We start from the raw sequence: 121,261 nt of genomic DNA on the forward strand, positions 1-121,261 counted from the left end.
ATTAATTGTCCATGTCATTATTATTTTAAATAATTTTAATTATAACTATATTACTAATGAGTTTTGTAAAAAAAAATCCAAGATGAATAATATTTCAATAATTATGAATACTTAACTTTCTTTATTTTGGATTATACAAATTAATTCTTAAGGTTATCATCGTGTGAACAGATTCATCCTTTTCATAGTTGTTAACTTGCTAACAAACTTAGTCCTTCATGAAGCATTCTCTACGAAAAATTTTAGACGAAAATACAAGTGTAATTTTTCTCCACTTGGTAAGTTCAATTTCAAATGTCAACCCAAATACCCTAGTGTTTTCACATTGGATTATTAAATTTTTCTAATAGACGAAGCCAACCACAGTTGCTAAAGCGAGGGTAGCAATTAGTAGCAATTGCAATATACATGATTTTTTTTTCTCAAATGTCAATATAGGATAAGGTTCTCAGAGAAAAAGAAACTGGTGATAAAGAAATAAAAGCAAAATACAAGGCACAAGACTTCAATATTCTGCTTTCACAGTTCACTCATTATATATATTAAGAAACATCCAATTCAGAGGAAGGAGTAACTTGTCCTTATGTCAACGTACAGGTTACCCATGCGACTTTGAAGAATGAAAATATAAAGACGTTAGGGACATAGCCCAGAAAAATAATTTGGCACTTCAACTTAGAACCATGTGTAATATGAATCATCATACTGAGAAGAAAACAAAAGAAAGGAAAAGAACATGACAACCAACAGAAGTGACATAGCTAAAGTACTAATAAATAATAAGCTCATGTCAGAAATCTGCAAAGACGGCAAAAAGATCACCATTGATGTAATCATTGTCGACCAAACTAACCAAGAAGTGACTGCCCCCAACCTGTGACACAAATAGAAAGAATTCTCAAAACTCTAGCATCTCTAGCAGAAAACAAAAATACAGCATTGCCATCAAATACACAGTATTTCCTTTTATAAGGCAGTGTGCAAGATTTTACAGGACCATAGATTTAGAAACCAACCTCTTCAACCAATTTCCTGGATGCCTCATCCTCAGGGTACAAGCTTGCCCATCCTCTTGACCAAATTTCAAATGCCTCATCCTTCCATACATTGAAGCTGACAGGATCTACAATGGTTGGTTGAATTATCTCCTTAGCTGGGAAGACACCCCATGTCACAGCATTAACGTCAGTTTGACCCACATTAGATTTCCAGCTCCCATCTTTATTCACAGCCATATAAGTTAAAGATGTTCGATCCTTGCATTTATCAACAAGTGCATCCAGCTTTTCCTTAGAGCAGAAGAACTCTACATATGCCTTCTGATAAACATACCCACCAGGTCCACCCCAGCCTAGGCCAAATTTCAAACAAAAATAAATGATTTAGTGTATCTCATATCCACCAACCAATATGGACAAGATATCAATACCCTCAGTCATAAAATGCACTGGACATTCTCATCAGGAAAATCTTAATGTTCTGTATCCCTCTTTTGAGTATTTTTCAATCTTCATTTTTTGTTTTACGAGAAAGTATAGTTAATATAAAGTGGTACAGCCACGCATCTCACTCAATACTGATCCAACAATTTCTTTTAAAAAAAAGCCTTCCCGTCATCTGGCCACCAGAAGTTCAGTAAGTTAAGAATAATATCTTTCCTAATCAGCTTAAAAGTAGCATATGCAATCATCAATTTGAATTGATCTGTAAAACACCAGATCAATGATATGTACAGGTTCAAAAGGATATGTATCACATTTGGCATAATGTAATTTTTACCAACAAAAAACAAGGAAAAAGAAATTGGAAATAAAACAGAACTAAAATAGCCCACTTGTGGTTGTATGCCAAATTGGGGCACCTTATTAACATGTTATCCATTAGCACAACATCAGATTCAGCAGACCAACATGCAGAAACCAACAAGAAACATGGAAAAGGAAATTGGTAGGAAATTAAAACGGAACTACAGAGACAAATAACGAAATTAAAAAGGCTGGATTCAATGCTTTGGATTCAGATTTGATTCTATAGAATTCCTTATTTAATCCAGTCACATGCTTCAATATTCAGGTAATTAAAGACAAAGCCCAAATCAGACAGCCAGTGCTAAGGTTAACATACCTACTTTTCATTGGTGAAAATATTTCAAACCAAAGATACCCTACTGGAAGACCATGTCAAAGTGTAATCAATCTAACTGTAAGTAACCTCTTTAACAAGAGTTGTAAGTAAATGATAGAAATAGTAAAAATTATAAAAATCTAGATTTTGGGAAGGGAATGAATATTCACCCTTATTAAGATATGTATTAGAAATGGATCAAACCAAACTCAACCCTAAAAGTTAGCTCAAAGGAAGAGGATTGTGAAAGCCTTATAGGGAATATTTTGGCCATATTCTTAGCTAGACATCTTAACAGAGTAACAGACACACCTCAATCCCAGAACTGGACATCTGCAGGTAACCTAACATAGTTAAAAAGCAGATGATTACCAGAGTCTTGTTGTAATGGGAATTCTGATCATATTCCTAACCAATGTGGGATATCTTAACAATATGCGTAAGTCAGGATCAGGACAGAAGGGAGAAAGCCTCCTATATCATGGCATACACTTGACCGCCGTTGTTCAAGACAACAAATAACTGTGGCTGTATGTGGTTCCACCCCGCTATGAGCCTATGACTACTAAGCCCCTGCTTCTACCTCATTCCAAAATAGAAACCTTTAGAAATATTCAACCATCTAACTTGTATCAGAAAGTTAGTCATCAATCTATAGCTAGTACAAACTAGAATGCTCTAAACCTACATCCAGAAAATATCATGCATAGATAAAAATTAACTTCTTTTACACCCACCTACAGTAGGAGAATCTGACTTTTCCCCATTGACAGCTGGCTGGCTATTGATGGTGAGGAAGCCCTTTGTGTTAATCTTCTCCAGCTGCTCATTTATGATCTTTGTCTCAGGCTGAAGACCATCAAGTTCTGACCAAGGATTGCTTCTCAACTTTCCAAGGCAATACAGTCTAAACCTCTGATATGTAACAAAAGGCATAAATTTAGATGATGTTGGAGTGTTAGTAAGAGTACTCTAGCAATGTTGCAAGTTCAGTAACACCACCTCATATATATCTTCAACGCTTTTCAAGGGAACTGCCCATTCTTCAACAAGCTTCTTGTCCCGTGCACGTGGCCGCATGAACTGCAAGGAAGAAACTATCAATTATAGGACCAGAAAATTACAAGACTTACCAATTTCTAAAAGCTTCAATTTAGTGTTTCATTCTTCTGTCTTGTTTACCAATTACACAAATTAAAATCACTAAATAACCATGTGCACCTGATAATCAGATAATGCACCATATGATGGATTACAGGAATCACCCCAACGCCCATGTGGGTATTGATCCCATCCTATGGTCCTTGATATGTAGCTTTTTGGTCGATTTGCCCTATGATAGTTGCATAAAGAAAGTAAGAAATCTTTCAGACAGAAACTCCCTTCTTATATTTTGGAACAAGACATAGCAATTGCAAAGGTAACATACCAAAAGATTGGACGGACATCTTCTTTAACACGGAAAACATTTGCAGGGCGTCTCCAAGGTAAGGACCTAGAAACTTTGGACTCTTCAATTAGGCCAAGGTTCTGCCAGCAATAACATTAATATCAGCTTTCAATTAAGTGAAGTCTTTCAAAAATAACATTAAAAATATGCACATCACATGCAATAGGAGACCACCATTAGTATTGCCAATGCAGATTTCTCCATATTTAGTGTATAAAGATGCAATGTCTTAATTCCATGAGCTAAAATCTTTTTGCACATTTCAGTTCCCAGGTGAATTCCATAAGCCTTGACAGCTTCTTCATTGTCCTTGATAGGCTCTAAAGCAGCCATAATGTCAGCTGGTATCTAGATTGTTATTGAAAATAAAGCATTGCATTAGAGCCAATGACACTGGACAAATATAACAAATTGGTAAAAACTAAAAAGTAAACGCATATGACATATCTCAGAAATATGATATGTTCACTCATCCATGCATCATTCTTCTCCCTGATAGACTAAGTTTATTCTCCAGATAGATTTTTACCACCTAACATTCAGTTCCATTAAATGTCATAGCAAGTATATTGCTTTTATTATTGACCTCACAAGCATAAAACTAATTAGGTTTTTAGTAATGTGATTCTCTTCTTAATCTCCACTAAATTAACCTTCCCCATAACTTCATATATGACTCATTAACTTTATTCCCCTATAATTTACACAATTTTGTATGTCTCCCTTGCTCTTATAAATAGGGATTAGAGAATAGCTCCTCCACTCTTCCAGCATTTTCCTAAACCTCATAATTGATAGTTTAGGCAAGACCAGAATGCATAACAGACATCAATGCATGTTGGGTTAATACTCTAGTAGTTAACTATCTATCTAATTCCAAGTAACTTTTATCCTAACAATGTAATTTCTATACACTTCTTGAAGTCTAATTTTTATTATTCTCATGTTCCAAAGGTCACAACTGATTTTTTCTTACAGTATACATGTATAAAGAGATATCTATATTTAACATTCAAGTGACCTTTAATGCTTCCTTTGAGAACCACCCTCCCCCAAGGTCCTTGAGATCATTAAACATTCAGAATATTTAATACTAGATCTACACAATTTTTTCTTACCTTTGTTTTGCAAAATCCAGTCATGCGGATAAAGCCCTTGTAATTATTAATGGGCATAATTCCAGGTACAATAGGACACGTTATTCCAATTTGGCGACAGTCGTTCACAAATTTGAGGAATATATCCGTATCATAAAATAATTGGGTGACAATCAGATCTGCTCCAGCATCAACCTATGAAAAGAACAGAAACTCAGAAAAGGAGGCCTGAAAAACAGGCAGAAAGATGAACAACAAATTCCTTCTCCACTGCCCACCCCTCACTGTTTACTTTTCGTTTACATTTAGAAGAAGGATAGCCATGTTTATCAAAAAAATGCAGCAATTCTCATTAATACTTTTTCCTTCTTGTTTAAGCAAGCAAGTCACAGATTAAAAGAATTCCCTCAAATTATGTTCTAGAACTGATAAAAAAAACACATAAAATGGGTGGATTCTAATTGGATGACAAGACCTTGCTCTTCAAGTAAGCAAGATCATTTCGATAACCCTCCGGTGTAGCCAACCCATCACTTTCTATAACATCTGGATGTGCCTCTGAAGAGAAAGAAAATGGACTGTAAGAGAAAATGATGGTGGAAAAAGGAGCAGAAAAGCACTCTGCAGAAAGTGATAACGAAGTTAAAAATAATGATAACAAAAGCAAGAAACCTGGATAACCAGCGATTGTAATGCCAAAGTAGTCACCATATTTAGCTCTGATATGTTGCACCTACAAAAACATAAGCATCCATATAATCAAGACTCAAGACCAGACAAGTGGCCCAACTAACAGGATCAAGATCAACAGTTAGCATCCATAAGCTTAAAGTTTTATCATCACTAAGAATGCAGCACAATGTTCCATAACTAAGTGGAAAATGTTATCTACATGTTTGAAAGTTTGTTTGGTTCAAAAAAATGAAACAAAATGGAATTAAGAGTGCATGTGTGATCGAATGAGTAATTGAACCAAAATAAATTCACCAAATTCCTCTCTGTCGATCTCCACAAAATAAATGGAGTCCAGAAATTATAGACTAGCTCAGAGGTGAATGGGTAAAATAAAGCATGAGTGAGGGTGATATGGTACTATACAGATCCCAGCTGAACTAGGCAAAAATAGAATGAATTGAAGATATAAATATGAGAAAAAATGGAAGAGAAAGGAAGCAGTACCAAGTCGCGTGCGCAGGCAAAGCCGCCTTCGACCTGGACGAATTTGTCCTGACCATGAGGCGGATCACCACGAAGTGCAAGCACATTTTGGAGGCCATTGGATTTGATGGTGTGGAGAGCATGGTCAATCTTTTCGACAGGCATGTTGGTGCAGGTGAGGTGCATCATGGTCTCCACACAGACAATGTTCTGCATCTTGTTGGCAATTTCCAATGTAAGATCAGCCGTTGTCCCTCCAGCGCCCCAAGTGATGTCGCAAAAAGAGGGGTTGTGAGCCACCATGCGGTCCATCCTCTCAAACAGATTGTCCACACCATCCTCAGTCTTGGGGGGGAAGAACTCAAATGAGAACACCACCCTGTTTGGATCAGCAGAAGCTGCGCGAATTTTCTCAATGATCTTCATTTTTTTTTTAAATCTAGATGACTAGATCCAACACTCAATCCTAAACCAAACGGAGATGTGAAAAGAGTTATAAGTTCTGGATCAGAATTGTGAACGGAAGGGGAAAGAAATGAGAGAATAGTCGTACCTTGTGAGGTCAGGTAGAGAGCGCGGAATGTGAGGAGTGGTAATGTGATTATTTATTTATAGAAAGTGAGTAAGGATGGTAGGTGGCAACTGGCTACTGGTGCTCCCTTCTTCACATAGAATGGAATTTGTGGAGCAGTGGGTAATATGGTTATCTACGCAGGTAGATCTGTGAGTAAGTGAGGATGGTTGGTGGCAACTGGCTACCGGTGCTTTCAATTTTTTCTTCGCAGAATGAAATTTATAGGTGAGGAGAGTGACACCACTACTTTTTTTTTTTTTTTCACATCAATTCACAAAAAGTTGGAGATATTCTTTTTCATCGTTTTAATTTAATTAAAAATTAAAAGGGTTCTGCTAGGCACAAGAAAAAAATATATATTAAAACTAAGAGTTGGCTGTTTTACGTATATGTGAATCTGGAGTGATAAATTCTTCGTTACCAAGATCTGAGTATCCTAATCCATAAAATTAACGCCTTATCGAAAGTGATTGTAAGTTTTGAATTTTTGGAAAAAAAATAAAATTAAAATTAATTTTTAGTTTAATAAAATCAGTTTTAATTTTTTAGATTCTAATTTTAAATTTATATTATACAAACTTAAGTTTTTAAAAAATCAATTAATATTGACTTTCTGAGTAACCAAACCTCTTTTTTCAGCTCCCATTCATTGTTCTGCCTTTTAGTTTAATATAGATTGATATATGATATTACTCTTTATATAATATTTTTGGCTTTATACCATCATCCAATTCTCTACACTTCAATATTCCTTATTTTTGGCGAAGTCGTATTGACTATTGAAGATGGCCATTGACGACCTCTGCGGCGATTCTGAAGCTGAAACTCCGCTGCTATCGGAGACGCTATACGGCGTCGTCAACTTCAAGGGCCTCCCCGTCCTACGATCTACCTCTGGTGGTTGGAAAGCTGCTGCCTTCATTATAAGTAATATATATTCAGTGTTTTTTTTTTTTTTTGGTTGGCGTTTTATTTTCTTATTGTGTTTTAATTTATTTCTATTTCTATATCTATATGACTATATCTAGCTGTGGAAGTGGCTGAGAGATTTGCTTACTATGGAATCAACTCGAACCTGATAAATTATTTGACGGGGCCACTTGGTCAATCCACGGTAACGGCAGCAGAGAACGTCAACCTCTGGTCTGGAACAGCGTCATTACTTCCTCTTCTCGGCGCTTTTCTTGCTGATTCTTTTCTTGGTCGTTACCGCACCATCGTTTTAGCTTCCCTTATTTATGTTCTGGTATTCTAAACTCCCCAATCTCATTTATTAGCTTGATGTTTCAATTGAAACTGTCTAATGATGCTAACTAATAAGCTAGTTAATAAATGTACAATGAAAAACAAAGAACAAAAATTAGTAGAGTTAATGTTTGTTAGTAAACGAGATTCGAACCCACTGCGGGGCCTCTCTCTCCTTCTTCCTTCAACCACACCAAGTCAACCTTATAACTTCTTAATTAGCAACTTGTTAGTTACAGTGGCTTGCCAAACACATTCAAAATAAAATAAGCAAGTTGTTTGATTTGAACTTTTATTGTTCCCTCATCTTGGGTGGCTAACATTAGATTGGGATGAATTGCAGGGACTGAGCCTGCTGACGTTTTCGACTATACTTCCTGTGACAACCTCGGACGGCGAAGTTGCTCGTCCCCAATTAATATTCTTCTTCTTTTCTCTATATCTCGTTGCACTTGCACAAGGTGGACATAAGCCTTGTGTTCAGGCTTTTGGAGCTGATCAGTTTGATGTGAACGATCCTGAGGAATGCAAGGCCAGAAGCTCCTTTTTCAATTGGTGGTATTTTGCCTTCAGTGCTGGTCTTTTTGTGACTCTTTTCATCTTGAACTATGTCCAGGATAATGTCGGTTGGGTTCTTGGATTTGGAATCCCTTGCATTGCAATGCTAACTGCATTGGTTATTTTCTTAATTGGAACTTGGACTTACCGGTTTAGCATTCGGAGGGAGGAACGAGGCCCTTTTTTGAGGATTGGTAGGGTGTTTATTGTTGCAGTGAACAATTGGCGAATTACCCCTTCAGCTGTCACTTCTGAAGAGGAAGCTTGTGGCACTCTGCCTTGCCATGGTTCTGATCAATTTAGGTAAACAATCAACACCATATTGATTGTCTTTATAGAAGCTGATAATAAGAAACACTAAAATATCCTTCAACTTGTGAAGTGGAAATTAGCTTAGCATTGTTCAAGCAAGGAACAAATATTTTAACTAGATTTCATTCTCATACTCAGTCATTAGGGCAACTTTGAATTGAAGTGATTGTCCATTTATATTTTCAGTGTTGTCATCAATTTTACTAACAACTTTTGCCATAACCAAATAACAATATTAGTGCTGTAATGCTTACTAGGAATTAAGGTTTGCACTTATACAAAAAGTATGTTTATCTTTACCATATAAATTTATTCTCTAAATTACACCCGCATTTTAGTGGATCGGATCCCAGTTATTTATGCTTTCTGTTTACAAATGAATCATTTCCTCAATATATGTCATTATTGATAATCTGGGAATTATTGTCATCGTTATTTTTTGGGACAATACTACTTTCTCCTTATGGAGCAATTTTTTTGCCATAATTACTACGTATGAGAATGTCAAATTGTGGATTACTAGATTTATATAGTGAGGCACAACTGATTTTATTATGCAATAACTTTGGCTTGCACATGACTCTCAAATATGGCAGTTTCCTGAACAAAGCATTAATTGCATCAAACGGTTCAAAGGAAGAGGGGGAAGTTTGTAGTGCTGCTGAAGTTGAAGAAGCAAAGGCAGTCCTCAGGCTTGTTCCAATATGGGCTACATGTTTAATTTTTGCTATTGTGTTTGCTCAGTCTTCTACTTTCTTTACAAAACAAGGTGTTACGATGGACAGGGAAATTTTGCCTGGGTTTTATGTACCCCCTGCTTCTCTTCAATCCATTATCAGCCTCTCCATTGTTCTTTTTATTCCTATCTATGACCGCATTATTGTTCCCGTAGCTAGAGCTTTTACTGGCAAACCCTCTGGCATCACAATGCTGCAGAGAATTGGAACTGGAATGCTTCTTTCTGCAATTTCTATGGTAATTGCAGCTTTTGTGGAGATGAAAAGACTCAAAGTGGCTCGTGACTGTGGGCTAATTGACATGCCTAATGTGACAATTCCAATGAGCATCTGGTGGTTAGTTCCTCAATATGCCTTGTTTGGAATTGCTGATGTCTTTGCAATGGTGGGTCTGCAAGAGTTTTTCTATGATCAAGTCCCACAGGAATTAAGAAGTGTGGGTCTTTCTCTCTATCTAAGTATTTTTGGGGTCGGGAGCTTTCTGAGTGGCTTTCTCATCTCTGCTATTGAAAATGTCACGGGTAAAGATAATCGTCATAGCTGGTTTTCTAGTAATCTCAATCGTGCGCATCTTGATTATTTCTATGCCCTTCTAGCTGCTCTCAGTGCAGTGGAGTTATCTGTCTTCTGGTTCTTTTCCAAATCTTATGTTTACAAGACAAGAAGCACATAGAAGAAGCTGGAATTCTGTAGTAAAAAAATGCATGCAAGGGATGTCCTAATATTAAACGAGTTTCCTATATTATTAGTGAATTCTAAGACGAGATGCAAAGGATCCAAATTACCTTGCAAACTCAAATGGAATCATATATAAATAATTGATTCATTCGATCTATTTTGTAATATTGCCGATGTAATTTTTTTAGCTTTGTTAACTTTTGACAATTTTATTCTAACAATAATAATTGCTACAGTATTCTCAATACTTAGGTAATTATTTTTTTTAGCAGTCCATTCACTTCAAGTCTTCAAAAGGATACTAAGATGAGGAGAAAAAGAGAAACAAAATAAGAGTGCCAAAAAAATTTGAAGAGAAAATATTAAAATGTGTGGCATTTGGACTATTTCATTTTAATAGGTATATCTTGCATTTGTCACACTAGATTGTTCTTCCCCTATGTAATCCTGTCGCTAATCATTTTGAAGTTGTTGGAGATGATTTATGGCATCGGTGGTGCACCCTCCACTTCCATCGTCTCAAAAACCCTCCCTCGACCATGGTGAACCAAAAACTAATGATGTTAACTGTTTGGGGCTTCTCCTACACCCTCTCCCTTTCATCTTCAAACTCACCATTTCCCAGAGCGTCTTGTTTTGCTACGACGTAGTAAAGTCTATTTCCAACTCTGCACGTATCATCATGAACTCCCATGTATCCTACTGGATCCATTGTGGCTGAGACGACCACCTCTCCTCCCTCGAGAATGTCGGAGACATCTCGTCGGGCATCACTAACGAGTTATTTCTAAAATGCGCTGAGAGGGTGGATCACACAGAGGAGACAAGTGGGACAAATTAGATAGTTTGACTATTTTTTTGATGAATTTTGTGGCCTTTTGGATTTGGCTGTTGTATTTTGAAGTTTAATGGTTTTCGTATTTATTTATTTTAGATTTGGACATGTTTATTGCAAAGATTGAAGGTCGAAAATTGATTGTGTGAGAGAGCAGTGACTACCAAAGGTGTTGTTGCGGCGAGATCGTTGGTGGAGGCACAATAGAGAAGGGGGATGTATGGTATGGTCATTGCCGGAGGTGGTGGACGCATCTTCGGTGATAAAGGCGTCACCGAAAAAGGTGGAGGCATAGCAAGCGATGCAAAGAGGGGAAGAAGAAGAACATGAATGGTGTAGAGAGTGTACGTTAACATTATGCGCATTACATTAATCCAAAGGTGATAAACAATGGTGCATAATGAACCATTTATGATGGTGGTCCACTTTAGATTTTGACGGTCATTACTTGCATGGATCACCTTATAAGTGCTCCATTATAGACCATTATTACTCGTTTTTAGATTAATCAAGACGCATAGTTTTAATATACATCCTCCCTCACTTAAAATTGTTATTGCAAACTTGGAGCATGTGTTGCACCTGAGGGTGATACCCAAGGGCACACAGACAATTATGATATCCTGCAACTGACATTGAAGGTTTAACAACAAGGTGTGACATCTAGTTGCATCTCTCAGGAGCTGAGACAGAGAAAGAGGACCATTAGTCGTGGAGGCAGATGATTTTATATATATATATATATATATATATATATATATATATATATATATATATATATATATATATATATATATGATTTTAATTTTACGTACTTGGTATTTTTTTTTTGTCGTATGTAGGGACTTATTATTATTCCATGTTGTATGCATGAAATATTTGACATTTATCTTGAGCCTGTTCTTAAGTGAATAAAATAACACAAGAAATAAGGTATAATTGTTCATGTGTCAGACAAGCTTTGCCTTGTGCGCCAGAAAAAGAAACGGTCCAGATTGCATTGAATAAATAAGCAGTTTAGATTGCACCAATTTAAATGAGGGTACTATTCATGCATCACTTCATCATTACAAATTTTGTCTTGTGTGTTAGAAAAAGAAACAGTCCATATTTGCACCAACTAATCAACACTGCAGCTCACACCAATCCTTATACGAGCACTGTTCACATGTTAGAATACAATTCTGTTGTGATTATTATACAAAGGAATCGCATTTTCGTGAAAAGGGTATTTTTAGAACAGGAAAAGTTCCAAAAAGTTGTTGGGTGAGAATAGCAGAAAGGGAGTTGAGAATAGTGGCTCCCTGAAGGATACCAAGATAAGAAAACAAAAGGCAACCCACCCGAGTCTGAAAGCATATATACACTTTCAGAACAAGCAGGGGCTGGGGGAAGGGGGAAGAAGAAAACCCAGAATCAAATCAAAAGGTAAAAAAGTAGAAGTATACGCAGAAGAGGTGGTTCAAGTTCAATGGCTGAGAAGAAGGAAATGATTCCCAAACAATATGACATCGATGCCAAATGGGACGCCTGCATTGATCTCACCGTCCGTCGCTTCGTCTACTCCGCATCTGCCGGTGCATTTGGCGGTCTCCTATTTTTTAGTCAGTACTTTCTTTCTCTAGTATTTTTTGTTACTCTTTGTTTTAGTTTTGGCTTTTTCGTCTTAAATAAATGTAAAAAAGAGTATGTGGTGCTTCTGTGCTGAAGAAAATCCTACATCCTTTTCTTGTTTCCTACATATGAATTCGCAACAGATATTTTTATTAGATACTCGGTCTTGCCTATTATGTTAATCCTAGATGAGAATGAGTCTCCCAAATTCCTCGCTATTGTATTTGATTCCATTCTCACATTATTCAGTAATCAATTTCTCATTATTTTGAAAACCAGAAAACAGAATAAAGAGATGTTTTCTCATCATCTTCTTCTGTTTTCTTCATGTTCTCCGTCCAAATGCTCAAGGAACAAACTTTTAGGGAACATAATATGCTCAGGCTCGACTTGTAAACTCATAATAGTTTGCCTAATACAAAAATAAATATTTAAAACGCCTATCATAATGTCCTAGGGCAATGACCTCTGGCTTGACCAGAGGAGATTCTGACGAGATCATTGATGTTTTGGTGTGTTCTGTTTTGGTTTTTAGCCGAGTCTAATTTTTGTGTGAACATCAGTAAATTCTGGGTTGGGCAATAAATAGTTTGCTCTTATTTTTCTTCTTTATGCTGGCTGCCCTTGGACCAAGTTGCTCCTCTTTTAGGTGATAGCTTTTGGTTATGATGGATTGTGTGTGTTATTTCACTTATTTGTCTTAGGCCTTGGCTTGTGGGACAGTATTGGAATATATTTATTATATCTTTAGATTATCTTCGAATATCTTTTGAGTATGTTGCAAAATCAGTTAGTCACCTAATTGAGCTAGCAACTTTAGAGTTGTTTACTGATTTTTTTGGCTTTGTTTGGTTTGAGAAATGTTTTCTGTTTTTACTTTGTATAGGAAAAAGTGAAAATGGAAAATAAAAATAGAAAACAAAAAAAGGTGTTTTTACTATTTCCTATACAAACTTTTGAAAACAGGAAACATTTTTTTTTCAAACCAAATGACTCCTTATATTTCTTGATTTTGTTTCCTTATTTTATTTTATTTGATTACTTGGTCTCTTCCTTAGTTGACCTGGGATTGTGCTAGTGCTACTAGTATTTATCTAATTATTAGTATAAATAGGAGTATTACGTAAGGGTAATGTATACATTACATCCTATCAAGAAAATATTCACTAGTATTATTGTTTGACATCTTTCTCTTGTTTCCTTCTTCCCTAACCCTAAACCTATACTTCTTTTGTTAGAATTATACTTCACTTGATTAGTTGCAAACTTTGAGGTGCAAACCACTCAGTATCAATGTTTTGTTTACATAGTCTATCATACTCTATCAACTAGCATATTAATGGAGCTTCTACAAAATAGCATTTTTTTGGCTTAAATGTTTTCAAGGTCCCTACAAATATAGTGATATTTTTGGTCCTTTCAATGTTCTTTTTCATGGTTTTTGATTGTTGTAATGTCCGTTGCCACTTGTTTTGGTTCCTGCCATGAACTTGCCATAGCAACATGTTTCATGTGCCTGCAAATATAGCAATTTTGTATCTACGTTCTTGCAAAATATAACAATTTTTGGTCTCTGTCCCAAAAAATATTGTGGTTTTTGTTTTTCGTCCATGCCATTACATCCCTGCAAAATATAGTGGTTTCTGTTTTTATTCTGCTGTGATGACAAGGACTTAAAAAAAGTTATGATGAACATTGCAAGGATCAAAAACCAATTTTTTTTACAGGGGCTAAAAAACAAAAGATACTATATTTGCATGAATGAATAACATATTTAAGCCTTTTTCTCTTAATTTTAGTATGATGATAATATTGCTTGATAACTTTAATGCTTTACCATGGTTTTGCACATGCAGATTTGGATGAAAACTGTTTAACTAAATTTTCTGCAATCCTGTGCATTTTTTTTCCTTTTAGTATATCTTTTTGCGTGCATTGAGAAAATAAATTTTGAAACTCTTATTTGTCTTGCTAAATTGAACTTATGCTGTTGCATAGTACTGCCTGTCTGCCTCTAAGCCAGTTATGGTTGCACTGAAGGCCAATGTCAGTTTGAAAAAAAGAATATATGGTTAGTGTGCAGCCACTTGAATTACCCCGTGAAGGCATTTAAGCCGAGGATTACTGTTCAATTTTCTAAGTATGTGTTCAATGATTATCACCTATTTTTGCAAAGTTCACTGAGCATACATTTATGAGTCTATGAGATATAAGCCAATTTGTTGGGTGAGTGTCATGATTAGCCTTGTCATTAATAGTCTAATCTTCATTTGAAAATTTGGTATTTATAATCAATTTAAGCTACTGATTCTGTTTATATTATAAAATGCAAGGCTTAGTTATTTATATATGTTGGTGGTTTAGATTGGTGTTTATTATATCTTTTATTATACAATAAAATCATCCTGTAAGTATTATATGCCTTTACGCCCTCCCTACCCCTGAATATAATGGGCTACTTTTGCATTGCATTGAATGACAACTAGGGAGTCCTGTTACTCGATGGGCATCTATTGCTTTTGGCGCTGGAGTTGGAATTGGATCTGCATATGCAGAATGTTCTCGTCTGTTTGATGGACCTCCAACAAATTTACCCCTACCTAAGGTCTCTGAAACTGCTACTCAGGTAGGATTTATCTTTTATTTTCTTGTTTATATACTCCCTCCATCCCTAATTATAAGACATTTTTAACTAATTCACACATATTAAGAAAGTTGGTTAATTTAGTAATTAACATTAATTTTTTTAATTGTAATATATATATATATATATATATATATATATATATATATATTCAAAACTATCCTTAAATAATTAATGTATGGAGAGAAAATAATAGTAGTGGAGTTTTAATTTTAAAACTGAACTCGTTAATTCTCCAATCCTCATAAGAGAGAGAAAGAGACAAACATTTATTATTGTTGGACTAAAATAATTAAGGGTATTTTGGTCAAAAAATAATTGATGCAAGGGACAATTAGAAAAGAGTCTTATAAAAAGGGACAAGGAAATTTCAAAACAAAGTCTTATATTCAGGAACAGAGGGAGTATAACGCTAGGATCCAATTGCAAGGTATGGGACTTTAGTCCCACATTGGAAGTATGGGATTGTGGCATTTTTAAGGCTTTGGGCTCTCCAATGGTTAGCATATGCCTATGGTGTGGTTCTCCTAAGGTTCTTATCATATAATCATTTGGCATGATTGTCTAAAGCATATGTCATATGTCAAAAGCTATTAGTTGGCAGAGTTAGTGTCAAGATTTAACATACTGGAAATGGAACAAAGCTATAAATCATGGACAATGGCAGTGATATAGTGCCATTTCATCGAGTCATACTGCAGCAGGTGATAGCTATAGGTTCTCATTTGCATCATAGTAGTCAATCTAAAATAAGGGCGTGGAGCAGCCCAAAAATGCTATATTGCATGACTATTATGATTTGCATCTTGGTTAAGGTCGCGACTATCACACTCAAAATTGTGGCCACTATAACAGAAAAATGTAGCTGTCGCAGGCACTGTTGTGAACAAGGGTTGAAAATCTACATTTACCCTTGACTTTTTGAGGGAGATATAAGATGGGCTGGATGATTAATGGAGAAGGGAAGGAGGGGAAGGTCGCGGGTTTGATCCCTCCTACTAACAAAACTAACATTCTAACAACTAACATTTGCAAATAAAAAAATAAAAAAAAAAACTTGACTTATGAGTTCTCATTTTTTGTTGTTGATAGTCTCACGATTTCTAGTGAGTCTTTTGCTTTAGAAACATCATTGGATTTGAAACTGTTCCCCAATCATTCAGGAAAAATGCTACTTCTGTTTTGAACTCTGTTATCTGACCCAATGACCCACCCCTCTACTAGTCGGCATCTGTTTCTGGCCCACCCGTGTACCCAGCCATTGACCCATTGCTTATAGGTCTGTGTTCTTCCTTTGGTCTTCGCTCACCCATCAGATCTTAGTGTTTGTTTACACGTAACTGCTCACAAATGTTTGTTCTTTTTATCTATGGCAAATGCTAACCAGTGCACTGGTTAAGGGGAAGTAAAAGGGTGGTTTTTATTGGTTAGCTGCTATGTGTTGCTATCAGGATTGATAACTATGAATATGAAATTGATAATGGTAAAAATGAGAGAATAAATTTACGATGGGAGAAAGTTTGTAGGCAAGGTTGTTGTGATCAAAGAAACAGGTTGTTTGTGTGTTTTACATGTGGAAGTGAAGTAGTCTAAATTGGCTCATTAGCCTTTAGAACTTGGATATTTGAAATTTATGACACACTCGTATAATAACATTGTCATCCCTTTCGAGGGTCAACATTGAGCTACTATCTTTATACCTTGATATTGGATGTGAGACTGAGTATATGTATATCCAAGAACTAGTGCCTTGATGCAGTGATGCTCACTTTTGCAAATGATATGTCCTAGTTGAAGGGTTGAGAGGAAATACTCGAGCACTTAGAGATATGGAGACAGGTTCTGGAAGCACATGACTCTCGTTTAAGTAGAAATCAGACAGTGTGTGTGAAATGTAAGTTTAGTAAGAGGCGAACCAATTGAAGACATGCATCAGCATTACCACTCATGCAATTGAAGTATCTTGGATCCATCATACAAGATGACCTAAATAAAAGGGAATGTAAATGGCATATTAAATAAAATGGAATATAAATCACATGATTCAAGCAGGTTGAATAAAATGGAAAATTTCCTTGAGTGTCATTTGTAACAAAAAAGGTATCACTCAAGTTTAAGAGCACATTTTACTCTACAGCTATAAACTTATGATATTGTACGAAACTAAGTTTTTTTAAGATAATAAACTCAACATGATAAAGAAAAGAATGTTGTGTGGGATAAGTGGGCATACTAGACAAGATAGGAGTAGGAATGAATACATTGGAGAGAATGTTGTGGTAGCACCTATTGTACAAATAATGGTAGAATCTCACCTTAAGTGTTTTCAGCATGTATGAAGACCAGTAGAAACCAAAGTAGTAGATATAATGCCGGATGTGAAGGGAGATTAAGAAAAACTATAAGCCACATTATTAAGGATTGAGGTCAATCGTTTGTGTATGAACATAATTTATAATAAAACACTGTGGCATCATTTGATCTATATAGCCAACGCTACCTAATGGGTAAAAGCATGGTTGTTTTTTAATTTTTGTATGGCATGGCAGCTGAAAATGTCTATTATTTGATTAAATATTGATTGAAAAACTAAATTGCTACAAGTTAGGATGATTTAGGAAGTTTAAGTATTTAACTGCTATCTTTCTTTGAGAAGATATTCTTATATACTTAGCATATTACTCTCAGCAGTTCTTATCATATATATTATAAATTTTAGTCCAATTGCATGTAATCGTGTTCAGTGCCATCTGTTTGTTTTTGGATTATTTGATTGGTAAGTATAGTATTTTCAAGGTATGTAGGAATTTCTCTGTATTGGAAGGGTGTACCTGGAACTTTCATTAAGTTGAAAGGGTGTCTTTGCGTTTAAATGGAAGAGGAATGGAATTATCTTTTGTGATGGTAATTAATAGGAACATAAATTGCGTTGGCATACGGCCAGTGAAATAAAATAGTTGAGTGTGTTCTTGCATGTAATCGGAGATTCCCCGGCCAAGAGGTTGGGCACCAGTTTGTTAGTTTTGCTGGCAAAATATGTATTTAAAGAATTGGATTGGAACATAATTAACGTATTTCTTGCTTTTGTTTCCAGAATGTGCCGGATTCTGAGTAGAAGCTACAACGGATCCTGGTTCCTGGTTCCTGGACAGTGGTGAATCAGAATTTTCTTTTGATTGTTGATGGTTCCATACAGCATTATTGCTCTTCAAAATGTTGCACTACCATAATTTCGTAAATGAACATGACGTATATTTTATTCCCAAGCTTTTACGCTTTTGATCTCCTGTGATCTTACGCAATGTTTATGTTGAGAAGGATTGGAAAAGCCAAGGAACCTTTCTTCAGTTGCGATTTTGTATTCGCTCTACTTTGAATCCGATTTAAGTATATTCTAAAATCGGATTGGTGAGTTAACTGACAATTTTCAGGCAATGATTCAATCAGTTTAATTGGTTAAATCAAATTATTCAACGAGATGTATTAATAATTAATGTAAGATATTAATAAATTTAATGACAGATTATAATTCACTGAGAACATTATTATCATTTGAGATAAATTTGTTGAATTTTATAATAATTAAATTAAAATCATATTTATATTTATGATGATTTCTAATTGGTTGAAAAGTAAATAAACATCATCATTTTTCAAGGTAAGTTGCCTTGACGATGTCAAGGAGTAGATAATACTTTGAAATGGGTATCTTTTGGTCAAGGCTACCTAATTATAAGCAATTGTCATGTCATGTATAGGTTAATAATATGCATTTAATTGGAAATTTTTAAAATTACAATGGCTTGGTTAATCGTTTATTAAATGATAATAACCAAATTAAAGTTTTAATCAAATTATAAAGATTTACAGATTAATTTAATTAGAAATATTTGTTAAATCATTTTTATAAAATAATTAAATTTCTAGTGACCTAAACTAAAAGTATCTTTAATGAAGCAACCTTAAATGGCATTCACTTGAAATCTAAATGTTACTGAACAAAAAAACACTAAACGCAAAAGTAACTACATGTAACAGTTGGCTGATTTTAATGGTATTCAAACTAATTAGCCTCATAAATTTCAGGTTTAAAATCTTATGCTGTGTTGGTCCAAGTAAGGAATGTAATTTCTCATAAGCCAGATCTCATAACAAGTATTGTAAATGAAAAAAATAGGTGTTAGAAAGATCTTTATCCTCTTAAATGGGTTCAATCACCTAAAATTTAAGATCAATGTAGCTTCCATATGTTTAGCTTGTCAAACCAAAATAGCCTATTTCTATGGACCCAAAAGACCATTTTGAGTCATATGCTCCTAATTTCAACTATAATGCATCATAAGTAAAGGCTCTAGAATTATGATAGTACATGGGAATTCCCTTGACCGAAACGACAATGTATTCAAAATGTTGACAGGTCACTATTGACGTGTTAAGACGGAAGTGATGTATATATACAACACAATACATATAAGTTTATACAACCAAATGATCATATAGCCAGCCTCTCATAATAACGTAGGCTTGTTCAGGAGATCAGGCCGGTGGGCAAATCCGTGACCTCTACCTGGGAATATCACTACTTTGGAGCCCCTACGAATTTTTTTCTGAACATTCTCAATTTCACTTACCTTGCAAAGTGGGTCATTGTCCCCTAAAATGAACAAGACAGGAGCTTTTATATCAGAAGCAGCAAGGGGATCCATCCTTGTACCACAAAAGGAGATTCCAGTGCCAAAACAAGCACCTTGGTCTTTGGCCAGCACCTTTAACACTTGGCCACCTCCAAAGCAGAAGCCAATAATGCCAAGTTTCTTGGAAATTCCTACAGCCATAAATTCATCAACCAGCCATTTTGTCCATCTGGTAATGTCTTCTGCTATCCTCTCTGGGTTTTGTCTAGCAATCCACTGTTCAAACACATCTGGCTGGTCCTTTGTCCACGGACATCCACGAAATAAGTCTGGAACTAGAATGCTGCATATTTGTTTAGAAGCAATTTCACTGACAAGGGTATTATAACGACAAAACAGCCATTATACAATTTGCATTGTGAATCTTAATACTTTGTTGATAAATAGGAATGGAGTTGGAACATACTTGTAACCATTGCAAGCTACCCGATATGCAATATCTCTAGTGAAAGAATCCTCAAACCCGAAAACATCTGAAAGAAGCAATTGGCCGGTTCCATTGCATTTTTGACTGCCTTGAACAGATAATCACGGATATCTTCATCACCCTCCACAAGAGAAAGCTCCACTCCACTGACTAATTCGCATGCTTCATCATCTATCCCACCTTCCACATTCAGTAAGCTGCATGATATTTTTGAGTCTGCGGCATCTTGAACTGGTTTTTGAAGATTGAAATTGCTCTTTTCTGAAAACATGCTGAAGAATTGCATTCAACAAGAGGCTATCAAGTATGTGATGCAATTCAGGAATTTTGAGTTACTATTCAAAAATAAAAAGGAACACAGTTGGATCTTAATGGCAGGATTTGGGGTCCAATGTAGGATCCAACCACTCAATGCATGCTTGAAGAGAAAGAAAAAAAAAGGCAGTGCCGTGTCTAATAGATTAATTCAAGCATCCAAGTAACATTATAATATTATATGTCATTTGTCAAAGCAATGAAAACAATGTAAACAAATGTGTGAAATAAGAGATAAAAGAGAATTTTCTGGAATGGCTTGAGTGAGAGACTCACCCAACAAATTTTTAATTTATAGGCATGAGGATTACAAGATAATAAATTACAGTGTGAAGGCTGACATGATTTTACAATCAAGAGAATTTTGGTACCAACCAAAGGCACTGTAAGAGAACAAATTTTGAAACAGTTTCATGGTTCACTTTAGAATGTTCATGCTGGATTTCTAAAAGTCTTTTTAAGAATATAGCCTTTTTATTTCATTTTCCTGGCTTGGGGAAGGATATCCATCAGTTTGAGTCTCTCAGTTACATATGGAAACTGGCTAAGCTCCAACCATTGGAAATAAAACTGTAAACAAATTATCATTTCAATAAGTAATAACAAAAAGAAGTAAGAGAGGAGAAACAGAGCTTAGGAGGAAATGGCACTGATGGCGGAGATCGAGGCTTTGAGATGGCACAAACACAAACTGATCCTACGCTTGCCCTTGCTGTTTCTTAATATCTGCTTCCACTTAACTCTAGCCTGGTAAAGGAATACACACAAATGCTTGGTTTCCAAGGTAGAGGTGGATATTTCATATTCGGTTCTATCCTTTACATTACCGTTTTCCAAATCAATTAATACTACATTATTATTTATGTATGCTAAGAGGGAAATGTAAAGTAGAGGTAAACAATGGGTCCAACTCAAATAGGGAATGGAAACTCGGTATGAGAAGCACTAGAAAGAAAAAATAGAACACGAGTCAAATCATAAATTAAAGAAATATGAATAAATATCTATTTTACAACATGAATAAATTAAATAATCTATGTGCGGCATCTCATCACAAACTGATTCTTTTTTACTGGATGGTGATATAAATTCAGTTATGAAGATGGTTTTTATTTGATTAATGGTCTAAAAAATTTTATATTAGTAATACATGTCTATTATATTCAAAAATATATATTTTGTCTTTCACCTTTTTTACATGCCAACATGTCATGGTTATCAATTTTGATGGTCATCTATTATGCTTTTTCTTATGGATGGTATTATGGTACAATCAAAAGGAAATGCAAGCTGTGAAATATGTCTCTCCAAGTATAAACTTCTATCATTCATCTTTTTTTCTTTTGGTTTTACATTATGGCATAACGTTCCTTTCTTATATTTTAATAAGTTATATCAAACTTGCATTGCCAATCAATATTTTGTTCTTCCATTGTAGTTTATAAATACAGATTGAAACTTTGAAAGAACAAGAACAATTCTACGAAAAAACGAAGCGTTAAACTAAGTTCTCTTCTGATAATTGCATTTTTAATTTCATTTAAATGATTATTTTGAAGACACTTATACTTATAATCCAATTCTTAGACTATTTAATTGCTATTTTGATAGTCCAGTTGTAAATAAATACAATTTTCTTAGGTTAGTTGTTTTTAATCAAGTTTATGCTAATTTAGGTTAAATTTGGATTTCGTGATCATAATGAAGTGATGATGGATGAAGGAGCATGAAGGAAAGGTCAATATTCTAGCATCTGGTTGTGGATAAGCAAATGATGCTTAACCCTGAAATTGTTGGCACTTAAGTGCCACAAGCAAAAGTTTAGTGGAGAGGAAAAGCATATGGCGCTTAAGCGCTACGTTCCCTGCGCTTAACCGTCAGTTTGCATGTGATGACTTAATTTGGCCCATGTTGTACCCTATTTAAGGGATTTTCGTGCTGGTGCTTTGCACTTTTTCGTTCTACATAATTCCCAAACCTTTTTGCTCTGTAATAACTATGATGGTGACCTATAAAGCTCTCTCGTGACTCCTCTCTTCAATTCTTCATTTCTCCATGGAATTTCTGCAACTTAATGGCTAGGAGTAGCTAAATCTAGAGTTGTTTGGGCTTAGATCTAGTGAGACCCACTCATGTATTGCTTGTAAACCCTAACTCTATCTTCATTTAATATATTGTTTTTCTACTTCCATGCTTTAGTTACTCTATGGCTTGATCACCAATGATATGTGTTAAGTTGATTTGTGGTTGGAAAACTATTTTAGCTCTTGAACTGAAGTGGAATTGTCATTGAATTCAGACCTAGGAATGAGTATACATCTAATGACCTCCTTATATGCTTATGATTAATGCAAATTCTTCTACTAACATCTCCTAAGGGATTAGGGGTTTAGTGGTGGAATTTGATCTCAATTGTCTAAGGAATTAGAAATTGATGAACTATTGTGCATGGAGATATATTGAACGAGTGCATGGGTTGGTGTTGACTTTATTATTGTTATGATACATGAGGAATGATGTCTCATGAAGTCCAACCATAACAATGTTTCCCTTGTCATTTGTAATCAACTTTACTGTATGCTACATGTTCGATAAAAAGCATAAACAATTTTCTTCTTTTGATTACATTAAATTTTTCTGTTATTGAATAAGGATAGAATAGTGTTAGTTTTAATCAAACTATCTTTAAAAACTTAATTCTTTATTCATTAATCTTAGTTGACAAATTGTGAATAAGTGTTTGATATCATGTGAATACTTTGGAAAAATGATACTTGAACTTTCCATTTTATACTACTTGTGTGATTTTGTTCACTTGTCAAATATTACTAACATCTTCTTTGAACGATTATCTTTGAGTGTTAAAGTTTGATCATTTGCTTAGCAAAAAAATTTGTATTCATGTTGTAATTGCTTATTTTTTTGTGAGTAAATTTCTATGAAAATTTTTAAACTTTGTTAGTTGAAAAGTCAAGAATGACTTAGTGAACAAAGAATGTTTAGATTTTTAACAATCTCGGAGAGAGAGGGGGTAGAGAATACTTATTATAACCAAAAGTGACAATGATAACATACTTGTTATAACAAATTATTGATTAGTTGTACCTTTCTAAAGTTGAAAAAGAACTAGACGCAATTCAAGATTAGGTGAATTGGTATAAAAACAAGTGTTCTTGCTTATGTTCTTGTGTGTTTTTCATTGTTTTCTTACATAAACATATTTGGACAGACAAGCTTTTGAAAATCTTGTTTTTGGAAAAACTTTCTTATGTATATACATCATTGGAAAACATCTTTACAAACTCATTATCTAAACTTATACTTCATCATTTTTTTTATAAAAAAAAATAAGTTCTCATTAACACATTATTCAAACTCCCTTTTAGTGTATTTCATTTATTTAAGTATGTCCATACAAACATCACCTATTTCATATAAGGTGAAGTCCCTTCTTATCTACATGGAACCACTGAATCAAACTCTTCCCACTATTGGATAATGTAGGTCTATCTTAACACAAACTATTATAAAGTTGTCTCTCGATACATCAACAATCCTAATGTCCCATCTTAACTAGTCTATGAATTATTGTCGTCAATGCTAATACTAAGCTTTCCTTCATACCTAAACTGGGATATTGCAACCAAACCAACTTAGTTTCTATTTTAAATTTCAGAGACACAAAGTTAGAAACTCAATTTTAAACAATAAGGTAGTGATCAATGATTATCCAAAGACCTCTCCTAATCACATTTTCTTGATCTTGTAAAAGCTCGAACTTCACCTTGTAAAAACTAGAACTGTCAAAATAGGTCAACCCGATACTAAAAACAAGTGACAAAGAATGTTTGAATTTGAAAAGAGTTGTATGAAAGTTATGTTATTTGTTACTTGTTCTATATTTATTTAACTTGTGATGATAACATTCAAAGAGTATTTGTGATAATATAATGTAATGTAATATTTTTTGTGATTATGATATTATGTTTAAATTATTTATATTTATTTATTTAATGGATGGATTTATGAGTAATTTATTTATTATTTTTTTAGAATAAAAAGTTTAATTTAGAACCCATCAGATTAAATTTGTTATTGGCAAGCAACAAGAGAGATTACTTATCTTTAAGCCGCCAGCGCAGTTTTAGATCACACAGTAAGTTTTGGCTAACGTGCGCGAGTGCTGTATAGTCTTTTCCAGGCTCCACACAATTTGGTTAAAATAAGCATATTCTCTCTCTTTCTTTCCAAAGCGTCGTTTTCATAATCGTAGTGTCTTTCTTCCTTCTCCCTTTGTGATCGCCTTCTGTTGTTGCTCCACTCACTATCTTCTTCTTCTAAAATTATTTTCCTTTTCTATCCTTCTATCTATCATTCTTTTACGCTAAAAATCTTCTCGCTTCTTAGCTTAGCTGTTCTGTTCCAGAAACGATAAAATCAATCAATCAAAGGAAGCAAAAAAGTCAGAATGGATCTGTGTGCTGTTCATGCGAAGAACCTTTTCCACACAAATTCGTTTTGCCACAGACCCATTTCCTCCCATTTGGGAAGGACCAGAGTGTTTGAGATCACTGTTTCGAGGAGAAAGCCTTACTCTAAAGTTGGGTATCGCCCATTTGTTGTCAGCGCCACGGGGAAGAAGAATCATGGCAACTCCTCTTCTTCTGGTCTGTAATTTCCTTTCATTTCAGATTTCCATTTAAATAATCAATAACTGCTTGTTTTGGCCTTGGAACTTTCTTTCACTCGTCTTATTTGTCTGTCTGCGATCACAATTACATTAAAGAAACGGTACATGACATGCATGTGATTTGCATTAGGTTTTCTTTGGGTGTTAGGGTTTCGAGGAGAAGGAAAGGTTTGCCAAATTTGCTTCTTTTTTTTTAATAAACTAATGCGTTAACTGTATGTTTATTTTTATATAACTCTTAATTTAAAAATAAAATATTTGGTCTCCTTTCCTTAATTTGATTTTCTCCAGCTCAACCCCAAGTAATTCCATGTAATCCCTCCTTTCTTACTAATAATAACTTTACCTTGGCTGCCCAAGTTCCCAGTTATTTATTTGGGGATCTTTGTCCGTTCCGCTTTTCATCCCTCCCTTTGACCTGGAAATTCATTGAATCTAGCTTATTACTGTGCTTCCCTTCTACAGATCATAATTGAATTCTAAACATAGCTTTATCATTAGGATTTAATAGTTCATTGTTCACTTTCCATTTTGTCAACTCTGTTTTTCTGAAATCTCTTTCAATCTTTAACAAATAAAAAAAATGATCAGTTTTAAAATTGCCAACTTGGGTGTTATATTATGCTTTTATAATATGTACTACAAGTGAATAGTTTTGCAATCGCGTCACTTAAATCTTGTGTTCTTTCTTACAAACTTGATACATATTTGTAATGTGAGAAAACATTTCATGATAACTACATTAAAATAATCAGTGATTTACATTTGTTTGTAGGTGGACATGTTTGGGTGATAAAATTACCTCTTTCATATGAGGCATTTCTGAAGTATGGACAGTATGGAGTTCTAAATGTGATAGTTTCTTAACTTAGTGCTATGTGTGCTACTGGATTTAATACGCTGGCTATGTAAATGATTTTTATACTATCATCCTATCATAGATTGTCATGTATGGTAAGATTGTTGACTTTTGTAATTACCACTTTAAAAGTCATACCCATGATGATTTCTAATTGGTTGACAGTATAAAAATCTTTACACATTCTTATGCTACTTTCTTTCTTAGGGACCTAGGATATATTTTGTTTCTCTAAATTTGCTTTCTCTTCTTTCTGTTTGGGAAGGGTAGAAGTGAGGCCAAATGTTTTTGTTATCAAATTGGTTGGTGTTATTTATTTTTCTTACAATATTTGTCACGAAAGGAAGTAATATTATTTATTGCTTCCCTCTCCTTGCTGCGATAATATTTTAACTTGGACCTTCATTCTACATTAGCAATTTCAGGTCAAAGTAATAATTTCTATTAAAATGAAGCTGTTTACTCACGTACAGATTGGGGGGGTTTCCTGTATAATCAACAGTTCCCTTGCTTGTTTAAATTATTTGATTTGATAGACATACTTTTCTGTTATCCACTAATCAGCCATACATCACCTATCTCACAGCATTGAACAATGCTTTCCTTAATTTTTTAGTTTACTCCTTTACATGATTAAATTTTAGATCACTCTACCTTATGCATCAGAACTGTAGAAATGGGTGTTTTTTTACAACTAATGCATGAAGATAGGGATACATAGTTTCTTTGATGTTTTCTGCCTTATGGCATCTAAAAGATCTAGTTGCCTATTCTTGATGGCCTCTATATTGTTGAGGAACCTGTTATTTTTTATGTATAAAATGCAAATTTAAGTTTGCACACATGCTTGAATAGCCAGAATTTGGAAACTTTTTTAGAATTAAGAACAGGTACATCATTCCACTATTTAAGGTTGTGTTATCTGTTATTTATATGATTTAGACGACATATGTTGATTGTCATTGTTCACTCTCTCTTCATGTGGATTTTTATTTTTCTGACATGATATAAATTACACCTAAAGAGCCATTGTCTAGCTTTTCTATGAGATAGGCTTAGTAATTCTGTCTGGTGAAAACTAGTGGGTCTTTTATTGTACTGTTCTTGATGCTTCTTGAGTATAGAGTTTTTGGAGACAACTTGGTAGAAATATATCATAGACAAAAAGGATGAGATTTTGGATTGATAACTCAGATAAGTATTGACATTATAATGAAAATCATATTATTCCTTTTCATTTTATTGTTTTCTCTTGATAATAATATAATTTTACATGAGTTCCTTTTTTATATGGGTATATTGATCATTACAGGCAATGAAGAACGGTCCATTCCCGAAGGAGATGGTACTAGAGGGAACAATTCTTCTGATGGCAACAAATCAGAAAACAACTCTGAGAAATGCCACCATACTAATCTGGATTGGCGCGAGTTCAGGGCAAAGCTATATAGAGATGAGCTGGTGATGCTTTCATTCCTAAATGGGATCTATATCTGTCATCTTCTCTTAATTGCTCTGTAGCTCTTGCATGTCATTTTAAGTAGAAGGGGTCAACTTCATGAATCTTGAAATAAGTTTTAAAACATCTATTAGAGTAATTCCTGTGCTTTGTTACAGTCATATAAGCATGCTTGATAGTTGGAGAATCGTCTCCTCTTGATGGATTTGTCATCAATCTAGGACACTTGATTGAGTCAGACAACTTGCCTACACCTGTTCTGTTAACCTGTTTAATGATTTATATTGGTGACCAGGTTTTAAGCCCTACAGGGTTGATTAATTTCCTTTTATTAGTATTGCACTTTCTGTATTCTGTGACTTTTTGATACTTGTAATACTTCTAATTATTGATGTGGAGGCATTCATTTATGATTGTGCATATCTAAGCAATACAGTAATTTACTGAAACATTATATTTTCATTAACCGAGTTTTCTTCACTTCATTTACAGAAAGAAATATCAGATGCTGACATGCACAATCAAGGTGGAACATTGCCCAATTCCAAACCTCTTGGAACACAGTGGGCTCATCCTATTCCAGTACCTGAGGCTGGTTGCGTACTTGTGGCTACCGAAAAGCTTGATGGCATTCGCACCTTTGAAAGAACTGTTATTCTCCTTCTCAGATCTGGAACTAGACATCATCAAGGAGGGCCTTTTGGAATTGTCATCAACCGTCCTCTTCACAAAAAGATCAAACACTTGAAACCTACAAATCATGATCTATTAACTACCTTCTCTGATTGTTCTCTGCATTTCGGCGGACCTCTTGAGGCAAGCATGGTTTTGTTGAAAACAGAGGAGAAGATGAAGCTTCCAGGATTTGAAGAGGTAATCCCTGGGCTATGTTTTGGATCTCGAAACAGTTTGGATGATGCTGCAGGGCTTGTGAAGAAGGGGATTCTCAAGCCTCATGACTTCAGATTCTTTGTTGGTTATGCCGGATGGCAACTGGATCAGTTGAGAGATGAGATTGAGTCAGATTATTGGTATGTAGCTGCATGTAGCTCAAGTTTGCTTTGTGGGGCTTTATCAGATCCGTCAGAAAGTTTGTGGGAGGAGATTTTGCAGCTAATGGGTGGCCATTACTCCAAATTGAGCCGGAAGCCAAAGCAAGACATGTAGGTACTAATGTATGGTTTCAGATTTAGAGACAAATGAAGAACGTGTAATCAAGGTGCTGCAAAGTCAAATTTACCGATGTTCACTTTAATGCCAAATAAGTAGATAATTTATCCTCCTGTCCTACTCTATTGTTATAAGAGGAACTGTACCTTGCTTCGTTCTTGTAATTATGCTTGTTAGAATAGTTTGATGTAAGTATGAGAATAAGTTCTGTTGGCTGCATTTTACGATTAAACTTTCGAATTTTATCTAAAGGACAAAGAGCTCCAGCACCATTGAATTGGTAATGATGTCTAACCACAACTTAAACTAATCAATTTTATGAGTTTTTTTAAAATAAAATTTAAATTTATGATAATATTAATTAAAAATAATTAATTTGAATATTTTTATTAATCTTAATAAATTAAGTATTTGTTTTTTATATATAAGATCATTGATAATATATAGTAATGTTGGATCGGAGTCTTATATGACATAAGTAACATTGAATTCATTTTATCAATTTTTTGCATATTTTATGTGATATATATTTTTTAATATATTTTTTTCTTTTGGCTTCTTTAACTCGTTAGAGGGCGAGCCCTGGTGCAGCGGTAAAGTTGTGCCTTGGTGACTTGTTGGTCATGAGTTCGAATCTGGAAATAGCCTTTTTTCATTCATAACAACAATTTGCAGACTCGTGAATTAGGGTTGCCCTAAAAAAATCAGAAAAAAAAAAACATTGTGTTGTTGATTATGTTTGGTTACCTGATAAATAAATTAAAAAAATCATTGCACGTGTTGCGAGGAAGAAAATGCGAAAAGAAAAATTTGAGAAGATCGAGTGGAGTGCCTAGACCAAGGCAACCAAAGTAGGTGGCTAGAGACAATAATTCGATAAAAGGCATTTGTGTGGTGTCTGTCTTGCATATATGACTTTCTTGGTAGTACTTCCTATTGGGATTCGTGACTCTTAATAAGATAAAAATAATAAGAGTAAGAATGGGCCATTTAAAGGCATTTTTTAATTATTTTTTTTCTTTCTTTGCTTCCTTTTCGTATTTTCATAATATTTCAAAATACTTTCTTTAAAAGTTAATTTCTGAAACATACTGCCTCTAGACCTAAATATAAAAAAATATTTTTGAATTTAAATATAAATAAATTTTAACAACTTTAACCTTATTCAATGATATTATCCAAAAAATATCATTTAATTAATTGTAATTATAATTTTAATGATTCTCTTTTATTTTTAATATTAAATATTAATGAAAGACACTTTAGAGAAAAAAATATTTTTAAATGTCATTAAAAGAATTAAATGACATTAACCAACTTTCTTAATTCCTGTAAGTTAGTTAAATTTGCTTATATTTAGATTTAGAGATAGAATTAATAAAATTTAGGTCCAAATCTTCTTAAAAAAATAAATGCATTTGAAAGACTAAAATTTGGAAAGTAATAAAATTAATTTAATTTTATAATTTTTAACATTTTATTACATTGCATGACTTAGTTTCCATAATATAATAAAAATTTAACAATTTCATAAACCAAACTCTAGAATTGGATTAATTTAAATTTATACCCTTGGATGAATAGTTATACAACTAAAGTTAATTGACAAATAAGATTGGAAACTCAATGCTACTAAAAAAGAAGACTCGAATACTAATATAATATCAAATACAAGTATGGTACTAAAATATAGGTCGAATACTTAAAAAAATACAAGTCAATTACAAGTCTTCCTCAATGTCAATTAGTGAGATGTTCAATGTTTCTTATGTGATGTTTTAAGTGTCAATCTCTTTCATGGCCATGCTAAGATCAAACCTTGATCAAAATAGTTCAAAAATACTCTTAAAATCGTGTTTAAGGATAGAATATAACATATTTAAGAAACATAACAATGTGATTGTCATAAAATACATCATAAGAGTCAATACGCGAAAAAGATGATGTTGATGAAATTTTGATGAAGTTGACACACTTGAATTGAAACATAGGGAGACTTTGGAAGACCTTAAAGCTTGTATTGTTTTTTTATGAGGTCTTTACATGGTGTGAATCTCCTTAAAACTCATGTTGATCCCATGGATTGGTGTATCCTTGCAAAGTTAGGTAATTGTGAGGCACCACTAGGATTGTCATTCTAGTTAAGAGTGTTAGTGTTGATGTCCAAAGTGGATTTACCAACTAACATGTACTCCTAGGCCATTTTCACAAAGAGATATTTGAATGGTACCACATACACATGATAATAGAAGAAGGAAAGACATTGAATTGCATTTGTGCACCATTGTTAGTGTGTTCGGTTTATATGGTTTTGTGATATGTGTGTCATGTGTGTATTGTCTTGTACTTGTGTGAAGTTCATGTATGATTCTATCCCATATTTAATATGTTGTTTATACGTGAAAAATTTTGTTGTGACTTGTAATGTGATTTGTTATGATATCAAGGTTAAGGGTATGATGAAGGTTACACTTATAATGGTGTCATATGAGTCATTGTTGGGACTAGTATAGGTGTAAGGATGTATGTTGTTAACTAAGGAATATGAGTTAACAAGATGCAGTTGTGATAGGAAGGTATTAAAATGAGAATGAGATCATGAGATTATAATGGGATTAAAATAGCATAATCATTGTGTTGAGACTAAGTTCCTCTAAAATCTAATGTTTTAATGATGACAAGCCACTATGAAGTAAAATCGCAAGTTATTGGATTTAGCTATTAATGGTTATTTTAAGTGTTCTCCATTAAGACAAGACATATTTAGAAGTATAGTACATGTGTGAAGCATAGACCTACAGTGAAAGCTTTTCATGACATAAATTGTACAATCAAAACTATGACTACTAGAAGGAGAGTTGTTCATAACCTGGAAAGACAATTATGTTTTCTAAGTCAAAATGCAAATTTTGGAAGTTGTGTATAATCATAGGCATGATGTTGGGGGTAGCTTAAGTCAAGGGTTTGTTATTAGAAGCTACACATAACTTAAAGATCATCAGAAGTTGAATTGCAAAGTAGTTAGTCAAAGAACCAACAATCAAGTAGAAGGGAGATTGTTGCACATTGTATTGCAGTAACAATGCATCTCCAAAAGACTTTCCATGATTCAAAATTTGAAACCATGTGGAAACCACTAAAACCAATAGCTAGCACTCAACGAATCTTTCTCAACCAATCATTCAACAAATATATTCAAGAGTGCAAGTTGGCTGACAGTGAAGAAGAGTAGAGATGAAAAAGACAAATCATTGAGTTATAATAGGAAAAGGTTGAATGTGTACAAAAAACCTACTTCTAGGAACTTGGATAACTCATGCAACATTTGAAAGTTGAATTCAACCTCCCACGATAATAACAAGTAGCTTTAAGATCATTTTGTAAATTTATTGAATTTGATGAAGCAACTTGTAAGGAAGGAGTGCCAAAAAAAATAGTGTAAGGTTAGGTGAGCTCATCCCTTAGGATCTTCCTTAGCCACAGACTCTAGGTGGAGCTAGTTAAGCCAAATTTGAAAGAGTGTAAACAACTTCATCAATTGAGCCTTAGTAAAAGGCATCCTATAAGGTATAGAGTTCACCCCTAGGATTATAGGGATAAAACTCAGAAGAGTACTCAAGAGACTGTTGCTTTTGAAGTTTAGTGTGAACACATCAAATATTGTGTGAGTCCCGTAGCGGTTGCAACTAAGAGTGTGAAGCTTGGAAAGGCTTTTGAAAGAATGCTTGTGTAGAGCCTACAGAGGCTTAGAGAATACTAGGGTGAAGCCTAAAGAGGCTTTTCAAAAGAATATTTAAGGAAGCTTGAAGAGGCTTTGTGAAAGAATACTTAGAGTAAGGCCTAAAAAGGCTTTTCGAAAGTAATACCCGAGTGGAGTCTATAGACGTTTAGAGAAAACTAGTTGTAGGAGCTTGTGGAGGCATCAAGAAGGAAAGAATACCACAGTTCAGTGTTTGGTTTTAGTGGAGAAAGCATACAGGTGTAGGTATTGGACATATCCTAGATCGAGGGGGGGGGGTTTGATTTTTTTCCCTACAACTTCTTGTTTATTTTTGTTGTTGTGAGCTTAAAATTTGTTTTAGAATATGTTATATTTGATATTTGGTCAAGAGTTTTTTATAAAACTGTTTTAATATTTTGAAGGAACACCAACTTTAAGCAAAAAAGTAAAAAATATAAACTATTATCTAACAGTATCTGTGATGTTGAAAGAATGATCTTGAGAAGTAGAATACAAGGCTACTTGGAGTTTTTACTTTAAAAAAATGTTTTATCAAGGTACTTAAGAAGAAAAGGTATTGCTCTTGTAAGCTTACTGATTTCCATGCTAAAAGAAAAGTTAGAAGTAAAGTGTGCTTGTGCAAAAAATAATCTGATCAATTTTAGTGTTACTATTCAATCACATTCTAATGACCAACTAATTAACTTCATATTGTGGAATAAGAAAGAATTTTATGGGGTATTAATGATATTGGTACAAAAAATTTATTACAAGCCCAATAAAGACAAGCCATGAGAAAGAAGTAAAAGGGGTATTTAGATAGAAATATCTAACCCACCCTTAGAGTTCCCAAAACATTCATTGGGACATTATGTCTTACTGATAAATTTTTTCACACTTTATTTTGTGAGCAATTATCTTACATTTTCTTTAGAGTTTTCATACATAATTGTTGTTTTTTGTTGATTAATTGTATAAAATGGTTTTAAAAACTAAAAAAGATAATTTTTTATGATTCTTGTGTAAATTTTGATGTTACAAAAGTAGATTTTGATTATTAAAGAATAAAAAGTTGTAGAGAAGATCTCGCCACAGCGAGATAAGCTTTCACCGCAATGAAGCAAGACTTTTGATCAATTGGAATTCATAGATATTTTTCACAATGAATTTTCATTTCGCCACAACAAATCTACAAAGCTTAACACTTTGGAATTAAGAGAAACTCACCATAATGAGTTATCTATTCACCCCAACAAATAAAGGTCCAAAAGCATGAAGATCAAGTACAAAGTTCTTAGTTCATAAGTGTAGTTTCGCTGCAGCAAAAATCCTCTGAGGCGCAAAAATTTAATGTAATCTCAACTCCATTTAAAGATCTTGTAACATCATTCCTGTAGACTTTTAGTACATTAGACAATTTCATAAATAAAATCTCAAACTCTCTTCTTTCTTTTTTCTCTATTATCCCTCTCTCCCATTTTCCTCCATCGTTACTCATTTGAGGTTCTATTTGAATCCTTCATGATCCAAATGAGTTAAAATATGTAGTTATTGAGAGATTGAAGTAAAATTCAAGTATGTAATCAATGTTTTTCTAATCAATTCTCATAATTAATGTGATCATATTGCTTAGATGCATGTTAGGAATGGTGAATCTAGCTTTTAGGGATTTGGATTAGATAGAAACAAGTTCAAATCCTATATTCGAATTGAAATTGTACTAGACTTTGATGTTAGGAATTGAAATTGCCTTAACTTACCTAATCGACGGTGAAAAGGTACATGGATAGATAAAGGCTTAAGGGTTTGTATGATGCGTGGTGCGCATCCACAAATAAAAGGCATAGTCAATACCTTTATTAAGAGATGACACAAAAAAGAACTCATTTTTCCACCTTCCAATTGGAAAGATGACCATCACCCTCGATGATGTGTCATGTCTTTTACATTTACCTATCAGAGGTTGTATCCTTGATCACGTAGAAATGAGCTACACCAAGAAGGTTATCAAAGATCTATTAAGGTTAAATCTTGATATTATGACAGACCATAAAACAGATGTTGCAACGTCAGTAGGCAGCATGGTGTTGTTGAGTTGGCTAGAGGGGCTATATCACACCTATGTTGCTAGTGCATTGTATGTTTGGGCTACAAGGGTGTATTTGTTGCATTTGCTCGACAATACCATATTTGCAGATAAGAGCTCGACGCATGTACATATATACTAAATGCAGTACGTCAATGATCTAGATCATGGCAACAAGTACGCTTAAGGAGTAGTTGCACTTGCATTTCTTTATGATTAGTTATCGTATGTGACAAGTATGCTAGCTAGCAGATGGTAGGTTATATGACACTTCTCATGGTAAGTATTTTTATGTGTACTTAATTGTTTCTTTGTTAATATTATATGACGATAAAATTATTTTTATGTTTTACAGGCATATATGTTTGAGCATCTTCCAACCATTCCAGCCGATGAAAAGGTGTTGGAGTATGACCACAAGCAGCCGCTTGCAGCTAGGTGGTTGTTGTTAAGGGGGTACCGAAAATGTTATTGTGACTAAGGAGGCATTGGATTGGTTGCAAATGATTGATGTTGTTTGGTCCCGATATGTATCACACAGAGACCTTAAACCTTTCGAGGACCAGGCATACTACTTTGGGTACATTAAAGTTGAGATAAACATGCGATCATATCTATAAAAAAGGATTTTTAGGTAGTTTGGGTACGTACAAAGGATTCCCTTGGAGTGTCCTGCATATGAGAAGTATATTGAGGCATGGGACGAGCAGGAGCAACGTGTGATGCCGCTGGGCGAGGTTGTTCCACATGGGCTCCATTGACCTATATTGCATTTTACTTGCCTTGGTATTATGAGCATTCATATTCATACCAAATTCTGCCATAAGAGGGAGAGGCACTACGTAGTATTGTACGTATCCTGCCACAACCACAACCATAGTCTCATCCACAACCTAGTGGTGGTCAAATACCAGATTATGTACAAGGTGTTGTTTACTTGTATTAGATAATGCAAACAATATTGTCATTAAATACCAGATTATGCACAAGGTGTTGCTTACTAACTGTGTTGTTAAATACTTATGTACAATTGATTTTAGATGATGTTAGTGTCCATAAAGAGATTGTTGGACATGCGAGCTGTACCAGAAGGCACAAATAGCCATTAGGTCGTACAACAATTTCTATTGATGGCACATGAGGGTGTTACAACTAGATGTAGCTTAGTCAAGGAGCGACCACTGAGGAAGAAACCCAACAGAGGTGACCATAGAAGTAGTTGAGCATTATTTAAGACATTTGTCATTCTTCTTCTTCTTCTTCTTCTTCTTCTTCTTATTATTATTATTATTATTATATTGTTGTTGTTGTTGTTGTTTGTACAAATTTTTTTTTATGTTCTATGAACTTATATTTTGTTTATGTTTTCCATGTTTTTATGTTCAAACAACACACACCTAGTAATATAATAAAGAATGAAATTTCAATTAAACTTAGAAAACAAACAACATCGACAACAACAACAAACATAAAATTCATCAATTAAAAACATGATTACATATAGTTATCATCTTCATTAAAGCTTGTTGTTGTCATTGATCCACGTATTAGAGCATTGATCTCTTCGACAAATCTTGATTTTCTTTATTTACGCAGCAGAACAAGAATTTCTTCTCGAGATCGACCAACCATTGCATATAACTCAATCTATCCTTTGGAATTAAACTCTGGAAAGATGAAAAACATATTCTCCTTTTCATTGTGATATTTGAACTCCATATAGTCATACTCAATGTAACCGTCACCTACATATATATGTTTACGGTAAAAAAAACCACAAATAAGTTTCTTTCACCTTTGATGACATCTGTAACCGTTTTTTCTCAAAGCAACAAATGGCATTTTTCTCACTAATTTTAATGAATTTAGGATCACTATGACATTCAAACAATACCCCCTATGAAGTTGATACCACATCACCGTCATAGTACACAACAACATCGACTCCCTCCATCTTCAACCCAATAAAGTAAAATATCACCACAATGCATTGAGCTGCCTCAAGCCACTTGTATTTATTAGCATCTTATACGATTCTCTTGTGAGTCAATTATCAACAACAATCAAGACTGTGCCAACAAAATAGACATTTCGGATTACATTTAGCTATAGGAGGGCACTGTTGACTTGTTAGACCATCATAAATATGGTTGTTAAATTATAATATAGTTCATTAAATTTTACATTTTAATAATTAAAACACTTTGTATATAAAACACATACACAATAGAATCGTGATTTCATTGCACAAAGTAGATAAAAATAAATAACGCAACAAAATCGTGATTTCATTGTGCAATTGAGGGTGGAAAAATAAAATAAAAACAAAATTGTGATTTCATTATATATTTGTACAAGAGAATCACAATTCTGTTGTGTGATTCAAGGGTGAAAAAAATAACATTAAAAATGCAATTCTGTTATACATGTGTATAACAATCATATTTTTATTGTTAATTTTTTTCACTTCCAATTATGTAACAGAATCACGATTTTGTTTATTTTCGTCCAAGAGAAAATAGTAATCCAAAAGTGTAGTGCAAACCAATATCCGGTACAACTACACATAAAACACCACTAATTCAATTTGTATTTTTCAACAATATAATTTTTTATAATTATTCTTATAATGTAATTAAAAATATTTAATCGTGTAATTAAAAAAATCAGTCTTACAAATGATTGAATTCATCCAAAAATAATATGTGTACATATAAAGTAAGTTTCTATTATTAATTGAACATTTCACAACTAAAAAAGGAAAAAAAAAATAAATAAAAAATTATTCATAAGCTATCAATATCAAACTTATAAAATTTAAACAATGAAACCTACTGTCAAATTAGAGTTAATTTATTATTTAATTAAAAAACAGGTTTATAAAAAAATGAATAAATTGAACTGGAATAGTTGCAGCTGAGGGATGTTGTGTGTTTGTAAAATGGACACGCAGATTGCACGTGATCATCTTTAGTAGTTCCTTCCAACCCAACAGCAAGCTCTTTGTTTTGTTCCCCACCACCAATAACGGAGTCCGAGTAGTGCTACTTGTCTCTCGCTCGCTCATTTTTACCGACAAACACAAACCCCTTTCCCTTTTCTCGGAACTTTTTATTTTGTTTTGTAAGGAAGAAAAAAAGCCCAATTTTCGCCGTTCTTTCCCATTTCAACCACACGCACACGCACACGCACTCAAATCCATTTCAACCAATGTAATGTGTCTGTCTGGGTGCTAATTTTTTTGCCTGAAAGGAAATTGAGATCTCAAATAAAATCCTCCATTCCAAACCAAATGCATGGTTACAGCCGCCTGGGCGGAGCAGCGCGGTCGCCTCCGTCGTCTCCTCGGTTCCGGCACGGCCGGAGCAAGAGCAGCAGCTGGTGTTCGTCGAAGGAGAGCAATTCCATGGAGAAGTTGGTCTTTATTCTTATGTCGGCAGTTTTTAGAAGGCGTGGTTTGCTTCTCTTCGCTCCTTTGCTGTACATTTCGGGAATGCTGTTGTATATGGGTTCCTTGAGCATCGATGTCGTCAGTATAAAGAACGGCGTCGTTCTTGTACACAAGCGTGCTCCTCCCGGTTCTGTTTATAGGAGTCCTCAGCTCTTCCAAAACTTGTGGCCTTTCATGGAGGCTGATAATGGAACTACTCTCAATGTGGTACTGCACTATTCCTTGATAAACAATTTGTTGTTCTGCTTTCCTATCTGGAATTAACTGAGATGTAAATCATGCAGTTGATGAGAGCATGGACTAAAAAGGAGCTTAGAGAGTGGAAGCCCTGTGCTAACAGAAGTGTTCCTGAAATAGGTCTTTTCTTCTCTGGAAAACAAATTGTCCAAACTTGGAAAATTGGTTTTAGTTGGTTGTTGCATGGATTTTTTTTCTTCCTCTTTTAGTCAATTTTGTTTCTTTGTCATGTTGGCTCCCTCACATTCGATTTATTTCCAAGTTCACTTTTAGTTCTAGAATCTCGATTATTTATTTTATCTTATGTCCTTGTTGTCTTTGTTGGAGGAATTTGCTAACTCTTTTCTTGTCATCTTATAGAATTGCCAAAGTCAAATGGGTTCCTTATAATTGAAGCAAATGGTGGATTGAATCAGCAACGCTTGTCGGTATGCCTATTGATAAAACGAAAGATTTTATTTTTACTGAATTTATTTATCTGGGATTCTTACATCATGTTCAGTATTCCATTCCATGTAATGAGGGGCTCCCATTCAATTCAAGGCCTCATTATATAGAACCATGAATGAAGCATGGAATACCATTTCCTCATAGAGAGATAGGATTGAGATTTCATGCTCTCTGAAATGAGAAAACTCATTCTACTTTACAAAATGGCTTTGCACACTTCATTTTTTCTTGTTACAAATATTGTTTTACACCCTTACATTTTTCCTTTCCTCGCAAATAAAAATGTTGCTCTTCTTTTCTGAACAATAGTTTGTTTTTGAGGAGTAAATAAATAAACCTGAATGTTCCTAGTTTTTATCTTTGTTTGCATGTACCAAACTGTATTGGAAAATGGAAATGGCCATTTCATTCCATTTTCATCAGTCATCACATGGAATCACCATTCTGTATATGAAACATGTGATTGAGCCCTTGTGATTGGGTGCAGAAGGGAATTTGAATCGTGTAGGTAGGAGGGATTAGAATGCTGTTAATGGTGATTTTCTACAACAATCATTTGTTTCGAAAATGGATACCTAATGAGTTAAATCTAGAGGGCTTTATGAGGTTGGTGCATATTTTTTTCTCCTGGTGTTTGTCCTTGTGTCATTTTGCTCTGAATGGATGTATGGTGATAGACTGTCAGGCTTACACGAATAATAAAATTAGATGGACATTGATGCTACAAATTGCTATCTAGTATCTACATGACATATCCTTATTGTTTTGGCACTTATTATACTACTCTTCGTGCAGATATGTGATGCAGTTGCTGTGGCTGGACTACTAAATGCAACTCTTCTTATTCCTATATTTCATTTAAATAGTGTATGGCGAGACTCAAGGTAATTGCTTTTGTTATGCTTAATTTTAAAATTGATGACGTGATTAGGGTGGTTGCATAATTTATTCATGTTTAATGGCTGTTAAACCTAGTGGGATAAGGCTTTGTTGTTGTTGTTGTAATGGCAGTTAATCCTTGCTGTGGCTCTAGTACCCTCTTTTTTAAAACCTTATCATTTACATACTAGGAGTCTGAATTTGTAAAATTGATCATGGTTCAGTATTCTACTTTTTCTATGCTTGCCATTTATATGACTTGCATGCAGGATAGGTCAGATGGGATATCAGCTCAGAACAGTTAAGGGGTATGAAGATGGAAGATCATCTTGTGTTTGATTTCTTTTTAGATGAAATCTTTGGATTGGGCTTTAAGTTTAAGGATTGTAATTTATGCGTAGGAAGAAATTAATCAACTAATGCAACACATCTTAGTGAAGGGCTGAAGGCATATCTTTAACCTTAGTATGAATTTTGCTGTTTTGAGGTTAGCTGGTCAGGTACCATGTAGAGCATCCTTTTGTTTTTCTACAATGGACAATTTCTTAATTTTTACTTATAACCTCCATTCTCTATAATTTATCTCTGTAGACAAATTGATAAGTTTTGGACATTGGGAATAGATATGCACTGCATAAATCAGTTTGGTTTTGGTCTTTTACTTTCTGACATTTTTTGTGACCATTGAAAATGTTGGTAGCACATTCACTTGGAACAGAAAACCACTTTGACCTTCTGAACTTCAGAAATTATCTTAAAGACTTAAACTTAGTGGTACAGATGCCAAGCTCATAGTGACAGTTACAACTTACAAATATTGAACTCAGAGTCCATTACATTAGTTGCCACTTTCCAGTGGCTTATTCTAAAGCATTTAAAGGAACTACTTTTGGATAGGATATTTTGACTCCTTTTTTGTCGATAACCGATACATCTGAAGTGCAACCATGGTTAAGTTTTGTATATGTAGAACTGAGTCCTTTAGTTTTATAATAATCTATATGGAATTTTCTTTTAATATATATTTCTTGTGCAATCAAAAGTTAATGGAAAGGTCATTTTATAATCCACGATTCCATGCTAATGCTTAGTGACATTGTTTGTGTATTATAAATTTGAAAATTTATGCTTCACCTTAATATCTGGCAGCAATTTTGGTGACATTTTCGATGAAAATTTCTTCATACAATCACTTGGAAATCGTGTGCATGTGGTGAGAGAACTCCCTGATGACATACTTCAACGATTTGACAATAACATAAGTAATATTGTCAATCTTAGAGTAAAAGGTTGGTCCAGTTCAGCTCACTATCTTCAGAAGGTCCTTCCTCAGCTTTTGGAAATGGGGTGTGTGCCTATCTAATTTCTATCTTCTTCTGTTTCCTCACCATTGGTTGGCTTCCAATTCTTCTAGCATGAAAGCAGTTTCTGCTGTGTTTTTAAATATTTTTACCTTTACAATTAATTCAATTATTCTCAATTGTAATTAAGTGCCTATCTAATTTCTATCTTCTTCTGTTTCCTCACCATTGGTTGGTTTCCAATTCTTCTAGTGTGAAAGCAGTTTCTGCTGTGTTTTTAAATATTTTTATCTTTACAATTAATTCAATTATTCTCAATTGTAATTAATATATATTTTCATATGATAAAGATGTAAAATGGTAGCCAGATAAGATAGAAATATGTCATGCTCACAAATCAAAAATAATTTTCATCTCATGTCTGGCTGCTTGAGTTTCCGTAGATATAATCTCTTCATTCACTGATACTTTGATGGCTGAATACGTGCCTTCTTTAAATTGTATTAGTCATAACCGGGGGAACGAGAACTCCACAACCCATTAATGTAAATAAAATCCCAAACAATAAAAACCAGTTCAAGGAAAGGACTTAACAATCCAAAGCCTGTACATAGAACATAGACACTGCTAAATACCTGATTTTTGGTCCCCAACAAGTAACAGCTAATTGCTGTACAATATCCCTGACAACTTAGTAGCTGTATATAGTAATACTACTTTACTGACTTTTGCTGCATTTTTACTAGCATGCTGTACACAACCCATTCTTACAGTATAAATTGTTAAGATATGATATGATAGAGATTTAGGAGATATGATAAGATATGATTCTGTTTATGATATGGTAGATATTAAGAGATGTGATAGCTTATTTCTAGGAAAGTAGGAAAGTCTTATCTTATCTAGTAGGATTATATCTCTAAGATTTAGATTAGATTTTCTTTTCCTTTTTACTAGTTTATCTTTTTGTATCTATATGTACGCACAGTCTTTGGGTTAATGAATAACAAGAGAAATACACAGATTTTCAGTTATGTCCTCTAATTCTAACATGGTATCAGAGCCTATAGTCCATCTTGGTTATCGCCTGTTCTGGCAGGCATCTATGGAGGAGGGGGCGTGTTAGGAAGTTTCGCATCATCTACCTCAATTCTGGGGGTACAACTGATATATCTATTGGACAACTTCACTTAATGCCAGTTGGTTTTAAGCTGAAATCTAACATAAATAAGAAAGAGGCATAAGGGACAATACACTTATGTATTCGCACAGCAAAGGTTTCTCCTATGCTCTAATGCTGATTCTTTTTATAGATGTTCTTAAATGGTACTATAATATTGTTCTTTGTCATCTAAATCTCACTCCGATTTGATGAATATTTTGATGTCATACAACAATAAATTTCTGATTACTTAGTGATAATGTCTTTAGAAATCCGGTATCACTTAGGCTTATGCAAACACACATTTAAAAAATGAAAGTGGAAATGCAGTAGGATAACATTATATGAAAGTTTGAGTAGATGATTTAAATTTAAATATCTAAATGCCTAAAGAGTCGTTGGTTTTGTGGTGCTCACAAGAGATCCCCCCCAACCCCCAGTTGCCCTGATCCTCAAAAAAAGTACATTTGTAGTCATTTTATTGAATATGATATTTTATTATTATTATTATTACTACCACTATTTTTCACTTTCTTGCAGCCAGTTCGCCATATATTGTGCATGGCTCCTAAGAGGAATTTGCTCATGCTTGTTGCAGGGCTGTTCGCATTGCACCTTTCTCCAACAGATTAGCTCAAGCAGTACCCTCAAAAATCCAAGGGCTTAGGTGCTTTGCCAATTTTGGAGCTCTTAGATTTTCAGAACCTATACGAACACTTGCAGAAAGCATGGTTGATCGGATGGTTAAATATAGCTCCCATAGTGGAGGGAAATATGTTTCAGTGCATCTTCGTTTTGAGGAGGTGTTTTTCTAATATCTTTGTACTTATGATGTTGGATTTACTAGATACAGTATTGATGCATAATGAATAAGCATAATTTAGAATAATGTTTGTTAACGGAAAGGATGATAGTTTAAGGATTTTACCTCATCCCTATTCCCTAGATAAATCATTATATTTTAGCTTTCATATTTGAAGTGAGGTTGACTATATGCCTACTTTCTGATTATGACTTATAAATACCCTATTGATTGTTTTATTTTCTTGCAAAAGAGACCAAGACTTTCAAGTTATTGATAAACAGACTATTGTCAACTTTTGAGTTTCCTGTGTGTTTTGGTCGCTTGGTTCTAAATCAATTGCTATTCAGAGCCTAGTCCTGCAAGTACAACTACCCATTGCACCAAAAGCCTTTTCTCCGGCAATTTTTCTGTAAATTGGGCAAGCACTAAAGTTTCTGTGTGCCAGGAATACACACAACACACTTGTTGATATTGCAAATATTCATTTCTTCATCCACTGAATGCTAATCACTGATCAAGAACGATGAAAATAGCACCAATGACTGCTTCTGTCATAGAAGGCTGCTGAAATTAGCTCATCCAGGGGAGGTGTTCAATGAATAAAACAAAATCAGATCCAGGAGGCACTTAGTGGTCTCCAACACCATCAAATATGAGAATAGTTGTTTGCATCTCTTTTCTTGTGGATATGCTGTTCTGAGCAATGGATAAGCCTGCATGTTGCTCTCTGTAAATTGCATGAGGGGATATAACATTTTCTTGTTGCGCCTCTTGAAATAGTGATAGATGTTTACCTCTGCAGAATAGGGTTTTAGCAGAGGAGGATAATGATGTGGAATAAATATAGTTTAGGATAATTTAGGTTATTTTTATGATTTTCCCTTATATCTATATGTTAATTTTTGGTATTTGTTTATCTGATTGGAGTTGACTATATGTCTATTGTATGATTTAATATCAATCAGTTTCTTTTTGCTGCCACCTTTTGCAAATTGTTAATAAATAGGCTATTGTCAATTATGTGAGTTTTTTTTTTGTGTTTTGCTTCTTTGGTTTTATATTAATTATGTATTATTTATTATAATTGTTTTGTCCTTGTATAAAGGATATGGTTGCATTTTCATGCTGTGAGTATGATGGTGGGGAGGAGGAGAAACATGAAATGGATATTGCTCGTGAAAGGAGTTGGCGAGGTAAATTCAGAAGAAAGCATAGGATAATAAAGCCTGGTGCAAATCGTGTGGATGGAAGATGCCCACTGACTCCTTTAGAGGTACGTGGTTACAAATTCTTGTCCTTCCTTTTTTGGTTTCTTCATTGTTTCCATTTCTTTTCCTCATATTTGTGCTGTTTAATATCCTTGGGAAAATAAAAAAATCAAATGCAAAATTTTGAAATTATTTGTTGCTCGTGCTTTGGCTGTACAATTATGCTTTTTTTCATTTGATAGAAAAAATGGAGATGCTTGATGCTTTGCAACAACAAAGCCTTATTCCATTAGGTGAGGCCGGCTACGTGGATCACATGACACCATTTAGCATGGTTAAAAATCATAGTTAAAAATATTATTAAGTTTAAGATTTCCCTTGATGATTTCCTCGAACGTCCTTTTTGGTCTCTCTCTTCTTCTTTTCCCCAGGGCAAGAATCATGCAATCTGCTCTTCTAACTAGCACCTCTTGTGGCCTTCTTTGTACATGACCAAACCACCTTAGCCGATTTTCTGTCATCATTTTCCTCAATGGATGCTACACCAATCTTCTCTTGTATAACGTCATTCCGTATTTGTATGACCACACATTCATTTTAACATTCTCATTTTTGCTACTCTGACTTTTCTCTCAAGTTGTCCCTTTAAAGCTCAACATTCACTACCATATATTATAGCTGTACGATAAAACTTACCTTTGAGTTTGGTTGGTACTTTGCAATCACAAATAACCTCTGATGCTTTTTTTCATTTAAGCCATCCTGCTTGTATCCTATATATGACATCCTTGTTAATTTCACCATCATCTTATATGATTGATTCCACACATTGCCCCCACCCCTGCCTGCCGTCCCCCCTTCCCCCCCACAAATGCTTGATGCATTAAAACCTAAATATTCTATTGCTATTTTTTTCCTAGAAATTTGATTTGAATATACTACTTAGATTCCTGAGTGTAATATATTCCAAATAATTAGTAAATAGAACTCCTCTGAATTTTAAATATTATCTGTTTTTTCCTTTCTAAAGAGGTCAATTAGTGGGGGTGGTAGTGGTGATAGTAGTTGGCCAAGAAACTATACATCCCATGATATTAAATGGGCATTTGTTTTCCTGATTTTATTCATGCTAATTTAGTTAGGCTTCCCTAAGATACAATTTGAAATTTTAATATGATCCGTAGCAATCAATATCCTATGATCGGGTTGCTGGAAATTCTTTTGAGAAGGAAAAGGGGAGATACAAAAATTGAGCTTTAGAAATATTGAAATGCAAAATTAAAATGGAAAACACAATCATGTAAAGAAAAATGTGTCCTGGTATGATTTTCACGCCTCATTTTGTTTGATGTTGTAGGTGGGAATGATGCTTAGAGGCATGGGTTTTGATAACACAACCTCAGTATATGTTGCAGCAGGAAAGATTTATAAAGAACAGAAGTACATGGCACCACTTAAACAGATGTTTCCACGATTACAAACCAAGAATACGCTGGCAACACCAGAAGAGCTTGCTCAATTTATGGTATTTAAGTGATCTATGCTTGTTTAAAACAAGAAAAATTCATTTTATTCTTTGTAGAAAAGAAAGGTGATTATGGGGGAAAAATTCTGTAATCCACATGTTTATGATGTAGGGGCATTCGACTAGGTTGGCCGCTCTTGATTATACTGTTTGCCTTCATAGTGAAGTATTTGTTACAACCCAAGGTGGAAATTTCCCCCACTTCTTGATGGGTCACAGGCGCTATATGTATGGTGGACATGCAAAGACAATAAAACCCGACAAAAGAAGATTGGCTCTATTATTCGATAATCCTAATATAAGGTACAACTTTGGCCATTTCCTGGTTTTTATTTGTTTTTGCAGTTACTTTTTTATTCAAACAGTAAAATATTTATTTAGAAGATGAACTTTATTTGTCCAGAAGACAGTTATCCTAATTAGAGAAAATTGCTTCTATATTTGATAATCCTAATATAAGGTACACTTAGGAAGTACTGAATATTATTCTTACGATAAATGTAAAGAATGTATTTACATTATACAGACCCATATCAATAATTATTTGTCTAAAAATAGAGTTAAATCCAAGGGAATAAAGCCCTGTCTCTGTAAACACTTGGAGAAAAAGAAAATAAGAAGAAAAAATGAAATAAGTTTCTCTTATAATTTAAAATTAGCTTATACATAAATTAAAATCAGTTTTTTGGAATAAGCTAAAATCACTTATCCAGGTCTACCAGGATTTCAGTTGATGATGACTCTAGGTGGCCAATTGCCCTTAGGAAAGGTATCAGGTCTACCAGGAATTCTCATCCTATTTATAATGTTTTGAGTTATTACCAGTTATTTCCCTATTTTAACTTAATTTCATCCATATCACCTCTCATCATTCCTAAAAATATTCATGAAGCACTTGATCACCTTGGGTGGCGACAAGCCATTGCTGTTGAGATGCAGGCTCTTGAAAGCAGTGGCACATGGGAGTTAGTTCCCCTACCTCCTGGAAAGCAGATGGTCGGTTGTAGATGGGTGTATGCTATTAAGGTTGGGCCTAATGGTGAAGTTGATCGCCTTAAGACTGGACTGGTAGCAAAAGGATACATTTAGATCTATGTGTGGTCTTGATTATGGTGATACCTTTTCTCTTGTCACCAAACTCACCACTGTTCGTTTATTTCATGCTATGACTGTCATTTGTCATTGGCCTCTCCACCAATTGGACATAAAAAATGCTTTTGTACATGGTGACCTAGATAAAGAGATATACATGGAGCAACCTCCTGGATTTGTTGCTCAAGGGGAATGTGGGCTAGTTTGTAAACTGTGCAAATCTCTTTATGACCTCAGATAATCCCCACGTGCTTGGTTTGGGACATTTAGTCAAACTTTACAGGCATTTGGATTAAAACATAGTGAAGCAAATCATTCAATCTCCTTTGGTCACTCCTCATTAGGAAAGTGTATTTATTTGATCGTCTATTTTGATGACATTGTTGTCACAGGAAATGATGCTGCTGCAATTTCTCAGCCAAAAAAACATCTATTCAACCATTTTCAGACCAAAGACCTTGGATGTCTAAAATACTTCCTTGGTATAGAGGTAGCTTAATCAAACGAAGGCATTGTTATTTCTCAAAGGAAGTACGCTTTGGATATTCTGAATGAGACTGACATGAGTGGATGTAGGCCTATTGACAATCCCATGGATCCAAATCAAAAGTTGATGGCAGAACAGGGTGAACCTCTCTTAGATCCTGAGAGGTACAAGAGACTATTGGGAAACTAATTTATCTCACAATCATCAAACCTGACATCTCTTTTGCAGTTGGAGTAGTGAGTCAATTTATGTAGAATCCTTACACTAACCATTGGAATGTTGTCACTCAAATTCTTAGATACATTAAAAAGGCTCCAGAACAAGGGTTGTTGAATGAAGATAAGGGAAACACCCATGTTACTGGGTATTGTGATGCTGACTTTATCTCACAATCATCAGACCTGACATCTCTTTTGCAGTTGGAGTAGTGAGTCAATTTATGTAGAATCCTTACACTAACCATTGGAATGTTGTCACTCAAATTCTTAGATACATTAAAAGGCTCTAGGACAAGGGTTGTTGAATGAAGATAAGGGAAACACCCATGTTACTTGGTATTGTGATGCTGACTGGGCAGGTTCTCATACTCTACTACTAGATATTGTGTGTTCATAGGAAGAAATTTGATTTCTTGGAAGAGCAAGAAACAAAATGTTGTTGCTCGATCTAGTGTAGAAGTTGAGTATAGAGCAATGGTCTCAGCTACTTGTGAACTTATGTGGATCAAACAACTTCTTCAAGAACTTAAGTTTTGTGAAGTTCAGCAGATGCAAATCTATTGTGATAGTCAGGTAGCGCGTCATATTGCCTCTAATCCAATATTCCATGAAAGAACCAAGCACATAAAAGTTGACTGCCACTTTGTTTGAGAGAAGCTAATGGCTAAGGAAATTAGTGCAGAAAAAATTGGCTCTAATGATCAACTTGCAGATATTTTGACTAAGTCATTAAGGGTGCCTAGGATTCAATTTTTGTGTTCCAAGCTTGGTACATATGATTTATATGCTCCAGCTTGAGGGGTAATGTTGGAAAATAGGTCATGATGTACCTTACGTTTTATTTTTGTATTTTGTATACCTGTTGTCTGCTCTTTTCAGAGCTCTGTATTTTGTTCTTTCCTCTCTTCAACTTACTTAGCAAGCTATGTTTTCTAATAAAATAGAGCCTAAGTGTGAAGAACACTTGAGGATTTCCATTCAATCATCTGTAGTTACATTCAAGTAGATGATTTGGACATGTGAAGAGAAGACCTGTAGGTTCACCGCTGAAGATGGTTGACCAGATGGAAGATAGAGCAATATTTAAGTGGTATTGGGAGACTAAGGAAAATTATATAGAGATTTAGGGGTAAATGGTCTATCTTTGTACTTAATACATCATGGAATTTTATGGCATTATATGATTCATGTAGCCAACCTTAGTGGGAAAAGTCTTGGTTGTTGTTATATATTATTATGCAGAGAAAACTTCTAATCAATCAATATCGAATACATTTCTAATCATTCTCTAAAGATTTAATTATTCAAATACCTCAGTGTTGACGGAAAAATAAAGGTTGATTGTCTTCTGGATATTCTTGCTCGTAGAGTCATCTACAATTCATTCGAAATAGTCTCAAAATACAATAAAATATTAACGAGCGAATGTTCTTGTTAATGTACAATTCATATGGAATTTGGAATGGATTAAGTGCTGATAGAAACTAAACTGCTTATATTGTAAATAATTGTCTAAAGAAATCAATAACATGGCTGCAAAATGTGACTCTTGTACTCCTCCATAAATGTAACTGCCCCTGATACTATGGCCGTGCTTTGTCTTTCCTGATAGTATCAAATATGAACAGCTGCAAACTTCTAGCTCGAATTTTTTTATAATTGACTGAAAAGATGAAGGTTCAACAAACAATGATGAAAGACGAGCCATATTATTTTTGTTAATGGGACAAACAGAAGTTCAACCTTTTAGATTTGTCTGCTTTCTAACTAGTGTCGATTCTCAAGTAGACATGTAAATGTTCTTTATCAAGTATTTTTCATGTGTGAAAGATTGATGTTATTATTCTACCCAACTTATGTCCACCCCACTGGATTCTGTACTCGTTATAAAGCTTACCCCTAGATTTTTTTTTACTAACTTTGCAGATGGGAAGTATTCAAGCAGCAAATGAAAGACATGCTTCGTCATAGTGATCAAAAGGGAACTGAATTAAAAAAGGCTGGTGAGTCTCTATATACTTTTCCCATGCCAGATTGTATGTGTAGACAGGCAGAACCCAAAAGTGAAAACGGTAACACGACGAAATATATGAAGCTATAAATGTAGAGGAATCGTTTTTAGGAAATCAACTTGTTCAATACATGTAATTTATTTTGTAACATTATTATTTTTTATTTTCTAGTAAAAAGTAGCTGTGAATTCATAATTATTATTATTATTGTATATTGTACATGAGATTCATGGTAAACTGAGATAGACTTGCACGTGATTATCATGATTCACTTTACTTTTGAACGATCGACAAACCTTGTGTGACAATTTAATTTATTAAGCCAAGATGTTCAATTTGCAAGTGATAAATAACATCAATTGGTTGTAATTTTATAGTCCAGAGGTTAGCTTGCAAGTTTAAAAATATTACTATTTATTTTGTATTGTATAATAAATACTTTTCATTGAAGAAACCTTGTTCTTGTGAGGAGCAGTGGGTGTGTTTTGTTTTACTTTTTTCCAGGAGTTTTATGCATTACCGTGTACTTGATATCAACCTGCACATACATAGCTGTCGTATTGAAAGATATCTATTGAAATATAAATAAGTAAATGAAATGAAGAATGTTAATATATTAATTTATATCATCATTATTAAAAGTGGTATTTATACTCCGTGGACCTAAAGTTTATTGAATTTTTTTTCTATTATATCTTTTATTATCATGCTTGAGTGTTGGTTGATATTATAGTTTCCTAGGTATAGAAAAACAAGAGCATTACAAAAACTCGGTAGATTTAGAAAAAAAGTATAAAATAACATTATAAATGAAGATATATTAAATGGTTATAAATTTATTATATCCAACTAAATATTTAGTAGGATTTTCTTATAATTAAATAAATAAACAAATATTGATTATTAATATTGTCAAATTATCATAAATTACTGAATTTTATACCTAGACGATATATAAGTTTAATTAAATTATAATTTTTTAAATTTGTACTCAATATTATTTGTATTTAGTATTATTTAAAAAATTAATCATTTTTTTAAATATTTAGTATTATATTAAATATAATTACATTAAAATTGAGTAAAAAGATTAATTATATTTGTAAAGCTTAAATATCTTTTTTTTTTTTCATAGCTTATTTTTTTCATTTTCATCCTTACAACAAAAAATTTTGTTTTAGTCTTTACAAGATATGTTTGTCCTATTTTTCATTTTTAAAGTTCTTTAGAGGATACTTTTTTATTATTGTTCAAAAGGTTGTTTAAAGTGTTTTAAGGACGAAAAATAAATCACACATTTTAAAAGGACTTAAATGGAAAAAAATACTAAATTACAAAGATAAAAAAGTATTTAATATATTTTTAATTGAGCTGACATTATTTTCAAACATACGTAAGACTATGTTTATCTTGATTTGTTCTTTGTTCAAGTTGTAATAAAAGTGATGTAATACTTATATGATATGAGATGTATAAATTAAGAAAGAGTAAATATAAATTTATAATTTTTGTATCTTATTGGTTTATAATTTATTATAAACAATTCATTGTAAATGATTTTTAAAAATTATTTGTATTTTTTAAAATGAAACATGTTAATTATTAACTTTTCCTAAGATTATCATTATAAAATAAAATATATCAAATATTATACTTCATTAAAGTAATTTATCAATTTTTTGCTTATTTCATAATTATTACTATTTAAATAAGAAAAATATATAAAATAAATAACTTAACTCTAAAATTATTAAAGATACTAGTATGATTTTACAACACATGATCATAATAATGATGGTTCTGAAAAAAAAAAAATCATAATAATGGTAAGTAAATTTCACACTTAGATCATTTCTCATTCACATAATCAATATGAAATAAGGAGAGAAAAGCATGATGGAATATTTATTTTTCATATTCAAGTTCATTTTTCTTATATGAAAAATATGAATTCAAAAAATAATCTAAAAATAATAAATATGAATATATAATACTATGTAATTATTAAAGTTGTATGCTTATTTTATTTATTGTTGATATAATGTTAATATGTAGCAATTTTTATATGCACTTTTATCAATTAAAATTTATTTTAATTTGTTGAGATAGTGTATTCTTTTCATGATTTTAAAGACATTAATTTTAATTATGCGATATTATTGAAGATTTAAATTGATTAATCCTCATTATTGCATAAATTGAGCATTCCTATTTAATATAATTAAAATCATATATTATTATTGTTATTGTTGTTGAGAGAAGTAAGAGCAATGGAATACAACAATAAGTTCGGATATCATTATATTGGAGTAACTATATTATCTCTTAATTTAGTAATTTTTTCTATTTTTATTTAATAAAGAAAAGACATCCAATCATAGTTATCTTTTATAAAAAATATAAAATATTTAACTTTTAAAAATGAATAATCGTTCATTGATTTTTTTATATTACATGAATCACAACAGTCACTACCAATCTAAAGAATTGACATAGCGTTAGAAATCTTTTATCCTATCTTCAATCTTCTTGTACTCAAACAACAAATTAATTTGAATGGCTTTTACAAATTCAATTGGAAGGAAAAGGGATTTGTTATATCTAGAATGGTGAATTTGCAAGCAAGAGACACATACACGGGAATGAAACACATCATTTTAGGTTGGATGATTGTTTTCTTAATGTGATCTGGGAATGTCGCGTCACATGAAGAGATCGTTGCAGTTGCATTGATCCTTCGGGAAGAAAATTCAAAATGGGTGTTCAGGTTGTGATGGAGGTTGTGGTGGTGTTTTTAATGGTGTTGCTTTAGGGTGAAGGACTGAAGGAGATGGTTGAGGGTGGTGGTGCCGATTGAGTGGCACACTGGTGGTGGTGTGGTGTGGTTTGGTTGGTGACAATAGTGTTTTACGTCAAGGTTGGTGACAGTTTGGTTGGGTTTGACATGAGCTTGGTGGTGATTTAGGGTGGCTACGCTGATTGGGTGATGTGGTGGTGATTCAGGATGATGGAACTGGTGCTTGGTGGTGCGACACAAAGAGAAAGAAAAAGGGATGAGTGTTCATTGTCTTGACGGTTTGAAATGTTAAATAAATTGAGACGTTGGTATTGTTTGACCAAGTTCATGAAAATCTGTTTTATGTTATTCTCTTCCTAGTTTTAAGTTATGGCAAGTGGAAGAGTCCATGACTTTTGTTCCTACTTTTAAGTAATTGGTTATTGTTAGTAGGATAATGTTTATCTGTTGGTTATTTACTGTGTTGCCTATAAATAGGCTATGGATTAATAAAGCGAATACACTTCCACAATAGTTGACATCTCATTTCGTATCTTTATTTTTTTCCCTATTTTAACAGTGGCATCTAAGCTAGGTTTATTTTTGAGTGTAAAAAGGGAAGTGTGAGAGTTGTAAACACCAAAAGGTTAGGGGAAACACTAGGAAGTGAGGTAGAGAGTCGGTCATTATTTCTTCACTTTGTTTTCTGTTTTGCAGCAGCAATAGAGGACGATGGTCACAGACAATTTCATGCAACCTGCCATTCATCGCTTTGATGGTCATTATGATCATTGGAGCCTGTTGATGGAAAACTTCTTAAGGTATAAGGAGTATTGGTAAGTTGTATCTGATGGAATTTCCGTAGCAGAGGCCAGCATGGCAATGACAGATGCACGAAAAACGAAAAACAGAAATAGAAGGGTTGTGTTTGAAGGATCTCAAGACAAAGAATTATCTTTTCCAAGCAATTGATTGCCCAATCTTGAAAACTATCCTTTGCAAGGATACGTCTAAGGACATTTGGGATTCCATGAAGAAGAAATACCAAGGTTCTGCATGAGCAAAGAGGTAGTAACTTCAAACAGTTCGGAGTTTGAAACACTACGAATGAAATTAGGAGAATCAGTCATAGACTATTTTCACGAACGATGATAATCGTCAACAAGATGCGAATCCATGGTGACAAGATGGAGGACACCATTGTAGTTGAGAAGATTCTTCGATCACTAACTACACAATTCAATTTTGTTGCTTGTGCTATCGAAGAAGCCCATGACATTGAGGAACTTTCACTTGATGAGCTGCAAAGTTCCTTATTGGTTCAAGAGAAGAAAATTAACCAGCAGGAGACAGAGGAGCAAGCATTGAAAGTCTCAACCGAAAATTGCCCCACATCAAAAGGAGAAAGAGGACGAGCAGAGGTCGAGGAAGCAATGATCGTGGCAGCCAACAAGAACGTGGCAACCAACAAGAACATTAACAATACCATGAGAATAAATTCCAAAGAAGAGGAAGAGGAAGAGGGGGCAACCATTCAACAACTCACAGAGACAAGTCAAATGTTGGATGCTACCGATGTCACGGATATGGTCATTATCAGTCAGAATGTTGGACTAATTTGAACAAAGACAATGAAGAGAAAACTAACTTTGCAGAAAAGGAAAAGGAAAAGGAATAAGAGGTGTCTTTTTTTATGGTATGCCATGTAAAGGAAGAAACTCAACAAAATTTATGGTATTTAGACACTGGTTGTAGCAACCATATGTGTGGAGACAAGGAGGTGTTCTCTGAGTTAGATGAGACTTTTTGCAATACAGCCAAGTTTGGCGATAACTCCACTATCTCTGTCATGGGAAGAGGAATGGTAACACTCCATGCCAAAGAGAATTCAACTCACTATTTCTAATGTTTTGTTTGTTCCAGATTTAAAAACCAACTTGCTTAGTGCGGGTAAACTGCAAGAGAAGGGATATGAAATTTCTATCAAAGATGGCGTATGTCGAATCAAAGATGAAAAGTTAGGCCTAATTGCTCAAGTTAACATGATGCCAAATCGCATGTTCCCACTTTATCTCCACAACTCCGGTCACTTGTGCTTCTCAACCAAATTGAAAGATGACGCATGGCTTTGGCACTTTTGTTATGGTCACTTGAACTTTGGTGGATTGAAGACTGTGGCAGAAAAATATGGTGACGTGTCTTCCTCAAATCACAACTTCCTCTGAAGTTTATGAAGAATGTGTAGTTAGCAAACAACACTGTAATCCATTTCCACAAGGAAAATCATAGCGAGCAAAAAAGGCATTGGAGTTGGTGTATTCTGACATTTGCGGGCCAATAAATCCATCTTCAAATGGTGGTAAAAGATATCTGATCACTTTTATTGATGATCTTAGCTGCAAAACATGGGTGTATTTTTTGTAGGAAAAATCTGAAGCACTTGCTGCATTTAAAAATTTTAAAGTGCTTACTGAGAAAGAAGTTGGTAGCCTAATTAAAGTACTTAGCACTGATCGTGATGGAGAATTCAACTCACATGAATTCGCAAATTTTTGTGAGACCCATGGAATCAAGAGGCAATTTACAGCTGCTTACACACCTCAACAAAATGGTGTATGCGAGAGGAAAAACCGTACAATTATGAACATGGTGCGAAGTATTTTGACAAGGAGTGGAGTTTCCAAAACTTTCTGGCCTGAAGTTGTCAACTGGAGCATTCATATTTTGAATAGAAGTCCCACACTTGCTGTTCAAAATATGACACCGGAGGAAGCATGGAGTGGGGAAAGACCAGCAGTAGATCATTTCAAAATTTTTGGGTGTGTTGCCTATCTCACATTCCAGATCAAAAGAGAAGAAAGCTAGATGACAAGGGAGAAAAATGCATTTTTCTTGGTGTTAGTGAACAGTCAAAAGCTTACAAATTGTATAATCCTATCACCAAGAAAATTATCATTAGTCGTGATGTGATATTTGATGAAGGGCAGTTCTGGATTTGTGATAAAGACAGTGTTCAATAACACATACAAGTTGATTTTGATAGAGGTAATAGAGAAGAAAGGCAGGAACCTTCGGAGAATGTGCAACCCGCAACAATTGAGCAACAACCAACTGGCAACCCACACATTTCAACTGCTGAAACTGAAGATGAACGACCTCAACGTGTTAAGCAAAGACCTGCTTGGATGGCTGATTTTAAGGTATATGGACTTCCCCAATATGAAGACCCACATACACATTTTGTACTATTTTCAAATTGTGATCCAGTAGCTTTTGAAGATGTTGTTAAATAATCCAAATGGCGAAAGGCAATGGATGCTGAAATTGCAGCCACCGAAAAGAACAACACTTGGGAGTTGATAGAGCTTCCCAAAGGTTAAAAGACAATTGGTGTGAAGTGGGTTTACAAGACCAAGCTGAAAGAGAATGACGAAGTGGAAAAATTCAAGGCACCGTTGGTAGCAAAAGGCTACAAACAAGAGTTCGGGATTGACTACAAAGAAGTCTTTGCTCCGATAGCAAGGCATGATACAATTAGATTGGTGATTTCTTTAGCAGAACAAAAATCATGGTCCATCTTCCAGTTGGATGTGAAATCAACGTTCTTGCACGGAGACTTGGAAGAACAGGTATTTGTTGATCAACCTCCCGGTTACATTAAGACTGGAAATGAGCATAAAGTGTATAAACTGAGAAAGGCTCTTTACGGACTAAAACAAGCACCTCAGGTTTGGTATAGTCGTATTGAAGCTTATTTTTTAAGAGAAGGATTTCTGAAATGTCCTTATGAGCACACACTTTTTGTTAAAATTACTGATGGTGAAAAATGCTCATTGTATGTGTGTATGTGGATGATCTTATTTTTACTAGGAATGATGTTATCATGTTTGACAAATTTAAGAAGTCCATGATGATTGAATTTGATATGACTGAACTTGGCATGTTGCATTATTTTTTGGGCATTAAAGTTGTGCAATCTGCTGTTGGAATCTTTATTTTTCAAAAGAAGTATGTGCAAGAAATATTGGACAGGTTTCAGATGACAAATTGCAATTTTGTTAACACACCGGTTGAGTATGGTTTGAAACTAACCAAGGATCATGGAGGAAAAAAGGTTGACAACACACTTTACAAGCAAATTGTGGGAACTTTAATGTACTTGACAGCAACAGGACCAGATGTTATGTATGCTGTGAGTCTTATTAGTAGATACATGGACACTCCGGCAGACATGCATCTTTTGGCTGCCAAGAGAATCTTTCGGTACTTGCAAGGTACTGTAGATTATGGATTGTTTTACAAGATGGGATTAAAGATAGATTTAGTTGACTTTACGGATAGTGATTATGCTGAAGATTTAGATAATCGAAAGAGCACTTCTGGATATGCATTCATGTTAGGCTCAGGAGCTGTCTCATGGTCATCCAAGAAGCAACCAATTGTTACTTTATCAACAACTGAAGCAGAGTTTGTTGCTGCCACAACTTGTTCTTGTCAAGCTATTTGGATGAGGAAAATTCTTGAAGATCTTCATTTTGAAAGACAAGGGCCTACTACAATTTTCTGTGATAATAATTCAACTATCAAACTCTCCAAGAATCCGATTTTACATGGAAGAAGCAAGCACATTGATGTGAAATATCATTTTTTAAGGAAGCTCACAAGAAATGGGACGCTTGATCTCATCTATTGCAGAAGTGAAGATCATATAGCAGATATATTTACGAAGTCCCTCAAATGGCCTATGTTTCAGAAGCTAAGGAAATTACTCGGTGTTAGCAAGTTGGAGAATCTAGTTTGAGGGAGTTTTTTTTTTTAAACTGATATGATATGATTTATCTGTTTAAGGGAGAGTTTGTTAAATAAATTGAGACGTTGGTATTGTTTGACCAAGTCCATGAAAATTTGTTTTATGTTATTTTGTTTCTAGTTCTAAGTTGTTACAACAAGTGAAAAAGTCCATGACTTGTGTTTGTTATTACTTTAACAAGAGGAATTTTTGACGTCTCATCTCCGTAGTGGAGTATCTTTATTTTTTTCTATTTTAACAAGAGGAATTTTTTTTTAACCAGCACCCATCTTTTAAGAAGAGTTATTTGGACTTTTCATTAAAAAAATAAATGCCATCAATCATCATAACATTAAGGGGTGAAAAAAAATATATTTTAATGGAGGAAATGCAATAAATCCTAGGAACGACGAATGTAATTTACTTGATAATATAACATTAAAGCCAAGAGAATTAGAAATTAATTAGAAAAATCAACCGACAAAATCTGATGTTCCAACACCATATTTGGTTCTTGAAAGCACTAGCTAGGACTTCGGATAACAGATGCTGATATAAACATAAGGAGTAGGCAAAATGATATTATGCTCAAGACCATCTTTCTAATCACAGCAACAAGAGTATATAATCTACGACCAAGTAGTGTGTGTCAGCAAAGCGTTACGCAACCACAAATACCACCACTATTTTACATCAGTCAAGGTCCGGAGTCAATCTTTACATGCAAGAAAAACGTGAACACATCAACAAGGGGACATTAGTAGTATAGCTTTGCCCTGAATCACAAGGTTTAGCAGTCACTAGCCGGACATGAATGACGTTGCTGCTTGTCTGAAGTCCAAAGATTTGAGAGCTTCCCGGGGAAAAGGCTTCCCATCTGGTAGCCACAGGCCACCCTCATGAGGTAGCAGCACCTGCGGTTGGGCTTGGCTACTTCCTTCCTTGGATGAGACCTCATTCCTTTTCTTCACAAATTCAAAAAATTCTGCAACTTGGCGTGCATATCTGCACCTCAGAAAGCAATACATTACAAAGCATTAGGAATCAATGGATTAATCTCTCAGCAATGAAATTCTCTAGCAAAGAATTTTACTTATTAAAGGAACAGAGAATTTGGTTACCTACGGGTCTACTTCCAGTTATATCAATAACAGGAAATGTAACATTTCACTACCATTACAAAAGTAAAGATTTGCAACTTGCAAGTGAAGACTGACAAGAGCAAACTTTGCAAGGAAATTTTTATTGCTTTAAGGTGCAGTTTGGATAAAATTTTCAATAAGCACTCATGGAAGACAACAAAGCAATAAAAGGCATAAAGTTCAGCCATAACTCACAAGTTAAAATCAACTTCTGCACTTTACCTTTTTAGAAGCTACAGTGCATCAGTTGATTTTAACTTGTAAGATAAGTTTGATTAGTTTTACCTCTGTTTCTTCTTTTATAAATGCTTTTGAATAAGTTTATCCAAACTAGTCCTTATTCATTAAGTATTTAATTGAGTAGATTACCCAAATGCACTCTAAAGTCCCCTATGTTTTAGAAGCTTTCTTGTGGGATTTCAAGAAACTAATAACATAAATACTAATGGTAATTCGTTTTTGTAATTTTGTTTGGATAAAAATTCATGTAGTCCTGCAGTGCAATGGCTCTCTAACAGTATTATTTAGCTATACTTTGAAGTACTATTCACATTTGATTTCATGTTACATAAAACATATCCTTGCAAAACTAAGGCACCTATTAGCATCACAATGCACTCCAAGATTCCATTCCGTCTATGCACACCTTAGTACTTCTCCGTGCATGCTACATTGGTTTCTCAAGATTATGTTGGACAATGATTGATACCCCAATCACTCATATAAAACACCTGGATGTAATAAATATGGGGCTATGGCCATCAGGATAAGGTTTGGGGACTATGCCTAACATCGGAAAAATGACTCAGAAAGTAAAGAGCAGATGAGCACCAAATGGCAAATAGTCCTGCAGATTCACCATTGGCTAAACAATAAAGTGATCTTAGCAAGATGGAAAACATCCATTTAGCTAACACAATATATACAATCCTAGTTGTAAGTTATAGGAAAAATATGTCATCTAATGATATACCACTCCACATATATTATGGGATCAAACAGTCTACAATAAACATGAAACAAAACATACATATGCTTTTGCACCAAACCCACTTATATCTCCTAAAGCAGCATCTTTGAATTGTAGCAGTGACAATAGGTTCATAGCTTCACAGAAATTAGTTACCTTTTTTACCCCAGATGCTATGCTTACCAGTTACATGATGACTAATGCATAAAATTCATGCGCATACCCACCAGAAAAGTTGTATACTAATTTAACACAAATTGCTCAACATATTGCCCACTTTTCTAATTGTGTGCACAAGTTTGTGAACATTTAAACCCACTTATAAACTTTGCCAAAGATCTTGACAAACTAGCAGTATATTCAATATTTTAAAGTTGGAAGCATGAAAAATAAAACCAACACTTTATTAGACTGTATGAGAACACATCAGCCTTTGATTTTCCGCCTCATGTCTCTACTCTCTAATTCAGTGGATTTGGAACCACAATGCCCCACCCACCCCTCCTATTCTCCAAGAAACACATCAAACAGACCTTTTTGTGGGCTGAAATGATAAATTTGATTATTTTATCAAATAACAAAACAAGAAAAAACACCAGTCTCATGGTTTGATGAAAATAGTATCAGGGTAGTATTATTCTTAACTTCTAAAATTACAAAGCACTAACAATCCAATTTATACCAACAATCTAGGTCAATTACTAGAGTAGTGTAATGACACAAACTTTGGGTAAACCACACCGCAAAAGTTGGCCATTGTGGTGGGCAAGCACGAATTTCCAATACGGGGCTCAGGTCTCATATCTTACAAATGGAACCTCACATCCCACTATGCTCTCCAGTCCCAGCACACATAGCCAGGCTGTGCACTAGTCTAGTTCCAAGTAGAGACTGCAATGCCAACATCACAGCTCATGCTACTCATTTGCAACTGGGAGACGTGGTAGAAGGCTCTAATATGAATTGATATCAACTTTGGGAGAACCACATTACAAAAGGTATCCATTATGGAGGGAAAGCTCAACTTCATATAAACCACACATCAGAATACCATACTTGAGATGTAGGAATCAAGTCCCATACCTTGCAATTGGGACATAGGCACCTAGCATACAACTAGTACAAGACTACAAGCCCAGCTCAACAACAACCCTACATAACAAGACTCCTCAGGACAATAAGAGTCATAATATTCAAACAGAGGCAAAAAAAATTGTCTGACAGAACCAAAGTTTAAGTCCATGGTAAGGAAACTAAACAAATATCCGAGTAAGGAAACTCAAACAAATATCCGAGTAAGAAATAGTTATCTTACTGCCTCTTTGCTTCGATATCTTTGCTGAAATCAATATTGGGTTCACAGTCCAGAACCAAAGCAGGAACCTGTTTATAGTTCAAATGGTTAAGCCAGTTTACCATAACAAACAAATTCCGACATGGGATTTCCAAATATTGTACCTTCTGAATGCTTGAATGCATGTGACCACCCTCCAGATAAAAAACGCGGTCTCTTATATCAGGGTGTAAAGAGTTGTCAATATGATGGGGCAGCTGATTGACAGATAATACTCCATGATTACCACTTTGGGAGGGAAATAACCAGCTTTCATGCTTTTCATGGAGGTCGCAGAGATAGTCAAGGCTGACTCCACCTTCTTCTGTTCTTTTTCTTAACATCATTCTCTTATGGCAAGTGTCAGGACTTGCCCTAAGATAGATAAAACCATCAGGAATAAGTCCAGGCAAGGAGGATACTACAGGATCAAACCACGAGTCATAGATACTGATCTCCATCCCATTCATCCAGTTAGCTTCATGGACAGCTCGTACAAAAACCTTCATTGAACAGAGAGATAAAAGAGCATAAGCCTTAATTCAACAGAAGAAGCTTAGAGAAGAATAAGAAAGGGGCAAACAGAAGACTCACCATCCTGTCACTGAAAACACTCCTCTCCATCAAACGAAGAGGCTTGATTCCAGCAGATGACTCTCTTTCCTGCATGACCCGTGTGACAAACACATAGTTCTGAAAGGTGTAGGCATACCGTTGCGGCTCGGCATAAAAAGCATCCAAAATGTTAAAGTGATCAGGTCCAACATCCTGCCACTTGCTAATGGGTTCAGGAACCACCTCAACAAGATCACGCAACTCGATCGTTTCATTCGCTATTCTCTGGAGGAAGGTAGTCTTGCCAACGCTAATGTTACCCTCAACACAGAATGTTAAGCGCTTCTTCTGAACAGAGGAAGAGGAATTGTCTTCCAACTCCTCCTCGTCAACACTCTGTTTAATGAAAGTAGTTATACTCTCAGCATGGTTCTTGTGGATTATTCCAACAGAATTCTGTAGATACTCAACCATCTTGTCACTAGATTTGCCAAAGAACTACAGCACATGACCCAAACACAACAGTTTAATATAACAATTCGTTCGCAGAAATCTAGCATTCCTGGTAAATAAATCTTTCACGTAATACCAAAACCCCTAAACAGAGCAGATGTAATAAGAGAGAGAGAGAGAGAGAGAGAGAGAGGGACCTTATCCTTGTAGAGTTGCTTGAGTTGCGCAACACCAGCGATACCTTTCTGAACGAGCTTTCTGAAATTTCTGGGACCCACACCGGGGATGGCCAGCAAATCAGGATTTGACGGAGCAGGAGAAGAAGAAGTAGAACCCTTTTGCCTCCTATTTAGCCTGGAGTTAAAGGGCTTCTCTTTTGAGTCCACAAGAGAACCATACTCAACAGGGTCGGGTTGGGTGATGAAAGAGCCTTCTGAAGCCGAATGCAAGGAGCGGTTTCTAGAGTGGTTAAGGAGAAGAAGGGTCTTGTTATTCTTGGGGTGGGAGTGGGTGTGGGTTAGACTGAGACACCTGCAGACAGAGCAAGTGTTGGTACTAGAGAGCGCCAAATAGCGGGAATAAGAGAGTTGGCGCTTGAGAGAAGAACCAGCAGCAGCTGCTGACATTGGTTGGTTTGCAACTTTGGGAGGCAACGAAAGAAAGGGAGTAGCCACGGTGACAGAGATAGAGAGGAAGGGAACTGAAGAAGGGCGTAGCAGTTTCTGCATTTCACTCTCAGTTTGTGTCCCTCATTATGAGGGCGGGAAGGAAAGGTAAGGGTTTTAGGTTTAGCCTCTCAGTAAGAGAGTGGATACACACACCCCAATACAAAAGGAGAATTCAGAGGGTTTCAATCTCCTTTCTATTCAGTCACTGACACAAATAGAATCGTATTAACTTTTTTAATTACGGTAATAACTAAATTAAAAACTCATACTAATCCTCTTGTACGTTGTCCAAAAATAGGTTTTTATTTACACATTACATACAAACTCTTATTCGTGAGTATAATCTCGCAACCATCCCAACTTTTATAAGGAATTTTTACTTTGATTGGACACGGATATGAATTAAACAGTGTATTACTTAATTGTTTTTATTAGGCTTTGTCACTTATTATTTCATGTCTATTCTTTCAAATTTTATAGGTATACATATAATATTAGGGATTATACTTTCTTTTAAGTTTCAAATCTCGGAATAATTTTTAGATTGTCGGGATATGAATTTTATAGGAAAAATTTTACTAGAATAAAATTTTATATTTGGTTTCACAGTATAATTGTTTAAACTTGACTTGAATGAATAAAATATTTAATTATGTTCAAATTTTTTAAAAAATAATTAACTTTTTTATGTTTTTCTTGCAAAAAAAATATTTTTTAAAATTATAAGACATATATTATTATATCTGATTCTCAACAAGGACACAGATGGGGAAAATTTTCATATCCGTGGAAGGCATGGACAAGACCAAGATGATTTTAAGAAAGCAGGGACGAGAGTTGTCAAAGCTTTTAGAAAATTGCAATGGTGTTTCTTGTGGGGTGGTGAGGAAGATGCAAAGAAGATTCATTGGGTGAAATGGGACACAATTTGCCGGCCAAAGGAACATGAAAGACTTGCCATAAGGGATATTTGTAACACTTTTCATTTAAAAAAAAACCCATATTAAAATAATATAAAATCTTAAAATTATAAAAATATATCTTATTATGATAAATAAAGTTAAATAAATAAGTTTTTAATTGAGTTAAAATATTATCCTCAAAATATGAATATTTAAACTAAATGAACACTAAAACTACAACGAAAGTAATTACATTTGGCATATTATTTTGAAGTACTAATCAAACTAAAATAAATATAATTAAGAAAATTATGTCTTCAATTCTCCTCAAACTCAACAATTTTCTCTTCGTGCTTTGAAAAAATCACTTATAATGAGACGATAATCCTAATGAATAAAATAATTAATAGAAATTCGCAAATAGAATTATTCTGAATCGATATGGTAATTTGAAAAATCAATCATAGTATCTATAATGAATTTAATATAAGATTATATATGTATATATTTACACACCAATGAAAATGATATTAAACAATCATAATTCATGAAATTTTGAATAAATAAAAAAAATTAAATAAATGGAAACAAAATAGAGATATTTGGGAATCAATGTAGATCTCAAATTTTTAAAAAGATCTATGAACTCGTATTTCATATAATAACATCTCACTATCTTCCATCATAAATGGACGAGATATGAAGTATATCTATTATATAATCTCATAATAAAATGTCATCATCCTTTCTCGGGTGTGATGATCAACTCATAAAGTTACAAAATACTATTCTAAAAAAAACTATCAACAAATGTCCTAATTTCATGCATTTAATAATAATTCTCAAAATCACCATAATAACAATAGAATTAACTAATAATATAAAATCACATAGTATTTACAATGGCTAGAATATAATACACATGCGCACAAATTAGTCATAATCCTAAAGGTTAAATTACATTCATTAATTCAATGATAAAATTATTTAGGTAATGTCAATATATATATATATATATATATATATATATATATATATATATATATAAAGAAAACGTATTTGCAAGAATTCATATCATGAGGTTTAAAAAAAGTTATTTTACTCACATCTTAAAACAATAAATTTGTATTTTTTGTTATTTTTTTTCTTTTCTACTAATTGCATTGAGAAAAAAATTCATTTTTTTTTAATCCTTGAGTAGTAACTCACTAATATTAAGAGAGACTATTTATGTGTGATCGAAACACTATTACCCTTATATATAAATTATACATAATTTGAAACTTGTTTGGCTGATCTTTTTATCTATTATTTATATTATATTTCATTATAATTATCTTTAACTCATTCAATATATTATTATACTAACATTTTTTTAAAATAAAAAAAAATAACAATCTAATACTTTAAAATAATTTAATTATTTTTTTTTTATTAAAAGATATATTTAAATATGTTTATCAAAATAATTATTGAATTATTTTTGAAATGTTTTAATATCTCTCTTTAACGATGCTCTTCTGTATCCTTAACATTTTTTAAGGTTATGCATAGTGGCTAGGTGAAAGATGCCTTTTTTTGTTCACTGTTCATTCTTTTTAAGCATTTAGCACTGCCTGAATCAAGTCTGATTTCACAACAAGCCCGTTGACTTCCATGTTGCTCTCATTCTTATCTTTGCATCTCTACTTTGGCTAGGATGCTTTCTAAAGGCTCGTTGTCGTCTTACTCTTGGACGAATTCTCCTTCCTGAAATATTTTTCTATGGAGGTTCACCCCCTAAACCTCGTTTGATAAAAAGGGAGGACTGGTATCCAACTCTTGCAGGTACTATTAAATGTGATGTATATGGCCTGGCAAAAGATGCTCCTGGTCATGCTGGTACTGGGGCATCTTTGGAGGCTCTCATGGCACCTTCTAGGGTTGCTTCTCCTCCTTTGAAGGGATCTGCCATGCCCTCCATGCTAAGTTGTTTGCCATTATCATGGCCATTGAGACTACCATTTTAGTATAATTGGAAGGTTCTTTTTGGATAAAATCTAATTCTTTAATTTGATTATCATTTAAGCCATCAAAGACCATTATCTTGTTCCGTGGAGCATTAGGTAGCGTTGGAAAAACTATTTCTTTGGCTTGTATAGATCACACTATAGTTTTGTTTTCCTCTCATATTTGTAGAGAAGGGAATTTTGTGCAGATTTACTAGCAAACCATGTGAGGCTAACTCTACTTCTAGTTTTACTTGGTGGGACCGTGCTCCTAGTTTTGTTAAGCATGAGTTCCTTCACAATTGGAAAGCCCTCCCTAACTATAGGTTTCTATAGTTCTTTTGATGGGTCTTGGCCTAGTGCCTCCATTTTGCTTTGTTTTGCTTCTTTTATTTAACATTATTCGTAGAGTGGTGGTGGTGATGGTTGGCGGTGGGGTGCCAACATAGGTCTTTGCTCGCCATCTAGTTGGTCTCTATTTTTTTTATTTAAAAAAAGTCTGTTTTTATTCATTTAGGCTTTGCTTGTTTCCACTTCCCACAATGTGATATATATAATTCCCCACAATAGCAGAGTTGGATTGTGTCATGTGTGGCAGCCGAATAGAAATGGGAAGAATTTGGAGGTCTATTTATTAAGGACTCCTGACGCAGAACTTATGCCTATACACCAATGTGGTCAGGTTAATGTTTGGCACCAATATGCTCCTTTGATCAATTGCAAAAACAGGAGCTAATGATGGAAGTCAATTGCCTATTTACATTACAACTCCCCTCCTACAAATGTATATCAGCTTGCTGATGCACCAAGTACTATGTTTCTCAAGTCAAGATGTAATATTTTTATATCTCTTCTATTTACTATATTATAAAAGTATGTTCTCTTTAGTCACATGTCAACATTTTGTGTCACACATCAATATTTTAGAAACCTAATTTTTTTAACTTTTTCTTTTATCTTTCTATTTCTTGTAAGTATTGTTTCTTTTAATCTTTTTTCTTTTTTTTTATATTTCTTTCTTTCTTTTTTCTTCTTACATTTTTTATTTTCTTCTTATTCTTTTTTATGTTTTCTTCAATTTTTTACCTTTTATCTTTTCTTTTGCTTTTTTTAATTTCTTCTTTCTCTTTTAGCATTTTTTTCTTTTTTATTTACATTTTTATAATTTTCTATCTATCCTATTTACTATATTATAAAAGTATGTCCTCTTTAGCCACATGTCAATATTCCATGTGCCTCGTGTAAACATTTTAGAAGTTTTAGGAGTTGTTTGGTTTGACTGTTTTCTATTTTCATTTTCACTGGAAATAAAAAATGGTGATAAAAATGCGTTTGGTTGGATTTTTGAAAACATATTTAGTGAAAATATTTTCTCAAACGAACTAAAAACGAAAAACAATAAAATCTCGTTCTAGTGTTTTCAGTTTAAATCAAGAATCTCATTTTGGGTAAAATGAAAACGCAATAACAAGGAATGTAATTTTAAGCGAATCTAAAAATACATTTCTTTTTGAAAACACATGTTCAATGTTTTTATTTGTTGAAAGCAAAAAACAAGAAATCAAAATAAATATGTTTTCAGAATTCTAATATTTTAAAAATAAAAACAGTTTTCAAAAAATAAAAACAAAAATAAAAATGTAAACCAAATACACCCTTACTTTTTTAATAGTATAAACCTCTTACCTTTTTACAACATTGTTGCAACTTGCCAATAGCAATTGCTTGTTGGGAGCAAACCACAAGTAGTCATGATTTGCTAACACGGGTATAAAAAAGGTGAGTAATATTAAAAAACTGTAAGCAAAAAAAAATCTATGATTCACATTCTATCCATACCTAAATTTGAACGATATGATGCGGCTGCCCAATCTTACTGGGACCACCACCATCTAATGCAAGCATTTTAATACCTAAATCAAATCAAGGATTCTTATTAAATTAAATATGGCTATCAAAGTTTCAAGTCTCCTTTAGAGATTAAAGGTTATTATTAATTTAAAAATTTTGATCTAACAATTCATACAAATTCAAACTTCATTTACATAGATAGATATATTAGATAGATTCAAATGAGTTAATTATTTTTCACAATTAATAATAATAGTTTTATATCACTAGTTAACAAGTGTAATTGATTCGTGTCATACACAAGTAAATATTATTCATGAATATTTTAAATATATAAATATTTTTTAAATTTATAGTAGGAATTATTTTTAATTATTGATTGTAAAGTATAATATTTTTAATTATTAATTATTGTTGTCAATTATAGATATATAATTTATTAAAGTATATGGTAAAATATAGTTTTTAAAATACAATAAATGGGAGAAATAAAAAACATTTTAGTTATAAGGTAAGGTAGCAATATTTAAATAATTGTTGAAAAATAATATTTCAATCAATCTAAGATAAGAGTTCTTAGTTACAATATAAATAAAACAAATCATGAAATAATAATTTTAAATCAAAATTTAAATTGAAGCAACACATGACATATATACTGATTTTTGAATAATACTAGAAAATATTTTAAATTTTGAACATATATTGTAAAAAATGAATTAGGAATTGTGAACTAAAAATAAACTATGTGAATTATTATAAATGATTGTGTACCAATTATTTTAATTTTTTTTATCATCATAATTAAGGTCTGGCTCTTTAGTGAGATTTCAAGATATTTTCATAAGTTAAGCTTTGATCCTTTGTATTGGTTATGAGACTAATCATTAGTCTAAGATTTAATCACATTTAAATTTTATCATTTCTTTTTAATAGTGTATTCTACAAGGATCAAATCCAGGTTCTCCCCCAACAAATTGAGTATGTATTGTCCACCTATTGGATATTATGTATCAATCATGTAGCTTAAAGTATAATGACTTCAAATTATTAACTACTGTTGTGCAATATGCATAGTTAGATGAAGATCTAATTAATTATTATATATAAAAGGAGAAAATATGCTTTTACTTTTATATTTTGGGTTAAACTTGATTTCAGTTTATATATTTAAGTAAATGAATTTAGTCTTTTAAATCTTGTAAATATGTGAATTTAATCACACTTCATGTTTAAACTTAACATTTAGTGGCATTTTCTTACCGCTACAAAGTTGAATTAGGGACTTTATTCACATATTTTTTAAAGTTAGAAGACTATATTCATTAATTTGAAAGTATAAGAACTAAAATCATGTTTCACAGCAAAATATTGGAACAAATTCACTTAGTGGAATGGAAGCGAAAGAAGCCACTTTAGAGGCAACTTTCTTTGCCAGAAGAAGATATTATAATTTATTGTGATTCATAATAACTACAAAATTTAAATTAATTTGATAGTCAATTTTAGCTAAGAATTATTGTAATTTCTTTACTTTACTGTTGTTTTTAATAAAACAATAAATAAATTAATGTCTTTGCAGTTTTATATCAGCAGAATTTAAAAGAAATTTTTTTTAAGTGCTTTGAGAAAAATTGATGCAAAAATTGGAAGAAGTAGTCTTGAAGAAAACATTGGAAGAAATGGACAATCTGCGCTTAGCGCAAAGAAGCCCAAAGGTGCGCCGAGCTAAACATGAGGTCGCGTGAAAATTAAGTTACATTATGTCTATAAAAGGAGTAGGAAGCATAAGGGAAGGATACAACATGGGGACAACATCCTAAGTAGCATCTCTAATAGGGAAAATCCTCTCTCTATGTCCATTATCTCATTTTGCTCCTCTATTCATTCCTCTTCTTCTATCCACATTAGCCCCTAAAGTGTAAAGCTTATGACAATAAGAGGCTAAGGGAGCCTAGCAGCCACCAAATGCCCTTGTAATGTAATCTTTCCTTGTTATCTATTTAATGTCATACCAATTTTTATTGTTTCTTTTCTGTGCTTTCTTATTATCTATTTAATGCAATGCCAATTTTTATTGTTTTTTTCCCGTGTTGTATTGTTATTGTATAGCCTTATCATCCATGCATTAATTTTAGGGGTTATACATTGAAAAATGATAATTTCTAAAGAATTGGAAAGGACATCTCAACACTTCATTGCTAGGGATAGTATGACTTTGTTATGCCTCTGTATACATCTTCATACTTAATACAATTTATCATTCAATCTTTGTAAAGGAATTTGGGAGAAAAATAGATAAAGTAGACTCTTCATCGGATCAGGGTTGAGTGTCTTAATAGATGTGAGTGGAAATTGGAATAACATTATATAATAAAAATAATTAATATTGCATTACAAGTAGTTTTAGCATGTTAGGTCTCAACATATTTGAGTTCTAAATTTTTTTTTATCATCATCTTTATCTCTTATTTCTCTTATCTTTTACATTAAAATTCTTTATCTATTTTATCTTCTATTTTTTTAATTTAAATCTTTTATCTTTCCTATCTTCCATTTTTATCTCTTATCTTCTATTTTAAATCTTTATCTTATCTCCTATCTTCCTTTATCTTTTATTTTAAATTTTTTATCTTTTGCTTGTAAATTGAGTTTGCATCAATCAAGTACAAATAAAGTTCCTGTGGATTCAACAGTCAAACTTTCGAGTCTACTACTTGAGACAAATTGATATACTTGTCAATGAGTTAACAATTCACTTAGTAGTTGTTACTCACTAAGCGTGACATGCTTTTATGCAAAACCAAAAAACAAAACGAAGATTCTCTACTTGTATAAAGCATCTTTTCACTAGGATCAACAGTAGATCATTCTAGGATTGTGTTTTGTGGCTCGAGCTCTCACTTGCTACATTCCCTTATTTCTTTCCCATTCTTCTTCCTTTTCCCATTGTTCTTTGTGTTTTTTGGTGGCTCCTCGTCTCAATGTGAGTTAAGAATTTTGTGTACTAGTAACTCTCATGTAACTATTCTTACATGTATTTAATGAATATCCATTGTTAATGTTATTTCTTTGTGTTTAATATTTGTTCTTGGCTTTATTTATGTTTTTTTATTGTCATTAGAAAATGCTTTAAAAATTAAGATTTGTAAATGATATCTAATAAATGTCACATTTGAGAATAGAGTGATGTTTGTTGATCTCTTCATGATCCTTGCTCTTAAATAAATCGGTTAACTTCAATTGCTAAGGAAATATAAATAATGTTAAGTGATTTATCCTTTTCCACTTGAGGAATCAATGTCAAAGGACTTAAGTGGCTTGAAAAAGCACTACGAATTTCATTATATAGAAAAAAAAATTTGTTACTAAGATGTTTGCTAAGTACTACTACCAAAGACTTATTTGAAATTTGTCCTATTTTTATTGCTAAGATAGCACTAGTTTGTTTTATTGTTTAGCTTAGAACTTATAATTTAATTTTTAAACCCATTTTCACCAAAACAAAATATATATTCTTTTGCCTAGATGTTGAATGTACACAAAAGCCTAGTGCAAAAAAGTTTCTGTAGAGACAATCTTTGTGCTTATATATATATATATATATATATATATGAAAATATTGGATCAATCAGTTAACCAACGAAGATCGTAATATTTTGGTTTGTGATTTTGGTAGCAAATTGAGTAATTGCATGCTTACAAGGCATACCTGCACATGTTAAGCACACATATATTTAAAATAATAATACATATAACACATATACAACAAAGTAATATTCATAAATGTCAACAATGAATCAAAGGTACTTGTTAATTGTCACATCCAACAAGACGTGTCAACATAGTAAGATTAACATTCACATTTATTTGACACTTTTAAACTTTAGACCTATTGTCATCACCATCACCTGAACAAACTGTTGTCCACTTATAGCTTTTAGTTCTTTCATTCGCCAACCTTGATAGTTGCATGGGAGTCAATGGTCCTACCGAACAATCAATTTGAGCTTACATGTACTCATTGCACGCATAACATTGAATATAATGTCCTCAGCTAAACTTAGAATTGGCTTGCCCCTATTCTTCAGGATCCTTGCATTGAATGTTTCACCGTTGTTGTTGCAGATGCTGTCCCCTTTAGAACTCTTGCTAAAAATGCTTTGTTCTATGATTCATAAGGCAAATTTTTCAAATAATCGCACACTTTTTTCCCCCTCTAAAGTGCTTCCTTGTGTAAATTAAATTCAAAAACTGTTGCTGATCTTACACATTGCCTAAAGAAGTCTCTTTGCTCTTAATCTTTCCCATGCTTTGTGAAGTTTCCCCATATATGAATTACACAATATTCTCTGCACTATAGGCATAACCTCCCTCATGGCATGAATAAGACCATGTACATACGAAAAATAAATATCAATTTGATCCTTAAGTTAACGATTATTTGTTAATTTGGTCCTCAATTTACAGTGTACTTTAAAAGATTATAATTACCTTATGCATGTTTGACATGAAGCACCAACCTTGTTGCCTGTAATCTCCCAAGTCTTATGAAGCAATGTAAGAAACTTTCCAATTTTCTATGTCTGCAACATCAAGAATTGCATATGCAATTACAAAAATGTCATTATTTGCACCTTGGCCAACTACTGTGAGCACTTGGCCACCATAGTATTCCTTCAAAAAATGTTCATCTAGACCAATAAATGGTTGACATCCACCTTTGAATCCCTTTTTACATGCATCAAGACAAAAATATACTCTACGAAATTGTGGTTTGGCCTACGAAATTGGGATACAATCAATAATTCTTGACCCTTGATTGGCTCTTATAAACTCATTACCATAATCCCAAAATGCAAGTATTCATATATTTCCTGACGAAGATATACTTTTGTAACTGCATAATATTTTATTTTTCAGTTTTAAAATAGGATTTAGTAAATAAGTTGATTTCCTATATTTTAGGAGTAAGGCAGGTTTAATGGATTAGTCTAGTCAATAAGTGGTTCCTATCTTTAAGGAACAAGTTAGTTTTAATATTCTGTTTTGCTAATATCTTGTTATCTAATTAGTTTATCTTTTGCTATTTATTGTATCGCTGCCGAGAACAATTTGAATTAGAATAGAATAATTCTATTTTCTCCGCATACGCATTGTCTCTCTTCTCTCCTCTGTTCTTTCATAATTTCCTCCACAAAACCAACAATTGGTATCGAGAGCCTTATTCTTACGGGACTTGTACCATGGAAGGTGAAACAAGTTTTTCCCACATAACTCTTCCAATCTTTGATGGAGAGAATTATGATCTTTGGGAAGTGAAAATGCAATCTTACATGGAGTCTTTGGATTTGTGGGATGTTGTGGAAGAGGATTATGAAATATATCCGCTGCCTGAAAATCCCACCATGGCCCAAATTAAAAATCACAAGGAAAGAAAGATGAAGAAGGCAAAGGCGAGGTCATGTTTGCTCACTGGTGTTTCACAAATGATATTCATCAGAATCATGACTCTTAAATCACCCAAAGCAATTTGGGATTATCTGAAAGAGGAATACGCTGGAGATGATAGAATACGAAGCATGCAAGTGCTAAATTTAAGGAGGGAATTTGAGCTTCAAAGGATGAAAGAGTCAGAGACAATCAAAGAATACTCAAACAAATTGTTAGGTATTGCCAACAAGATAAAGTTGTTGGGAAGTGATTTTGTTGATTCGAGAATTGTAGAGAAAATTTTGGTAACGGTGTCGGAGAGGTATGAAGCATCTATAGCTTCATTGGAGAACACAAAGGATCTGTCGAAAATCACATTGGCAGAAGTGCTACACGCCCTGCTAGCTCAAGAGCAACGAAGGTTGATGAGGCAAGATCGTGTTGTCGAAGGTGCTTTGCCCGCCAAACATCATGAAGTTGATGAAAATAAAAAGGATTTTTTCAAGAAGAATCAACCAGCAAGCAGCGAAAATAATGCAAACAACCAAAACAAAGGTAAGGAGAAAAATTATCCACCTTGTCAGGATTACGGAAAATTGGGTCACCCACCATACAAATGTTGAAAACGGCCAGACGCAAAGTGCAGCAAGTGCAATCAGCTTGGACACGAAGCTATAATTTGTAAAAGCAAATTTCAGCAACAAGAAGCCGATGCCCAAGTTGTTGAGCAGGAGGAAGAAGATTATATTTTTGCTGCAACATGTTATTCGATGAGGAGTAGTTCTAAATGTTGGTTGATTGATAGTGGTTGTACGAACCACATGACATATGATAAGACTCTATTCAAGGATTTGAAGCCAACTAATGTCTCAAAGATCATAATTGAGAATGGTGGCTATATTCCAGTAAAAGGAAAAGGAACTGTTGCAATTTCAACATGTTCAGGTATCAAATTAATATCAGATGTTCTTTATGTACCTAACATTGACCAAAACTTGCTAAGTGTAGGTCAGTTGATTAAAAAGGGATTTAAAGTGTCCTTTGAACATCAACATTGCTTTGTCTATGACATTGCTGACCGGGAAGTTCTAAGGATTAAAATGAATGGTAAAAACTTTTCATTTGATCCAGCAGAGGAGGAGCATACAACCTATTTCACTCAAGTCACACCCACGAAACTCTGGCACAAGAGACTTGATCATTGTCATCTTGAAAGAATACTAAACATGAAAAAAAAGGAAATATGCAAAAGAAAATTTGAAGAAGTTTCAAATGGAGGAATGCAAGTCTGTTAGCACACCAATGAATCAAAAGGAGAAGTTTAGCAAAGAAGAAGGTGTTGATAACATTGATGAAGGATATTATGGGAGTTTGATTGGATGTCCAATGTATCTCACTACAACAAGGCCAAACATTCTATTTTCTCAAAAGAACAAAACTGAAATTTTTGTTGACAATCAAGTAGTCATTGTTGTTGCAAACAATCCCATGTGTCATGGGAAGACTAAACATTTCAACATCAAGGTTTATTATTTGATAAAGATGCAACAAAGTGGAGAAGTGAACTTAATTTACTGCAAGTCTAAAGATCAACTGACTGACATGTTTACAAAGTCACTACCTATCAACAAACTTAAACTCAAAGAATTGGAGTTTGCAGTTCCAAAAGCAAGGAGGAGTGTTGAAGATATACTTTTGTAACTGCATAATATTTTATTTTTCAGTTTTAAAATAGGATTTAGTAAATAAGTTGATTTCCTATATTTTAGGAGTAAGGCAGGTTTAATGGATTAACCTAGTCAATAAGTGGTTCCTATCTTTAAAGAGCAAGTTAGTTTTAATATTCTGTTTTGCTAATATCTTATTATCTAATTAGTTTATCTTTTGTTATTTATTGTATCGCTGCCGAGAACAATTTGAATTAGAATAAAATAATTTTATTTCCTTCGCATACGCATTGTCTCTCTTCTCTCCTCTGTTCTTTTATAATTTCCTCCACAAAACCATCCGTTCCTTTAAATTACCCTCAACCATCTTTCGAGCATCTTTTAAAGCCTTAAAAATCGTAGTACCATTTGTGTGCAGGCCTAAATCAGATTTCAAGTATTAAAATGCCTCCATATAATTTTAAGTAGGATGCATTCTAATTTTGTTTGCCAACTTGCAAGCATCCCATTTCCTAGAAGCTTCACCATTCTTGAAGTTCCTACCACAAATATGTTCTTTCGCAAAGGTTTTAATTTGGAAGCTTCAATGATCTTCATTTCATGAACAATATATCTCCCACGAATAGTTCGTTTACTCACATATTGCTCTTGCTTTTTTTCTTGTCATTCTTTAGCCATTTTAATTTGCCTTCGATAGTATATAGTGCAGTCCCTAACTGCATATATCATTGAAAATTTGTAAGTTGGCAAACACCCTTCTCTATCTCTAATTATAATTCATTAGTAAAACTTTGTACCTTCATTATACTGATGATAAACAACAGCTTTACTACTACATCCTTCATCACTAGTGCTATTAGGAGTCTGAAGATATTTTGAATGGTAACTATAGTCACTTGACTGTTCATCGTCATCTGCTAGAGATGTATGAAGAATGACCTCGTTACCTTCAGAATTATCATAAAACTCATGGTATGATTCTTCGTCATCAAATCCATCATTAGACATCCTGCAAAATAACTTTAATTAAAGTTGACATCATACAACTTGGCATAAGAGATTAACCCCTTATGAAATAAATTTTAGTAAAACGTGCAATGAATCGACGTCATCACTGTAAACAAAAATAAAGACAATGAAACATACAAATGCATTTCAAAAACAAACACAACCCATCAGAACTCATGACCAAATCATAAACAAAAAATTGAAAATAAATATAATTTCTTATACAGAAAATCAATAACAAAAATACACAAACAAAAAATATTTAAAACAGAGACGACACACAAAAAATAAGGACACCTTCATATATGAAAAACAAAAAAGAAGACACCATGTTTCTCCAAGTACTAATGTCCGACTTTCTGTGAGTAGAAGAGAAGACACCATGTTTCTCCAATTTAGTCATTGGTGAATGGGAAGTGAAACCAGTAGAGGAAATGAGACCAAAAAATAAAAGTAAGGGTTCTCATGATTCTTTTTGGTTCTCTAAAAAGGTTGGGTAAACATATACTATCACTTTAGTCTATCTAACTCACCCCCAACGTTGCATGCATCATAGGTGTACAAGATAACGTGTCATGAAATAACGTGCCACCGAGGCACACACGTTATGTTTAAAGAATTTCAATTGATGGATGAATAAAATAAACATTTTACACTTTTTGAGATGTTTTTAAAAATTTTATATTTTTAAAGAACTAAATGATACTGAGTCACATTTTCACGTGTAAAAATAACTATTTATCCTAAAATTAATGTTACACTCTTACTATCTATTGTGCCAATTTGTATTACATTTGATTGCTGTGCTGTGACGAAGGAAAACAAATTTTGATGGAACGCGCGTAGATTATTCTTTATCATTTCTATTTCAACCAATCTGACAAATTATTTTATTTTCAGTTTCTTTCACTCTTTCTCAATTCAATCCTTTCTAAATCCTCTAAGTAACAGTTTAACGTCACGAAGGTACTTGTTCCCCCAAGAAGTTTCCTTCAACTTTTACAAGCGCACCGAAGAAGACGTAAAATTTGACCTTTTAAAAGCAATTTTTAATTTAAATATAATATATAATATAACAGGACAAAAAAAGAAAAAGAAAAAAAATGACATCTGTTGTACTTTGACTTAATTATTAATTTGTTTTTGAAATTATTTTAAATGATTCAATTTTCAAATCTTTAAAAAGTTTAATTTAATTTTGAAGTTTTTAAAAATGAATTATTCCATCTCTAAATTTTTAAAATGTTTAATTTTGTTTTTAAGTTGTTAAAAATTTGAAAATTGAATTAATTCATTTTTAATAACTTAAGAATTAAATTAAATTAAATATTTTAAAAATTTAATACCACAATAATTTATTTTTAAAAAATAAAAAATAAAATTGAATATTTTTAAAATTTGAAAACCAAATCGATAATTAAACCGTTTCATTTGACAGCGTGTTGAAAACTGTCTACAGATTATAAGCTTATTTTCAGCTCACTCTGTCTCCACTACGTTCGTCTCGTGTTGACTAATGGTTACACTGCACGCCCTCTTGTAAATCTACGCTACACCACTTAATTGTTCCCGTAAAAGTAAAAAAGACTATAATAAATAGAAGTAATTAAAAAAGCCCTATTATCGTTAGTTAGGTTGAAATTGAAAGCAATATATATATATATATAGAGAGAGAGAGAGAGAGCAGTGACTTATGAAATATGAATTATGAAAGTCTGGTGTCGTTGAAATCGAACGCATTTAATAAGCTCTAAAATCAGTTGAGTTGTCGTTTCATTGCTTTATTTTTTTGGCATTCATTCATACCCAACAACTTAACAACTCCTCCAACCCTCCTAGACCACGAAAAAACAAAAAAAGACAAGCGATAAATATAGGGAAAGAAAGAAAAACCGAGGCTTTGCTCAATTTCAGTGAAGAAAGTGAAAGATGGGTAATCGTTTCATCTGCATGACGAAGAAGGAGTCGAAAGATGTTGGATCGAGAAGCAAGAGAATGGGTAGATCACAGAGGAAGCTGGTGAGTGAGGAAGAGCTGCATCTTCAGGCACTTTCTATGGCACTTCAACAGCATCAACTGTCTCAGAGGTTTGAAGGCTCCATGTCTAGGAGAATTGGCTCCTCCAGAAGGCACGCTGTCTCTGAATCTTTTTCAGCCAACAAGCAGGTCTCTCTGTGTGTGTCTGTGCCTCTTTTGTTTATTATATTATAATATATTTGCCATGATTTGTGGGTTTGGATTGAAAAAAGTTTTTATTTTTTGAATCATTTCATCTGTGCCAAAAAGTGGGCTATCATGATTAAGATCTTTATCTATATGGGTAGGGCCGTAGGGTGGAAGTGAAAAGTAGTGTTTTTGAATTGAGTCAGTCAACATAACAAGCCATGGCTGAAAAGTGCACATACAAAAGGAAATCAAGGACTGCTTTTTTATTTTTATTTTTGTGGGGAAAAAAAGGGGGTTGTTCTTTTTTATGCCTCAAAAGGTGCATCTAGAAAAGTACAGGGGGCCAATTCACTGTGCTTTGAAAAGCAGATGTGATTTGTTTGTGATTAGTCGCATGTATCTTGTACTAGTTATAACATACCCCACTTCCTTGAGTCCACTATATGCTTATTATGCATTTTGACCTCAGTTATTCTTAAGCGTCATGGGAAGATTCTTTTCTTCCACCTTGTTAGGAGAGTCTACAACATTTGTCTAAAGGGAAAATTTGGCCTGCTTCATGTTTGGAGCCAGATTGTTTTGAGACTTTTGTTGAAATCACGATCTGAGCTGCTGCTGCTGCTGGTCTTAATTATGTTAGTACTTATACATTTGAATTTTGCTAGTGATTTATTGTAAATGAACTCCTCATTTTAAGGGATCTTTGGAATGTTGTTTGAATTTATGCATATAATTAAAATTAATATATACTTGTTGTATGCAAATGTTAGCTAGGACATAAAATGGAAAGGAAATGTGTTATCAGTTCTTATGCCCCCTGTGTTTTTGTTTGAAATGTTTTCCTGACTTGCCAGTATGTCCTGTGCAGGTTCCAGTAAATCTGGAGAACATTAAAATAAAGAAGTTTGTACTAATCCATGGAGAAGGTTTTGGAGCATGGTGTTGGTACAAGACTGTTGCCCTTCTAGAAGAAGCAGGGCTGCTTCCTGTTGCCTTAGATCTTACAGGCTCTGGAATTGATCTCACAGACACCAACAACGTCACTACATTGGCAGATTATTCAAAACCTTTAACTGTTTATCTGCAAAACCTTCCTGAGGATGAACAGGTTTGGATGTGTGATATTGAATTGAAGCATGTTATTGTCCACCATACTGCTATATTTCATGAAGATGGAAATTTTGCAGGTTATTCTTGTTGGTCATAGCATTGGTGGTGCATGTATTTCTTACGCATTGGAACATTATCCACAGAAGATCTCAAAAGCAACTTTCCTTTGTGCTACGATGGTGTCTGATGGCCAAAAACCTTTTGATGTTTTTGCTGAAGAGGTATCTAGTTAGTTTCTTAATTTACTTATGTGATCAGTTGGATTTTTGGGAGTTCATATGTGGTGAATATAATCAAAACTTAAATTAATAACAAAAGTTTTCCAAGTTTGCAACCATTTCTTAGCAATTATGTTATGGGTCTTGCTAACTAGTGCCTTAGGGCATAGGAGCTAAAATAAGAAAGTATTTATTTGTAAATCATAGGAGAGCTTAAAAAAGATCATGGACAACACAATTTTCCGTTTTTCAATAAAAACATTTGTACTTTAAGTTCCTTAACCAATGCCTTTAGGGCACTAGTTAGCATTTACCTTTATATTATTATGTGGAACATATATTGCTCTTCATCCTTTCATGAGGGTTGTGCAACCTCAAATATTCTATTTCTAGAGAAAAAAATGTAATTCTATGGTGTTCTGTCCTGCTTTAATTTTTGGATATATTGCTTTTAGTGTAATATTTTAATCTGTTATTGGCTTATTGCAAATTTACTATCACTTGACTGTTTTCATTTTAATAACTCTGATTCTACGGCATAATTTGAAGTCTTGGCCAACTTTCCAGTGAATCTTTTATTGCTATATTGTGCCACTCAGCCTACTTCATTTCATGACTTTTCTGCCTTCTTACATAATTGTTTTTTTGGCAAAATAATACTTTTTTTTCTTAGCTAGAATAGCAAAAACTTGGAAAGCTAAATACATAAGCTATTGAACTAGCAAAAAATGTAGCAGACTGTTCTGACAAAGCTAAAAGCACATTCAAATGTGTTCATAATTGGAGTTATACTCATATTTTCTTACTGCATAGACACTAAAAGTAATAGCAGCCAAAGTAAAAGATCTTTATGTTGTATTTTCATTGCTGAATGAACATGTTTTATTTAATTTATTATTACTATTATTTTAATTTTATCTTGTTTTGCATTTCCCTTGGAAGTTCTCACAAATTATCTACCTGCAGCTAGGGCCAGCTGAACGTTTTATGCAAGAATCTAAGTTTTTGATCCATGGGAATGGTAAAGAAAAGCCCCCAACAGGATTTATGTTTGAGAAAGAGCAGATGAAAGGGTTATATTTTAACCAATCCCCGGCAAAGGTATGCAGAGGATTTAAGTCTATTTCTAACTTTTTTTCCTCCTAAATTTTATAGCTGCTATATATTGACTGCCCATTCAAATTAGCTACTTGAAGCTGTACACGACTTGTGCCCATCTACCCTCAATGATAATCATATCTTTTATCTCCTTCATTGTTACTCCACTTGCAATCTCCTTGTTTATATAGAAGATTTATAATGAGTACAATTGAGTAACTGGCTGACTCTAGCCCCCTTGCTGATCAATCTAGTGCAATAAGGGCAAACTCAACTCTGTTCCACCACCTAGAGTGGAACTGAAAAATGCAATTTTGTAATTGTTGTTGATCTATGCGCTCAATAATAGCTTGCTGGTCGCTTTAAGTTGAAGAACAAAACTCCTTCCTCTAAAAGCTCAAGTGTTGTAGTTTTGTATTATCCCCCCTTTCCAGATGCTTTAGATCAAAGTTTTTATTTTTATTTACATTTTTTTAATTATTTTTCCTTTAAAGAAAGACATGCCTTATTGAACAAATATTCCAAATGATTTCTTCAACTATTTTTTTTTTTTGTTTTTGTTTTTTAAAGTTGTTTCTATAAAAGTTTAAGAAACAAGCTCGTAAAGCAGATAGCACTAAACAGGAAACAGAAATGAGGCACGCAAATCCTTGGATGTTTATGCCAAGGGCATGTGCTTCTTTTGGACTGGGAGATGAAGACGATTCTTGGATCTTATTTTGGGTGGATCAGAGACATTTCATTTTTTTTATAGTTTGTCGTGTTTACATGAGTAACTCATCCAAAGTTTATACTCAATTCAGGATTGTAACATTGATTGTAATTATTACATTGATGTGACTTGAATGATAGGGAGAGCATTGGGAATTTGGGATTCAATCCCTTTTGACTTTTATTATGTTATCAAAATAGGAGAATTTGATCTACTAACTGTTGGTTAGCTTTTACAGTTTTGCAAGAAATATGGAGACTAAAGTTTTGTTGCAATGTGCCGTGTTTGCATATCTGTGTTTTATCAAAATTGGCTTTGTGACTAATCTAACAAGACTATTTCATGTATGAGTGAAATCGCTCATATATATTCATTGTTTTTATGTTTCTAAGTATTGTTATGTAAAGGTGGGATTTTTCTTTTCTCCATACCCAAATGTGTTTTTCTTATTCTTTTTTGTTTTTATGGATTGATACTCTACATAACTTCAGAAATCGCCTGGTATGTTTCTAGTTTCTTAATACCATGTCCTATAACTTCAGAAAATATTACTTATTACTAATACATACATGTCAAAACATTTTCAATCCTTATTTTTCATGATAAATGTTTCATCTAAAAGTTGGGATCACAACTGTATTCAGATAAAAAAATATTACACCATCTTAATTTATTATATTTATATTTGTATTATGTAAACTGAGTCCTAATTGAAGGAATTAGGAAGGTGAAATTCTTTAATCCTGTAGTCACCTCACCTGGTTGTTATATTAATACTTTCAAAATTCGGATAGTATATGTATTTATTAGGTCTGATAATATTTGAAATGATGTGTTTCAGGATGTTGCTTTAGCCATGGTTTCCATGAGACATAGCCCTCTTGGTCCAATAATGGAGAAACTGTCTCTATCTGCTGACAAATATGGTACTGGTCGCCGGTTTTACATTCAAACATTGGATGATCGTGCGCTTTCACCAGATGTCCAAGAGAAGCTTGTGAGGGAAAATCCACCTGAAGGAGTTTTCAAGATCAAAGGCAGTGACCACTGTCCATTCTTTTCTAAGCCACAATCTCTTCACAAAATTTTGGTGGAAATAGCTCAAATTCCTTAGCTTAATGCTCAACGGGATTTGTTTTTATCTTTCCATCCCTTAGGATTACAAAATTGTAGAGTTGATATGGCTTTTCTATATTTACCATCAAACAGGAAGCCCAATTGGGAGAAGTATTTTTATTTTTTATTATCGTGAAATATAATAGAGGAAGGAGCATGATTTCATCGCATTTAAGACAACAGCATATTTAAGACAAAAGCTTATTTAAGACAAAAGTCTTTTTCCTTTTCTGTTCATGTGTATAGTAAATTAGTAATGTATTCATTTTTGTACTTTTCATTTAGGCTTTGACAACTGTGTTTTGTTGTTAGCAATTTTAAAGTAAAAAGTACATCAACAATTGTTGGGGTTTTATAGATTGGAATACATTATACTTTATTTTTCAAGAATTTTCTGTTAACGTTTTGTTACCCTTTGTTTCAATAATATATACTACCATAATCTTTTACACTACCACTTCTCAAAGATTCCCCATATGATAGAATATACACTTTCCTTCCTTAACTAATGCAAATATATATTTTTATAATAATTTAAATTAAAATTATAACCAAATTTATTAAGGAAATTTAACTCGATTGAACATGACATGTGTGTATTATAAATTCTCTTAGGCGGTGTATTCAACTCTTATGTATAAAAAAATGTCAATTTATCTGTCCTTTTTATTTGAAATTGATTTGTGAATTATGTGGCTTAAACTAACAAAACATTAGTTAAAAAGGTAAATTAAGGTTTAACAAACAGTTTGCGATGCCACAAATTGCCCTTAACAAGTTATCTCCTTTCAGAATGTGACTCCAGGAAAGAAAGAGTAGAGCTCTAAAGGAAAAGAATGTTCAAATCTTTGACCGTTCAAATCTCAAAGAGAGAGTAATGCTATTTTTTGCGTGTTTTTCTCACTGTACTTTTAATGTAGTCATTTATTTTCTTTTTATTTCTCTTCATCGCATCACTCTCTTTTGTCTCATGCTTTGTTCTCTTCGCTTCCTTTCTTTCTCTTCGTTGAAAAGTGTTGAAAAAGGAGGAAAAATAGCCTAACTCGTTTTTCATTTAGGAGGCGCAAACAATGAACAACTACAGTGCTATATTTGAATGTCTATCCTCCTCCCTACCAAATGCCATCGAACATATGGAACTGATTAATATAACCTACGTACTAACCTTCATATTTGGTCAAATCGACCAGCTACTAATATATTAAACTTGTACCTTAATCTAATCCAGTTCTTAAATACATACTGTAATATTTTTTAACCACCACCAAGCTAATAATCCATCATAATTCCTCACCAACCGACTATTACTGGTTACTAGTTAAAAAAGTTATAAAAAAAAAACAGATTACAGTAGAGAGGATAAAGTGTTCAGTGCAGAGTAAGTTTAAGCAAAACAACCGGGTTGGTCTTTATCAGCTCCAACACACAAAGATCTCCTATTGATAGCGATAGATTGTTGTCCTTCACAAACTCAGTCCATCCTCTCGCTATGACCATCGTTCTGCGGCCGCCATGATATACGCAAGAAACATCCCACTGCTCCCCATTACAATTTTGGAGCATCATGCAAACATTTGGCTTCAGATACTTGCCAGCAAAGAAAATTGGTGAACAAAGTAGACAGGCTGAACGGTTCAACAAAAAATCGTATGTACAAGTTGCTAGACAAATGCAAAGATGGCAAGTGGGTGATTGGATGGGGATAGACATGAATATTGATGATGGAAAATCGATGTGGGTTCAGGACTGTCTCGTCGGATGGTTAAGGGGCATACCAATGTTTGATAGGATCCAGGAGATGATTCTTTTTTTATGAGGGGGGCAATGTACAACTGAGGTATTTCGGGGATGACTTGGTCCTCATTTCGTGATTGGACGAGAAGACTGCACATGAGAAGATCATGAAGGGTTGTGATACGTTTCTATCCTGTTTCCATTCGATTCAGAAATTATCTCTATCGATTGTTTCCGACATGAGACTTACTTGGTTGAGATGCTATGGACTTCCCCTAAATGTTTGGATTACATAATAGTATTTTTTTTAACCAGCACCAAGCTTGATATATATAATCCATCACAAGGTCGATTTACAGCTGCTATTAACTAGTAAAATAGGCGATAAAAAAAACACAAGTAGTTAATACTAGCACGTAATTAGAACGAATTCACTTACACAGATCAGTGCCCTCTCAATACATCCGAAATACGGAGAGGCTACAGGTGAATTCAAAAGCAAACATGCATCAAGTGTTTGTTGAGTTCAGTGCGGACGTGAACTGTGATATTCAGGTGCACCAAGCACAGTAAGTTTAAGCACAACAGCTGGGTTGGTCTCGATCAACTCCAATACGCAAGGATCTCCTTCGGATAGATCGTTGTCCCTTACAAATTTACGCCATCCTCTTGTTAGCATCATTCCTCCATAGCGCGTATTATGGCATACGCAAGAAACATCCCACTGCTCCCCATTACAATTTTGGAGCATCATACAAACATTTGGCTTCAGATGCTTTTTAGAAAAGTGACTTCTCACATACTGCAGCAAAAGGAAGGGAAAGGGGAGGTTTATTTCAGTGCAAAGCTCAAAAATTTTATTTTAACCCAAAACTATTAATATTAATTCCTCACCAACCGATAAGGCTGGATGGTACAAGTAACAGAAGGGTGTTTTGGCTTGGTAGAAGCATCCTTTGCTATCTCCGAACAATCACTTTCTTTCTTCCATGCTTTCAAATTCACATCATCTTCATCAATAGCTTCCTTATGCTCTTTCTTTCTTGTTTGATCATCAACCTTGGACCTCTTCCTATTGTCCAAGTCTGGATAACAAATCTCAGCAGAAGTAGTATCAAATATCAGAACACGAAATTTTGAATTCCCTTCATATCTGAAAACTAGGTAGGAACCATAACCGAGAGAATAGTATTCTACAAACTCTCGCCATTTGCTGCGGAACGAAACATCTTTACCACATTTCTTCAATCTCATTTTCCAAACACGGCCATCGGGAACAGTAACCGTAGCAACATTAGATAGTTCATCTCCAAATCTTTTAATAAATTCTTCAGGAATCCTCTGCATCTTAAATTAGTTAGAAAGAATTTTAAGAAAAGATGCACCAGAGAACAACTGAGCAATACCAATAATAGTGGATTTTTTTTACAATCATATTATTGGTACAAAATATTCATTAATTTTATTGATAATTAATCTTCCTCTAAAAACCTAAATCACTTTTAGAAGATTTTTTTCCTTCCATTTACATTTTTTCTATCCACCAGACTTAATCCAAAATCTTACTTTAGAGGATGAGTTTATTACCACTTGGTCCATCCACTTGTTAGACAATAATAGTGGATTTGACTCTTAAACTGGAGTTATTTTAGAATGTAAAGTACTGTAATGACTATTCAATTTTATCTACAAGATCGAATGTCCAAAGATTCAAACGTCTCAAACAGATTCACCGAAAAACTTAGGTGATCTAAAACATAACAAAGGTCTTAATTTTGGAGAACTAAAAAAATGATTGAAGAAAAGAAAAGAAAAAAAAGTATAGGTGTGCACTATACATTATATAACGTAATGCGAATAGAAAAACAAGTGTTAATAAAATGTTTGTAGTGAGGAGTCATTTTTTTAATGCATAAAAGTACAACTCAATCCTCTCCTCCAAGTTCAAAGTTCAAAGTTTCCAGTTTTCTGCTTCTACAGTACAACAGAGACAACTACAAAAGAAAAGATAATCGTTTGGGTTGTCATACTTTCGAAATAGAAAATAAAAAAAGAGGCACGATGAAGCAGGTGAAACTTCAAAGAAAGTAGAGAAACCAAAAGCAAAGAGATTATTTGTCAATTGTTACCATTTGGTTGGCATGAATGGGTGATGGAAGTATGATCTTCAGAAAGTGCTTAGAATTAGATTCACTCTCCGCCAAATCAGAACCTTCAACATAGTTTCTCCTACTCTGGCGAGGCTGCATTGGAATACGGGATTCTCTACTCTAACTACAGCCCACAGAATAGAGACTAACGAGTGTTGTGTACGAGGTGCACAAATTAGAGATGAAAATGAGTAGAGTCGTTTGTAGGATGAGTAGGTTTATTTAAGAGTTTGATTTGACTTGTTTATTATAAAGGTTAAGTTGAATCTTTTTAAAAAGTTTTTTAGATAAAAAGATCAAAGTTAATCTATAAAAAAGTTTGTTAAACTTGACAAGTCGACTTGTTTAAGTAATAATAATAATAATTATTATTATTATTATTATGATTATCCATACCATTTTTATGTCACTATGAGTCACAGGATGGAGTGACATGAATGATAAGAGAGTACACTTGTATGTGAAAGTTTTTCAAAAAGGAAAAGACTCAAGTTGAAAGGATAATGCAACCAGATTTATATTCCTAAAAAAAAGAATATTTTGTAAAGATATTTTCAGACAATTTAAATATTTTTATTTGATTATATTAGTATAAATCATCTCTAATCCATGTATTATTTTAATATTATGTTTTTTTTCCTTTTCTTTTGATATACTTTGTGTTTTAATAACTTGAATTCAATATTATTTTATTTATCAATTATTTTTGGATTTGTACATTACTTATATGAAATTTTATAAGTTTTTTTTAGTTAGTATTTCACTAAGTTTTAAAACAATTAATTGATTAAAGACGTCTTTAAGCTAAATAAGCTTGTAGGGCAAGGTAGACTTTTATGTAAGCCGAGTCAAGCCTTCAAAAAAAGTTTATGACAGGTAATGAGTCAAACTCAAGTCTTGGCGTATTCAACTCAAGTCGAGCTTAAGCCTAATAAAGTTTGGCTTGACTCGACTCATTTTCACCCCTATACACAATGAACAAGATTGATTGATGGACGTAAAGGCATTGCATTGTTCTTCGTCAAGAAGAAAAAACGTAAAGAAAAAATTAAATATATTTCTGATGTATGTAAATTGAACAAATTTCAACTTTACAGAAAAATTGATCTGATGATCAATCCGTTTAAAGCATTAGATGAATAGATTAGTGATAAGATCAATGTATGACATTGATTGATTTCGTATATATATTAAAAGTTAAAGATATATAATATAATTAACAATAAATCCTTATATTTCAATATTATGTAATTATTTATTATTATAAATTATTTTATTGAATATTATCTTTAAATTAATAAAAAAAATTATTTTATATAGTTAAGTATAAAAATTGTTAAATGGTCATTAACAAATATGATAAAAATGTATAAAATACATAAAAGATTAAATCATATCAAGATCAAGATAATAATTATTAATTGTTAATTATTTTTATCAAGATTAAAATAATATTATAAGAGCACATTATATACTTGCATTCAAAATTAATTATTAATAATTTAACATATTCTAGGAATTGAAACAAAAGGAACTTAAAAAAAATTATTGTGGTCAAATTTGACTAATCTCATCATATAATTAATTTTGACCAAATTCAATCGTATCAAATCGGGTTTATCTAGACTTAATACATTTTCGAATTGAGCCGATTAGGTTATCCGTTCTTGGTCAAACTAGTCCAACTGATCGACCCAATTTTTGCAACTATGGCTTCATCTCTATTTTTTTTTATTCTTCTAAAAATTTTAAATTGTTATCTTTTTAATGTTGGGCTTAGTAAGAAAAAATATTTTCTTTTATTTCATAATAAATTTAAAATTATTATCTTTAATCACTAGCATTCATTTTCAAACCAACAAATAAATTTTTTAGTTGAATTATAATTTTGGTCTCTCTTTAATTTTTTTTATCCGTGATTTTAGTCTCCCGATTTCTTTCTTGCAAATTTGGTCTTTTATTTTAGAAAATTAGCAATTTTAGTCCAATTCTTAAATTATTATACTCTTTTTTACATCTTAATTAATTAAATTATTTTTGAAGGATACCTTAAATAAATGTTAGATGATTCAACTATACCAAAATATAAATTACGAATCAATTATGAATCAATTTTTTAAAAATAACTATATTATAATTAATTCAATTACAATTAAAAAACTAATTCGTATCACAGTTAATGCAATTACTATTAAAAATGTTAACTTATTTTATAGTTAATTCAATTTTAATAAAAAATAATGTATCATAATTAAATTTTTATTAAGATTTAGGCATGTTGTAAAGAATGTATCTAGGATCCATGACACCCAAAATACAAATCAACAACCTTTTATTCAAAAATAAATAAATAAATTTCAATAATGTTATAAAGAGTAAATTGTATTGTAAATTAATTTAATTTCAACTAAAAAATAATTTGCATTATACTTAAGTAGATTACTATTAAAAGGGATAAATTTAATTTCAGTTAAAAATAATTTATATCATAATTACTTTAGTTGCTATTAAAATATTTTTTTTAAATAACTTTTATTTCAAATTACCTGCATAATCAAAACAATATTGAAATATATAAAAAAAAAAGGTTGAAGTGTGAAGAGGGGATGAAGTGTGAAGAAAAAGGTAGAATTGGAGTTTGAAAAAAAAAAAAGGGTGAGAATAACATGGTCCTCTTTGTTGCGAATTCCTTTTCATCTGGCAAATTTTCTATTCTTCCTTTATCTATTATAAAAAGTAAAAAATAAAAAAAGAAACCCTAATTCATGGAAAGAGTATGGAATAAGGATGATTCTTGAGGACCAAAGACGTTCTAATATCCTTACAATAACACGGACATGTGCACGCTAAAGTATAAGCCTTCAATACAAAACATTATTTAACTACTTGTCCACTGAACAAGACAAGATTCTTCACTCTTTCCAACATACTATCCCATGTTATGTACCAAGAACTTTACAGTTACATCCCAAACACAATATTTCCCAACACTGAAATATTCAATTTAAGGAGACACGAACCGTAATGGGTCTAAATCCATCAGCATGGTTAACAATGCCAATCTGTTTTCAGTAATAATCATGTCAACGAGGTCTGTAACTTTGCATTCCCTTTATTGTGCAGAGGCTCTGTCAGGCAAACAATTGGATCATTTTACTGGAAAACATCCAAATGTGACATTGATCAAAAGCCAATGATACTTCAGAAAGTAAGTATGAAAATTTATCACATGCGAAAGAAATTGATCCCTAGCTTATGAGAACCGGTAAGCTTACTGCCTTGTAACTTGCAGGTCACAGGTTCTAATTCTATAAACAACCTCTCAGGTTGAGGGGTGGGGCTGCATATATCTATCCTCCCCCAACTTCCCAGGTGAGAACCTCTTACACTGAGCCATCCTTTTTAAGAACCAGTATTCAACTATTCAAGTAGTCCTTTTAGCAAAAGTAGAACATTCACATACCTTTCAAGTCGCTCAGACTCAGGTTGACCTGAATTAGTTGAGGATTACGTCCTATACGGAGACCATAGCAGGAATGATGCCCTGACTGAGAGTGTCCATAATCCGTTTATAACATTAGAAAGGTAATTGCAATATTGGATGTAAACAACACTCAAAAACAATATAAGAATGAGGTACTAATCCCCCCAGTGCAATAAGCACTTTATCTCAGGTACAAGAGACAAAATAATTTCAAAAAGGCATACCGCAGATATTTTATGACCCTGAAGAAGATTTATGGACCCAGACTTGCTTCTGCAAACATAACAAGTACTTTACACACAATGAACCAACCAAAAAGACAAAATACATCAGCATATGACATGTATACCTCGTGAGCACTATGCCCAACACTTTTCTTGGAAGGTTTCCCTTTGCTTATACTACTGACTGCACCATCATCCTTCACTACATAGGAAGCTCCATGATGAATAAAATTTCTTTGAGAACCTAGAAAGTTCAAAAGTACGGTTGAAACACATTTCCCTTGGTCTTTGATTTACTAACAATAACTAGTAAAAGAGGCACCAACCATTCTCAATTGAAGGATTGCCACCGTGTCCACCTGCAGAAGCAGAGAATTCACCTCCCCTGTTTCCAGAAGGAACATTTTCTTTTACTTCTCCTGTTGAGACAAGAAAATCACCCGAAGACTCACCTTTATTTTTATGGCAATGATTTCATAGTGTTTATGCTAAATATTGGAAAGAAACATATAATTTATTTTGTTGGTAAACAACTCATTGCCTAGTCAATAGTCATACCTTCAGCAGATTCAGGATTTGACTGAGTAGGCTGTGCCAATGAGGATGATGAATAGTCGTTACCAGCATGCGAAACATCAGAACGACGAAGGGGTGTCCAAACACCTCGATCAGGTCTATCCTTGTTTCTAGTACGTTTTTCTGTTTTGGCACTGCTCCCCAAACCATGAAGATCCCTTTTTATGAACTTTTCGTCCAATGCTCTTCTAGAATCCCCTTCGGAATTAATTTGTGCAGCATCATGATTTGAGACTTGATTATTTAACCCAGACCTTGAACCAAAACGACGAGAGGGTCGCTGCCCATTCTCAGAACTTAAAATTTGAATTTTATGTTGTGTACCAGTTGTAGACTGACTTTGACGAGCTTCATTATTTAGAAGTATGCTCCTAATCAATCTTCCACTAGCTTCACGTCTCTGGTTCTGTTTTGCAGGAGTTGAAATAGGAGAATTTCCAGATTGTACGTTTTGCTGTTTTACTGTGGCCTCAGTGGCCTGAAAATTCCATATAAAATGTTCATAATAACAAATTTTCAATGGTGAGTTTATTATTATTTGAGTGCAGGTTTCAAAGTACACTTGAGTGATTTAACAGCTGTAAAATAACTTTCAGAAAGAAGTAGCACTCAAATTACTTCCAACCGGAAAAAAAAATTCTGGTGTCTGTTCAAAAACACATACTAACTCATAAACCTGGAAGGGGAGAAAAACATACTTTTTTAAATCTTGTTTATTACTAGGAACAGCTTTTTAGAAGGTAATAAGAAATATCAATACAACTAGCAAAAGCAAGCAAAATAGAGATAAGATATTGTTGAAAAAAAATGAAACCTTCATTGGTAAAACAAAACCTACACTGGGAATGTCCTGCTGTTTCCCTTTAAGAAGAAGGAATTTTTTCTTTCCTGACTCAGAAGTCAGTGGAATTCCAGAAATGGAACCTTCAACGCCATGCACTGCATATTCATCAATCACAAATAAGTTTAAAACACTTCTCAGCTAAAATATATGAAATTCAATTAGTATAGCTGAATCTTCAAAAAAAAATATGAAAATTGAAGATGGACGATTGGATGCCCAGCTAATCTTAGTTCTAAGTTTTTGTTTCTTCCCAAAAGTGGGTTGGTTCAAACCAGCATTTTCGAATAACAGATCCACTAACATTTAGAGAGAATAACTGCAGGGAATCCAGATCCTTCAATATAGGAATGAGTAAAATACTGAGCAATGCAAAACCAAATGGGAACTAGTTTCAGCACTGAATCTACACACCACACAATAAACCAGAGTACAGCACTTAGAGGATATGGTTTTTTCTTTTATTCCCCTACTATTTTCTTTCCATGACTCTTTGTTTCAATGGTTATAGAGGGATAATAGGGCAGCTGATAAGTGCTATGCATACGTTATTTGTATATTAAAATCACATAGTAATTATCTCATTTTCTTATCTTTTATTGCTTATTGTGTGTTAAAACAATAAAACTTAGCTTCTTCTGAGTTTTTATCCACAAGATGCTAAAGTTAATGATTTTAGAGTAAGTTTGATTGTATTTTGTGTAGAGTTATGGCAGAGGCATGGAAGAGGATTAATGAACTGAAGTGTCGTGCTCAATGTGACCTCCTCGCTCAGCGAGTCAAAATCGCTCAGCCCAAGCAAGCAGCTTAACGCAGAAAGCCACATTGGAAGACAATTGTCACAAGCAAGTGCGCTAAGTACACATCCTACACTTAGTGCTTGACCACTTGATCCAGTTAGACATGCACGCTCAGCGCGAGTGTCGCACTAAGCGCACAAGAGAGTTCCAATTGGCCAATTAATTGGTGAAGCATATAAAAAAGAATGAGGAAACCAAAAGAAGCAGAGGAACGAGGAAGCAGAGGAAAGCAAGAGGCCAGTGCAAGGAAAATCCGTTTTTGGAGCTCTGGCCAATCCAACAACAACAACAACAACAACGCCTTATCCCACTAGGTGGGGTCGGCTACATGAATCAACTTCCGCCATAATGTTCTATCAAGTACCATACTTCTATCCAAACCATTTTCTTCCCTTTCAATTAATTTGTTTTGCATTTTCTTCCCTTTCATCCCATTCCACTTTTATATTTGTAAGTCTCTCATGACAATGAGAGGCTAAAACCACCCATTGTTGGGAGCTCTCCAAACCAAACTCTCTTTGATGTAATGATTCTAAACTATGTTAATATAATGTTATTATTATTCATCCCTGTACTTATTTACATGTTTATGATTTGATCATCCATCTTTATGTACTGTTTTAGGATATAAATATTAAAAAATGTTTGTATGCTAAAAACTTGAGAAGAATATCTGAAGTAGTCATATCTAGGGATATGGTGGTTTTCTTTAGCTTGTTCATGCATCTCTGCTCTTAATGCAAATCATTGAGTAATCAATCACCAAGGAATTGAGAGGGATATTAAGTGATTCAGGTTCTTTCACTCGAGAGATCTTGGTTAGAATAAACTAGTAGATGCGGATAATAATTATATTAATGTCAAAAGAGAAAAATCTATTAAGATCACAACTTCGAGCGTTTGTTTTCTTAACCTTCATGTTCCTTGCTTGTAGCTAATTCCTTTTAATTTATACTTGTAGTTAATCAATGAACAAAATTCGGTTTGAGTCACTAATTGTTTAATTGTTAGATATACATAAAACTCTAAGTACAAGCATAATCCTTGTGAAATTCAATACTTTGTCTTACCGTTTTATACTACTTGTGTAACTTAGTACGCTTGCTAAGGAGACAACAACAACAACCAAGTTGTACTCCAGATTCTTCTGTATCATTTGTTTTGGGAACTTTAGTAATTTGAAATGTTGAGGGCATCTTATCCTCAACCTAGGTATAGTGGTGTACTTTGTCTTTGACAATTCTTACTTTTCTATAATTCGTCTTTGACGCATGTCTAAATTCAAATATCAACATTGTCTTCATTGACTAATTAGTCCATCCTAATGGATAGTCCATGCATTTCTAAGATAGGATGAGGTCGTGTCACACTGCATGCTAGGCATCTTTAACTCAAACAAGAATGCAACTAAATACAAATTGAATTTGTGTGTGTGTGTGTCCAGGGGGTGGGGTGGGGGGAAGAAGAGGACATGCCACTTGGCATTCTGTTCATGCAGTGAAAGATAAGGATAAAATATTAGATGTGGAGATGCAGAATAACTAATAAAACAAAATCAATGGGGAGAAAAAATGAATTACAAGTTTTAATGTCAGAAATTCCTTTTATACTTGATTCAGCAAATTGATCGTCTCGCCGGGGGACCACAATAAAGGCTGACATGTTTTTTGACTCTTTGCGAGTAGCACTCTTGGCATTGTCCTTCTGAACATACTGACAATCAAAACCAATTTTCATTAAGTTACACAACCCATTGTTTTTTTTTGCAAGCATAAATAGAACATATATATCTATATAACAACAAAAGAAGAAGTAAGATTACTTGGTCATAAGTCAAATACCAAAAATCTTTAAAATTATTAGCTTTAGAAAAAAGAAAGTCAAAATGCAAGGAAAAATGTTGAGAAGATAAATAACTTTTATATTGAAGGATTAATTTATCCAAAAGCTTGAATGTTTGATAGTATTTTCAAATACTACAGAGAGTAAAAGCTAAATACCTAGGTCATGTAGTCAAAGTAGTTAAATAACCCCAAATTATAGTGCAGTTCCTGAACCCTATATGCTATAATGGTACAGCAAAGAAGCTGCTATACCAAAGCAAATAGTTTCTGTATAACATGCTCAAAACTAAAGTACTCAAATCAAAACTGGAGAAATAGTGCTGGGCTTGGTTGGAAAAGGATGAAAGAGAGGCAGAGGGACAGCAAAATGCAGAGGGTACAGAGACAAATAAAGCATGAACAGGTGTTTGGCTGCTGGAAACTTGGGAGAGGAAAGTGCAGAGAGTGAGAAACAGGCATATGCGGCTTCACGATGCAAAAACACGGGTGAAGTAGTGGCAACTGCTGTAGCAGGGGGTGGGCTATGCAATTTCCTTGTGTTTATGAGAAGAGTAGGCTTGAAATTCCTATGGCTCACAATGTGTGATGAGTTTGTGTAATAAAGAACAGAGGCTGCTAATCCTAAAATGCCTCACTGCATGAATGGGTATAGGACACCAAAAATCCGCTTAACGAGTAAATAAGGTACAACTAGGGATGGGCAAAGAAGATATTTCAAAATTTTCAATATCTAAAGCATAGCAGCCATTCCAGCTATCCAGGATGTGATGCTGATATTTAGATGCCAATTTTGCCAGCCACAAACTTACATAAAACACAACTAGCTTTTGAAAGCAGTTGAGACATGCTCTCAACTGCTCCATCATGATAGCACCACTATAAGCCAGTACTAATAACTATGAGAATTATGAGTTCTTTTTTTTTTACAGTTTTATCCTTGTGATAAAAAGTTGAACGGGTACTAATAAAAGCAAATAGATAACTACATGTATGCCCATACACGTATTTAATCATTTCTATAAGCTTGACTATTTAGTTCACAAACAGATTGGCTTTAGGCATCAATAAGTTTCCTTCAAATCCTTTGCTCGGCCACTCAGTAGATTAATATTATTACTGAACATTAGAAAGCTAACAAGGGCAGAATAGGAGGCAATAAGCCAATAACAATATTGTTTATCTTGGCTCTTGGATTTCTTTAATGAACAAAATAATTACAGTTTTTATGAGAATGAAATCAAAGCTTCAAATGACTCAAGTGATTACAAATCCAAAACAGCAATAACAGTACATATGCATTTAATTACAAAGATTTACCTTTTTCTTTTCAGATCCACGTTTAATATTGCCTGAGCCAGGCTTACCAGGCAAAGCAGCTCTAGATCTTCTGCAAACTTTTGCCACTGCTGATGAAGCCTATCATTGATTGTTAAAAAAACAAGAATGGAGTATTATTTGTCAACATATAATCAAGCAGGAAAAACATATTAACTCGCTAACTTATATTCATTTGGGATATGATAATTTACATAGATATAATACCAAAATAATTTCACCCAGCACCAGAGGAGAGGAAGTTATAAGTTATTACAATTATAAATGACGGGTGCATATGATAAACTGAAAATTTTTTTAGGTAATACATTAGCTATATTTTTATGTAATAACAAATTCATCACACCCACTGAAGACCCAAAAATCTAGTGAAGAGCCAAAAACAAGTGGGCAACATTTGAAGTACATATGCTAAAAATATGAAAAAGTTGTAACTGCATGCTTCACTTTTGAACACCCCCCCCCCCCCCCCCCAAAAAACACATACACACACAAAAACAACCCTTGGATAAGCTGAAAGTTAGAAATCTAATATCATTGTCTTTAGTAGCTCAAATATAATTCTTTTATTTAGAAAACTTTCCCAATGTCAATTTATGATCCACATATGTTATGATGAGAAAAATATATAGCATGAATCATAACACTGAATCCTTCCCAACTTCAGAAGAGTTAGTACGGTATGTATCATAGTAGTTAATAGCAGATAGCAGTGTGGAACAGCCAGCCCGAAAAACGCTATAGTGGGATGGCCGATGTTTTAATATTATTTATAATAAATATTCTGCTATTAGTTTTATATATTAATTAAATATTAGTATTTGGAAAACTTTTAACAGATTTTACAATGTTTTATGATATATTTTATGATAAAAAGATTTTAAACATTTATTAAAATAAAAAAGATATCACATCATTTAAATAATTTTTATTTGATACTAAACAATAATTAGAAAATATCTCTATTTAAATTCAATTAGAAAATAAAACTTGATTATAAAGCATCTAAATTTGAATTTTGAGTAAAAGAGGTAAGAAAGTTATATGAATAAGGGTCCAATAGTTAAAACTGACCGTCCAAATATAATTTGTCTTGGAAATAAAACACAAGAGTTACAATAGCCAAAAAAAAAAGATGGTGGCGTTTAGAGTTAGGGTTGTGAATTGGGTATCTCTCTTTTCTTACCCACTAACAGTGAGCGCAGCCATGAGAGCAAACAGTCAATGGAAGTTGCAGAATCGCAGTGCAGCACGATTTGCCCACCCTGGCCACCATTTTGGCCGTGAAAAGAACCGTTCCAGCCACGACGGCCAGGTGGGATATGATGATGCTTGGAGGAGCAATAGGGTGCCATGTGTGACGCTCTGGCACAATAGCACCAATATTGCGCACGATTAACTACCATGGTAGGTAATAAATAAATAAATCTTGCTTCTACATGTTTTTTATGATATGCCACAGTCCTAATAGTTGTGGTCCTTAATGTGCATTAGTGTCTTTGAAAAGTCAAAAAACAGTCCATATATATCTTAAACTTTTGAGATATAATTGTTCTAAATTTTGACTTTTGAGATTTTAAGAATGAAAACTCAAATACAGAAGCAGTCTATTAAAAACACATGTATACCAAAGTCCAGAGAAGCCAGACAAGCAAAATGAAGATTTCTCTTCAATCAAGCACATGCATGCCAAAATGAATTTATTCACCATATATCTAAAGGCCAACTCCAGACAAACAAACAAAAGGTCGTACACAAAGCCTTCTTCAATCAATAAAGTTAAGCTCCGAAGTAAATGCACCCTGGAGGAGAACCTAAACATGACACAAAAGACTATGCAGACCCAGAAACATTACCTGCATACCACTGTCAACAGCACGTTTCTGACGAATATATTCCATCAGGGGTGTGACAATAGGTGTTTCCTTGCTGGCCCCTGGAAAAGATACAATATGAGAATGAGACCAATGATACTGAAATTTGTCTTCAGATAAATCCCCATGACCACATTTAGCCTAGAAGCCAGTACTAAGATCCTCTAAAACACATTTAACAATAGAACTAATGTAGAAACAACATACACCACCATAACATTAGGCAACGGCAGATGACCACATAATGTCAGAGACAGAAAAGTGATCATGTTGTTGTTTCTAATGCTTATTTATCAATTCACTTTGAAAGAAGTGTAAATCAAATACAGTTGGTGAACAAATAACTAACCAACTTGCTCAGATTCTTTTCTTTCCAATTGTATCTCTGCACTAGGAAGATGCTCTTGAGGTTTTGCAATTAGTTTGAGGAACTCAAGATAATCTGGATCTGTCCTTATGAATTTTAAAAAAAAAATAATGATAATCATGAATAAAGAGAGCACATGTTGAAGCATTTTACATAAATTAAATTAACATGATATCAACCTTTGAATATAGTCCCTTCACGTCCATCTTTTTTGGCACTTGGCTTTGGAACACGCTGAGAAGGTGCATACTCAACTATCACTTTATGCTGGGCACCTGATTGTACGTACATTCCAGTGTAAAAACGATGTCATTCAAGTGGGTGAAGTGTTAGAGAAATAAAATACAAAAATAAAATACCTCGCTCGTTAACAAAAACGTGTCCATCAAAGAACTCGGCGAACTCGAAAACGTCATCGGGACACTTGAAGTCTATATACGCTCGGGAATGCCTCTGACGCTTGTGACTGCAAATAAGAATAATAATAATAATAATAATAATAATTAGGGTTTTGTTAGGGTTACAGAGAGAACACACAGGTAATGTTTGAATAATTATTACCTGTTGTTGCCGGGACGGAAGGAGAACCAATTGTAGCGAGAAGCGAAGTGAGAATCGATGTGTTGGAAGAGATCGGATTGAGTGAGAGAAGGGGGCAAATGCCTAATCACAACTTTCGTCTTTTCCCTTTCCGAACGGACCTTCATCTTTCTCACCACACCATTCTTATTCTTCTTTTCCTAAGCTCTTTGTCTGCCTTTGTTGATTTCTTTATTTCTTCCTTCCACGAACCAACTCGGCTCAACCCATTAATTTACTACCCAATTCCGAACGTTTCCTAATTCCTAATTCACTCCCTCTCTACCAAGGTATCGTATCAACTTTCTTCTGGAGAAGACGGCTTTAAAAATAAAGCATGTTTTTATATCTCCCAAGTCCTAACAATTAGAGCTTCGTTTTTTAGGAGAGAAAAAAAAATTTACAAAATTTATTTTAAAAATAAAAGAACAATTTTAACATTAAAATGAAAATAAATAATAAAAAAAAATATCGCATCAAATGATTTATTTTCTTATTTTCAATTCTCATATTTTATATTATAGAAATTTTATATTATAGAAAAATCTTATGCATTTATTTTTATATATATTATAATTAATTTGAATATTTACTTTTAAATGATGGAAAACTATAAATTATATACTAAAAAAAGAATAATTTCATATTCATTGAGCAATTTTAGATAAAGGTAAAAAAGACCAATAAAATCAATAATGTCTAAAATTCTCTATATGTTTTTCAATTGAGTTTTTACCTTAATCACTTCCTCTTCTTTCTTCCAATTCTCCCAACAATTTCTTTGTTAAATACCAGAGTCCTCCTTAGCATTCATAAGAGCCTTTAGAATAGCACCCTAGTTATGAGTACATGCAGTCTTAACCAAAGTTGGGTACTCTATATAAGTATATTAGGTAGCTTCAAAACAAAAGGGTTTATCGATCGTCTTTATAATGAGGAAATCCTCTACACCAAAGAAGAAGAGGGTTATGGTTGAAGTGATGAAGAGGAAAAATTTCAACAATTGCCTAATTGGAGCCTTGCTAGGTCTCTTAAAGTGTGATCAAGCTGATTATGGATGTTAATTTCCCTTAATTTGGTTATGTTCTATTTGAACTTCCCTCCAACCTAGTCCAAAGTAATGATATTATAGTCATCTATATTGGTAGCAAACGTAGAGGCTCGATTATGAGAGAGAAGGCACTCTCTCTTTTCTGACAAAACCATGATGTCATTGAAATCATCCATCAACAGTCACAGGTGATGAAAGTAGTTCTCAAGATTTTTAAATGCTCCTAAAAAAATGCTTCTTTCTATCAGATTGGGATGAACATATACTCTTGAGCAAATCCAGGTCCTACCTCCAAAAGATAGCAACAAAGATATGACCTATTTTACAAAGTCCACCACTTGGAACATGAATGGGAACTATTTCCTTTCGAGAGCCCAAAACCCTCAAGAATGGCCTAGAGCCTATTGAATCTTTAAGTGCATATGCTCTAGGTGCTCTCAAAACCTCGAAACACACTAGCAAACTATGTGCAAACTTGAAAAAAAAAAAGAAAAAGAAAAAGATCAAGCGAATACCTTCAAACTATCTTATGAAGGTGACACTAGTTTCTTTTGACAGCGATGCCCCTAACATTCCTTTTGATTATCATACAATCTTTGAATATGTCTAAGGCGTTTATGTTTCTTGTCTCCTTCCTTGCATTGTGGACCCTCTGGTGCGTTAATCATCTTCCCGTGATTATGGGATTCTTCGCATAAATAAATATTCTTTCCAACAGTTACAATATTTTGACCCTCATCAATCTTGAAATAAATATCATGTAATATATGATACTGATTATGTTTGATATTCTTTCTCTTTAACCCTTAGATCTCCTTGGCCTTTTTCTCTAGTAGGATTTGTGTCATTATTTTTCATAACATTCTTTATATTTTGCACCATTAACCACTCTTCATGAAGCATATCCCCCAATGTTTTCGCCCGTATTAATTGCATTAGGTTTTTGGTCAAGTTGTTGGTTCATTTCATGCTCCATTTTTGCCTCTATCGTTGGTGGCGGCGAAGCCACCTAGATCACCAGATTTGCGGGGACTACCTTTCGGCAAGATGAAACAGCATTCCCATAGCCACCGAAACTCGCACACAACAAATGCAAATATTTATATTCCACTTTGAACCAATGCACTTCGAACCATACTTTCCCCACCACTTATTCATCTAAATTTATCTATACAGTATCCTTGCAAACTTTCCTCTTGGCACATCAATTATCCTCAAGTCCACCTTTACCAGTCTACCCACTACTATTGCCAAGGATAAAAAGACATTATCATCATAGTATTCCATTCCTAGATTGGGAAAGCGAATCTAGATAAAAAAATTTATATCAATTTTTACCTCTAGTGAAATGAAGTTTGTAACCCATTCTGGTACTGCTAAGTAATGACAAAAAATTTAACCATGGGCCTTCAGAAGTTGCCTTTTCTCGATCAGTAAGCAAATCGAGCTTGACTAAACGAAGCCACGCCCAATATACATGATATTGAATCCTCCCACTAACTTTCGTACAAACTTCAACTTGACCTTAATGGTAAGGAAATAAGGAGTCCCATTGATTTTCCTATAAGTTTCATGATGATTGCATCTTGACTAGTTGCTCTAAATGATTACACCATATTTTCATCAATATAACAATGCAACTTCAGTTTTATTGCCATCCACGTACTCAATCTTAAACAAGTTATGACCAATGAGATCAGTCTTCTCTCTTCTTTGAACAGGATCATTTTCTCCTAACACCTTGTCACGAAACGAAAATAAATGTGTTGGTTGATGATGGTTGAGTAAGCGTTTTTTCTCTCCCAAGAAACCTCTTTCATTTCTCTGATCTTTCAACACTACGTTCTTCCTTAGAATGTAATCCCTAAATATTTCTAACTCTTCTAAAAAAGAAGAAACATCTTATTTATTTCAAAACTTTTATTCTTTCATTCATTGTACAACTAAGAGACATTCTTCACATTTATTAGTTATCAATATTAAACCAACCTCGAATATCTTTAAGTAGATTTTTTTTAAGAATCTAAAGATTGAAGCCTAAACTGGTTTGGAAAATAATACTTTGAATATTAAGTTTATATATGCTTGTCAAATAATACTTGAAGTTGAATAGTGAGGTATAATTTTTTTATAAAGTAAATGATATAGTATGTGAAATCCTTGAGTTGTCGTTAGCCAAGGATTGAATGTAATATTGGGTTTGTGAGAGTGAACTAATTTATGGGAATATTGATTTATCTTTGTTTTATCTCTTATTTTTATAACTAACTATTATGGGAATATTATTTTGAGATTTTATATTTGGTCTGGGCATCATTTTTTGGAAATCAATCACTTGATAAGCTTATATATATATATATGAATGCAATGGAGAGCATATTGGATGATCTAAGCCTTTTATTGAAGACAAAGTTATTTCGAAAGCTACCGAGCAATAAAAAACAATATTCAAGAGACATTATGCTTATAATTAATGTTGTTGCATGTTGATCATGTAAATTAAATAAGAAAGAACAAGTCATTTATACTAAAGGTAAAATGCATCTAGACCATTTTACCATAAGGGCTATTTTGAGTTAGTGAAAACATCCACTCTAGTATAGAAAACGTATATTGCAACACATTCACGATGCTTACATGTGTCAGACAAACAATAAAGTTGATTAATTGATCACTATAAGGGGTTAAATAATGACACACAAACTGACTTGGCTTTTCCTACATAAATAAAAACTTGCTTCTGGTTTGATATTCTCAAACTACAACTTAGATTTCAGAAGCTAAGTAAGGAGCAAGGATATCCATCTTCTTAAGTACTTGGACCAAAATAACAATCTAACATAGAATCTTCAAGTTTATAGCAATGGAAAGTTGCATTTGAAAATCACTTTTAAAAAACAACAAAATCTATTATGACAAATTTTGGTTTTTGCTATAGTGAAAACTAGCTAGATGTTGCTTCTAAAGATTAAAACAATTTTGTAAATATCTTTTAAAGAATGACCAAATTTACACTTATATAAACTTGAGGGTTTTTCAAAACTTAACAAGAATATATGCAACAAACATATAAGCAAGAGAAATAATAAAGAAGGATACAACACATAGAGAATTAACATTGATTCACCCAACTTGGATTACATCTAGTACCTACATCTTTAAGATTTTCCACTAAGACTAACCATTCTTACAACTAGTATTCTCTCTTTTAAAGCCTCCATAGGCTTAACACCCCTTAGTATTTTTTTTCCTAGCCTTTGAAGACTAACTCTTCACCTAGTTTCTTAACCTCTACAGGTTCCACTTCATATTCCTTACTAGTCTCTACAAGCTACACTTCACCTAGTATTCTCTAAGTCTTCACTAGTATTTTTTAAGGCTTTGCAGGCTTTACACCCAAGTATTATTACAAGTTTATCTAAGATCAAACCTAAAACAACAAATGTTGTGTTCACGCAACTTAAGAAGTTAGTGATGAATGTAACTTGAAACACATTGTCACATGAAGAAAAACACAAAATATTGTATAAAAATGGTGAAAATGCATTATTATATAATAAATATATGGTGAAGATAATTTAAAATTAGGGTTAAAAAAATAATAAAGATAAGATGAAAATAAGATTTTAGATAGGATTTAAAGAACACTAATGATAGAATAAAAATAAGACTAACAAACATGAGTATAAGATAAACGTTTATCATCTTTTTTTTTTATTTCTCATCAACTATCTTAATTCTTAAGTGATATTTTATTGAAAAATATATACTTATTCTGAAAGTGTATCTTTAGAACTATGATCAAAATAGGTGTACTTCTTTAAGAAAAAGGTATAATGGATAGTTGAGGGGTAGAAAGAGGGTATGTGGTGTACTTAAAAAAAAAAGAGTGTAAATAGCAAGAACCATAGTGAGCATGCCAACAAAAAATTGATCTGGACTTAATAATGAAAACTAGTATGTCCTATTAGGTGATATTGGGTACCATAAGACATATTTGTGGTTCCCAAAATACCAAATCAATAAATTGTGTTCCTCTTTTTGTTTGAAAAGAAAATGAAGATAATTTGGTTGAAAAAGATCATTAAACCAATTGTTAATGATCACTATTAGATTTCATTGCATTTATTTGATGAAATATGAATTTAGGTATTCCTTTAAACCTTCTCAATAATGTGATGTAATGTGTTTTGATGCTCATTTGATATTTTATGAAGTCTATTAAAATTCTAACAAGTGATATTAAATCGAGTGGCCGTTATTATTAGATTATTGAGATTTTGTAGTTGTTTGATTCTTATTATACCTGGATCGATTAATTGGTTATATGAATCATAATTTTTTGGGGACAATACATATGAGTTGTTGACAAATTCATAAATTGCTATGCTTGATATTAGGTTTGAATTCAGTTGTATTTTGTTTTTCGCCATCACTTTTGGTTTTGAACACCACTTTTATTTGTTGTGTGTGCTTAATTACATATTGGCTTTATATTTCAGGAAGTTTTGCCTAATTTTTTTATTGTCGTTAGTTATGTGTTTGAGATAAAATCCAAGAGAAAGAATGGAAGAAATTAGTGAGCAAAGGTTAAGTTGATATCATTAAGCAATGAGTTTGAAGAGCTCTGAAGTGAACACGTGAAGAATGAAACTGATTCAAAGAGCAAATTGATTCTTATATACATTGCTAAATGTTTGGTACCAATGTAAAGGAGTAGAATATTCGTCGTTTGGGCGGTTAGAATTATCGACGGAATTCCATGAGTCAAGCTTTAGTATGGCCACCTTACAAGGATTTTGATTCTTAATTATAAAGTAAGTGATTACCACAAAGGATGAAAGTGAGAGGTAGAGTGAATGTTGTAGCCCAAATGGCCATATCAGACTCAAGAGAGGGTGAATGAAGTTTGTTAAAACAATTTTCGTAAACCAATTTTCTCAATTAAGTTCGTGATATATATATATATATATATATATATATATATATATATATATATATATATATATATATATATATTATAAAGAGGAGAAAGCCTTAGAATGATTCAGTTAATGACGAATATTGAAAACCAAAATAAAGAAACACAATAAACAAATAGAAATATTCAATTATAAAAAAAGATAAAGGGATGGAGAAAAGCATACCACATATTTATAATGATTGAATTTCTACCATTGTGAGTTGTGACCTATATTAAGTCCCTAAGTTGCGTTTGAGAATTTCTCCACTATCAAATTAAAGTATTACAAAAGTAAGCATTTTATAATCTAAGAAACTCACCTTGAAAACCCAATCGCAGAATGCCTCACTCTATTTCATTCTAATTTACATCAGATCGAGTTTAAGTTATTTAAAATCCAAAGTAATGAAACAACAATAGGTTCATGAGTTGGATGGTTCTTTGCTTTTGGATATGAAACCCAAACAAGACCAACTTGAAGATCATAGGATTGGTTTGGGTTAAGTATAGTCAGGTTAAGTAATTAAATGTTAATGAATTCTGGAAATTAAAAAAAAAATAGTGTTAGTGCCATCTTCATCACTCTATTATTCTCTCTTTCACTGTGGATTGCCAAAGGTCTCCTGACCCAATGGATAGCTTGTTTTGAAAATGAAAGTGGTTTAAGTTTTATGGTTTTGAAAAGCTTTATTTTTTTATGAAAAAAGAATTATATATTGATAGTGTAAATTTTTTTTATACCGTAATTTAATCACAACTTATCATATATAATAAATTTATTAATTTAATTTTTATCATAATTACTTTAAAATTCTTATTAATGACAAATTATAACTGAGCCAATAGTGTAAAATTAAAATACTCTATATTATTAGTGATAGTTAAGTAGAAGTGTTCTTAACACTTACAATGGAAAAATTAAGATTTATTTTGTATTCAATATATACCACAATAATAAATAGAAAAAAAATAGATTCGTATACCTAGATATACATTCTTGAAGCAATAATTTTTCTTCAATCATGCGAAAACTCTACATATATCCATATCAAAACCAAAATGTTATCAATCCTTTGATGATTGGAACTCTAAAGAGCAAATCATCTTTCTACTTTTCAAATCTAAAACTAGATTTGGAACTTTTCTAGATTGTGTGTTGACTCATTAAATGCTTCTATTTATAATGTTAAAAAGATATGAATTTGGGTCTTTTTTAAAGAAAAAAATGAAATATTTTATTTAAAATAATTTCATATCTCTTTATCTTTATAAAAATAAAAATACCTCATATCTTTTGTTTTAAAAAACTTTTCATATAAGATAAAGATAATTCACAATTAATTATATAACTATTTGCATTGCTTTCTATTTAGGTCAACATGTTGAATTTGGACTCATTATCAGGGCAAAATGGGTTCAATGTGTAGTCCAAATTAAAACAATTTTTAAAATCCAATATAACATAAAAAATACCAATTGTAAGTTTTCTCTTAATTTGGTTACACGATATGGAATAAAATTGTTTAGAAATCATTTAACCTCTCTTTAACTCTATAAAGTGATATTATTCAATTATCTAATTTACTGTATATTGAAGGTTTTATATGACCCTTTATTGGAAGACAAAATTTAAAAAAAAAATGTATTTTTATGCACTTGGTGAAAGAATAAGATTGCTTATTTATATATATTAGAATTAGAACTAGCTAGAAGACCCGGGCTCTTTGTCAATAATAGTTGTACCATAATATTCTTTATGTCATAAATATAAATTACTTTCTAAAATTTTTTTTTCGGTATATGTATGTTCAATTAATAAAATAAAAAGTGATTCATATAATGTCATAATCATAGCTTAGTGTCTTCAAACACAACTCTACTTTTTAATTATTATTTCTAACATATTGTTATGATATCATACAATCATTAAACATAAGTATCCATAATCCATAATTCATATGTAATGTATATAGATCATTTGGTCTAGTTAATGAGCAATCAAAAGAGTAGTAATAATAATGCATTTAGCCTCCGGCTAATTGGATAGATAGTTATAGGCTATAGCGAAGATCATATTATTGATCACCTGCATCCACAAAAAAGTCACAAAACAAGAAGAGGAGAAAAGAAGTCAGAAGTAAAATAGTAGTAAAATTATTATTCAAATAAAACTTGTATATTTCAATGAGGGAATAACGTACGACGACAAAATTCAAAGTTTCAAAATCAAGTATATATGTTGTGGACAGATTATGCAGCGTAATTTCAATTATTAAAAGTTAGTTAATTATAAGCTGCAAAATTAAAGTTGAAAAATACTTTTTAGTTAAAAGTTGTTAATTTAACTTATTAAAATATAAATATTTGATAAAATTAATCATTAAAATGATATAAAAGGATATGTTGTATATTAACCAATTTTTTTAATGATGATAAATTAATTAGTTAAACCTTATAATTAATAAAAATTTCTATTTAATAAACATGCATGTATATATATGTCTTTTGAAAGTTTCCTTTTAGTAGAAGAAAAATGTTAATGGAGATATGAAAAGTAGTAATATACGGGAATCAAAATGGAAAAAAGAAATCATTGGAGAGATGAATCTGTTTAGATCGGAAATGAAGAAAGTAGAAGCTAGGGGCGCAATTACCCAAGATGAAGAATCTTCTTATCTGTCTGAGGGTAAACAGTTCCACCGTCCAACATGTTTGGATTGAAGAAGTTACGGGAAGCTAATGCCTGAATGACATTCAGTTCTGGTCCAGAAACCATGTTTACTTGCTGAATCCTCTCAACGTCAGTTATCTAAATTTGGAAGTGAAATTCATTACTATAGTCATAACAATTTCGTCAGTTATCTAAATTTGGTCCAGAAATTCATTGCTAATGTATAAAGGGCAAAATAAATTCTTTGCAATCAAGAACTAATATTAATTTCTGAAGGAAAACGAGGGTCTGTTTCATCAAATATTTTAACAATTTTTCATTTTATTTTAGAATATATACTATACCTTTAGTGTAAAAATAAATTAAAAAAAATGTATCCTTACCTTTCTTTTACTTCATTTTTCTCTTTATTTCTTTCTTTAGTTACATTATATTATCTACCATATCCTTCACTTCTCTCTTTTTCCTTTGTATCTCACTAGATATACATCTATTGGCTGCATACCAATCATTTTCCAAAATCAATTTGACGTGTTCGATGAACTCTTGGAGAAGTACTAAGATATATTATAAACCATTAATTCTTTCTATTACAATTTCTCACAAAGAAATTTTGATTTACCAAAATTTTGTGCAATATTATACTCACACACCTTACTGGCTTACTCAACCAAACCCCCTTCCTAACTGACAATTTAATTCTTTCGCTCTGAATACTCATATTAACAAAATAATAAATTGTTAATTCATCCTTTTCATAAAAAAGTTGTTGATTCATACTTACTTACCAAAAATGCGTTGTTTTAAATATTAAAATCTAAAATATATAATGAATTAAACAAAATTACTAAAAAGTAATTAATGGCTAGATAAATGGTTTTACTCTATTTAGAATGAATATTATACCTTTGCCTAGGTATTTGAAGGGAGAAGAAAAGAAAATTCTATCTACTTACCTTAGTCCGGAGGCAAAGATTTTCATTTTCCAGCTCAATCTCCTAACCAATAATGCATGCTATCAGTTGCCAATTAGATTAATTAATCAACGATAATATATAACAATTTTTGGTGGGAGAGATATAAAAATACTTCTTCCTCTCCCCTCTATAAAAAGAAAAAGAAATGACAAATATTAAAGGTTGAAGACTTAGTTCATGAATTACCCTTTTCTGAAAGTATTCAATTTCAGCCAATAGCATCTCATGCTGTTGTAGTTAGAGAAAAAAGAGGAACAAAAACAATATTAGCAAATGGCCACCTAAAAGATTCAATCATGTTATCATTCAATACATAATAATCACTTTCATGTAAGAAAGGAAAATTGTGATCAGAAAAGGTGAGTTTATATATGTGTAATTTATTTTTCTTTATACGTTTATTATAAAACTCGTTAGACAATACAGATTTTAAAGAAACCAAAATAATCATTTTTCTAGTGGGAAAATCTCAATTAAAAGTTAGAACTAGCTTTAGCTTTAGAAATATTAATGCCAAATTATGTCACGTTTGAGTATTGCAAATTATTAGTTCATGATCATGATCATCAATTAATTACATGCTATTGCAACATTTGCATCTTACTTTCTTAGATCTGATTCTAGTGATTCCTCTTTCAAGTCTATTCTCCAACTGCTTAAGTTCCTTCACAGTCAGTGTGCTCAAGGCATCACCCATCAGGTGCCTACAAAAGGTATCAGAGGGAAAATAAATCATTAATTATATATATATATATATATATATATATATATATATATATATATATATATATATAGCTGCATCAGGCTTTTTAGTATACCTAAAAAGCAAAACAAGCATCAGACCCATTATAGTTTTGTCTGAAATAAAGTTCACAATATCTGTACATTGTTTTGCTTACAATATAATAATAATAATAATAATAAAATCACCTGTTAGAATTTTGCAGCATCTGTATTTGCTGTCGCAGCTTAGCAGATTCTTGTTGATAATACTGTTTTCCATAGTTTTACAATGATACAAAAAGAGAACAAGATAGATAATATTATTAACGTGTATCATTGTAAAACTAAATTGTGCATAATCTAAAAAACATAAAACTGAACCAATTCAAACTATTTCACAGGTTAATTTCCCAATCACTTGTTTCAGAGTTCTTTCCCTTTGGTTTGGAAATAGGTAACTATATATTAATTTTTCTGTTCAGTAAAAATAAAAATGCATGTGATTACCTGAGCATTGATTTCTGTGGTAGTGCTCGCACTTGAATGATCCGAACAGGCTTTTTTGTACCTCTCTATGGTTGATCTTATGCTGTAATCATAAAGGCCAAAAAAATAAAAAAGAATGAACGATTAGTTACACGGAGGAGTTCATTTGCATAAAATATACATTATTCAGTATTTACATTGTTATTCATACTTTCACTTCATTAGTCACTAGCTATAGGGGGTTGGAAGGACTTAGATATTTTTAGGTCTGATTCGCTTATTCAAGTAATTATATTAAACTCCGCTATGAGAAGTTTCTTTTTAGATTAACTAAGATCTGAATCACTTATCACATAGTTGGTTTAATTGAACTCATAGACACTTGAAAAGTTGCAAGCTAAAATATAATTAACATGTCAGACTATGAAATAGACAGTTCAAATATTTAATATAAAGAAAAAAAAAGAAAATTATTGTCGAAAGAGGTCAAGAAGTGCTCTCATTTTTATAGGGGAAGAACTTGTTAGCAACTTAATTGCTACATAGAAATTATATCAACCAATATAAAGAAGAAATAGATCAAAGAGAACCGTGCCAATTACTTTTTTTTTTTATTTTTAAATTCACCCGTGCCAATTACTCTAGCTAGAGAAGAGTATGACTAAGACATAATTTTGATATCCAAAATATTCAGAGTCGCATTTTTTCTAGTTTGCAAAATCCCATTTAGCTAAATTTAAATAGATGAAACTTCTGTGAACCATAAAATCGCCCAGATTTTCTTTATTTCAATCTCTCTAATTTTTTCTCTTGTGTATCTGGATGTTTGCGTGTGTCTGTCCATCTTAACAATCATATATTAGTCTCAAAGAAAGATGCATAAGTCTTAAAAAGTTACAAGAGCCAGTCAAATATGAAGCTGTAGTTGATTATGGCCACAATAGTGATAATTTATATTATATTATATATAAGTTAAATAAATTATTAATTCCTTAACCTTTTTATATTTCAATTTTTAGTCCGTCGGAATTTTTTATACAACTTTTAATTTTTTTTATTAATTTTCTGTCAATAATTTTAGTATTTATAATTTTTTTACTTATTTTTAGTCTCTTATTTATTTTTATTATTTAAAATTAGTTCTTGTTTTACTAATTTTTAGTCTCTAATTTATTTTATATTTGAGAGACTATTTTTTAACAATATAAATAAATAAAGGATTAAAAATAAACAAAAAGTTTTGGAAAGAATAAAAATGATGAAAAAAAAATTAATAAAAGACTAAAATTTGACAAAAATATTTGAAGGACTAAAAATTTTAGTATGAAAAAAAATTGAGGAACTCAAAACTTAATTAATCCTTATATTATCTATTCGATCACCATAGGGGCCTTTGTTCAAAGTTGAGCTGATAAATAAATTTGTTTTACAGTAGGGGAATTTAATCATTATGCAGTAATATGTTAATTAGAATAAGTTGTCATAACAAAAAAATTTTAAAAAAAAGTCATGTTGCAACAAAAAATAAGCTAGGATCATCACTAATTAATTGTACGCTTTAAACTGTATTTCATAAGTTATAAACCCTAACTCAAATAGCAAAACTTATATATATATATATATATATATACAATTGATGTTTGAAACAATGGTGGTGTTGTGTGTGCTCTCGTGGTAGTTGTCTCATCATTGTCTCATTCTCATGACATCGATCAACTGCGGAAAGATTTCGTGTTGGAGCCGGAAACAACAACCATTAGCAGCTGCGTTTTGAATACGATCACTAATGTAAGTGTAAACGTCACGTTCCACTTAATTAATTAGTGTTTTTCTCTTTTTCTTTTCTAATTTGATTTGTTACCTTTGGATGCATGATTTCGTTTAATCCGTACAAGCTAGCGAGAAGAGATTGCATTGTTTGTTATTGTATTTAACTTTGGTATTTATGAGAATTATGACTAAACAGCTTTTGTATTAAAAATATTTACTTGGAAGAGTTGGATTGTAGGGGTTTAAATTTATAAAATTCTTTGTTATCTTATAGGTTAGAAATCCATATTCTTACATTTTATAAGTTGGGTCAAAAACCGATTATATCTTGAGCTGACTTATTTGTGATTATAGGTTAACCTATAATCACAAATAATATTTTTTATTAGTAGAAAATAAAAATTGATTAATTAGGGTACTAGGATACTTAATTAAGTACATGATATCTTTCACTCAACACAATCAACGAATAGGCTAAACTATACACAAATTTTGTCCATTGAACCCTTATAATATTTTTGAGGTCAATTGATGCAAAAGGAACTTGTAGAGGATAAACGTACAATCATGCATGTGGACATGAAACTCGCTTTTTTTTGTTATCTTTTATATCTTTTTTCCGTTTAAAACTTAACCTGATCAATGAGAGACTGAGACAAAAGGACAATGACTCTGGACAAAAGAGAGAAGAGAAAAGTGTTTTTTCACTGAAGAAGGCAAAGAAGTTTGAGCAAGCAAATTGGATTTCAGAGAAATTTGAATGAGAATTGAGATGGGAGCGCAAGTGATTTATAATTTATTGACCGAAACCTTTTGTGTTTACTTTTCTCTCTCTCTCTCTCTCTCTCTATATATATATATATATGCACAGATTCTCATGTCTTAATTATCACTTTAAAGGAAAGAAATAGAAGAGCCATGAGAAGCAGAGATCGGCTCGGTTCTCTCTTGGTGCAACTTATTGGATCTGACTCACTGATCAGTGCATGTCTCTTACAATTTTATCTGTTGGCCATATCTTAGTAGGTGAGTCAAATTTAGTGTACTTATTAGTTTTAAAAAACAAGTAGTTAAAATTTATGAACCACTAGTCCATTTAATTAATGAAGCCTAAAGTTGAAAAAAGTTAGAATTAATTAAGTTTTTATTTCCTAACTTTTTTAGATTTTAATTTTTAGTTTTTAAAATTTTTTACACAATTTTTATTTTTACATTAATTTTAGTTCTTCTAAAAAATTTATTCATTTTTAATTTCTTGTTTATTTTTATAGTTCAAAATTAATTTTTATTTTGAAAAAAAATAAACGAGAAACTAAAAATAGATAAAAAAAAATTTAGAAAAGCTAAAAATAATAAAAAAACTAAAAATGTCAAAAATATTTTGAGAGATAAAAATTATAATATAAAAAATTAAAAACTTAATTAACTAAAAGTTAACATGATGTAACTTAAATTCGTAGTCTAGAATATTATATAGTGATACTCTTTTGCAATATGTGATCTACAATTAAATGTTGACCGACACCGTACTCGTGTAGTATATGTTTTAAACAATGTTATTGGAAATCCTATACAAACTCCAGTGTTTCACCGTTTTCATGCAAAACCGTGCAAGGGAAAATAAAAGGTTCTATAAGCTTTTAGCTAGAGAGAACCAAACCCTAACTAAGGGTACATACAACTGAAATCATCACTCTCTGTCACTTCAACATGAACAGAGAAGAAGAGAAGGGTAGCCGAAAGTGGAAGCAGAAAAAGACAAGTTTTGATACAAGAAGATATATATAATAAAACGCATAGTAATAACTGCACTGCTATATATGCATTCTCATTACAACTTACAAGGTCTGAGCTTTTGGTTCAAAGGGACTGAAGTTGCAGGTCAACATCATCATTAAATCATGACTACACATGATCCACTATTTTAACTATTTCTTTTTTCATTATTTATTTCAAACTTTTCTAGAAATTAATTAATTTTGGAAGCTGCTAATTGTAATGAAAGCCTTTAATAAGTAATATATGTGTCCTTTAAATAAGCATGTTTGTTGTTTGGTTGCGACAAATCTCGGAAGATTAATTATGTTTGTAGGAAAATGTTCTTTTTGATCGTAATTATTAAACTTTTTCTAATACAAAATAGATTCATCCAAATCCTAATACATATACTACATGTGTTAATCACGAGAGCCTAATGTTTTGGTGTAAAAGTAAATCAAGGCTTTGTATGAGTTCAATTTTTCTTACTTCGAAACGAACCGAAAGTAGTGATTAACTTTATTTTCTTTTTGTTGGATATACCATATAAATTATGAGAATATAAGGGACATTCCAATTTACATATATTTAAAAATTATAAATTTTTTCTCATACCAACATATTGCTTAATAGACCAATAATAATATTATTAATAAAAACAACCAAATGAACTGATAATCAATTAATCATAATTAACCAAAACCTTATTTTAATAAAGTCGATCTATTTGTAGCAATTGACATTAAAAAATTTACTGGGCCCTCTTATCGTCATTCTACCTTCGCTTTTATTTTGGTATCGATTTACATATATATGACCTCAAATATGAGTAAAAGTTTTTTTTTTTTTAGAGGAAATATGAGTAAAAGGAAATTAACTAGTAAAAACGATGTAATATTAACGTAAAACAATCATTTCATTGAATACTAAATAAACTGGTTCAGTAAAACAAATTGCCTTGAAATGAACATCTACCCAAATAGAATAAGGTTACAAAATTAGAAGCTTCCAATTATTATAATAAATGATACGCTAAGCTTTAAGATCTTGGAATTTAGTAATGAGTGCTTTTAATGCATATATTAGTTAAAAAATTAAAACTGAAACTAAAAAAAAACATTTAGTATTTTGAAAACTAAAAAATAGTATTTAATATACTTCCTTTTTTAAGTAATTAATTAGAAGTAAAAAAAGAATATTAAGCCCAATTAAACCTTAATTACTAGTCAGCATAAACCCTAAGTTTCTTTACAAGTTAAATAATTGCTTCCAACTAATTAGGGATATAGAAGATAGTAGAACACTAATTTATTTATTTTTCCCAATTAGGGAGTCCTAGCTAGTTCACTGGCACACATTTTAATTTCGTATATATCCAACAAGTAATGGCAACTTATTGTAATAATGTAATCATTAATTAATTAACCATTTTAATTATAACAGATGACGAGTTTCTGCAGTTCCAATTATTAGTTCAGCTGAAAAAGAATTTCTTTGAGAAATAACAGATCGACCACAGTCATGCAAATTAAAGTGTACATAAATATATACTGGGGTTGCAAAACTTGTGATGAAAACATTTGCATTCTACTGAGGAGGAAACGTGAATCAGAAAGAGGTTATATTAATTATGTGGTTGATTCTTAAACTTTTTTTGACAACCAAATGAAGAGAACAATAGAAATGAATTAAGGAAGGACTCACTTGTTGTTGGAATACTCATAGAGACGGCCACGGCTGGAGAAGACGATGAGGGAAACTTCAGCATCACACAGCACTGACAGCTCATAAGCTTTCTTCAGAAGCCCATTTCTTCTCTTGCAGAAGGTCACTTGCCGATTTGTTGTGTTCTCGATTCTTTTGATTTCGATCTTCCCCCTTCCCATTCTTCAACTCCTTCTTAAAGAGAAAGAAAAATTACTATAAGAGACAATATATAGAATAGATCATAGAAAACAAATTAAGCAGATCGAACACATATAATCCAAAACTAGCTAGATCTAATATTATCAACTCCGACTGAGATCTTACTTGGATGAAAGAAAGTTCAAAGATAAGGAATTATAACTTGATATGTGAGAAGTTGTGTGCATATATAGCTAAATAGGGTAAAGGCACATATATATTCTTTTAGTTTCAGATGAAAATTGAGAACAAGATCTAAGATAATAAAAAAGATTTGGAGACAGTGCATTACTTGTAGCTAGCCCCTTTAATTTTATGAAAGCCAGATCTTTTTATCAGTCTTTTTGTTTGCATATATGTGTCAGTGCTTTTGAGTTTTGAAGCTCGCTAGCTCCTCTTTCTTTGCCCTTATATGAAAATAACAAAATTCACCCACTCCCTCTAGGGTGTGAAGTGATGCATCTTCTCAACTTGGAAGAAATTAGACCAAAGACGACCCTTTTTGTTTTAACAAAAAACTATGCAAGTCTAAGCACAAGAATGATATCAGACTCAGATCCTTCATAGATGTGTCAATTCTATTTTTTCTTTTCTGGAGTCAAGGAAACAAGAGATCTTGTAAAAGGGTATGTATATATACACTAGCTCAAATGAAAGATTATAACTTATAACACTTTTCAAGGAGAAACAACTTCGTTGATCATCAGAAAACGAGCTGGAGAGCGAAATATTGAAAAAGATCTTGAAGCAAGGAAAAAAAAAACTTTGTTTGTAAGCATGTATGTGTCAGTGCTTTTGAATCCCTCGTGAAGTGCATCGATCTTCTCAGCTCGAAGAAATTAGACCAAAGACCTTTTGTTTTAGCACAAGAAGATGCATAAGTCTGAGAACAAAAAGATCAGACTCATAAAAAACGAAGTATAGGAAAATGATCGAGCTTGCGATGAGTTTTTTCTTTCATGAGATGAAGGCTTAATTATATTATATGATGAAGAACACAATAATGAATTAATATTAAAAAGAAAAAAAGAAAACTACAGACCTGGCCTGGCTGGCTTCTCGATCAGCTTTGGGAAAAATTTCTAATCCAAAGAAATGAAACTTCGCTATAGACTTTCTTCCACTTCCATCCCTCCTATTTATAGCCCTTACTTTGTTTGTGTATGTGCTTGAGAGAGAGACAGACAGAGAGAGACAGACAGAGAGAGAGAGACAGGAGAGAGGACCAGCTAAGCTTGAATGGCTTTTTTTCCCAAACCAAGTACTCGACGTGAATGTTTTAGCTAAACAATGCATCTTTCCAGGTGCAACTTAGCACCATAAACAACAATTTTTGTTTGCTTTTAGATTTTCAAATTTCCTACCATTACATAGACCAGGCTTTTAATTATATAACTTCGCTGTAAATGTTTATTTATATTTTTAATAATGTATTATGTGTTAAAATAAAATGTCAATTTAATGAAGTATCGATCAAATCTCATTGTCATCATTATAAATAAAAAATAATCATCACAAATCTAATAGATAATTACATAATTTTTTAAGTTAATTTATTTTATCTTAATCCTCTTGACAATAAAATCTAATTAAGAATTATTTAAATCAAATTTAGATATTATTCGAACATTTAATCTTAATTTTAATCTATTAATCATTTAATTTATCTCACAAGAACTTTAAATGTAATTATTATATTTATAAAATTTAATATTTGTAAAGTTATATATATATATATATATATATAAAAGGTTAATTAGTTAGGATATTTTATGGGATTTAGGGAGAAATAATACAAAAGGTCCTATTATATACAAGACATTTAAAATAAAAATGAATATTTCATAAAAAATACACAATTAATTTATTAAATATAATGCGTTTTAAATAATATAGTTTTAAAAAGTGTATTTCAAAAAGATATATCATATTTTTCATTCAATTTACTTTTATGCTATTATTTATTATTGAAAAAATATTTTTACTTTTTAAGATTGTTGCTTATCACTTGCAAAACAAATACATAACTATCATAAAAAGTATTTTTTAAAATACTCTAAGATAAAAAAATCAATAATGATAATCAACATTATCACCTTGGGTGTTTAAATGATAATCTTATGGCTATTAACTTTGTTTTTCAATTTTATTCTCATTAATTTATTTAAATTTCTTTTTACGTTACCTTTTTATTTCAGTTTAAAAACTAGTTCTTTGCCTATTTTATCACACACACACGCTGAATTATTAACAAATGTTACAAAATTGAGAGTTTAAAAACATAGAGTTTTGAAAACTTACACTATAAATTATTTTGATTGAGAAGTCAAGAAAATAAACCATCCAAAAATTAATTAATTATTTTTCCTTTTAAAGTTATTCTTTTTGTAAAAGTGTTTATATATAATTAAAATTTATAATATAGAAATATCTTTCAATACTTACATTATAATTTAGATTTATAATTAATAAATTAAATTATAATATAAGGTCATTTTTAAATATGATAATTTGTTTTAAAAAAATATAGAAATTTAATTTAGAAATAAATATAAAAGGGAGAATATTGAAAAAGGTAAACAGGTAAGAAATTCAAATATACATATAAAGATAAAAAAAAAAGATAGTCTGAGATAATTGATTTTTTTGGCTAATTGTAGAGATTGTATGTAAAATACATCTCTAAAGGAGAAAAATATATTAAGAATATTTAACTGAGAGAATGATAAAAATAAGAGTTTCATTATATTATAAATTTTATAATATAGATATAAATTTTATTTAATTGTTTTTCAAAGTTTGGACCACTAACATATCCCTAGTCCCCACTTCCCTACAGAGAATCTATGATTTTCAGTCAAATAAATTGTGCAGGTGCCAAAAATTCGGACCATTCATGTAATTGAGTTATGGGTTAACAAAGATAAAAGTAAGATATATAGTTTCATATTATTAATTGATTTTTTGGCTAATTATAGAGATAGGATGTAAAATACATCTAAAGGAAAAAATATTGAAAATATTTGATTGAGAGAATAATAAGAATTGAATAAGACTTTCATTATTATAACATAAATATATATAAATTTTGTTTACATGGGTTTCATAGTTTGGATGACTAACATAAACCTACTGCCCTGGCCTGCAGAGAATATCTATCATTTTCAGTCTAATAAAGTGTGCAGGTGCCAAAAATTTGGACCATTCATACAATGGAGTTTATGGATTAATTTGAAATTTGAACGGACATAACACAAGGACTCCCTAGGTGCGCAGCAGTTATTGTATTTATTAGGATTGGTCAATCTTTACATGACATAACACTACATTTTTTAACCATATAAAAAATAATTAATTATGCATCCCATAGAGATTAACCATATAATCATATTTTAATTTATAAAGATATTAATTAAGTATCATGTAAAAATTGGTCGGAAACACGTACTCGAGGCATAGAATAGTTTTTCCGACAGGGTGACCCGGGTTGGTTTAGGTTAGGGTTTTAAATTTTAATTGGATTTTCGATGCTTTCCACATATCGTGCACTATACAGGTTAATTAAACAAAGATGTGGAATTGGGTCATTTCACGTTATCTTCTCTTAGGTTATATATATTGGGGTGGTACAAACTGTGCTAGTGAAAACCCTTCACAATGCACACTTAACAGATTCAATGCCCCAATGCATAGAACTAAAACATAACCTGAAAATAGAGAAGGAGCACAGAAAATAAAAATTATTGAAAAGACAAAGATTTTAAATTGTCTGAGCCTACTAATGCAAAATTAAAAGGTAGAAAACCTAAAAAGGATACTTCTAGCTCAAAAACCAGTGCATTCAGTGGCTGTCTGTTGGATAACATTTTGTTTAATGTCTCAAACGTGATGCTTGAAAGAGAGATAAATCAACCACCCTTGAATAGGGCGATGTCTTTTTCTCGCACCCTCAACAAGATCATCCAATCTATAGCCAGATGCTTGAGTGGTGGTGCCATCTTCTCAGCTCGAATCAAGGAAAACTATAAAAAAAACCCTTGTGAAGTGCATGATCTTCTTAGCTCAAAGAAATTAGACCAAAGACCACCCTTTTGTTGTAGCACAAAAATATATATGCAAGTCTGAGAACAAAATTATCAGACTGATCAGAACCTTCATAAAAAAATGAAGTATAGGAAAATGATCAAGCTTGACATGAGTTTTTGCTTTCATGAGATGAAGGCTTAATTATATTATATGAAGAACACACAAGAATAATGAATTAATAATATTAGAAAGAACTACAAACCTGGCCCCGCGCGCGCGCGAGAGAGAGAGAGAGAGAGAGGACCAGCTAAGCTTGAATGGCTTTTTGCCCAAACCAAGTACTTGACGTGAATGTTTTAGCTAAGCAATGCATCTTTCCAGGTGCAAATTAGCACCATAAACAGAAAATTTTTTTGTTTGCTTTTAGATTTTCAAATTTCCTGCCTGTGAAATAAATAACTTGACTGTAAATGTGTATTTATATTTTTTTAATAATGTATTATGTGTTTAAATAAAGCAACTACACGATGAAATATCAATTTAATGAAATATCAAATGTCATTGTCACCATTATATTAAAAGAAACATATCACGATTAAATAGTTAATTACATAATCTTTTAAGCGCTAATCTACTTCACAAGAACTTTAAATGAAATATTATATTAATAAAATTTAATATTTGTGAAATTATATATATATATATATATATATATATATATATATATATATATATAAAGAGAGGTAAGTTGGGATGAAAAAATTTCCCGCTCAATTTAATAGTAATTTCATCATTTCATTCTTCTTTATTAAAATAAGTTATTGTAATATATTTTATATTCAATGATTGCAATATATAATATATTTTGTAAATACAAAATATATTGCAATCATTGAATATAATATTTCAATTATTACTACTGCTTTTTTGGATAAAAAAAACTGTAAACATTATTATTTACAATTTACTATTTTAATTTGCTACTAGAAATATTTGCACTTTTTATATAAAAAAAATAAAAAATATTGGAAACGATTCAACCATACTTTATATCTAGTGCGGAGCCAATTGCAGAACTTTATGGTCTAAAAAGTCCTTATAACGTTTTCCTTCACTCTATACAAACCATAATATATTTGACATTAGAATTTTTAAAAATGAGTCGGATGAAATTGATTATCACCCGTGGGTGCAATGGAGTGCAGTTTCCAGGATTTCTCTCTCAAGATTTTTTCATCAGCTTCATGGTCAAATTTGATACTCACATGTAAGTTCAATATTTTTCCAAAGTATTTATGATTATTATTTTAAGATTTCATTTTTTAAATTCGAAATTAATTAATTTTGTCATGAATTCAGGATACTTTTTCAACTCGTCAGGTAACTTCAATAGGTGGCATAAGAAATCTCTATTAATATCTTATGCATATATTTTGGATGGTTCGACAAATATTTGGAATGTCCAATTTACAAAGGAGTTGAACACAAATTGGTCTACATGTCTAGACGATGATGCTGTCGACGATCATCACACTCGAATACCCCAATTGACTTATTTTTATTGCTAACTTCTGTTTTACGAAGTTTTCCGGTATATATATAAATCAAATCAATTTTTTAAAATATATTAATTATTTGCTACATATAACTCCACTCAACTAATATATGCATAATTGTTTTAAATTTCTTTCTTAATTATATATTAAGATTTTTGCTATGTCTGTATTTGATACAATGAAGATAACTTTGGTGCAAAACTGAAATTTTACTCTCTCAAGGATTCTTTGCTTAGTTAGTCGAAGCATGTTTGTTTAAGAATTATATCACACATAACTTTATTAATTTATTTACAAGTGTGAGTATAAATAAATAATTTTAATTATCGTCTCATTTCTTTATATTATGGCTTACAACATTTGGATTGCATTGGACTAATTAGTTTGTTTTACAACATTTGGTGCAGATTCCTGGTATACTATGCCTTAAGGGAAAAAGTCCAAAAAGATAGAGATTGCATCATGGGTATACCTTTTTATATTAAATAAACTTATTGAAACACAACTTAATGTTTATATTGAAGAATACATAGATGATTTATTTATTTATTTTAATTACAGATTTGCTTCATTGTTGGTGGTGCAACAGTCGTTGCACTCATTGGAGTAACAACAATAATTGTTTCAACAAAGACTTACAAGATATTTTTCTGATAGAAGATTTACGTTCATAATGATGTTATACAATGTTTTTTTTTTTTAATTTGTAGGAGAGTTTCCTGGAAACTTTTTCTAGCTACTCTATTTCGCAAAAAATTTAGTTGTGAAATTATAACTGTGTAAGAAATTCTTTCAAGATTAGGATCATCAGATAGGAAAAACAATTTTACCCTTTCAAGAGTGTATTTGTCTCTCCAATTTATAATAGATTTGTTTAAAATTTTGTTTGTACATCGAATGGATTTCGGCAGGGTGCGGTGGCTACGCGTGGAGTGATGATCTCGGGTTTAATAAATGATTAGGTGTGTTTTTCAATTGTTTATTTCGACCAGTAGGGTGGGAATAAGTTAGGCCAGGAACCTACCCATACTTATATTATTTTTTGGATATAATTAATTTTTTTTAAAACTATCAGACTTTTGATTATGCTTTATAACTTCTATTCCTATAATTAAGTAAGACTTTAATGACAGGTGTGAGTTCCCTTTATATTTTTCATTGTTTCTATTGACTTTCCTATTTATGTTAACGTTTCTTTTTCCTTTAATTTTCCTATTGCGTGTCTACTCCAGAGCAAATTAAAGATTTAATGTAAAAGAAGACTTTTAAAAAGACTATCAAGCAAGTTAGGCTTTTAAAAAGGTTAGGCCGAGCCAAAATAAAAGTCTTTGATAGGTTATAGGTCAGGCTCAGGCCTCAAAAATTCATCGTAGACTAGGCTCAGGCCTTTCAAAGTCTGGTCTAGCCTTACCTATTCTCATCCTTATCGACCAAGTGTAAACAAATGAAGGGTTTAATTCAAGTCTTTTTCGATTTTGACCCAAGTGTTAATTCCTTCCAAGAGGCAATATAATTGCACATAATGATCTAAATAATTGCAAATAGGAAGAAGACAATGAAATTAAATATATGAAAGTAAGAAATTACAAATGAACTCCAAGAGAAAGAATATATTACTATTATGATTTTTAAATTACATTTGTAGTCGCAGTAAAAAAGCAATTGTAGTCACCTTATAATATTATGTTGTCATAACTAAAATAAGAAAATTGAGTGTTTTTTTTTTTTTGAGAGAGAACTGAGTGTGGTTTATGTAGTTTCAATCACCATATAATTATGTTGCGGTAACAAGAAATGAGAAAAATGTGTGTAGACTATCTAGCTATTTTATCATCACGATGCAGTTTAAGAACTTAAAAAATTGTAATAATGCCATCTAGATGAGGACATTGATCGCAATTAAAATTATGGCCAATATATTCTCAACACAATTTCCTCATTACATTTTTTACTCCCTCCTGATTCTTATGTTTCTTTTCTGAAGTTTTATCTAGATTCATGCATTTATGGTGGGTATTAACGTTGCGGGATTGGCTAGCATAATACAGGGGAGATGTCGGGTTTAGCATTATCTTTTGTTATTAAGGTGCAGCAAACTAATAGGGCAGATGGAATTATTTGGGTGTTTTTTTATATTTATTACACTTGGTATTTGGTGGTTTTGGTCGGTGGTGCTATTTTGTTGGGAGGGTTATTCATTTTTGCATCTTGATCATGGCAAATCAGGTGTAACCACAGCTACTAAATTTGTTTTGGTAGCTATTTCTTTTTTGTAATCCTTTTGGGTGTATCTTATACCTTTTATATTTATATATATTTGCCGACCAAAAAAAAAAAC

The 121,261-nt window shown here is 32.6% G+C and overlaps 11 protein-coding genes and 1 pseudogene across 24 annotated transcripts; 6 read left to right on the plus strand and 6 right to left on the minus strand.

Annotated features, from left to right (window-relative positions):
• Positions 1-504: 504 nt before the first annotated feature.
• LOC100782073 (methylenetetrahydrofolate reductase 2) lies at positions 505-7,315 on the minus strand. Its single transcript, XM_003523430.5, has 12 exons — positions 6,383-7,315; positions 5,851-6,295; positions 5,344-5,404; positions 5,147-5,229; positions 4,693-4,866; positions 3,749-3,922; positions 3,554-3,654; positions 3,346-3,457; positions 3,127-3,207; positions 2,862-3,039; positions 1,017-1,351; positions 505-874 (listed from the first exon to the last, which is right to left on the minus strand). Exons 2-12 carry the CDS (start codon positions 6,253-6,255, stop codon positions 791-793), a joined length of 1,788 nt encoding a protein of 595 aa, XP_003523478.1. The 5' UTR covers positions 6,256-6,295; positions 6,383-7,315; the 3' UTR covers positions 505-790.
• On the plus strand, positions 7,028-10,180 carry LOC100782611 (protein NRT1/ PTR FAMILY 5.10). The gene is made up of 4 exons (XM_003523431.5): positions 7,028-7,330; positions 7,432-7,649; positions 7,992-8,509; positions 9,115-10,180. Exons 1-4 carry the CDS (start codon positions 7,189-7,191, stop codon positions 9,926-9,928), a joined length of 1,692 nt encoding a protein of 563 aa, XP_003523479.1. The 5' UTR covers positions 7,028-7,188; the 3' UTR covers positions 9,929-10,180.
• A 1,939-nt stretch (positions 10,181-12,119) lies between these two features.
• LOC100783683 (uncharacterized) lies at positions 12,120-18,487 on the plus strand. Its single transcript, NM_001362373.1, has 3 exons — positions 12,120-12,372; positions 14,869-15,008; positions 18,121-18,487. Exons 1-3 carry the CDS (start codon positions 12,240-12,242, stop codon positions 18,139-18,141), a joined length of 294 nt encoding a protein of 97 aa, NP_001349302.1. The 5' UTR covers positions 12,120-12,239; the 3' UTR covers positions 18,142-18,487.
• A 1,015-nt stretch (positions 18,488-19,502) lies between these two features.
• LOC100797974 (carboxymethylenebutenolidase homolog) lies at positions 19,503-20,418 on the minus strand (annotated as a pseudogene).
• Positions 20,419-24,781: 4,363 nt separating this feature from the next.
• LOC100783151 (UPF0301 protein Cag_1601-like) lies at positions 24,782-28,924 on the plus strand. Its single transcript, NM_001252954.2, is given in 3 exon segments — positions 24,782-25,129; positions 27,324-27,472; positions 27,963-28,924. Coding segments are annotated over 3 exon segments (1,023 nt in total). The 5' UTR covers positions 24,782-24,930; the 3' UTR covers positions 28,638-28,924.
• An 8,527-nt stretch (positions 28,925-37,451) lies between these two features.
• LOC100798502 (O-fucosyltransferase 9) lies at positions 37,452-49,466 on the plus strand. Its single transcript, XM_006578936.4, has 10 exons — positions 37,452-38,105; positions 38,183-38,255; positions 38,496-38,563; positions 39,381-39,469; positions 40,614-40,811; positions 42,526-42,730; positions 43,838-44,005; positions 45,298-45,465; positions 45,578-45,768; positions 49,189-49,466. The coding sequence occupies exons 1-10, from the start codon at positions 37,740-37,742 to the stop codon at positions 49,361-49,363; spliced, it is 1,701 nt and encodes a 566-aa protein (XP_006578999.1). The 5' UTR covers positions 37,452-37,739; the 3' UTR covers positions 49,364-49,466.
• A 7,811-nt stretch (positions 49,467-57,277) lies between these two features.
• On the minus strand, positions 57,278-62,147 carry LOC100799545 (uncharacterized). Of its 3 annotated transcripts, none has more exons than XM_003522557.5 (5): positions 61,490-62,144; positions 60,879-61,337; positions 60,410-60,787; positions 60,267-60,334; positions 57,278-57,844 (listed from the first exon to the last, which is right to left on the minus strand). In XM_003522557.5, exons 1-5 carry the CDS (start codon positions 62,018-62,020, stop codon positions 57,640-57,642), a joined length of 1,641 nt encoding a protein of 546 aa, XP_003522605.1. In that variant the 5' UTR covers positions 62,021-62,144; the 3' UTR covers positions 57,278-57,639. The 3 variants fall into 3 exon arrangements, with proteins under 3 accessions (XP_003522605.1, XP_006579001.1, XP_014630500.1); XM_006578938.4 differs by having other exon boundaries at positions 57,422-57,844; positions 60,879-61,235; positions 61,490-62,146; XM_014775014.3 differs by lacking the exon at positions 57,278-57,844 and adding an exon at positions 60,035-60,103 and having other exon boundaries at positions 61,490-62,147.
• Positions 62,148-72,208: 10,061 nt separating this feature from the next.
• LOC121172730 (uncharacterized) lies at positions 72,209-72,757 on the plus strand. Its single transcript, XM_041014683.1, has one exon. It carries the CDS (start codon positions 72,209-72,211, stop codon positions 72,755-72,757), a length of 549 nt encoding a protein of 182 aa, XP_040870617.1.
• Positions 72,758-76,444: 3,687 nt separating this feature from the next.
• Positions 76,445-81,455, plus strand: LOC100784567 (putative methylesterase 12, chloroplastic-like). Its single transcript, NM_001289331.2, has 5 exons — positions 76,445-76,975; positions 77,844-78,083; positions 78,163-78,306; positions 79,270-79,404; positions 80,955-81,455. Exons 1-5 carry the CDS (start codon positions 76,739-76,741, stop codon positions 81,225-81,227), a joined length of 1,029 nt encoding a protein of 342 aa, NP_001276260.2. The 5' UTR covers positions 76,445-76,738; the 3' UTR covers positions 81,228-81,455.
• A 1,731-nt stretch (positions 81,456-83,186) lies between these two features.
• On the minus strand, positions 83,187-85,295 carry LOC100800609 (B3 domain-containing transcription factor VRN1). Of its 3 annotated transcripts, none has more exons than XM_026128323.2 (3): positions 85,093-85,295; positions 83,862-84,310; positions 83,187-83,765 (listed from the first exon to the last, which is right to left on the minus strand). In XM_026128323.2, exons 1-3 carry the CDS (start codon positions 85,210-85,212, stop codon positions 83,759-83,761), a joined length of 576 nt encoding a protein of 191 aa, XP_025984108.1. In that variant the 5' UTR covers positions 85,213-85,295; the 3' UTR covers positions 83,187-83,758. The 3 variants fall into 3 exon arrangements, with proteins under 3 accessions (XP_025984108.1, XP_025984107.1, XP_003522606.1); XM_026128322.2 differs by having other exon boundaries at positions 83,220-83,765; positions 83,858-84,310; XM_003522558.4 differs by having other exon boundaries at positions 83,239-83,765; positions 83,858-84,304.
• A 2,595-nt stretch (positions 85,296-87,890) lies between these two features.
• LOC100801152 (regulator of nonsense transcripts UPF3) lies at positions 87,891-97,386 on the minus strand. 6 transcript variants are annotated; one of them, XR_005891223.1, is made up of 14 exons: positions 97,020-97,386; positions 96,818-96,924; positions 96,638-96,733; positions 96,441-96,539; positions 96,074-96,153; positions 94,200-94,298; positions 92,649-92,751; positions 90,236-90,336; positions 89,380-89,875; positions 89,148-89,240; positions 88,947-89,065; positions 88,822-88,870; positions 88,577-88,661; positions 87,891-88,241 (listed from the first exon to the last, which is right to left on the minus strand). XR_005891223.1 is itself a non-coding variant. In XM_014775015.3 (13 exons), exons 1-12 carry the CDS (start codon positions 97,163-97,165, stop codon positions 88,832-88,834), a joined length of 1,608 nt encoding a protein of 535 aa, XP_014630501.1. In that variant the 5' UTR covers positions 97,166-97,386; the 3' UTR covers positions 87,891-88,661; positions 88,822-88,831. The 6 variants fall into 6 exon arrangements, 2 of the variants coding, with proteins under 2 accessions (XP_014630501.1, XP_040871019.1); XR_005891224.1 differs by having other exon boundaries at positions 87,891-88,269; XR_005891221.1 differs by having other exon boundaries at positions 92,619-92,751.
• Positions 97,387-104,914: 7,528 nt separating this feature from the next.
• LOC100785089 (agamous-like MADS-box protein AGL11) lies at positions 104,915-114,540 on the minus strand. 5 transcript variants are annotated; one of them, XM_014775020.3, is made up of 9 exons: positions 114,384-114,539; positions 113,141-113,335; positions 107,930-108,011; positions 107,630-107,691; positions 107,304-107,403; positions 106,886-106,927; positions 106,679-106,720; positions 105,706-105,860; positions 104,915-105,137 (listed from the first exon to the last, which is right to left on the minus strand). In XM_014775020.3, the coding sequence occupies exons 2-9, from the start codon at positions 113,320-113,322 to the stop codon at positions 105,134-105,136; spliced, it is 669 nt and encodes a 222-aa protein (XP_014630506.2). In that variant the 5' UTR covers positions 113,323-113,335; positions 114,384-114,539; the 3' UTR covers positions 104,915-105,133. The 5 variants fall into 5 exon arrangements, with proteins under 5 accessions (XP_014630506.2, XP_003523484.2, XP_006579010.2 ...); XM_003523436.5 differs by having other exon boundaries at positions 113,141-113,332; positions 114,384-114,538; XM_006578947.4 differs by lacking the exon at positions 114,384-114,539 and adding an exon at positions 113,634-113,984 and having other exon boundaries at positions 113,141-113,332.
• Positions 114,541-121,261: the final 6,721 nt, after the last annotated feature.

The sequence above is a fragment of the Glycine max genome, chromosome 4 (genome assembly GCF_000004515.6).
Source record: "Glycine max cultivar Williams 82 chromosome 4, Glycine_max_v4.0, whole genome shotgun sequence".
Taxonomy (NCBI): domain Eukaryota; kingdom Viridiplantae; phylum Streptophyta; class Magnoliopsida; order Fabales; family Fabaceae; genus Glycine; species Glycine max.

Coding starts and splice junctions, on each gene's coding strand:
- LOC100782073 (XM_003523430.5), bottom strand. CDS start 6,255: ATGAAGATCATTGAGAAAATTCGCGCAGCTTCTGCTGATCCAAACAGG. Junction 3,458..3,553: donor GATGTCCGTCCAATCTTTTG/GTATGTTACCTT, acceptor CAACTATCATAG/GGCAAATCGACCAAAAAGCT. Junction 3,208..3,345: donor GTGCATTATCTGATTATCAG/GTGCACATGGTT, acceptor TCTTCCTTGCAG/TTCATGCGGCCACGTGCACG.
- LOC100782611 (XM_003523431.5), top strand. CDS start 7,189: ATGGCCATTGACGACCTCTGCGGCGATTCTGAAGCTGAAACTCCGCTG. Junction 7,331..7,431: donor AGCTGCTGCCTTCATTATAA/GTAATATATATT, acceptor GACTATATCTAG/CTGTGGAAGTGGCTGAGAGA. Junction 8,510..9,114: donor CATGGTTCTGATCAATTTAG/GTAAACAATCAA, acceptor CAAATATGGCAG/TTTCCTGAACAAAGCATTAA.
- LOC100783683 (NM_001362373.1), top strand. CDS start 12,240: ATGGCTGAGAAGAAGGAAATGATTCCCAAACAATATGACATCGATGCC. Junction 12,373..14,868: donor TGGCGGTCTCCTATTTTTTA/GTCAGTACTTTC, acceptor AATGACAACTAG/GGAGTCCTGTTACTCGATGG. Junction 15,009..18,120: donor TCTCTGAAACTGCTACTCAG/GTAGGATTTATC, acceptor TTTTGTTTCCAG/AATGTGCCGGATTCTGAGTA.
- LOC100798502 (XM_006578936.4), top strand. CDS start 37,740: ATGCATGGTTACAGCCGCCTGGGCGGAGCAGCGCGGTCGCCTCCGTCG. Junction 44,006..45,297: donor GCCCACTGACTCCTTTAGAG/GTACGTGGTTAC, acceptor TTGATGTTGTAG/GTGGGAATGATGCTTAGAGG. Junction 45,466..45,577: donor AAGAGCTTGCTCAATTTATG/GTATTTAAGTGA, acceptor TTTATGATGTAG/GGGCATTCGACTAGGTTGGC.
- LOC100799545 (XM_003522557.5), bottom strand. CDS start 62,020: ATGCAGAAACTGCTACGCCCTTCTTCAGTTCCCTTCCTCTCTATCTCT. Junction 60,788..60,878: donor GTGTTTTCAGTGACAGGATG/GTGAGTCTTCTG, acceptor TGTTCAATGAAG/GTTTTTGTACGAGCTGTCCA. Junction 57,845..60,266: donor GATATCGAAGCAAAGAGGCA/GTAAGATAACTA, acceptor TCTGAGGTGCAG/ATATGCACGCCAAGTTGCAG.
- LOC121172730 (XM_041014683.1), top strand. CDS start 72,209: ATGACTCTTAAATCACCCAAAGCAATTTGGGATTATCTGAAAGAGGAA.
- LOC100784567 (NM_001289331.2), top strand. CDS start 76,739: ATGGGTAATCGTTTCATCTGCATGACGAAGAAGGAGTCGAAAGATGTT. Junction 78,307..79,269: donor TTGATGTTTTTGCTGAAGAG/GTATCTAGTTAG, acceptor ATCTACCTGCAG/CTAGGGCCAGCTGAACGTTT. Junction 79,405..80,954: donor TTAACCAATCCCCGGCAAAG/GTATGCAGAGGA, acceptor GATGTGTTTCAG/GATGTTGCTTTAGCCATGGT.
- LOC100800609 (XM_026128322.2), bottom strand. CDS start 85,212: ATGCAGCCTCGCCAGAGTAGGAGAAACTATGTTGAAGGTTCTGATTTG. Junction 84,311..85,092: donor CCATTCATGCCAACCAAATG/GTAACAATTGAC, acceptor AACTAATTTAAG/ATGCAGAGGATTCCTGAAGA. Junction 83,766..83,857: donor CCATCCAGCCTTATCGGTTG/GTGAGGAATTAA, acceptor CTTTTGCTGCAG/TATGTGAGAAGTCACTTTTC.
- LOC100801152 (XM_014775015.3), bottom strand. CDS start 97,165: ATGAAGGTCCGTTCGGAAAGGGAAAAGACGAAAGTTGTGATTAGGCAT. Junction 96,154..96,440: donor AAAAGAATCTGAGCAAGTTG/GTTAGTTATTTG, acceptor TATCTTTTCCAG/GGGCCAGCAAGGAAACACCT. Junction 88,871..88,946: donor TTGGGCATAGTGCTCACGAG/GTATACATGTCA, acceptor TTATGTTTGCAG/AAGCAAGTCTGGGTCCATAA.
- LOC100785089 (XM_014775020.3), bottom strand. CDS start 113,322: ATGGGAAGGGGGAAGATCGAAATCAAAAGAATCGAGAACACAACAAAT. Junction 108,012..113,140: donor TATGAGTATTCCAACAACAA/GTGAGTCCTTCC, acceptor TTATGATTACAG/CATAAGATCAACCATAGAGA. Junction 106,721..106,885: donor TTGAATACTTTCAGAAAAGG/GTAATTCATGAA, acceptor ATTATTGGTTAG/GAGATTGAGCTGGAAAATGA.